The sequence below is a fragment of the Daucus carota genome, chromosome 1 (genome assembly GCF_001625215.2).
Source record: "Daucus carota subsp. sativus chromosome 1, DH1 v3.0, whole genome shotgun sequence".
NCBI lineage: Eukaryota > Viridiplantae > Streptophyta > Magnoliopsida > Apiales > Apiaceae > Daucus > Daucus carota.
Genome location: NC_030381.2, coordinates 35,327,427 through 35,447,443, shown reverse-complemented (window position 1 = coordinate 35,447,443; position 120,017 = coordinate 35,327,427). Strand labels below are relative to the sequence as shown.

The 120,017-nt window shown below is 33.2% G+C and overlaps 14 protein-coding genes and 1 long non-coding RNA gene across 25 annotated transcripts; 8 read left to right on the top strand and 7 right to left on the bottom strand.

Annotated features, from left to right (window-relative positions):
* Positions 1-32,163: 32,163 nt before the first annotated feature.
* On the bottom strand, positions 32,164-33,641 carry LOC108206243 (ethylene-responsive transcription factor ERF071). The gene is made up of 2 exons (XM_017376480.2): positions 33,303-33,641; positions 32,164-32,986 (listed from the first exon to the last, which is right to left on the bottom strand). The coding sequence occupies exons 1-2, from the start codon at positions 33,511-33,513 to the stop codon at positions 32,412-32,414; spliced, it is 786 nt and encodes a 261-aa protein (XP_017231969.1). The 5' UTR covers positions 33,514-33,641; the 3' UTR covers positions 32,164-32,411.
* A 5,555-nt stretch (positions 33,642-39,196) lies between these two features.
* Positions 39,197-41,570, bottom strand: LOC108205459 (uncharacterized). The gene is made up of 2 exons (XM_017375425.2): positions 40,105-41,570; positions 39,197-39,661 (listed from the first exon to the last, which is right to left on the bottom strand). The coding sequence occupies exons 1-2, from the start codon at positions 41,368-41,370 to the stop codon at positions 39,485-39,487; spliced, it is 1,443 nt and encodes a 480-aa protein (XP_017230914.1). The 5' UTR covers positions 41,371-41,570; the 3' UTR covers positions 39,197-39,484.
* Positions 41,571-48,586: 7,016 nt separating this feature from the next.
* LOC108199245 (major strawberry allergen Fra a 1.07-like) lies at positions 48,587-49,779 on the bottom strand. Its single transcript, XM_017366980.2, has 2 exons — positions 49,401-49,779; positions 48,587-49,125 (listed from the first exon to the last, which is right to left on the bottom strand). The coding sequence occupies exons 1-2, from the start codon at positions 49,582-49,584 to the stop codon at positions 48,827-48,829; spliced, it is 483 nt and encodes a 160-aa protein (XP_017222469.1). The 5' UTR covers positions 49,585-49,779; the 3' UTR covers positions 48,587-48,826.
* Positions 49,780-50,796: 1,017 nt separating this feature from the next.
* On the top strand, positions 50,797-63,467 carry LOC108204620 (sucrose synthase 2). Of its 9 annotated transcripts, none has more exons than XM_017374144.2 (19): positions 50,797-50,960; positions 51,046-51,139; positions 52,752-54,336; positions 55,639-55,748; positions 55,875-56,004; positions 57,079-57,230; positions 57,385-57,577; positions 57,749-57,867; positions 57,985-58,204; positions 58,372-58,467; positions 58,608-58,781; positions 58,905-59,021; positions 59,097-59,263; positions 59,636-59,860; positions 60,741-61,062; positions 61,139-61,383; positions 61,458-61,596; positions 62,292-62,328; positions 63,330-63,467. In XM_017374144.2, exons 3-18 carry the CDS (start codon positions 54,307-54,309, stop codon positions 62,325-62,327), a joined length of 2,475 nt encoding a protein of 824 aa, XP_017229633.1. In that variant the 5' UTR covers positions 50,797-50,960; positions 51,046-51,139; positions 52,752-54,306; the 3' UTR covers position 62,328; positions 63,330-63,467. The 9 variants fall into 9 exon arrangements, with proteins under 9 accessions (XP_017229633.1, XP_017229638.1, XP_017229637.1 ...); XM_017374149.2 differs by lacking the exon at positions 63,330-63,467 and having other exon boundaries at positions 50,798-50,960; positions 52,752-53,161; positions 54,205-54,336; positions 62,292-62,505; XM_017374148.2 differs by lacking the exon at positions 63,330-63,467 and having other exon boundaries at positions 50,798-50,960; positions 52,752-53,161; positions 53,633-54,336; positions 62,292-62,505.
* Positions 63,275-65,522, top strand: LOC108204621 (pectinesterase-like). The gene is made up of 2 exons (XM_017374152.2): positions 63,275-64,271; positions 64,500-65,522. Exons 1-2 carry the CDS (start codon positions 63,275-63,277, stop codon positions 65,237-65,239), a joined length of 1,737 nt encoding a protein of 578 aa, XP_017229641.1. The 3' UTR covers positions 65,240-65,522.
* Positions 65,523-66,571: 1,049 nt separating this feature from the next.
* On the top strand, positions 66,572-68,773 carry LOC108197964 (pectinesterase). The gene is made up of 2 exons (XM_017365701.2): positions 66,572-67,685; positions 67,774-68,773. Exons 1-2 carry the CDS (start codon positions 66,719-66,721, stop codon positions 68,463-68,465), a joined length of 1,659 nt encoding a protein of 552 aa, XP_017221190.1. The 5' UTR covers positions 66,572-66,718; the 3' UTR covers positions 68,466-68,773.
* Positions 68,774-71,820: 3,047 nt separating this feature from the next.
* LOC108198944 (probable pectinesterase/pectinesterase inhibitor 21) lies at positions 71,821-74,867 on the top strand. Its single transcript, XM_017366719.2, has 2 exons — positions 71,821-73,911; positions 74,017-74,867. The coding sequence occupies exons 1-2, from the start codon at positions 72,006-72,008 to the stop codon at positions 74,715-74,717; spliced, it is 2,607 nt and encodes an 868-aa protein (XP_017222208.2). The 5' UTR covers positions 71,821-72,005; the 3' UTR covers positions 74,718-74,867.
* Positions 74,868-75,282: 415 nt separating this feature from the next.
* Positions 75,283-76,425, top strand: LOC108198249 (uncharacterized). The gene is made up of 2 exons (XM_017366013.2): positions 75,283-75,564; positions 75,724-76,425. Exons 1-2 carry the CDS (start codon positions 75,478-75,480, stop codon positions 76,192-76,194), a joined length of 558 nt encoding a protein of 185 aa, XP_017221502.1. The 5' UTR covers positions 75,283-75,477; the 3' UTR covers positions 76,195-76,425.
* Positions 76,426-78,861: 2,436 nt separating this feature from the next.
* LOC108205917 (uncharacterized) lies at positions 78,862-82,100 on the top strand. Of its 2 annotated transcripts, none has more exons than XM_064081607.1 (3): positions 78,862-79,534; positions 80,168-80,409; positions 81,630-82,100. In XM_064081607.1, the coding sequence occupies exons 1-3, from the start codon at positions 79,061-79,063 to the stop codon at positions 81,874-81,876; spliced, it is 963 nt and encodes a 320-aa protein (XP_063937677.1). In that variant the 5' UTR covers positions 78,862-79,060; the 3' UTR covers positions 81,877-82,100. The 2 variants fall into 2 exon arrangements, with proteins under 2 accessions (XP_063937677.1, XP_017231534.1); XM_017376045.2 differs by lacking the exon at positions 81,630-82,100 and adding an exon at positions 80,519-80,928 and having other exon boundaries at positions 78,882-79,534.
* Positions 82,101-84,449: 2,349 nt separating this feature from the next.
* Positions 84,450-86,267, bottom strand: LOC108221697 (probable cyclic nucleotide-gated ion channel 20, chloroplastic). The gene has a single exon (XM_017395562.2). It carries the CDS (start codon positions 86,265-86,267, stop codon positions 84,450-84,452), a length of 1,818 nt encoding a protein of 605 aa, XP_017251051.2.
* Positions 86,268-92,385: 6,118 nt separating this feature from the next.
* LOC108212029 (uncharacterized) lies at positions 92,386-93,652 on the top strand. The gene is made up of 2 exons (XR_010285690.1): positions 92,386-92,737; positions 93,016-93,652. It is a non-coding gene; the product is annotated as an uncharacterized LOC108212029 (long non-coding RNA).
* A 5,030-nt stretch (positions 93,653-98,682) lies between these two features.
* LOC108210380 (uncharacterized) lies at positions 98,683-101,900 on the bottom strand. Its single transcript, XM_017381634.2, has 3 exons — positions 101,704-101,900; positions 101,489-101,594; positions 98,683-98,962 (listed from the first exon to the last, which is right to left on the bottom strand). Exons 1-3 carry the CDS (start codon positions 101,845-101,847, stop codon positions 98,880-98,882), a joined length of 333 nt encoding a protein of 110 aa, XP_017237123.1. The 5' UTR covers positions 101,848-101,900; the 3' UTR covers positions 98,683-98,879.
* Positions 101,901-102,950: 1,050 nt separating this feature from the next.
* LOC108193936 (uncharacterized) lies at positions 102,951-104,148 on the top strand. The gene has a single exon (XM_017360795.2). The coding sequence runs from the start codon at positions 103,207-103,209 to the stop codon at positions 103,906-103,908; it is 702 nt and encodes a 233-aa protein (XP_017216284.1). The 5' UTR covers positions 102,951-103,206; the 3' UTR covers positions 103,909-104,148.
* A 2,585-nt stretch (positions 104,149-106,733) lies between these two features.
* LOC108221688 (protein VASCULATURE COMPLEXITY AND CONNECTIVITY) lies at positions 106,734-109,236 on the bottom strand. Its single transcript, XM_017395553.1, has 3 exons — positions 109,141-109,236; positions 108,384-108,586; positions 106,734-107,073 (listed from the first exon to the last, which is right to left on the bottom strand). The coding sequence occupies exons 1-3, from the start codon at positions 109,234-109,236 to the stop codon at positions 106,734-106,736; spliced, it is 639 nt and encodes a 212-aa protein (XP_017251042.1).
* Positions 109,237-114,796: 5,560 nt separating this feature from the next.
* LOC108205067 (eukaryotic translation initiation factor 2 subunit gamma) lies at positions 114,797-119,742 on the bottom strand. Of its 2 annotated transcripts, none has more exons than XM_017374842.2 (9): positions 119,582-119,742; positions 118,459-118,650; positions 118,177-118,238; positions 117,489-117,601; positions 117,296-117,398; positions 116,257-116,484; positions 115,958-116,176; positions 115,465-115,725; positions 114,797-115,304 (listed from the first exon to the last, which is right to left on the bottom strand). In XM_017374842.2, the coding sequence occupies exons 2-9, from the start codon at positions 118,562-118,564 to the stop codon at positions 114,999-115,001; spliced, it is 1,398 nt and encodes a 465-aa protein (XP_017230331.1). In that variant the 5' UTR covers positions 118,565-118,650; positions 119,582-119,742; the 3' UTR covers positions 114,797-114,998. The 2 variants fall into 2 exon arrangements, with proteins under 2 accessions (XP_017230331.1, XP_063937650.1); XM_064081580.1 differs by having other exon boundaries at positions 118,459-118,584; positions 119,582-119,718.
* Positions 119,743-120,017: the final 275 nt, after the last annotated feature.

Here is a 120,017-nt window from a genome sequence, read left to right as displayed (position 1 = left end):
TTGTTTGTAAAATCAATATCTAATGGGAGAGAGAATTTTAATAGGACACGATTATTAAATATTCGATAAAAAAATTTGACCAAACAAAACCAAACGAAAAAACATGTACAAAAAAGTAGGACTACAAATTATAACAATGTTAACTTATTATAGTATAGTACAGTATAGATAGTATAGATGTAATAATCAATACATATATGATCAAAATATATGTTCATAATATTCGCTCAAATAGGTATAAAAAAATATAAAAGGAAAAAACACTTTGAATCTACGGATCAAACTGCTCAAAATTTTCTGAAGACAAATAATATAACATTAAGATAGATTCTACCGCCGTGTTCCCTGGATATTTTCTTTGCAAAAATATAGAATCGTGCTTTCTATGAATAACTAGTGAAAAAAGCCGCGCTTCGCGGCGGCGGCGTGATAAATTTTGATATGAATCAGTATTATAATAGCATAAAAATTATTTTGAGTCATCTTCCCATTAAACATATCACAAATAAAAAATATTATAATTAGTATGAAAATTTGTTGAAGTGGTCATCTCGTCAAACACAATACTAATAATAAAATTAGTTCGAACCTTACTCCCATCAAAAACAATATTAATTCATAATTATTATTTTTAGGATGAAATTAAATATTTTAATTTAGATCAAAATTAGTTTGAGCCGCTCTCTTGTCAAACACAAAACCAATAACAAAACATTATAATTTAGATATTAGTTTGAGTCGCCTTACTGTCAAACACAATACTAATAATAACTATTTTAATTATGATAAAATTAAAGATTATAATTGGATAAAAAGTATTTTGAACTGTGGTCACGTCTTAACAAAAATATATATTATAAAATAAATAAATAATTATTTTAGCCACTTTTTTGTCAAACATAATACTAATAAAAAAATTATTATTATTTAGATAAAAATTAGATTGGGCCACCTCACGTGCCCGTCAAACACAATACTAATCGAGAATCATTTACGTTATCATAAAATAAATATATGTTTCCTATTTTATTTGTTAATTATTTTTATTTTATGATTCCTATTTATTAATTTAAAATTATTATTCTTTTATGGTTCTAATTTTTTGCTATTAGTTTTTTAATGATTATTATCTTTACAATCGTTTATTTTTTATTCGAAATTTAAGAAAATTATAAAACTAAATTGGAAATAAAAATTGTACGTATTACCTTACAAATCTTAAATATAAATTATATTTTATCTATGATTATTATTTTAAATAAATATAATCCTATTCCTTTTGGCAATCTTAAATAAGAAAAAAATTGCATTGCCTTTAGAATTCGGAAAAAAAAAAGGATTATGTTAATTTTTGGAATCTTTCAGCTTGATTTTTTAAATTATAATTATAATTGGATAAAAATTATTTTGAACCTTGGTACCATTTTAACAAAAAAATTCATAACATTGGAAAAAAATATATTAGCCACTTTTAGGTCAAATATAATACTAATAGAAAATTTAATATTATTTAGATAAAAATTGGTTTGGGCCGCCTCCCGTGCCCGTCAAACAAAATACTAATCAAGAATCATTTACATTTTTATAAAATCAATATATGATTCCTATTTTATATATCCTATTTTTTTGTTAATTATTTTTATTTTATGATTCCTATTTATTACTAAAAAATTATTATTCTTTTGTGGTTCTAATTTTTTTGCTATTATTTTTTTTTAATGATTATTATCTTTACAATCTTTATTTTCTATACGAAATTTTTAAAAAAATTATAATACTAAATTGAAAATAAAATTTGTACGTATTACCTTATAAATCTTAAATATAAATTGTATTTTATCTATGTTTGTTAATTTAAATTTAATTTAATCCTACTCTTATAGGATTCTTAAATAAGAAAAGAATTGTATTATTTTTAAAATCCAAAAAGAAAAGAATTGTATTAACTTTTGAAATCCTTGAACCTGATTTTTTAAATATAATCCTATTTGTTTTAGGATTATTACAAAATAAGAAAAAAATTGTGTCATGTTTAGAATTTAATAAGAAATACTAAATAAAAAGGAAAAGAATTGTATCATTTTTAGAATTCAATAAGTAAAGAATTGTATCACTTTTAGAATTCTTGAACCTGATTTTTTTAATTATAACTATATTTTCTCTCCGAAATTCAAGAAAAATCAGAATACTGAATCGAGCAATTCTAGAGACGCCCGCATCCTCCTTTATATATATATATATATATATATATATATATATATATATATATATATATATATATATTGATTGAATAAAACTATAAATTTTATAATTTTTGAAGATAAGAATTGTACTTCTTTAATAATTTGTATATTAATGTATAAAAAATAAGAATTGTAACCTTTAATAAAATAAAACTATAAAATTTATAGTTTTTGAAAATAAAAATTGTAATTCTTTAATAATTTGTATATTAATGTATAAAAAGAATTATACTACCTTTATGATTCCTAAATAAAAAAAATTAAGAACCCTTCTTCTAGATTCTAGAGTTACATTTAGAATTCAATATCAATAAGAAAAGAATTGTATGACCTTTAGAATTCTTAAACCTGATTTTTTGAATTATAACTATATTTTCTCTCCGAAATTTAAGAAAAATCAGAAAACTGGATCGAGCAATTCTAGAGACGCCCGCATCCTCCTTTATATATATATATTGATGATTGATTATAATTATAATTCGGAAATTTAAGAAAAATTAGAAGACTGAATCGAGCAATTCTAGAGACGCCCGCATCCTCCTTTATATATATATACTAGTGAAAAAAGCCGCGCTTCGCGGCGGTGTGATAAATTTTGATATAAATCAGTATTATAATAGCATACACATTATTTTGAGTCATCTTTCCGTTAAACATATCACAAATATAAAATATTATAATTGGTATAAAAATTTGTTTAAGTGGCCATTCTGTCAAACACAATACTAATAATAACATTAGTTCGAACCCCCTCCCGTCGAAGACAATATTAATCCATAATTATTATTTTTATGATAAAATTAAATATTATAATTTAGATCAAAATTAGTTTGAGCCGCTCTCTTGTCAAACATAATACCAATAACAAAACATTATAATTTAGATATTAGTTTGCGTCGCCTTACTGTCAAACACAATACTAATAAAAATTATTTTAATTATGATAAAATTAAAGATTATAATTGGATAAAAATTATTTTGAACCGTGGTCCCGTTTTAACAAAAATATATATTATAACATAGATAAAAACATAGTTAAAAAATTATTTTAGCCATTTTCCCGTCAAACATAATACTAATAGAAAATTTATTATTATTTAGATAAAAATTAGTTTGGGCCGCCTCCCGTGCCCGTCAAACACAATATATATTTATCAAGAATCATTTACATAATCATAAAATCAATATATGATTCCTATTTTATATTATTATCTTATTTTTAAATTATTTTTATTTTATGATTCCTATTTATTAGTTTAAAATTATTATTTTTTTGTGGTTCTAATTTTTTTGCTATTAGTTTCTCAATGATTATTATCTTTACAATCCTTTATTTCTATTCGAAATTTAAGAATATTATAAGACTAAATCGGAAATAAAAATTGTACGTATTACTTTACAAATCTTAAATATAAATTGTATTTATTTATGATTATTAGTTTAAATAAATATAATCCTATTCCTATTGGCATTCCTGAATAAGAAAAAAAATTGTATTATCTTTAGAACCTAAAAAAAAAAAAGAATCATATTGTTTTTTGGAATCTTTCAACTTGATTTTTTAAATTATAACTATAACTGGATAAAAGTTATTCTGAACTATAGTACCGTTTTAACAAAAAAAATATTATAATATAGATAAAAAAATTATATTAGCCACTTTAAAAAAATTGATAATAAGAAAAAAATTATATTATTTTTAATAAAATAAAACTATAAAATTATAATTTTTGAAAATAAGAATTGTACTTCTTTAATAATTTGTATATTAATGCATAAAAAAATAAGAATTATATTAAATTTATGATTCCTAAATAAAAAAATTAAGAACCCTTCTTCTAGATTCTAGAGTTACATTTAGAATTTAATATCAATAAGAAAAGATTTGTATGACCTTTAGAATTCTTGAACGTGATTTTAAATAAAAAAATTGATAATAAGAAAAGAATTGTATTACTTTTAATAAAATAAAATTATAAAATTATAATTTTTGAAAATAAGAATTGTATTTCTTTAATAATTTGTATATTAATGTATTGAAAAATAAGAATTATATTACTTTTATGATTCCTAAATAAAAAAATTAAGAACCCTTCTTCTGGATTGTAGAGTTACATTTAGAATTCAATATCAATAAGAAAAGAATTGTATGACCTTTAGAATTCTTGAATCTGATTTTTTGAATTATAACTATATTTTCTCTTTATAATTTAAGAAAAATCAGAAGACTGAATCGAGCAGTTCTAGAGACGCCCGCATATTCTATAGTTACATTTAGAATTCAATATCAATAAGAAAAGAGTTGTATTGCTTTTAGAATTCTTGAACCTGATTTTTTGAATTATAACTATATTTTTTATCCGAAATTCAAGAAAAATTAGAAGACTGAATCGAGCAATTCTAGAGACGCCCGCATCTTCCTTTATTATATAACATAATATTAATTGGGAAATTTATTATTATTTAGATAAAAATTAATTTGGGCCGCTTTCCCCTCAAACACAATACTAATAAAGAATCTTTTTTATAAATTTTGATACGGAATCGTGTTCCCGTTAAACATATCATGAATAAAAAATACTATAATTTATATAAAAATTTGTTTAAGTGGCTCTCCTGTCAAACACAATAATAATAAAAAAATTGTTTGACCCGCCCTCTCATCAAAGACAATATAATCAATAATTATTATAATTACGATAAAAATTAATTATAATATATATAAATAAAAATTAGTTTGACCCGCTATCTTGTCAAACACAATGCTAATAACAAACCATTATAATATAGATATTAGTTTGAGTCGCCCTACCGTCAAACACAATACTAATAAAAATTATTATAATTATGATAAAGTTAAAGATTATAACCGGATAAAAATTATTTTAGTTGTGGTCCCATTTTAATAAAAAAAATATTATAACTTAGATAAAAAAATTATTTTAGCCGCTTTCCAACCAAACATAATACTAATTGAAAATTTATTATTATTTAGATAAAAATTAATTTGGGCCGCCGTCCCCTCAAATACAATACTAATCAAGAATCGTTTACATTATGATAAAATTATAATTATAATTGATAAATATATCCAATTTCATAGATTTTAGCTATTATATTTTTCTTTAAGATTCATGTTTCTTAATTGTTTAGAATTATCTCTCTTTTTTTTGAAGATTCCTATTTCTCCACTGCTTAGAATTTCATAGATTTTAGTTATTATATTTTTTTTAAAATTCCTATTTCATAACTACTTAGAATTGTATCTCTTTTATGATTATTATTTTTTAGCTACTTCACCTATTTTCTCTCAAAAAATTAGAAATTTAAACAAAAAGTTTTTAGAAATTCCACGTAACCTCCCTCGTATACTCTCAATAAACATTTACATTGTAACACTTAAGTCTTTTTGTCTTACAATTTTGTTAATGGCATGTGAGTCCGGTGAAAGTAGCCGTGGCCTTACAGAATGATGGTGCAGTAGATGCGGAGCTATCGTGGTCAACTACGTTAGTAAGCTGGTAATTAAAAATAAAAATTATATTATTTTTGTGATTCCTGAATAAGAGTAAAAATTGTATTACTTCTACAATTTCTTTTTTAGATTTTAGAGTATTAGCTTTAAAATTCGTTATGAAAAGAATTATATTATCTTTAAAATTCTTAAACCTGATTTTTTAATTATAATTATATATTTGTTTCAAAACAAAAATTATAATTATATATTCTTTCCGAAATTTGAGAATATTATAAGACTGAATCAAACAATTTACCTATTTTCTTTCAAAATAATTTAAAAAAATTAAATGGAAAGTTCATAACCTCCCGCGTATCCTCCCAGGAATCATTTACATTATGATAAAAGTGGTAAGTGGTACCGTGAGCCACTTGGTTCCTTCACTACTGGTCCACCGAGCAGTGGAATGAGGATATGGAGGTAATTCTAGTTGCTGTAATGTGCTTATTCAGAACTATTATACTGGAAATTTATAATTGCGGACATGCATTAATTGGAGCTCAAATATTTGTTTTTCCCTTAAACTTGTGAATGCAGGAACTTTTTGAATGTTTTATAAACCTCAATGATGAAGTAGTGAGCTTACTGAAGGAACCAATGCCAGGCTTTAAACCTTTTATGAAGAAACTCGAAGCTGATTATTTTGAAAGGCTTGAGAGACGCAAAAAGATATGGGAAGAAAAGATTAAGAATAAATCGTGAGTCAAAAAGATAGGGACCAAAGAAAGAATTGTATTAATGTATTATCTTTAGAATCCAATAACAAAATAATTGTATCATATTTAGAATTCAATGGGAAAAGAATTGTATTACCTTCGGCGGCGTTATGAATTTTTTATAAATTTAGATAAAATATTGTTTTAGCTACTTTTCCGTCAAACATAATACTAATAAAAAAATATTATTATTTAGGTAAAAATTAATTTGGGCCGTCCTCCCCTTAAACACAATACTAATAAATAATCTTTTTTATAAATTTTGATACGAAATAATATTATAATTCCATAAAAGTTATTTTCAGTCGTCTTCCCGTTAAACATATCTTCAATATATTATATATTATCGAAAATAAGAATTGTATATATTACTTTACATAACTTAAATATAAATTGTATTTTATCTATTATTATTAGTTTGAATAAATATAATCCTATTTCTTTTAGGATTACTAAGGGGCCATTTGTTAAATCTGAATCATTTTTTCTGAATGAATAAAAATTCTTAATGAGTATAGTTCTGGATGAGTTCAAATTGGATCATTTGTTAAATTGAGATCTGAATGAATAATTTTTTTAAATTAAGCTTAATTCATAAATATTGTAATTAAATGGCAAAAACTTATAATTGATAATTTCATTAATTTAGCATGAAAGAATATAAAATAAAAATTATTTAGCAAAAAGAACATATAAAATACCAATTTTCAATATAATAACGAAAATATGCATTAGAATATTGATTATTATCAAGTATAAGATTCAAATCTCGTTAATAAAAATTAATTATATATACTATTAATTCTACAATCATAAATATATTCTGATGTCATAAATTATATGTTAAACTTATATTATATCAAAACGAATATGTGATAAATTAGCAGAAGGTTGATATCTGAACCATCCAGTCATATTTTATAGCCTCCATCGTCCAGCTACATTTTGTTCTCGTCCAGCTAGTTACAAAGTAAACAAACAATCTGGATAACCAACATTTTTGTCGTCCAGATGTATTTGGCTCATCCACCCATTAACAAATGGGACCTAAATAAGAAAAGAATTGTATCATCGTTAGAATTCTATAAGAAATACTACTGTATCATCTTTAGAATTTAATAAGAAATACCAAATAAGAAAAGAACTGTATCATCTTTAGAATTAAATAAGAAAAGAATTGTATTAGTTTTAGAATTCTTGGACCTGATTTTTTGAATAATAATTATATTTTCTCTCCGAAATTCAAGAAAATTCAGAAGACTGAATCGATCAATCCTAGAGACGCTCGCATCCTCCTTTATATATATATATATATATTGATTAGTAAAAAAAGCCGCGCTTCGCGGCGGCGTGATAAATTTTGATATGAATCAGTATTATAATACCATAAAAATTATTTTGAGTCATCTTTCCGTTAAACATATCACAAATAAAAAATATTATAATTGGTATAAAAATTTGTTTAAGTGGTCATACTTTCAAACACAATACTAAAAATAAAATTAGTTTGAACCTCCTTCCCGTCAAAGACAATATTAATCCATAATTATTGTTTTTATGATAAAATTAAATACTATAATTTAGATCAAAATTAGTTTGAGTCGTTCCCTTGTCAAACACATAACTAATAACAAAACATTATAATTTAGATATTAGTTTGAGTCGCCTTAGTATTGTCTTGTTAAACACAATACTAATAAAAATTATTCTAATTATGATAAATTAATGATTATAATTGGATAAAAATTATTTTGAACCGTGGTCCCATTTTAACTAAAGAATATATTATAACATAGATAAAAAATTATTTTATCCACTTTCCCGTCAAACATAATACTAATAGAAGATTTATTATTATTTACATAAAAATTGGTTTGGGCCGCCTCCCGTGCCCGTCAAACACAATACTAATCAAGAATCATTTACATTGTCATAAAATCAATATATGATTCCTATTTTATATATCTCATTTTATTTGTTGATTATTTTTATTTTATGATTCGTATTTATTAGATAAAAATTATTATTATTTTCTAAAAATTATTTTAGCCACTTTATCGTCAAACATAATACTAATAGAAAATTTATTATTATTTAGATAAAAATTAGTTTGGGCCGCCTCCCGTGCCCGTCAAACACAATACTAATTAAAATTATCATAAAATCAATATATGATTCCTATTTTATATGAATTATTTTATATGTTAATTATTTTTATTTTTTGACTCCTTTTATTAGTTTAAAATTATTATTCTTTTATGGTTCTAATATTTTTGGTATTAGTTTTTTAATGATTATTATCTTTAAAATCCTTTATTTTCTATTCGAAATTTAAGAAAATTATAAGACTAAATCGGAAATAAAAATTGTACGTATTACCTTACAAATCTTAAATATAAATTGTATTTTATCTATGATTATTAGTTTCAATATATATAATCATATTACTTCTGGCATTCCTAAATAATAAAAAAATTGTATTACCTCTAGAATTTGAAAAAAAAAAATTTGTATTAACTTTTGGAATGCTTCAAGTTGATTTTTTAAATTATAACTATAATTGGATAAAAATTATTTTGAACTGTGGTACCGTTTTAAAAAACAAATATTATAACATAGATAAAAAATTATATTAGCCAATAACCCGTCAAACATAATACTAATAGAAAATTTATTATTATTTAAATAAAAATTGGTTTGGGCCGCCTCCCGTGCCCGTCAAACGCAATACTAATCAAGAATCATTTACATTATTATAAAATCAATATATATTTCCTATTTTATATATCCTATTTTTTTGTTAATTATTTTTATTTTATGATTCCTATTTATTACTTAAAAATTATTACTCTTTTATGGTTTTAATTTTTTTGCTATTAGTGTTTTTTAATGATTATTATCTTTGCAATCCTTTATTTTCTATACGAAATTTTAAAAAAAATTATAAGACTAAATTAATAATAAAAATTGTACGTATTACCTTACAAATCTTAAATATAAATTGTATTTTATATGTGATTTTTAGTTTAAATAAATATAATCCTACTCTTTTTAGGATAACTAAATAAGAAAAGAATTGTATTATCTTTAGAATCCAAAAGGAAAAGAATTGTAAATAAAAAAAGAATTGTGCCATCTTTAGATTTCAATAAAAATATTAAATAAAAAAGAAAAGAATTGTATCATCTTTAGAATTCAATAAGAAAAGAATTGTATCACCTTTAGAATTCTTAAACATGATTTTTTGAATTATAACTATATTTTCTATCTGAAATTTAAGAAAAATCAGAATACTGAATCGAGCAATTCTAGAGACGCCCGCATTCTCCTTTATATATATATATAGTGTATAAAGCCGCGCTTCGCGGCGGTGTTATAAATTTTTTATAAATTTTGATACGAATTAATACTATAATTGCATTAAAATTATATTGGGTCATGCTCCCGTTAAACATATCATTAATAAAAAAAATTAAAAATAATATTATAATTAATACAAAATTTTCTTTAAGTGGCCCTCATGTCAAACACAATACTAATAAAAGAAATTGTTTGAACCACCCTCCCATCAAAGATAATAATAATTATTATAATTATGATATAATTAAATATAATAATATAGATATGGCCAAAAAAAAAAATAATATAGATAAAAATGAGTTTGAACCGCTCTCTTGTCAAACACAATACTAATAACAAAAAATTATAATATACATATTAGTTTGAGTCTTCCTACCGTCAAACACAATACTATATAAAAAATACATCATGACTTAGATAAAAAATTGTTTTAGCCGCTTTCCCGTCAAACATAATACTAATAGAAAATTTATTATTATTTAGATAAAAATTAATTTGTGCCGCCCTCCTCTCAAACACAATACTAATCAAGAATCTTTTTTATAAATTTTGATACAAATTAATATTATAATTGCATCAGATTTATTTTGAGTAATGTTCCTATTAAACATATCATTAATAAAAATAAAAAATAACTATAATTAATATAATTTTTTTTAAGTGGCCCTGTCAAGCACAATACTAATAAAAAAAATTGTTTGATCCTCCCTCCCATCAAAAACAATATTAATCAATAATTATTATAATTATGATAAAATTAAATATAATAATATAGATAAAAATTAGTTTGAGCCGCTCTCTTTTCAAACACAATACTAATAACAAAACATTATAATATATATATTAGCTTTAGTCGCTCTACCGTCAAATACAATATTAATCAATAATTATTGTAATTATGATAAAATTAAATATAATAATATATATAAATCAGTTTGAGCTACTATCTTGTCAAGCACAATACTAATAACAAAATATTATAATATAGATATTAGTTTGAATCGCATTTCCGTCAAACACAATACTAATAGAAATTATTATATATATAATTTACGGTTTTTTTTCGCGTTCTTTTACGCTTACTACCTTCAAACATTGAACTTCCGGACAAAGTAGAGGACTGAAGATTAAAAGAGGTCTGAGAGTGCAATATAATGAAGAAATTGGACAGCGGGAAGAAGAATACTACTAATGGCAAGAAAGATTATGACGGGGATGAGGCCATGAGGGTGTGGAGAGGAGGGCAAGTACATTACAAATTTTAAATTGTATTTTATTTATGATTGTTAATTTAGATAAATATGATTTTATTGTTTTTAAGATTTGTAAATAATAAAAAAATTGTATCATCTTTAGAATCGGATAAGTTTGGAGTTATATTGCCTTTAGAACTCTTGGACCTGATTTTTTGAATTATAATTATATATTTCTATCCGAAATTTAAGAAAAATCAGAAGACTGAATCGAACAATTCTTAATGATTATTATCTTTACAATCCTTTATTTTCTATTCGAAATTTAAGAAAATTATAAGACTAAATCGGAAATAAAAATTGTACGTATTACCTTACAAATCTGAAATATAAATTGTATTTTATCTATGATTATTAGTTTAAATATATATAATCATATTACTTTTGGCATTCCTAAATAATAAAAAAATTGTATTACCTCTAGAATTCGAAAAAAAAAATTGTATTAACTTTTCGAATCCTTCAAGTTAATTTTTTAAATTATAACTATAATTGGATAAAAATTATTTTGAACTGTGGTACCGTTTTAAAAAACAAATATTATAACATAGATAAAAAATTATATTAGCCACCTTTCCGTCAAACATAATACTAATAGAAAATTTATTATTATTTAAATAAAAATTGGTTTGGGCCGCCTCCCGCGCCCGTCAAACGCAATACTAATCAAGAATCATTTACATTATTATAAAATCAATATATATTTCCTATTTTATATATCCAATTTTTTTGTTAATTATTTTTATTTTATGATTCCTATTTATTACTTAAAAATTATTACTCTTTTATGGTTCTAATTTTTTTGCTATTAGTGTTTTTTAATGATTATTATCTTTACAATCCTTTATTTTCTGTACGAAATTTTAAAAAAAATTATAAGACTAAATTAATAATAAAAATTGTACGTATTACCTTACAAATCTTAAATATAAATTGTATTTTATATGTGATTGTTAGTTTAAATAAATATAACCTACTCTTTTTAGGATAACTAAATAAAAAAAGAATTGCATTATCTTTAGAATCCAAAAAGAAAAGAATTGTATTAACTTTTGGAATCTTTGAACCTGATTTTTTAAACATAATCCTATTTCTTTTAGGATTACTAAATAAGAAAAGAATTGTGTCATCTTTAGAATTCAATAAGAAATATCAAATAAAAAAGAAAAGAATAATCCTAATTCTTTTAGGATTATTAAATAAGAAAAGAATTGTGTCATCTTTAGATTTCAATAAAAATATTAAATAAAAAAGAAAAGAATTGTATCATCTTTAGAATTCAATAAGAAAAGAATTGTATCACCTTTAGAATTCTTAAACATGATTTTTTGAATTATAACTATATTTTCTATCTGAAATTTAAGAAAAATTAGAAGACTGAATCGAGCAATTCTAGAGACGCCCGCATTTAGGGGTGTCAATTTCGGGTAACGGGTCGTGTTCGTGTTAAAAAATCGGGTCGATTTCGGATCAAGCTAAAATCACTTAAAATTGAATAAAACTGAAAATTGAAGTTACTAGAAATGAAATTCTGATTTCGGGTCATTTCGGGTCCATTTCGGGTCGATCGGGTGATTTTCGGGTCACTTTCGGGTTTCTGTCTCAGTAAATCGGGTTTCGGGTTGGGTCGGGTTCGTGTCGGGTTTCGGGTCGTGTCTGAGATTGCCACCCCTACCCGCATTCTCTTTTATATATCAATCAATAAGAAATATCAAAAAATAAAAAGAAAAGAATAATCCTAATTCTTTTAGGATTATTAAATAAGAAAAGAATTGTGTCATCTTTAGATTTCAATAAAAATATTAAATAAAAAAGAAAAGAATTGTATCATCTTTAGAATTCAATAAGAAAAGAATTGTATCACCTTTAGAATTCTTAAACATGATTTTTTGAATTATAACTATATTTTCTATCTGAAATTTAAGAAAAATTAGAAGACTGAATCGAGCAATTCTGGAGACGCCCGCATCCTCCTTTATATATATATACTAGTGAAAAAAGCCGCGCTTCGCGGCGGCGTGATAAATTTTGATATGAATAAGTATTATAATAACATAGAAATTATTTGAATCATCTTTTCGTTAAACATATCACAAATGAAAAATATTATAATTGGTATAAATATTTGTTTAAGTGGTCATCCTATCAAACACAATACTAATACTCCCTCCGTCCCTTTTTACATGTCCCTATTTGACTCTTGACCAGTCAAATTGACCAAATTTTGACTAAACATTACAAATTATCTCTTCATTATTTTTGAAATCTAAAAGTTGCATATTAAAATACACTAAATATACTTTCTAATGATATAATTTTTATTATTTTTTAAATTATATAATATATGTAAAATTTCAGTCAAAAATACAGTCAATTTGACTGGTCAAAAGTCAAACGGGGACATGTAAAAGGGGACGGAGGGAGTAATAAAATTAGTTTGAACCTCCTTCCCGTCAAAGACAATATTAATCCATAATTATTATTTTTATGATAAAATTAAATACTATAATTTAGATCAAAATTAGTTTGAGCCGCTCTCTTATCAAACACAATACCAATAACAAAACATTATAATTTAGATATTAGTTTGAGTCGCCTTACTGCCAAACACATACTAATAAAAATTATTCTAATTATGATAAAATTAAAGATTATAATTGGACAAAAAGTATTTTGAACTGTGGTCCCGTTTTAACAAAAATATATACTATAACATAGATAAAAAATTATTTTAGCCACTTTCCTGTCAAACACAATACTAATAGAAAATTTATTATTATTTAGATAAAAATTAGTTAAGGCCGCCTCCCGTGCCCGTCAAACACAATACTAATCAACATTATCATAAAATCAATATATGATTCCTATTTTATATGTATTATTTTATATGTTAATTATTTTTATTTTTTGACTCCTATTTATTAGTTTAAAATTATTATTCTTTTATGGTTCTAATATTTTTGGTATTAGTTTTTTAATGATTATTATCTTTACAATCTTTTATTTTCTATTCGAAATTTAAGAACATTATAAGACTAAATCGGAAATAAAAATTGTACGTATTACCTTACAAATCTTAAATATAAATTGTATTTTATCTATGATTATTAGTTTAAATAAATATAATCATATTCCTTTTGGCATTCCTAGATAATAAAAAATTGTATTACCTCTAGAATCCGAAGAAAAAAAAAATTATATTAACTTTTGAAATCCTTCAAGTTGATTTCTTTTAAACATAATCTTATTTCTTTTAGGATTACTAAATAAGAAAAGAATTATGTCATCTTTAGAATTCAATAAGAAATATTAAATAAAAAAGAAAAGAATTGTATCATCTTTAGAATTCAATAAGAAAAGAATTGTATCATCTTTAGAATTCTTGAATCTGATTTTTTAAATTACAACTATATTTTCTATCCGAAATTTAAGAAAATTCAGAAGACTGAATCGAGCAATTATAGGACGCTCGCATCCTCCTTGTTAGGAATCAATAATTTTTGATGATAACATAAACATTTTGTAACATGTCTTACTTAGAACCTTTATCAAATTTCAGTTGTAATTGTTATGTTTCTTGTCTTTGGGAATTATCAACGGATGGGTAGAATAGGATGGCTAATTGTAAATATCCAATGCCATGTAATTTTATCTAAGTGAAGGATATTCAACTGATGAGATGTAACTATTCAACTGATGAAGACTGGATGATGTTTCAACTGATGAAAATCAAGCATTCAACTGAAGACAAAGTGTTCAACTGATGATGCTGAGGAATTCAACTGATGAGACTGGAACAGCATTCAACTGATGAAGTTTGTAATTCATTCAACTGATGAGCCGGGCATTCAACTGATGAAGTCAAGAGCAGTTGAAAGTAACCAGAACTTTCAACTGATGAAGCAAAGAGCAGTTGAAAGTGACTAGAGCTTAAGTCTGACAAATCACATGGATCGAATTACACTAAAATAGACATGGAAGCCTAATTAGGAAAATAAAGAAGAAGCAGAAACATACTTATCTCATGCAGTGCAATCTGGATCAAATCAAGATGATGGTCAAAGATGAAGACATCTCAGAAAGCATGCATAAGACAAAGTTGTGCAGCATTGTTTTTAGATTAGAGTGCATTTTGTAATCTAGCTAAAAGCTTTGTAAAACTTGGAGTATATAACCAAGTTAGTAGCATCAGTTGAACTTGTTCAAATTACTTGAGAGAAAAATCTGAGAGTTAGAACTTGTTTTGAGTGATGAACCAGCAGCTGTGCGAATTGTAAACAATCCACAGATTCTTCTATATAAAATCTCACGGGTGGATCATTCAATCCACCCGTATTTTTAATACTTGGTGTTTTTCTGTTTACTGTGTTTAGTGTATCATTCTTGAATCTTTTAAATTTGTAAAAGATTGTATTCAACCCCCCCTTCTACAATCTTTCTCATAGTTGGTGTAAAATAACAATTGGTATCAGAGCGAGGTTCCCAACAAACAGGGAAAAAGATCAACACTGCTAGAGAAAGATGGGAAAGAAGGATGCTGGAGTGAAGATTCCTGTTCTTGACAAAGACAACTATTTTCACTGGAAAGTGAGAATGCATCTGCATCTGTTGTCCATTGATGAAAGCTATGTGAACTGCATTGAAAAAGGACCTCATGTCCCCATGAAGGTCTGCACAAGTATGGGAGCTGATGGTGAAGACATGGTAGGTAAGATGATTCCAAAACCTATCCATGAATATTCTCAAGAAGATACTGAAGAAGTGCACAAGGACAAGAAAACCATGAACCTTCTGTTCAATGGTTTGGATCAAGAAATGATTGACAGTGTTATTAGCTGCACAAGTGCTAAAGAAGTTTGGGACACCATCAGGACCATCTGTGAAGGAAATGAGCAAGTGAGAGAGAACAAAATGCAGCTTCTGATTCAGCAATATGAGTCATTCCATTTCAAGGCTGGTGAAAGTTTAAGTGATACATTTAACAGATTTCAAAAACTGTTAAATGGTCTAAAGTTGTTTGGAAGAGTATATCAAGTTAAGGATTCAAACTTGAAATTCTTAAGAGCTCTTCCCAAAGAATGGAAGCCCATGACAGTCTCTCTCAGAAATACACAAGAGTTCAAAGACTATACTCTAGAGAGACTGTATGGAACCTTAAAAACTTATGAGCTTGAAATGGAGCAAGATGAAGAGATTGAGAAAAGCCAAAAGAAAGGGCATTCATCTGTGGCTCTAATTGCATCTCTGGAGGATACTGTCAAGGACAAGGGAAAATCTCAAGTTGAAGAAACTGAAAAGTTGGTCAAAGAGGAGAGCTCAGAGTCAAGCAAAGGAAGAAGAAAGGAGAAAGAAGTAGCTGATTCTGGTGAAGAAAGTGATGGAATTGATGAGCATCTAGCCTTCCTGTCAAGAAGATTCTCCAAACTGAAATTCAAAAAGAATTCTAATTCTGCAAAATCTTTTAAAGGCAATCCCAAGTCTGATAGAAGCATGGTAGACAGATCAAAATTCAAGTGCTTCAACTGTGGGAATGCAGGTCACTTTGCAAATGAGTGCAGAAAGCCTAAAGTTGAGAAGAAGTCAAGTGAAAACATTGACTACAAAAAGAAATATTATGAACTTCTCAAACAAAAGGAAAGAGCATTCATCACAAAGGATGATTGGGCAGCTGGAGATGATTCTGATGAAGAGGAGGAGTTTGTCAATCTAGCTCTAATGGCCAACTCCACAGATCAAGAAGAAAACACTGGAAGCAGTAGTCAGGTATTCACTACAAACCTAGTTGAGTTAACTAAAGATGAATGCAATGCTACTATTAATGAAATGTCTACAGAATTGTATCATTTGCATGTTTCTTTAAAATCTCTCACTAAGGAAAATAGTAGGATTAAGGAAGCTAACACCTTTCTTAGTGATAGAAACAGTGTCTTAGAAGCTCAATTTATTGAGTTTGAGAAGCTGAAAATTGAGTGTCAGACAGCCAAGGATGATCTCTTGGTTGTTCTGAAAAGAGAAGAGATCATAAGAAAGCAGCTTGATAAGGAACAAGAGATTATTGCCAAATGGAAATCAGGTAGGGATGTTTCCACCAATATCATCAACATGCAAGGTAGAGAGACCTTTGTAGAGAATGAGTGGAAGAGGAATAAGAAAGTGCTTGAGATATCTGAGAACAGTTCAAGTGATGAGAATACTGATGATGATCATCAGTTGAAGAGCAAAGTCTCAACTGATGAGAGTCATCAGTTGAACAAAAACTCATCAGTTGACAAGAGTGTTCTCAAGAAGCTTAACAAGAAATATGGTCCTGTTAGAAAGAATTTTGTTAAAGGTGAGAATAGTTCTTCTGAGACCAGTAATAGTGTTAATAACACTCTTAATTCCAGTAACAAGAACAAGAAGAAGTTGGATACTAGTGAGCATAAATCTGAGGAGACTAAAAAGAAGAAAGGAAATAGAAATGGCAAAATAGGAGTTAACAAGCACACCAATTACACTCCCAATGCTAGTGCTCTTAGGAAAACCTGCAGTAAGTGTGGTAGTGTAAATCATTTATCTGCTAATTGTAAAACTGTGATTGCTCCTAATTTGTCTTTGCCTATTCCTATGACATCTGTTCCTCACATGAATTTATCTGCTATGAATATGATGCCTGGTTTATTGCCTCACAATCCTTATTCTCAGCCTAACATGCCATATATGTTCAATCCTTATTTCAATGCCTTTAACATGCCTCAATTTCATTCAAATTTGCATGGAATGAACAATGTATGCATGCCTCAAAGGCCTGTGTTTGAAAACAAAGTTGATATTCCAGTTTCTCAACCAAAACCAAAGATTGAACCTATTCAATCCAAGGAAAAGGTTGAGAAGGTGGAAAAGGCTGCTAAGACTAACAAATCTGGACCCAAAGCAATTTGGGTACCAAAATCAACTTGATCTGTTTGTGAAATGTGTGCAGGGAAACCACAAGAAGAATTTGTGGTACTTGGATAGTGGATGCTCCAGGCACATGACTGGTGATTCCTCCCTGCTCACAAAGTTTGTGGAGAAAGCTGGCCCTAGCATTACCTTTGGAGATGACAGCAAAGGATATACTATGGGATATGGCTTGATTGCAAGAGAGAATGTCATCATTGATGAAGTTGCATTGGTGTCTGGTCTTAAGCACAACTTGCTTAGCATCAGTCAGCTCTGTGACAAAGGTTACAAAGTAAATTTCACTTCTGCAGCCTGTGTTGTCACCAAAGGAGATGACAACAATGTGGTTCTGATTGGACAAAGAAAAGGAAATGTGTATGTAGCTGACTTCAATTCTGTCAAGTCTGAATCTATCACTTGCCTTCTCAGCAAAGCAAGCTCAGATGACAGTTGGCTATGGCATAAGAGATTGTCTCATCTAAATTTCAAAACCTTGAATGAGTTAGTAAAGAAGGACTTGGTAAGAGGTCTACCAAAGCTGGAATTCTCAAAAGATGGACTTTGTGGAGCCTGTCAGCTAGGAAAGCAAAAGAGAAGCTCTTTCAAAAGCAAAACTCTTTCATCAATTGTGAAGCCCCTTCAGCTCTTGCATATGGATTTGTTTGGACCAGTTAACATCATGTCTATTTCAAAGAAGAAATATTGCCTAGTGATTGTTGATGATTTTTCAAAATTCACTTGGACTTTCTTTCTGCATTCTAAGGATGAAGCTGGGAAAATCATCATCAATCATATCAAGGCATTAAACAACAATCCAGATGTCAAAGTTGGAAGGATAAGAAGTGACAATGGGACAGAATTCAAGAACTCTGTGATGAAAGAATTTTGTGAAGAAGAGGGAATTACTCATGAGTTCTCTGCACCAAGAACTCCACAACAAAATGGTGTTGTTGAAAGGAAAAATAGAACTCTTATTGAGGCTGCAAGAACCATGATTAATGAAGCTCAACTTCCAACCTATTTTTGGGCTGAAGCTGTGAACACTGCTTGCTTCACTCAAAACATTTCACTAATTACCAAACCTCATAATCTAACTCCCTTTCAACTCTTCAAAGGAAAGAAGCCAACAATTAGCTTTCTTCATGTATTTGGATGCAAGTGTTATGTTCTAAGAAATCAAGGTGAAAATCTTGGAAAATTTGAGGCCAAGGCAGATGAAGCTATTTTTGTTGGATACTCTGATGGAAAATCATTTAGAGTATATAATCTGAGAACCAACATTGTTATGGAATCAATCCATGTGGTTTTTGATGATAAGAAGATTCAAGGATTCTCAGATGAAGGATTTCATGATAATCTCAGATTTGAAAATGAAGGTGAAGGTGATCTGTATGACAGTGATGATGATGATGACATTATTCAAAATGTTGGAATTAATCCTGGAATTAATATTCCAACTGATGACTCTCTAGTGCAAGGAACAACTGCAACTGGAAATTCAACTGAAGCATCAGTTGAAACTACATTGGAGGGATCAGTTGAAACACCTCAAGGATCATCAGTTGAAAGAATGTCTCAAAGTTTCAATCAGTCTAGAAATTATGAGATGTCAAATTTAGGGGGAGCTTTCCAACATGGAAACCTGAACTTCAATAATGAAGCCACATCATCAAGACAATCACTTCCACCACAAAGAAAGTGGACAAGGGATCATCCTTTTGAGCTAATTATTGGAGATGCAAATGCATCTGTACAAACAAGAAGAGCAACTCAAGATGAGTGTTTGTACAGTGCATTCCTTTCACAGGATGAACCTAAAGTCATAGAAGATGCTCTCAAAGATGCTGATTGGGTTCTTGCTATGCAAGAAGAATTAAATCAATTTGAGAGAAACAATGTATGGAAGCTGGTACCCAAGCCTAAAAATAGAACAATTGTAGGAGTAAGGTGGGTATTCAGAAACAAGGTGGATGAGAATGGAGTTGTCACCAGAAACAAGGCAAGGCTTGTTGCTAAAGGATACTCTCAATCTGAAGGAATTGATTTTGATGAGACCTTTGCACCAGTTGCAAGACTGGAAGCAATAAGGATGTTCCTGGCTTATGCTGCTCATGCAAATTTTAAAGTTTATCAAATGGATGTCAAGAGTGCTTTTCTAAATGGTGAACTGGAAGAGGAGGTATATGTCAGTCAGCCTCCTGGTTTTGAGGATCCAGAATTTCCAGAGTATGTTTACTTTTTATTAAAAGCACTCTATGGACTAAAGCAAGCTCCAAGGGCATGGTATGACACTCTGTCTCAATTCTTGTTAGATAATCATTTTTCCAGAGGAACTGTGGATAAAACACTATTTTACAGAAATGTAAATGGTGCCTTTATTCTGGTTCAAATTTATGTAGATGATATAATTTTTGGTTCTACAGATGACAAACTTTGCAAGAAGTTTGCTAATCTAATGAAAAGTCAGTATGAAATGAGCATGATGGGAGAGCTCACCTACTTTCTTGGTTTACAAGTTAAACAAGTAAAGGAAGGTATATTCATAAATCAAACTAAGTACATCTATGATCTACTTAAAAAGTTTGATTTATTAGATTGCAAAGAAGCTAAGACTCCCATGCCAACAGCCACCAAATTAGAGTTAAGTCCTAATGAGAAATCTGTGGACATCTCTAATTATAGAGGCATGGTTGGTTCTCTTTTATATTTGACAGCTAGTAGACCAGATATTATGTTTTCTACATGCCTCTGTGCTAGATTTCAATCTGATCCTAAAGAATCACATCTTATTGCTATAAAAAGAATATTCAGATATCTTAAGGGAACACCAAATCTTGGCATTTGGTACCCTAAAGACTCTGGATTTGATCTAATTGGATATTCAGATGCTGATTTTGCAGGATGCAAAATTGATAGAAAAAGTACAACAGGCACCTGTCAATTTCTTGGTGACAGATTGATTTCTTGGTTTAGCAAAAAGCAAAATTCTGTGTCAACCTCTACAGCTGAGGCTGAATACATTGCAGCTGGAAGCTGTTGTGCACAATTATTGTGGATGAGAAATCAATTACTTGATTATGGATTAAATCTCTCAAAAATCCCAATATTTTGTGACAACACCAGTGCTATTGCTATAACTGAAAATCCAGTACAACACTCAAGAACCAAGCACATTGACATCAAATACCACTTCATAAGGGAACATGTGATGGCTGGTACTGTTGAAATGCATTTTGTTCCAAGTGAAGAACAGATTGCAGATATCTTCACAAAGCCTCTTGATGAATCAACATTCACAAGGTTGGTAAGTAAATTAGGTATGTTAAATTTCTCCTAATTTAAGAATGAATTTTTCTGTAATTTGGCAGCCAGAATTTGATTAATTTTGATTTATCAAAATTGAATTAATTATAATTCTGGATAAAATCTATAATATTTCAACTGATGAACTAGTGAAATTGTTTCAACTGGTGTTTGAAACAATATCCTCTTGCGCTGTTTTTCATTCAACTGATGACACCAGTTGAAGACGCCTTCAACTGATCTTCATCAGTTGAATAGGAAGTTTAAAGAGGCGCTTATTTCATCCGTTGAAAGTATTATCAGATCTGAGCCGTTGAAATTTCTTTTGTCTCTCACCTACTTTATACACACGATCGTGTGTGTAATTTTTGTAGAGTTCAATAAGAGTAATTTCTTCTCAACGGTAATTTCTCAGCCAATCACAGCAATTTTCTGAGAAAGTATTTAAGTGTTTTAATTTATTTTCACCTCCTTTCATCTCACTCTTTCGAATTTTTCAAGTTCTCTTCTCTCTCTCTGTGCAAAAGCAAACTCTAATTTTTCCTCAAGCTTTCTCTGTAACTGCAATGGCACCCATGAAGAAGTATACTGCACCAAGTGGGTTTATCTATGAGAAGAACAACTTTGCGTCATTTGTGGATACTAAAGCTGTGGAGGAGAAGGAGTATCACAGGATGATGGAGTTCATCAAGTCAAGTCAGCTCTCTTATGCTATGACTGAAGCTCCTATCATCTACCATGAGATAGTGGAGGAAATGTGGACCTCTGCAGAGTTTAATAGTGAGGATGAAACTCTAACTTTCTCTGTCAATAATAAGACTCATTCTGTTAATGCTGATGTTATGAAAGCATGCTTTAAGATTCCTGAAGATACTGTTTTATCTTTGCCTAGTGATAATCAGTTGGTTAATTTACTTTATGCCATGAATTATGTTTTGCCAACTGATGCCTTAGGTAAAATAGAAAGAAGGGGTCTTAGAAGAGAATGGAGTTATTTATGTGATGCTTTTATTAAGGCATTTTCTGGTAAGATTAGTAATTTCAATGCTCTCACTTCCCAGATTTTGCAAATGCTTTACATGTACCTGACTAATGAATATTTCAATTTTGGTGGTTTGATGATCCAAGAAATTGGGGAGAAACTAGGTGATAAAACTAGTAGACCTAGGAATATTTATTATGTCAGGTTTCTTATGATGCTAGCTAATCATCTCAACAAAAAGCTGGTTATTACTAACAAGGAAGCCAAGCTTCCTAGTTTTGTGCAGGAAAAGAGAATCTTTAAAGACCTCTTCAGGATGAATTTGTACCCCTCCTTGGAGGTGGTGTACCTGCCAATAATGGAGGCTGGAAAGCAAAAAGAGGTACATGGCTTTCCTACTACTCTCTCTCAACCCTCAACTTCTTTGCTTTCTGCTATCAGGGCTGTTGAAGAGGCCCATCAACAGCCTACACAAGTAGCAAAACCCTCTAAAACCAAGTCTTCTAAACCAACCTCAGATGCCTCCCAAAAGGCATCTGTTGTAAAAACTAAGAAACACAAGCCTGAGGGGAGTGTGATTGGAGGAAGTGAGGGGGAGGGAAAGGGTGATCATCAAAGAAACCCTAAGGATAAGGATGGAGAGGTGAGTGCTAACCAGCCTAGCCACTCTGCAGTCTCCCAAAAGACTGTAGATGTTAATATGGATTTAAGCACATCCCTAGCAGCATCCTCCCAAAAGGATGTTGTTATTGAAAACAGTCCTCAGCCAAGGACACAGTCAAAAAGGGGGAGGGACACCACTTCTTCACCTGTTAAAGCCTATGGGAGAAAGAAGAAAAGAAGTGATGAATCAAAGCACTCTGCACACACACAGGAATGTATTCCTGTCATTTCTCAAATTCAGATTGATGTGACTCCAATAAATGTGGAGTCACAGCCCCCTTCTTCAGTAAATCCAATTACCCATATTCATGATCTTACTATTTCTACAACTCAAACACAATCCCCAACCTCTTCTGTGGATGTGGAATTGATTCACACCACACTTGTAAATTCTCCATCTTTAGATTTCATGGAGAAGTCCCCCTCTGAGATTGATCATCATCACTTTGATGATTTGTTGGATCTTTCTCTTCCAATTCCTTCTTTTGTGAAAGTGTGCTCTGTGGATATACCATTAAAATCAATCACCACAGACTCAACTATCACAGCCTCTAAACCTATTTCTTCATTTTCTTCAACTGATCTCCCTCATCAGTTGACAAGTGTTTGTCCTTCAACTGATCTGCTTAACAGCTCTCATCAGTTGAATGCATCCTCTACTCATGTTTCAACTGATGTCTCTCATCAGTTGACAACTGCTGCTACTTCAATTGCTTTACCTTCTTCTACAGCAGTTGATCACATGGTAGCACAAACACTTTTAGGATTGAGTGGAGTGAGCTATGGAGTGGAGAGGCAGCCTAGTGAGCTGGCAAAAGGAGAGGGTGTGGAGAGTCTGGCATTTTCTTCTAGCCAGGAAAAAGGAGAGGATAAGAGTGACCCTTTAGTAAGGGTAAGTGAGGGAGAGGTGAGTTGTGTGGTGAGCCAAGGGGAGCCCTTGATGCAAGAACAGAGAGAAATTGAGAGAAATGCAGGTGTCAGTGAAGGGTTTAGTGAACAAGAGTTTCAAGCTGAATACAGATCCATATTGGATGGTGTTTCACTAGACCCTGAGACTTTTACTCATGGAATGTCTTCCATTCAAGATTTTGCCAGATTGGACAATCAAGCAGCTGAGAGGCACCTTAATCTAATTCACACTACATCTTCTATGCTTAGAGCAAAAGAGGCATTTACAGCTCTGCCTGCCAATGCTGGAGATGATTTTCAATATGATGATAGTGATGAAGACCTCAATGATGCTCTTGAGGAATCTCTTGATGAACAACCTACCACTTCTCTACCTTCATGGCTCTCCATGCAGTCTGCAAATGCAATGGTTGTTAGCATGGAGCTGGAAAGGCAAGCCTCCACCATTCTTCAATCACAACCTGGAAGCTCATCCTCCTCTCAAGCCATCTCTGCCACCATTGCCAGTCAAGCTTTGGAAAACCTCAAGCTTCACAAATATCAATCTCTCCACTTTCAGAAAGAGATAGAGCATCTCAGTTTTCTTATTGGCTCTGTTAAGACTGATCTGACCAAACAAATTGATGAAAAGCTTCCAGCTCAGGTCAAATCAGCTCTTTCTGCATCTGAGCAAAAACAACTACAATTGGAGAAGCAAGTGGAAGCTCTGGAAGGAAATGTCTATATCTTAAACTCTAGAATGGATGAGATGTTGCAGCATCAAAGAATTCAGACTGGACTTCTTCAACATCTTCTTCTTGCCTCTGGTGTTTCTCTTCCTAGTCCATCCCTTACACTTGCTGCTAACAAAAAGGGGGAGAAAGAATTACCAACTCCTGCAGAATTAATCAGTCAAATTCCTCCTCCTTTCCACACTGAAAGGGAAAAGCAAAAGATTGAAAGGATGAAAGAATTGGACTCCATTGCAAAGAGAGTGGCTCAACTGGGCAAGAAATCATCTACATCTTCTACAGCAACCACAGCTCAAATCTCTTTTCCAACCACAACCACAATTCTCAGGGTGATTACACCTGAGATTGTTATTCCCTCCAAGACAGAGAAGGGTGAGCCATCATTTCTGAATGAGTTCAAGCCAACTCTGTTTCCAAACAATTGTGGTTACTCCAGGCCTGGAAAAGACTCAAGCTCAATCTACTTTCCTTTAGCCAGGCCTGACAAAAATGAATACAAGCTTTTGGGCCAAGAAATCAAAAGTTATAAAGATTGTGCAGATGTGGCCTTAAAGGCTCATTTTGCCATCATCTACAGAGAAGGCCAGAAGTTGTTTATTGGAACTGGCCATCCTCATTACTCATATGCAAAAGCTGAAGAGGTGGCCAGAGAATGTGAAAAAGAGGAGTTTGAATCCCAACTCTCTTTAAACCAAATAGAGGTGGATGAAAGGTTTGCTATTGAGCTGGAAGAGGAGTTGGCAGCTGAGCTTTTAAATGAGAAAGGATTGCCTCTTGAATCTTCTCCAAAGAAAAAGAGAGTCAAATCTAAAACTAAGATGCCTGAGGCAGCCAAGAGAAGAGAAGAAGTGCCAGAAAAGCCTATCTCAAAGCCTTCTTCTCCAATCAAGGATACCACAGTAGTACATCCAGATGTCAACTTCCATGATGAGCCAATAATGCCAAAGGAGGAGCCAATTGACTTGGAAGATATTCCAATTCCAGCTTTTCTTGTCCAAGAATCTTCCAAGCCAAAGAAGAAGGTCAAGTCTGTGGCTAAGAGGATGGCTAACCCTCCTAAACCTCCAAAAGAACCTGAAAATCCTGATGACTATCTGATCATTGCTAACATTGAAGAAATTTCTGAGTTGGAGCTGGAGCTGGATGATCTTCAAGAAGTAAGAGGAATAGAAGCAACTTCAAAGTTACCTGAAAGATTGGTATTCTCTTACAAAAACAAGGGTGATGTCATCTGGCCTCTTCACAGAGTTCTGAATTCTGAGGGATTCAGTTCTCTAACAAAAATATATGGATCTATGAAGAGGACTGGAGGATTTACACCACCTGCAAAGCAAATGGTACTAAAGAGAATCCTTGAGATCAGGAAGGAATGGAACTCAGATGCTAGTCTACAAAGAAGGCTGAAAATTCCTTACACTGGAAAGAAAATTCATCATGAACCTACTCCAGTCATGGAATTTAGGGACAATCAAGGTGTTAGGAGATTTTTCAGACCTAAAGATCAACTCAAGGTTGCTAGCTTGAATACTCTGAAGACTCTCCAATCCAAACTCAACAGACAAGATAGTGATGAAGAATGGTTCTACAGGATCTTTCAGAAGCAGATTAATATTCTTGAAGAAAAACTTAAGTCCAGAAGAAGAAGATCTTCTAGGAACAAGTAACTGCTCAGTCTAGAGGAGCATAATCATCTGTAATCTTTTCTAACTCTTGTATTTAAATTCTGCATTTTATTTTATTAATGTTTTTGTTATCATCAAGTGTAGAATTTATGTCTGCATCTTCTCCAGTCATAAATTGGGGGAGATTGTTAGGAATCAATAATTTTTGATGATAACATAAACATTTTGTAACATGTCTTACTTAGAACCTTTATCAAATTTCAGTTGTAATTGTTATGTTTCTTGTCTTTGGGAATTATCAACGGATGGGTAGAATAGGATGGCTAATTGTAAATATCCAATGCCATGTAATTTTATCTAAGTGAAGGATATTCAACTGATGAGATGTAACTATTCAACTGATGAAGACTGGATGATGTTTCAACTGATGAAAATCAAGCATTCAACTGAAGACAAAGTGTTCAACTGATGATGCTGAGGAATTCAACTGATGAGACTGGAACAGCATTCAACTGATGAAGTTTGTAATTCATTCAACTGATGAGCCGGGCATTCAACTGATGAAGTCAAGAGCAGTTGAAAGTAACCAGAACTTTCAACTGATGAAGCAAAGAGCAGTTGAAAGTGACTAGAGCTTAAGTCTGACAAATCACATGGATCGAATTACACTAAAATAGACATGGAAGCCTAATTAGGAAAATAAAGAAGAAGCAGAAACATACTTATCTCATGCAGTGCAATCTGGATCAAATCAAGATGATGGTCAAAGATGAAGACATCTCAGAAAGCATGCATAAGACAAAGTTGTGCAGCATTGTTTTTAGATTAGAGTGCATTTTGTAATCTAGCTAAAAGCTTTGTAAAACTTGGAGTATATAACCAAGTTAGTAGCATCAGTTGAACTTGTTCAAATTACTTGAGAGAAAAATCTGAGAGTTAGAACTTGTTTTGAGTGATGAACCAGCAGCTGTGCGAATTGTAAACAATCCACAGATTCTTCTATATAAAATCTCACGGGTGGATCATTCAATCCACCCGTATTTTTAATACTTGGTGTTTTTCTGTTTACTGTGTTTAGTGTATCATTCTTGAATCTTTTAAATTTGTAAAAGATTGTATTCAACCCCCCCTTCTACAATCTTTCTCATAGTTGGTGTAAAATAACACTCCTTTATATATAGCGCTTCGCGGCGGCGTGATAAATTTTGATATGAATTAGAATTATAATAGGATAAAAATTATTTTGAGTCATCTTCCCATTAAACATATCACAAATAAAAAATATTATAATTGATATAAAAATTTGTTTAAGTGATCATCCTGTCAAACACAATACTAATAATAAAATTAGTTCGAACCCCACTCCCGTCAAAGACAATATTAATCCATAATTATTATTTTTATGATAAATTAAATATTATAATTTAGATCAAAATTAGTTTGAGTCGCTCTCCTGTCAAACACAATACTTATAACAAAACATTACTCCCTCCATCTCATTTTAAGCGTCCTGTTTTGACTTATAACGGTCAAATTGACCAAATTTGACCAAGCATAAAAAACAAATTCATTATTATTTTGAAAAACTAAAAATTACATTTTATAGTATATTGTATGTATTTTATAATGACATAATTTTTTTTACTTTTAAAAATTATATTATATGTGTAAATCTCAGTTAAAATTTGGTCAATTTAACCATTCAAAAGTTAAACAGGACACTTAAAATGGGATGGAGGAAGTATAATTTAGATATTAGTTTGAGTCGTTTCAGTGTCAAACACAATACTAATAAAAATTATTCTAATTATGACAAAATTAGAGATTATTTTAAATTGTGTAACAAAAAAATATATTATAACATGGATAAAAAATTATTTTAGCGACTTTACCGTCAAACATAATACTAATAGAAAATTTATTATTATTTGGATAAAAATTAGTTTGGGCCGCCTCCCGTGCCCGTCAAACGATATACTAATCAAGAACCATTTACATTATCATAAAATCAATATATGATACCTATTTTTTATATATTATTTTATTTGTTAATTATTTTTATTTTTTGATTCCAATTTATTAGTTAAAAATTATTATTCTTTTATAAAAATTATTTTAGCGACTTTCCCGTCAAACATAATACTAATAAAAAAATTATTATTATTTAGATAAAAATTAGTTTGGGCCGCCTCCCGTGCCCGTCAAACACAATACTAATCAAGACCCATTTACATTATCATAAAATTAATATATGATTCCTATTTTTTATATATTATTTTATTTGTTAATTTTTTTTATTTTTTGATGCCTATTTATTAGTTAAAAGTTATTATTCTTTTATGGTTCTAATTTTTGTTGCTATCAGTTTTTTTAATGATTATTATCTTTACAATCCTTTATTTTCTATTCGAAATTTAAGAAAATTATAAGAGTAAATCGATAATATAAATTGTACGTATTACCTTACAAATCTTAAATATAAATTGTATTTTATCTATGATTTTGTTAGTTTGAATAAATATAATCCTATTTTTATTAGGATTACTAAATAAGAAAAGAATTGTCTTATCTTTAGAATTCAATAAGAAATACTAAATAAGAAAAGAATTGTATCATCTTTAGAATTTGATAAGAAAAGAGTTGTATTACTTTTAGAATTCTTAAACCTGAATTTTTGAATTATAACTATATTTTCTATCCGAAATTTAAGAAAAATCAGAAGACTGAATCGAACAATTCTAGAGACGCCCGCATCCTCCTTTATATATATATATTGATGATTGATGATTGATAATAAACTTGTATTTTTGGGTCTCTAACGTTTCGTTAAATAAATTCCCAACTCAGAGAATTTGTCTAGGTAGCATTATTTTATTAGAACACAAGTTACAAAAATATTAAAAGTTCACCTTAATTTTACTTCATATATTAACCACCTTTTCCTTTTTTTCTCAAGTGAACAATATAATATATGAAGATGAAGAAAAGTGTTAGACAGATAAAGAAAAATTTTTATATCCGGAAGCTTTACAGTGATGAAGTACTGCTACTATTATAATAAAATGGCCGGCCAATTATTAAAAAGGAGAAATAATGGGTAATATATAATGAAATGATAGTACTCTAGTTTAACTATTGTATTCCCTCCGTCTCAATTTACATGTGTTTTTTTCAGTTTTCAAGATGTCAAATTGACCGATCTTTGACTGTATATTAAAAAAATATTTATATATTATATTAGAAAATAAAATTTTACATTTTAAAATAGACTAAATATATTTTTCAACAGTATCATTTTTTTTATTTTTTCCAGTTGTATAATATATAATAATTTGAGTCAATATATAGTTAATTTGACAAATGAAAAGTCAAAAAAACTTGTATTTTGAGACGGAAAGAGTACTAATTAGTAATTAAATTAAGCCTAATTGTCAAAAAAGGAAGGGTTCTACCTAAGAACTCCAACAGGACGCTTACGGGAATGGTTCATGCACGTAGGGTACGAAGATTCATATTATATCATTTCTTTTTCTCTATTTCTATATTGTTTTGAAACCACTCAAAGTAAATTCTCAGACGTTATTTTTTAAACCTTCGGGGTAGCCTTGCAAGAAGAAGACCAGAATGTGTTGAGAATCCGTTTATCTAACATCTCAACATGTTAGAGAAAATTTTTAAAGACTATTATGTGCGTGTTTGGCAAGACCAACTTTTCTTTTTTTTATAAGAAGTAGATTTCTACTTTTCATCACTCATTTATGTAAAAAGTCAGGAGTACTTATAAGAAACTGAAAATACTAGTTTTTATTTCAAGACTTATATTTGTTTCCTAAACAATTTAATCATTTATAAGTTTTAATTTATTTGTCATTCTGATCTATTACTCTAATTTAAATAAGAAGCATTTGTTTTGAACTTACCTAAACGGCTCTTATATTTCAACATTCTTTTTTATTGAATGTTTCTCCTCTTTTTGTTAAAAAGTAGATGAAGAACATTGGGATGATGGAGCGCCAAATTTGAGATATCCGCTAAACATGAGTTTGTTACCGGGTGAGCTCGTGGGTTTACCCAGTACGCACCCGAAGGATAGCGGCTGCGGGTTCCTACGTTAAAAAAAAAAAAATTAAAAAAAATGAGTTTATCTAAAATTTTAAATTATTAGAAAATGAGTCAGTATATATCCTATGCTCTATTTCAATAAAATCCAATTCCTAATATGGAATTATAGCCGTTAAGGATTCTTTTCAAAGTTTTTTGATAGAGAGCTTCTCCCTCAATAGTTTATGGATATATTTTAGGAACAAAATCCAATGTCATGATATTTTCTAGACAATTCATGATAGACAGTTATGAACCGAAAAAAATTATTTAGTAAATTAGTCCTAAACTTTTGATAAATATATAGAGATGTTGGGTGTCATCCTCGAAAATCGACTCACTAATCTTAGAATTTTATTCTTTATATATATATAAGTTAGTTATAATCGATTATCTTGAAATAAAACCCATCTTATAAAGATATGTAATATATATACAACAGATAGTAGAGTACTCTTTGATTATGCATATATTAGAAATAAATTCAACCATCATAAATCAAGATACAAAGTTCATACAAGCTCAGTTACGTCAGTATATAATCAAGTCAACAAAATCATTTTCCTTCAACGAGCTTTTCTCTCTCGGAGACGATTCTTAAATAGAGTGATGAAAAATAATCTTTTTGCAGAATTTTTTAAACACAAGAATCAGATAGTGCGATAGAGTCTTTATTTACCTTGAAAAGAATAAGGACAAGTGGCTTGTCGAGCCCGATACATGCAATGAACCAACACTATTATCATGATTGATACTATTTTAAATTAGGGATTTTGTTTTGACAAAGAGACATCAATGCAATCATACATAGATAATCAACTCCATTCTGTATGTGACACTACTATTTTGTCTTCCTCTAAAGTAAATATGATGCGTCACCTACGCGATTTTATATACAAGCTGGTACGAACTAATATACAAGTTGGTACGAATTAATATATTTTTAGCCACATATTACATTAATTATGTTTAGATTATCAGATTGTGTTCATTTAGATAGAATAGAACGAGAAGAATATACAATGAAGAATTATACAAAAATTTCATAGAGAAAGAAAAAAATATGAGATAAGAGTGACTAAATATAAATAAGTTTAAAATTCTTGTATTAAAAATTATAAGAAAACATGATGTAAAAATAGAATAAAAATTCCTTCCAAAACAAGTGGGTCAGAATTTCAGTTAAAATAGTAGCAATGATCTGTCAAAAAAAATAGTAGCAATGAAATGATGGAATGAATGAAAATTATAAACATTTTCTCTAAATAACACTGTATTAGAATACAAAATTTATTTCATTTTCACACCATTTCATTCATTCAAGTGAACACAACCTTAATATGGGCCCGTTTGGGAACACAATAAACCCTTAAATTAAGGGTTTATTTTTTTTATATATAAAATTACATATTTTTCTTTTTTTTTTTTCCTTGAATGTTAAAAAGAAGTTTCATATTTATTGTTTAACGAAAAACAAGGATTTATTTTGAAAAAAAATATAATTTCATGTTTTTTTTTAAAATAAGTTTAATCAAATGATCGATATATTTAAAAGTTCATAAGAAGTTGCCCATTATTCATACAAGTCTAACGTTTTATTTATGATACAGATTAGTGTCACTATTTTATTTGCACTTTTAAGTTAATTTCATCAAAAGTACTCTTAACTCCCTGTGGGCGTGTTTATTTTTCCTCATGTTTTGAAAAAATTAGGCGGTTTTAGGTTACCAATACTGTTTTAGGTTAATAGCTCAGGATTCTAATAGCTCACTCCGATTATAACACAAACAAAACACTGAATTAAACATTCGAAATAGTACATGCACACTGCACACCCATACATCAGCACAACCACAAACAAATACTTAATTCTATTCAGGCAAAACACAAACACAAAACGATTAATCAAACGAGGATATTGAAGCATATGCGCATACAGCATACACGCAACTGATGTGAAATAGCTTTTTTAACAATATTGAACCTTAACGCGCACACACATGAAGCTGATCCTGACAATAAAAACACGCACCGACATTATTTTTATGATCTTTATATACAATCACTCAAAGCATCATTTTTTTGTTATTTCACTCAAACTCTTGCATTAGATGATTAGCAATCTGGTCCAGGTTATCCATCATCATCCACCGATAAACATCAGATTCAGTCACGCCAATCTGGCTCATGATCTCAGCCTCCCATCCCAACAAGCTTGATTCCATGTTCGAAACCTGGTGATCATCCTTCAGCTCCAACTCATCAGCACCATGACTTGCACAGTAGTTAGGAGGCTGAAATGTTGTCGAAAACTCCATTCCCATCAGAGGGCTGCTAAAATTCGGAGAATTTATTTCGGTAATTGCCTTAGGCGTGCACTGTTTCTTGGCTAGAGGTGGTAGTGGTACTGGTTCAGGTGGGTGGTCATCTGGAAAGTTGAGCCGGGCCTTGTCGCCGCGGATACGCTTGGCGGCCTCATCATAAGCCCTGGCTGCTTCTTCCGGGGTGCTGAAGGTGCCCAGCCAGACTCGGACACCTTTCTGAGGATCACGAATTTCGGAAGCCCATTTGCCCCAGGGTCTCTGCCTGATCCCTCTGTACTTGTTCTTTCGACTTCTCTTATTGCCCTCTTGGCTCAGCTTCTCACCCTCCTCACTCACCTCCTCTGTGCACACATTAAATCAAAAAAATATTAGCATGTTGCACCCAATTACGGAACCAGAATTTTGAAACATACCTATAATAAAATCATCGTTATAATTATCTTAAGGTGTTATAGGAAGCCTCAAATGTTGACACCTTCGTCAAACCTGAGCTCTGATACTACAGGTTGAGAATTAGTCAATCTAAAACATTAAAGTATTAAAGAAAAGCCTCAAATGGATCTTATACTATATTTCAAATTTTCAACAAATATGTTACATATCTAAAAACCAAATAGTAAAACATATGAAAAGGTTGATAAGATGATTAATAAAGACCTTTGGTGATGATCTTCTTGGGCTTAAGAGGTCGACCATGAAGAGGAAGTTGTGGGAGTTTTGCATCGAAGTGATCAGTCCAGCTGCCAGATAGTTGTGGCAAGGTAGAAGCAAAGCCTGGTTGATCCCAAAGGTCATGTTTGTTCACTTTCCGGCTGCCAGTTGTCAGCGGAGGACGTTCAAAGTCAGAAATAATTGCACCACCGCACATCTTGGTGGACTAGCTACGTCTCGAGAGAGAGAGAGAGGTGGCTTGAATAAGAGAGGTGTGTGTTTTATGAAATATGTATTGTTTAATGTGTTGAGTGAAGAGAGGATGAGGAGGGTCCATTTATTTATAGTCCAGGGGAGCTGTATTTGAGAAACCTGGGGTATACTTAAATTTATATTTTATGATAAAGATAAGCTTTGTATATCCCAGGTTTTTTGATTGATTGATTGATTCAACGGTGCAGGAACGAACAATTGTTAAAAACAGGGCCGAATTTTAAGCGGAGAAGAATTCGCTGAAAAGAACATGTTTGCCCGACAGTGGAAGACGGACTTCTTTTAATTAAAAGTGTTTTTCTATTTTTCATTTTTTTCTTCATACCTGTTTATGTCATGAGGTAGAAATATTGTTTTTTCTCAAAATTTCCATTTTTGTTATCTCTTTCAATGATCAAACTCTATCTCTTTAAATTATTAAACATTCTAATTGAAATGATTTAAACGCTTAAGTAATCTATAAATCATGTTAAGCAAAATATATTAAGAACTTATAAATCATAATCTATTTATCACTTATAATTCACTTCTTTATTAATGAATTATTTTATTGTGTTCAATTGAATTTTTGTTTTCTTCGGCGATATCTTTTGTTCCAAGTATCTCAATGAGATTGATTAAAATAATTAGTTGAAATGATATAAATTATTGGTTATATAAAATTTGTTAAACCTGTAAAATATTGTGTTTCGATGAACATGTTATATTGATTGACTATATTTTAAAATAATGCTTTATTTTAGGTTGTTATAAGTTATATGTATCACTTGAATATGATAAAAAATGATGTTGAGTTTTAGGTCTCCAGAGGTTCAACTGATTTAACATCATGAGGTTGACTAGAATTAGAGAGAAGGCGAATGTCTTATTGGTGTTGATTTCTTTTACACGATCTTTTTTTTTTCCCCGATAATATGTATTAATTAATTTTAGTTAAAAATTCTATAAGGTTGTAAATATTCTAAGAAGTTATATGTGTAGCCGAGAAGAAAATTATTTAAAATCAAAATCAATCAAACTCTCGGGTTAAAATAAGATTTTGTTAATGCATGTATCAATCGACAATATTAGGGTTATTTTTAATTGGCTGCCATTGAAGTAATTGTTTCTGTTATTTGAGGATTTTCTATCGGTTTTCATCGATGAAAAGTCGCAATCTTATCTCTTTTTATTTTCTTATTATTAATTCATCTCTTTTTTTTTAAATAAGTTTATAATTTATTTGGATTTTGTTTGATTTCTCTTTGCGAGAGTTTGATTTTTGTTTGAATTTTTTCCCTCTTATCCGAGATTATATATATACAGAGATCTTGATAAAAGTGATAAAAGTTTGTATCTTAATACACTTGTGTTGATAGCTCAAAACAACCGCGACAATATTACATCATGCACATATATTTCAAAATTTACTTGGTTGTCTATGGAAGAATGAAGTATTCAACAATGATATCATTATACGTTTGTTCAATTTCAATTACATGTATAAACATATAACTTTTCATTATTAAATCATTTTCCTTTCCTAAAAAAATAAAAATAAATTTTTCCAAATTGATTGGCTTACTTCGACACAGAATATAGTTGCAAGTCACATATATAGCCGGGTTTTATTACATTAATTGGCTATATTCAGACGTGAAATTTGCTATAGGATATGTAGAAATTTATCATCAATATTTCAATTATAAAACTTTTATTATCAATATGTCAACTGGATTATTGGTTAAGCAGTTGGTACAACCATTATCTTATTTACACTCGAGGAACTTTGAATTGTACAGAAATGCAGGGCCAATTCAAGTTGGGTTTTTTAGTTTAATCAAGCAAATATTTTAAGAACAGTAAACATTTTTATATGAAAGTATTCTCCGATTTTCTAAATTTTATATGATTAAAAACGGTCAAAATATTTTCTCCAATGGGACACGTGTCCGCCCTGTCTCTTACAGATGATCCACCCCTGTAGAAATGTAACAAGTCAAGCGTAATTAACACAAATGATTTAGCTGTTGCAACGCCTATTGGAATGCTAGCACGCAACTAGCAACCATCCTTAAGAGAGCTTCTCTACAACATGAAAAGGAATTTAAGCAGTTGCAGAAACGCCAAGACAACAAAACAGTTTCCACAAAAGACACAAAACTGTGATTGCTCATAACACAAACTCATCAAACCAAAACACACAATGTTCAAGTGCTACATTCAAAGAGCTGAGGCAAAAGTAATGAGCACAACAACTTTCTGTTTGTCTCCCAACTCCTCAAATGGCTTCTTCCTAAGAAACAGGTCAGACGATTCTTGGTTTCTTCCATGCGGTTCAGCTCCTTCCATCACTCTATTGTTTTCTATCCTCTCTCATCATTCTCCGTGCTACGGAACCTATTCCTATCTCCAAACAGAAGACAGTATTGGACATAGGGATGGGCATTAATCCCGACCCGCCCGATCCCGACCCGATCCCCGCACCGAATGGTGCGGGGATTCGGGGATTTTTTCGGGTACGGGCCGGGGAACGGGGATGACTTTGAAAAAAAATCGGAGATCGGGTCGGGTACGGTTTTTCACATTCCCCCGGCCCGATCCTCGAACCCCGACCCGATTTTCTCCGATTGTCGACCCGATCCCCAATCCGATTATTATATTATATATTATATAAATATATACATATATATTATAATCATTTATTAACATATTTATATACCTCTTTAGGTCAACTTATTTTCACATTTTTATAATCATTTATTAACATATACGTCTTTAATATAATTAAATTTATTGAAATAAATTTTAATACTTATTTCTATTAATATAAGTTTTAAAACTAAAAAGGTCATAATTAAATCATTGAAGATCTATTTATTTAAATGATTAGATATTAATTAGACATATTAGAAACTAATCGTAATTATGAATTTAAGTATTTAAAAAGAAATTTTAGCTTAAATTAAAAATCCCCGAATCACCGCGGGTATCCCCGAATCCCGATCGGGCCGGGGATGGGGATCGAAAAATAATCCCCGATGAGGATCGGGCCGGGGATGGGGATTGAGTTTGGATTCGGGGATCGGGGCCGGGTATAGCAATCCCCGACCCGAAGGGGCCCGATGCCCATCCCTATTTGGACATTACACACCCTTTGCAGCAACATCTAGCTAGTTTTGCAGATTTTAGATACACCAACCTTAAATAGAGGTGGAAGTATCTTTCAAGTCGAAAATCATTTGATTAAGGTTCTTCCCCCATTCCCACAGGATTACTTAAGAAAGGTAAATTACTTAAGATTAACCAAATGAGTAAGAATATATGCACCATTAACAAACTAACTGAACTTCAATTCAGAGATAGTGCTGATAGGCTTCAAAAGAAACTCTTGCATCCAGTGCACGGCTTCAAATTAAGATCATAAAGCAAAACATATCACTAGATATTCCCTATTTAATCAATTAGTAGTTGAAACAATATCCAACCCGGTAAATTGATAAACTCATCTTCTTCATCCTTGAGTTATATCACTCATCTTTCCTCTATGTACATATGCAGAATTGCATACAAATAGACCTGTAGCTTCTAACCGATGATAACAAAAAAAAAAAAAAACTAACAGGAACTGTAGGATATATACATATAAAAAATGATTTTTTTTCCACTGCCATTGATGAAGTTTCTCCTGCATATTTCAAGACCGAGTAGGGAATAAATAAGTTCCAAGTGCCAATAATGTGGTTTCGGAGGAACAATGAGGGGAAAAAAGAGGAAGCCCATGGTCTATGTTTGTTATTCACACAAAAAATAAAATTTGTAGAATGAATGAAACCCAAGAACTATATCCCCAAAATTCACTTGCACTAAGCAAGTAAATTTATCTGCCTTATCTGTCTAACAAGCTGTCTTTTCTGCCTCAAGAAAATTATCTTCATGTATTAACCAGTGTAGAAAAAGACAGGAGCACAAGAACCTAAAGTGACGGCCATGATCCAACTCAAGTTGCTTCACGAGTACTAGAAAACTGATAATAGGTCAGGTGAGGGGGAAAGGTAAACGGAGACAGTCGCAGAACTGGATGTATGAATAATTGTTAACCCTTTTTTAAATAATCACACTGACAACTCTATAATATGTATACATTACACTTTACTTGATGTTATACAGTTCACAAAGTGTTGGTGTCCATGAAGAAACATAGGTATCTAAGTTTTGTCTTCTGAGCAGATAACATCTTGAATGTCATAAACATGGGATTCTGGCATTGCTCTACTTGTCTACTAAAGAAACATACAGTAATAATAAAATTTTAAAAGACAGCAAAAACCAACTAGTACGGAAATCTCAATAATAAAACCCAAAGGATGCAACTTGTTGCTTATATTATCTCGATATTAACATAAGTTCCAGAATAATGGCAAGTTGAGAGACCGGTAGAATATATGTTCAACATCATCACAGCAAGCTATAATGCAAACATTTACAGCCAGCCAAGACAGTTGCGACAAAGATATGAAGGTGAAGACAATGACACCGAGACATGCAGTTTGCTATACACAGTGATGAGGAACTTGACAAGCTCATTCAAAGCTACAATTCCTGGAGGTGGTGTTGTTCCCAGTGTTTACATAAGCCTTGAAAACAGAAAGAGGAGGAACTAAACCAATGTATTTGAACTTTATTTATTTTCAGTCTCGGTATTCACTCTTAAATTCATCTGTATCATTTCTGTACTCCGATCTATAATGTATGCTTTTCTGATTATATTATAGAACCGCTGTCGTACTAATGTATAAATCATTAATTAATATGTTTTGATTAGATTCAACTTTCGACTTGGGCGGTATCCCATGTTTAATTGAACTACTATTAGATTGGTGAGTCTTAATTATGTGTTTCCATTAATAAGAAACTTATTAATAAAACAGCTGTTGTACTAAGGTATTTATGTGTTTTTACTTTCTAGTAATATAAATGTATAATAGTACGGCTCGATTCTACTAGTTAAACGAGTAGAAATGTACTCCGGTACCGCTCTATACTAATTTAGAAACATATTAGTTGAAACACATAAATTAGACTCACCAATCTAATGGAAACATACTATTTGAAACACATAAATAAACTCACTAATCTAATAGAAAAATATTGTTCTAAGGATGTTATTAAGGCTAAAGGTTCTACCCCTAGAATGAATGACAAAAATCATAGTCTACATATTGGTTTCTGTTCATCATCTTTGATTGTCCTGCACAATTGCCCCTCAAATATACACTAATTCGACAGGTAAATATAAAACACTAGCACGAAAAAGACTGCAACAATCATTCTCAATAATAGAACTCAAAGGTAGGATCTTGTTGCTTTTACCAGGGACAGTAAGATCAAATACCACCATAGCTACGAAAAAAATTTGATGTCAATATAACTGTTGAGAGAAGAAAAAAAAAAGGGTTATAATAGAATTTAAGATATGTCATTTTACCAGAAACAACAATGTCAAAGTAATACAAATTACATCACTTCAAGACTTCCAGCACTCGAGCCCAATAACAGCAAATTTACAAAATCCAAGGACATACAGAATCACCAGAATATTAATCTGGACAGAGTATGAAGGCAAGTTGACAACAAGAAAGAGAGTATTCATCTTTCAAGACCAAGAAATATTCATATAAAGTATTTTCATAATTTCAGGTTTCAAGGTCACGATGCAAGAAAAAGACAACTCTCATCTCTATCAATAGAATACATACGTATGACATGCCTTTGCCAAAAAAAAAAAAAATCATGCAAACAATGAAAAAGTATAAGCACAAGTGCAAAACGTGTACCAAGCATTCCCCCTCAAGTCACAGATTTAGTAAAGGGGACATGGTGCTGTCATGAACAAACAGACGAAAGAGTTATCAGATTTATAGTTCCATTAAACTTCACCCTTCAGCCATTTTAGTCAACCGGTGGATGGTGCTCCGTGCAACCCTATTACCAGGATCAAGTTTCATTACAGTCCTGAGGTCTTCTGCCCCAAGTTTGTACTTTTCCATGCTCTCATACAAGAGGGCACGCTGTACGAGAACAGATACGTTTTTTTCATCGTGTTCTAGCACCTGTACAACATAATGCATACTAAGAAACAGAAAAGGATATAAATAAATTGAACCATGTCCTGTGTTTATCCTACGTATGTGCACTAGCAAGACATCTAAAGATATTGGCAAAGTTTGGACCATGCAAAATTGCCATATCAATCAATATATCAGACTAATGAACTCACTCACATATTAATGCTATAAAATGATGACTCTTGGATGACTCTTTCTCAAATCTAAATATTAGTCTTAGAATCAGTAGTCAATATTTCTAACAAAAGTACCTTTACTTAAAGTATAACTGATGAGGTAAAATCTGTTTTTCACTCAAAAGAGATGAATATTTGTAAGGTGTAATGCAAAATGAACACATTGTTTACAAATTATGCTCCTACTTCAGCATGAACATATATAGCATTGCATTGCCAATGACATATACAAGACACCAAAAGAGACCATACCTTTGTACAGTCGGCAACAGCCTTCTTATACTCACCAACTTCTTTGTAACATGATGCCCTGCTAGACAAAACTTCATTAGTCCCATTATTGTCAGAAGCTTTCCCAAAGAGAACCACAGCCCAAGACAACCACTTTATAGCATCGGGAAATTGCCCCTGCTTGTAATTTTCCATTCCCTTATTCTTTGCTGCTGCAGCCGTAACTCCAGAAGGTGGTGGAGGAAGCCCTTCAAGCTCAGTTGTTCCACCTTTGTCATCCCCTCCTCCGAACTCTGTATCCCAACCACCAATTCCAGAAGACTGCTGGCCGCCAAGGTCTTCCAAACCCTTTGCACCACCATCAGTTGACGATGTTGGAAACAACACATCAAAATCATCAACAGTAGATGACTGAACAGGTGGTTGAACTTGAGTAGGGAAAAAACCAAAATCATTCATATTTGAATGAGAACCTTCACTCAGATTCACAGGAACGCTATTATTCGACACACTTACATTTGGCTTCGGAGCGTTCTGAAAATCACCAAACCCATCACCAACCAAACTAGTCTTATTACTGGTCTCCTTACTTTCCGACTTCATGCCAGCAGCCTTCTTCGGGCCAAAATTAAGCAAAGAACCAAACGGGTCCTTATTACTACTCATCCCACCACCAAAACCACTTCCACCAACACTTTTCATCGCCGGACCACCAAGATTCGTGCTCTTACCACCACTCAATCCAACATTCCCACTAGCATTATACCCGCCAGAACCACCCCAACCCCCACCTCCACCCCCACTACTAGCCACATTCTTCGGTAACGAATCCTTCATACCCCCCATCGAAAACCCCCCACTCTTATTCCCACTACCCGAAACAGGTGCCAAATTCTTCAAAGGCACATTACTACTCCCCTTATTCCCCCCCAACGCAGGACCCACAAGATCACCAAACAAATTAGGATTCTTAACAACCACCCCAATATTATTACTCCCCGTCTTCGCCGGAGCTGCGCTAGCCCAGCTCCGGCCAGTAATATCCCCAACCATCGACGTGGGCCCCCCTAAAGATCCCGGAAGAACAGACTGACTAGGTGGGGCCGGCTGATGGGTCCAAGAAGGCTTATTGGGTTGCCAAGAAGGAGCTAAATTAGGGGTCGCATAAGAAGGGGTTGTTGAAGTTTTGTTCTTTTGATCATTCAATGATCTGGAATTGTTTGAGCTAAGACCCAGATCGAAATCAAAGCTAGAAGTCTTGTTAGATCTCCCGTAATTCGAATTCATTTTCAAAGATTCAAGAATTTAATAACGCAAGTATATGCAAATAGAATGAAGATCAAGTGGGATTGTGAAGATGGATCTTTGGATCGTACCTGAGTTGTTGATGTGAATTAGATGTCGGTGCGCATCTCCTGCTGTGGATTGTTAAAATGTCAAAATAGTTTTAGTAGTTTATTTTGTGTTCCGCTATTAGCGTTAAGCAAGCTCCCTCGCAATTCACGAATAACAGAATATGAAATGATTCTTTCCCCCAAAAAAAAAAAACAGAATATGATATAAAAAAATTGACTTTCAAAAATCTTTTATATAAAAGAGTAAATTGAAGAAAAATAATTTCCTCGAAATCATTTAATACATATTTATATGAAAATTACTCTTTTTTAAAAAGTATTTTCCATCATTATAAAAGTTAATAGAAAACATTAATTTAGAGAATATCTTTATTTTTTTGAAAATCAGTATCATATTTAAGAAAGTGATCATCTTTTAAAAGAATTTTTTCATCTCATGCTTATTTTATTTTTAAAATTTCTTTTGAATGTCCAGGGTTTCTCACTTCATAAAAACTGAAAAATGATTAAAATAAATTTCAATATGTCACATAATTTTCAAACTTGAATTAGTTTAATTTGATTTAAAAAAATCTTATTCATATCTAAACCTTTTCCTCATAAGAAAAATTGATTTTTCAGACAAATATTTCACAAAGCTATTTCTACCTTCTATGTTATGTTTTTCATGACCTATTTGTGAAAATTAATAGTTAGTATTTGGAGAAGAGATCGACAAATAAATTCTTCAAAAGGGGCCGATGGGTTGCTATTAATGCCCAACATTCAACAAGTAGCATGCCTTTCTTGGTTGGACCATAGATTTCGTTCCTAAGTCTTCTTGCATTCTAGAGCAAGAAGTAGAACTCTACAGATGAAAGTGTTTCAGATGTCGTTTCACTTCGCCTATTAAAATATAATATAATTCGAGAGCAGATAGAGCAACTGTCCAATCTCGTACTCTACTCGGGAAAGACCCTTTTATTGTAGGAGCTACATGGATGACTGGAAAGCGGTAAGGTAAGGAAGACCTTTGCCACTTGAGAGCCCTCGATTAGATTCTTATATTTAGAGTAGGATCCCCGATTCAACTTTTTGTGCCGGACTGGTATACTTTCCCTCTTGGCTTTGTTGCTTTAGTAGAATAGATTCGTAGATTGGAGGAGAAGCGCACCCCTTCGTAGGGGTGTGCAAAAAACCGAATAAATCCGAAACCGTAACCGCTAAAAACCGCTAAAATCCGAACCGTATAAAACCGAACCGAAACCGAAAACTTAAAAACCAAACCCGAAACCGATTATTCGGTTCTGGTTTTAACTAGAAACCGATTCGAAAAAACCGAACCGATCTGATTTTTAAAATAAAACTTATATATATATATATATATTATATATATCATCTGTGTCATGTATTAATGGACTTAGTTTTGTATCTTTAGTGTCTACTGATGTGCATATCTTGATCATAGAAACTAATCCTCTAATATAAACTTCTAATATGATTCCAGTTGATATAGTATTTCTACATCTTGCAAGGTCTCTGGAAGACCATACTTTTGAATTATCCAAATTCAAACTATGAGCTAGTTTTTGTTACATTAGTAGCATATTTATACATGGTGATGCACTAAGCTGTTTTATATAACTTCTCCCCATATATTTAACAATTTAGAAAGAACTTAAGTTTAATTTTTCAGTCCACAGCTTAAGACAAGTATACTGTTGTGTGCTGCATAAGTGAACCAGACTCGGTTCCAGATGAGAAACTGAGGCCTTAAGAGATACTTTATGAAGCTTGTTGAAACAATAGAATGAGTGCACAAATTAATATATTGATATCATTAATTCTTTCGTATTTTGCGCAAGTTTTTATTGTTTATGTATACTAATTTATTCTTTCTTTCTCATGCGGTTTTCTAACCGAAACCGAACCTGTAGAAACCGAATCCGAAGTTTTAAAACCGAAACCGAAACCGACGATGAGGTTGCGGTTAAGGTTTTTGATTTTCAAAACCGAGGGCATGCGGGTGCGGTTGCGATTTTATCCAAAAACCACACCGAACCCGCACCCGCTCTCCCCTACCCGTTCGTGTGTTTATGATACAGGGCCGGGGTACTACATATTTCACAAAAACAAGGTTTGATTACAAGGATTGAAAAGTTGTTCATTTTCTCAGTACCTTTCATTTTTTATAAAACTTCCTTGTGTTTGAGAATGCTTCTAAATCACTTGTGTATTTTAAACAAAGAATCATTTTTTTTATAATTTTTCCAAACAGCCTCACAATATGATTATTTTTGGAGAAATTTTTCCAAAAACAAATTATAAGATAAAATTACCTGATCATCAAGAGTATCAACTCTTACGTATAAGAAACATTTCCATTTTCTAGTAAGATTAAAGACAATCATTCTCCAAACAGATATACACAATAACACAAGTAAAACAGTACAAAGTTCAGCTACCAGCCATAGTACACAACACTAACTACACTTCAGGACTGAAGGAGAGGCTGGTGCGACTTATAAGTTATAACCCCCACTAACCTACATAATCTTAAAATACACAGCGCATGCATATATGTTTGTAAAGAAAGCATGCACTCTAATTAAACTTTTCCTAGAGCTCCAAATAAAACAAGAGAGCAAGCATGTTAAGCCATGCTTATTGGCTTTCTCAAGAAATAATCCTTATTCGGAGCCTCAGCGCGACCGTTGTAGAAGTCCATGAAAACTGCAGTCTCAATGATAGCATGAGAAGCTGTAGGAGCCACCTGACAAACACGGGTTTGATTCGGCTGATATTGATACTTACACAATGGCTGTGAAGGCGGAGAAGGAGAAGATGCAGTAGTAGTACTTTTGCCACTTCTTGGCTTTCTTCCAAAGTTTTCTAGCCTCATCCTAATACTCTCTGCCATATATGATATTTTTGGGTCTGTGAGATCAAAATCTGTGTCTGAGTTAGTATGCAAGTAGTAGTAGCTTGTGCTGGTTTGGTGCATAAAACATAGAATAAAGGCCTATATATAGGAGCACTTTAATCAGATAACATGATTTTTTTTGCATATTGGGGATATATTGTTAATATTCCTATATGCCAGTTTATAATTGTTTATGACAAGTGTCTGAGATCTGCCCTCTTTAGTAACGATATTATGTTTATAAATTAATATGATTAGGAGGCATTTGCTTCAGGGTTAACGAGCTCATTTAACGATGAACGGAATCTCAAACTCACGTGTTGGTATTTGGATTAGCAATTTTGTGACGTGGAATGAGAACCCGATCCCACCTGGAGAGTAAATCATTTCTTATACTTTCCTTAACATACTCGTTCCCATATCCTGATTACTATACCCTTCATTCCCATTTCTGATCACATTCTCACTCACGATCTAAAAGCCCCTTACGCACTCGCGGAGCCACATTGGGCCCAGGACCTGCCACGCACTCGCGGAGCCACATTGGGCCCAGGACCTGCCCGGGCCCTCTCTGAAATTTCTATAATTATTTCTTGTACAATAACCTTTTGTGATATGTAGATCACGTGATATTAGTTATAGTATAATTTTTCTAAGAGTCATGTTCGATTTCTTATGTTATCACTTTTTTCAAACATATTTTGGCCCTTCCTCATTTTCACTTATGAGGGAATATTTTTCAGCATATTTTGGCTCTCCCTGATAATAAACTCCGGCTCCGCCACTGTCCTTACGTTTTCTATCCAGTGTTACAGAAATCGGAAATCGGACCTAATCGGTTGAGCTACCGATTCAGAGATTTATCGGAAATCGGGGATTAATCGGAAGGATTAATCGGAGTGAAAATCAGATTTATTTTAATATTAAAATATTATTTAATATTTAGTTATTATTATATTAGATATTTAGTAACTAATATATTTACTATATTCATAAACTCTATAATTTTTCATATTTAAAGTAATATAGTATTTTAATATTCACAATTTATCATATATACTTCGATTAAGAAATATACATAAGGATTAATCGGATTTCAAAAATCGAATCGGTAGCCGACCTTGCAGGGGATTAATCGGTTAAATCGGGGATTTTTAGAACACTGTTTCCGGTTAATAATTATTGTACTCCTTTGAATAAAAAAGCATTCATGCCTCTCAACTTGCTTAAGAGAAGAGAGATCCACTTGGCAGAATATGAGTTTCTATTCTCATTGGAACAAGTTACAGTGAAAGTGTCAAATGCATTTCACAAAGAATAATTAGGCAGGTCTAAAGAATTCAATTCCTTGCGTTCACACATGAAATTCTCAACCCTACCAGAAATTATCGTTGATTGCTTTCTATGATTGAAGAATATATGTGGATATACAGTGAAGGTCATAACCGACTTTAGATAACGGAATCGATTCCTCCTCATCTATTCCTATAAAATTTTAGTTAGGATAAATGGTTTTGATTCACTCAGTAATTGGATTTCAGTTCTAGCAGAATATATTCAGATTAGCTTTTTGTTTCTTTTCATTTTTGTACTCATAAAAGTCGAATACAAATCTAATTCAATCTCTTGCAGAGGTTAGATATTTATCCCCTTTGCTATTTGTACTTGTAATTAAGTGTCCGCTTAATCTACTTTTCCAGATAAGTTTAACATATTATAAAGAGGATTCTTCTATTGAGCCCTGATCCATGAATTTACAAGATTCTTCAAGTTGCTGTAGCTGACCCACGGGGGTGATCAGGCGGAAAGACGTAGTCGATGAACATCCACGTGGCAGTGGTGAAGGAGAGGCATGAAATTTTGTTGCTCAGCATCCCCATTTTGGCTTATATGGTCTATTTCTTAGTTTGAGCGCCAAAATTCAAAAGAATATCTACAATTTTTTATTTTTTTTTTCTTTGTTTTGTCAAGAGTTGTGCTTTCGTAGAATATCAAGCTTGCAAATTAGAATCGTTGGAATGTGAACGTGAGAAATTGCAAGAAATAGTTGGGCATATACTGAATGATACTTTTCGACGTCTTTTAGGTGTTGAGTCTATATAAGGGATGGACGTTTACGTTGGTATGGATATGTTCGGCGTAAATGTAACTCAACACCGGTTAGGAGAGTAGAACACATATCGGTTCGGGGTAAGAGAAAGAGGGTCGGCCTCATCGGACATGGGCTGATCAATTAAGTTTGGACATGGAGCCTTAAATCTCACGGGTGATATGACATTTGATAAGAATGATTGGAGACGGCGTATTAGAGTAGTTGAGACTAGGTCTCGTGGCTCACAGAGATTATGAGGGTTATGGTGTATGTTTTAAGGGAGGGTTCAGCTCAGTTATTACCAGATGCATTAGCGCCAATCAAAAATGTTTGGGTAAGTCCCATGTGAAGAAGGCCATGGGCTAATGTATTATATTCTTATTATAGCACACACTATTTTATTTGTTGTGCACTAAGCCGGGGGTCTTCACGGAAACAGCCTCTCTACTTTAAGAGTAGGGGCAAGGCTGCGTACATCTTACCCTCCTCAGATCCTGCTCTAAGCGGGATATACCGAATATGTTTGGTTTGATTTGGTTTAGTTGGGCATAGTATAAGAATATATAGAGAACTCTAGTAATAGGATAAATCAGTTTAGTTTAATTTGTATATCAAATCAACTACTTTCTTATTCAAATGAGCTACAAGAACGATGGAGCTTCAAAAGCAGCAAGTCCAGAGGGAACCGTATCAAACCTCAGGAGTACTGGAGGGGAATGAAGAATGAAAGGAAGGAAAAGTTGGCTAGTAGTATTAGTCCAACGAGAATTCTAAATAAATTTTAATAAATTAGACAAAGGTTATTGATTAAATTTAACATCAAAATATGGAACTCCCTCCGAGACGTCCATACCTCATTAATGAATAGAAAATGAAATTGTGATCCTTTATCCTGTAAAAATCAGCTGACTCAGTCTCAGTATCTATTTTCGAATATTTTCAAAAGAATACATATAAAGATTAGAGTATTTGGTTAAAAATCTTTGTCCAAATTCAGTCAAAACTCGGTTTGAATTCGATTATTCAAGCCAAACTCGAATTGACTAGATTTAACTGTTAAACTGTAAACAATAAATCCTAATCCTTTTCTCTTTTATCTGTTTTACATGAGTTTGGTGGTGTGACTCTGGTTTGAAACACAAAATTTTGATCCTTAATTTTATTATTTAACTATTTGTACACTAAAATATCAATGATTGAATTAAATATTTTTAACGAGATAGAAAAATTATTAATTTTTTTTTGTTGTCCGGCTCTTCAATTTCTCAGTCACTGATTTTTTTATTTTTTATTTTGAAAATGAATCGAGTTGATCCGATTTCCGGATTCATGACTCAGGAGCAGGGACACGATGACTTGTGAAGTTAATCAGGAATTAAACTGTATGTTATTTATCAAATTCTTTAAACGGAGCAATAACTTTATACATCTACAAAAGAAAGAATCTTAGAGCACCCACAATGGGGTGCCCATTTCTACCTCGGGACAGGAGAAAGTGACCCGGGCTCTTGTGTTTTTTAGAATTGAGCGTTGGAGCAATACAGGTGGACTGGCCGTGGCCACCAAGCCGGGCTGCCCAGTTGATGGAGCTTTTCATATTTTTTTATTTTTTTAATATTTCTTTAACGTGCAGTCACCTACATGGGAAGGGTAACTACTTGAGAAGCTGGGCACTTGGATTGGAGTAGGTTGGCCAATTTATTTCCAAGCTCAGTTACATCTACGTGGCCTGACAGTTTTGGCAGTAAAATGGAAAGTGGCCATCGCTGCACTGGAGGTTCTCTAACCTCTCGTACCTCTCATATACCTTTGCCCTGAGTTCATATCCCTTTTTTTTTTTTTGCTACATAAGTTCATATTTATCAACATCAATTCAACTAATATAAGAATGGATCTTAATCAACGTAATTAACAACATAATGTTTGATGCACTTAATTATAAATTTACAAGTTAATTCAAATTTGTATAGTTTGCAATGTTTCGTTAAAAAAATATATCATCTTCTGTTATTATATCCTAGTTTATAATCACGGTTGACTTAATATTTCTTGTTTTATGGTATATATATTGTCCAGATTGTCAACAGCATTAGTACTTCCTAATGAGATTTTGCAGTATTTCATGTTAAGCAAGAAGAAAGTTATTTCAAAGTTAAAAGCTTTCAATCTCTGATAACAAAAATGATTTAACAAGAGGTTTTCTTATTTTCAGGATGTAAACACTGAAATACAGAACTAAGACATGACTGATGACTTTATATGGTTAAGACACAGCTCAGAACCAAAGTCTCCTTATTCCAGAACAATAGAAAAGTAAAAATCAAAATGAAAACAACAAGACAGGCTGCGTGTAAACCTCTTGGAGAGATTATAACAATTTTGGAGACAAAAGATCTAGACATAGGCATCAGGGTTCTGGATGAGGTAGGCTTCAACAACTTTATACATCGATAAAACCTTCTCCTTGCCGGCCTTAATATCCTCTTCCTTAAGCATGAATTCTCCTTTAGTGTAGTACTTACTCGTTACCTTAGAGATGGTACCACCACTAGGAGAGGACTCAAACTTGACCTCGTAAGTTATTTTTTCAAGATTTTCCACCAGAGCATCGCCTTCCAACAGAGTATAGTTATATGTGTACTTATCTTCACTGAGCTCGTCAATGTGGTACTTCACACTATTGAAAGTGCGACCTACATGAGTAACATTGATGATTTCCAATTAGTATATAACCATTAGACATGTTTAACTAAAATCAAGATCTACGTACAAGTAGAGTGAGTTTTTTGTAGACCACTTTTTAATTGGAGACCTTATATGTTCAGCAAGCAGAATATTGCAAAATATATTATTATGCAAAACATGTTCAGCTTGCATTACATATATGGTTTGCCAGGTCTCTAATAAAATAGTAGTCTCCGTATAATTTTTCCAAATGGTGATGATAAACATAAGGAAATGAGCTAACCGTCAATGAAGTTGATCTGCTTGATGCTTCCGGCTCCCCCATCACCTTGAATATGCTCAATGCTCTTAATACCTTGCGGCAACAGTTTTGGAATTAAGTTGTGAGAGTCTACGATGGAGGCCTTGAATAGCCTTGATGGAGCAATAGGGGAAGTGTACTCATCGGTGAAGCTTGCAAAGCCCATGTTGTTTACGTAAGGTTGGGGTGAAAACTAATAGATTAAGCCAAATCAAAGAATATTTCTTGAGTTGGTTTTGGTAATATTGTGTGAGGATAGTATTTATAGGATAAGCAGAGATCTCCTTATGTAATGCCATGACAAGTCACTACGGCAAATGGGAACATATATTCTGGTGTTTGTTCATTCTTATTAAGCTACTGTCCATGAAATAGGATTTAGGCGACTAAATTAGATTTAAAATAGGTTGCAAAAGACAAAATTTTGGATTTTAAGCTCTTGGTGTAGTAAGCATGAGGGAACACAAAGAAACATACGCTCATAGGAGCATCCACAATGAGGAGCCCAAGTCCCTCTTCTTTTTTATTGTCACATAGATTAAAGAGGATTGTGTAAAAAGATGGCCATTTCACTACAAAGCAACCCTGGCCAACTCAGAAGCTTTGCTCCAATGGTAAAACTGAAGACCAGTTCCCTTCTCCAATGCTGCACTTGGGTCTGCATTGAAGATGTTACTTGATAAAATACAAATGACTTCTCATTTCACGAATATTTTTATTTTAATATGATGATAAATTTCGTGAAATCTTGTTATAGAGACTAAGAAATTATATCCGCACTCCGGACGCTAAAACATTGTTAATTTTAAATATGTTATAGAGATTGGTTAACTATAAAAATTATAAAACAGAGTATCATTCACAACCAATCAAAAATTTGTTATTTACTCTGAATTTTCTTTTTGTTATTTCCAAAAAAAAGGAGAAAATTTGTTTATTTAATCATGTAAAATTGTTTATTTTTTTAATTTTTTGGAAAAAGAAAATAATTTAATAATGTAAATCATACGACATTTATATATATAATCGAAATTGGACAAACATATAATAATATCGTTGTTAAATGCATCACCACAAAAACCCTTGTCACTAATTCAACATCATAAAAATCCCATAAGATCTCTAGTCTGGGATATCATGAACAACAAAGACCAAACTCTCGTAGAAAGAGATCAAACAATAATCAAATAAATTGGAAATTTATTAATATCAATAAAAAATAAATTAAGAATAATAAACGGGCGACAAGCTAATTTCCATCTAACATTATTTGCTGTAACCATGTAAAATTAATCAAAAGTTCTAATCAGCCCATATTTCAGTTAAAAAACTAGGCCCACCCAATCCCTCTGGTACAGCCCACCCACTACATCAAGTTAAAGAATTTAAATTGGATTAGTAAAAAAACATAAAAAATAAATTGGCGGGGAAATTGAAATGGATGTCTCTCTCACCAATCACCAGTTCCCCTCCCTTTCGGCTTGTCTTTATTTCACGAGAACGAACGCTATGTTATCGGAGCATTACAATATTTTACTTCAGGTTCATTTACACACACATGTTATTATTTTATTATTATTACTAAACATATTTTTGTACTAATTTTACTTTGCTATTGATATTATAGAAACAAAATGACACTGAAGAATTCAGTGTAAACTAAGGGCTCCAAGCTGAATTAGCTGCATCAGATGATCTTCTTTAAACACTCTGAAACAAAGGTGTGTATGTATGTGTTTTATATGCAACTTAATATGAGTTATATAATTATGTACATTATGTATTCGATGAAATTACTATGAGAAATCAATTCAAGTTAATGTTGTTTTTTAAAAATAGGTCAATAGGAATAAGAGTAAAATTGGTTCAAAATTTACTAAATATTAGATCTTCATTGTTGTTCCTATTCATTCCATATTTATATATGGAGTTCATGTGGGATATATTAATCGAATTGGCTGAGTTGAGGTGATAGTGATACCCCCCTTTGTTGTCATCGCTTGCGGTTGATCTTCAGAATGACAATGAGTTGCAAGGAAGTATTAATAGATGGGTGTGGATTCGGTGCAACTATTTGCAACTTAAGTCATATATAACAAATGGCTTAAGAGTTGTTGAATGAAACTTTTAACGAACATGATTTTTAAAGGAGCCGTGTAAAAAAACACAGCCCAGCCCGTTCTTTGGGATGGGAAAATATAGCATGTACTCAAATATACATGCAAGAGAGGGCGAGTCGCTGGAAATTATATATCACCAATTTTACGGTTCAATTTCAAGTTGAATCATCAATTATAACATTACTTTTAAACTTCGATTTCAAGCCGAATCATCATCTTCAAGCCTTTCAATGTCATAAAAAGACATACTATTAATTATTTATTTATGTGTGTGCGTGTGTATGTATTTATGACTCTATGTATTTGTGTATCTATGTATGTGTGTAGGATTAATAGTGTTTGATAATATGTTTCTGGTATTCTTAGTTTTTGGGACGTTTTCAATATATTAATCAAGTAACCTAAAATAAATATATATAAGAAATATATCTTTTTTATCTTTTATCCCAGAAAAATCTAAATTATAATTAAAGCAAAATATGTTTGATGTACGACTTTGCTGGTCCTGAGAAGTGTTATAAAAATCGAAATCGAAAATAATCAATGAGGTTATCATTTAATAACTAATCAGATAATCAAGGATAAACTGGAACGATTAATCGGGACACTAATCAAATATCTTAAAATAATATAATAATATTTAATTTATTAAAATTTACCATATTAATTTTTAAAAAATGTGTTATAATTAATTATATTTAAAAAATCAGACGGGGTACTCTATCTTGTAGCGCCTATGGATGAGAAGGATGGTATTAACAAGTGTATTAATTAATACTTTTGTAAAGAAAAGTTAATTATTAATTGAAAATGAAGTGACTAATAGGAAGAAAGCATGAAGAATGCCTAATATTCTTTTGTTGTCCATAACTTTGTCTATAAAAATATTATGTGAAAGTGGACCTGAGTCGGGCCTGACACAGATTCAGCCTATACTAGGTCTTGTTCTCTCAGCATGATATGATCACTTTCTTTCAGAGCGAGTGTAACGCACTCCGTCCGCTTTTTTTAATTCTTTGTGATTATGGTGAGGAAACACGTATGAGTTAACTTTAATGATTGAACCGTATTTTTTAAAACAAGCATGGTTGTTGTGTACAACATGTCAAACTTCAATGGCGAAATGAATTTAAGCCATTAATTTGTCATTAACTATTGTTTGATTTTATGGAAGAGATGTTGAAATGTTATTTGTTTCATTAATATGTTTTAGTGATCGATGATGTGCATGATCTGGATGGTGTGTTGCTGTCGCATGCCGTGGATGATATATTGCAGGAACCGTCAACTATTTTGTGGGGATAGTAGTATCATGTTAGTGTTGAGCTGTGGAATGGGGGTGGACGGAAGTTGCAGACGTTTTGTGATAACTCACACATGCGAGATTGGTAGTTTTGGAGATCATAGAGGGAGCTGTTACATATGTGTGGTTTTGGGGTGTTTACCACAGTCATGCGGTGCTACAAACTGATTAGAAGCGGAAATCAGTTGTAGTTGAGAGGTGGAGGCCGGAGACTGACACCTTATTAATGAAGCACGGGGAGATGACGTTGATTCCAGAGGATATTGAGTATATTATAGAGTATGGGAGAGGCGATGACATGTGGTGCAATAAAAACAAGGGTATTTTTTTTCATTGATAATTGGTTTGAGCCTCTTACAGAGTAGAATTTTGAGGATGCACTTCTCACGATTAATATAAAGTTGAGTTGGTTGTTTAATAGGTATGGCACGGTGAAGCCGGGAAAGGATAGCATTCACGTGCTATTATCGTACACACTACACACTCAAACTTACATTTTATTTGTTATTGGCACCGTACTTTTTCTGACTAGCAGCCGGAGTTTTGTGCATACGAGGTACATACAGTCATTACGCAATCTTAGAATCATCCGTCACTATGTTTGGGGTGCAAAAGTAACATAATATAGCAAACAGCTAACAGTACGTCCAGATATCAAAGTAGGCATATTCGCTAGAAAATAGACAAAATTTTATGACCTCTGAGAATGTTATGGATGCAGCTAGTAATTTCTTTCCGCTAGTAAATATTATAGCTGACACTGCCTCACTAGAGTTGGTTGCCAATGGCAGTGCTGAGAATGATATTAACAGCATCTGCTAGAGGGTCTGTAAATGCAGCTGGTTACATGAACCAATGTGTATTCAAACACATTCTTGGTGGCTGCAGTTTTCATATGTGGCGATAGCGAGTACTTGTAGTACAAATTTGGGGACCAACGGTGGTAAGAGTTTTTACATTTTTTTATAATTGAAGAGAACATCCTCATATTGAAACTACCTAATCCAATTGTGGTATGTTGTCAACGAATTTTATTGTATTTAATCTAGGCCAGGTTTCCATCAGTTTATGTTCTTATCTCCAATTTGTGCATTTTATACTATATTCGGACAATGCTGAATGCTCCGGGAGTATTCGGATTTTTATATCTACACAGTGATTAGATAATTATTAAAAATAATATTTATCTTAATACGAATGCTGTATCAATATTTCGATTAATTGTGACACTTTAAGAAGATTGTTTGGTTGGTTGCTAGATGAGCTTAAATGTAAAAACATCCATAAGATTGCCGATGAACATTTTGTTTTTGCTTTGACTTGTAGATTGATGAGAATATACTGTTGTATCTGCTTATTGCAGGTGGACTTGGGTTGAAGGATGATTTAGTTGCCTTGTTTCGAGTTTTCGAATGGTGGCAGGGTCCATCAGAATCAGTTGAAGAGTTTGTTATGAGGTAAAGGAATGCCTCTGAGAAGTAGTCTTTCTGCTCAGGTAATTTCCGTTATCATCAAGTAATGTTATATCTATCTTCAACTCCTTACTGGTAATTTACTGAGGAAAACAAGTTACACTTATATAGAGAAGAAATTAGATTACTGTTTGTTGCTTTTTCATGGTTGGCGTAATTAGAATATTATGGCATTTGGTTAGTATTGACAGTAACAATTTTTTTAGTTAGCATATATATGACATATTTAGATGCTTTAGCATTTATATAGCACTATGCACTCTATTTAGATGTCAGAGGAGTAGGAGCTTCTAGGTTTGGACTGTAGGACTATCAAGAGAAGTAAGAGCAGACTTTTAGGACTGCCGTTGTGTTAATATTTATTTAGAACCATTAAAAGACATGGTGGCAATTATGTTTAAGATTTCCCGCGAGGTGTCCTTTGTTCGCATAAGTCCTCGGCATTGACACAAGTGTTCCATGTAACAATATTCGGACTCTACTAGCTACAATTAGATCGTCTTTTCATTTATGAAAAGAAGTAGAGGCACGGCACTGCATACACAATCTTCCAAAAACGGTTGTAACTGTGCGCAAATCATGCATGATGAAAGAACTGCCAAGCAAAGCCGACATATAATAAAATTCCAAAGCTCCTAGCTGTTGGTATTTCTAGTAGTAGAAGGCTGTGCAAATCGAAAGATGAGTTGAAACATGGTGGATAGATCTCTTTTTCTGGTGATAATTATGAATTTATATCAATCTTAAATGAATACTGAAATGTAGAGATGCCATGTGTGAAGTTTGTCACCTCAAACACATTAAGACTATTCTGCCGACCGACTGTCATTCAATTTTCGCCTATTTCATTTCATACTTATCATTTATGGAAGAAGTAAAGGCACGGTAGTGCACTGCATGCACAATATTCTGAAAATGGTTGTTCAGAGAGAGAAAATTAATGAGGGTGTAAAAAGAATTGCATGATGAAAGAAGCTGCTATGCAAAGCCCACAGATTGATAATTTACTGGCCCCTAGCTGCTGGTATTACACTATTACTAGTAGTACAAGAAGGCTGACACAGTGAAAAATGAGATAAACTTGATGAATAGATATCTCTTCTCTAGTGATAATTATGAAGTTATATTAATCTTGAATGACTACGGAACTCTAGAGTTGCATGCAGCTTGACACGTCAAACATCTTTTGGATTTTTTCAAACCCCCCCAAATGTTAACTCCTTCACCACCTCGCTCTTTATATTCCCCCATACACACACAAATAGCAGTCACCTTCACATTTTCCCAATCAATTGCTCACTAAATATTTGAGAAGTTCAATACAGTTAATTTTAAAGATGCCACACACTTTAATTAATGGGCCACTGAGCATGCGTGACAGGGTTGAAGATACCCTATCTGCTCACCGGAATGAACTTGTCAATCTGTTCAACCGGTAAGTAATCCACTACTCTCTGCCTTTTCATCTTCTTTATTGATGAATTGGAATATTTCCAGTTGGTTGCTGATTTTTTCATTTAATTTTGTATCTAAAATCTTGTTTTATCTGTCCATTGGAAAGATATGTAGCTCGCGGAAAGGGGATATTACAATCCCATGATCTGATAGATGATTTGGACAGTGTTGTTGGTGAAGATGGACTCAAAAAGCTCAAAGATGGCCCCTTTATCCAAATCTTGAGATGTTCCCAGGTGACGCTCAACCCCTTAAATTGAAATAAATCATATCTGCCCTCTAAAATTACCATTTCAGCTTGAGCTTGCTTCAGAACACATTGTCTTATGGAGCTAGTTCAATTCCTCAAATAATTTTTTTTGGATACATCCTCTTGGTAAAAACATGTTGATGTTTCAAACCTCAGTTGAGGCATGTTTGTGTAAGTATTTAAATTTTTATAACTGACCATTTTCACAAATCAAATAAAGATTTAAATGCTAACATCATATGTGTTCACTGTATTAGGATCATCTATGAGTAGACAATGAAATTTCCGACTAAAATGTTCTTTCACCTCATATAAACTTGAGTTAATTATTGATTGCTTATTACAAATTGACCTGATATGTCTTATTCCCATAATATGTGTATCTAAATGATGTTTCAGTGCATCTCTATGTCATTGAATTTGTAGAGGAATTTCTTAATTGGATATACGAGTAGAACTCATCACAAGCCGAGTTGATATGTCTTATTCCCATACTATGCCGATCTAAATTATATTTCAGTGCATATCTGTTCTTTTCATTGAACTTCTAGAAATAATTTCTAAATAAATATATTAACAATTATAACCAGGGGTGGATCTAGTAACTAGGAAGCAACACATTTTGCCGACAAACATTAAAAAAGTTACTAAATAGCATTATTAAATATAAGAATGCCAATTATGTGACCCCATGAATAATTCAAAATATATAATGGTGTTGTATAAACTTCAAAAATTATCTCTCAAAGTTCTTGGTTTGAACTCTCGATTTTTCAACATAGATATGGATTTCCAAACTGATAAAAAAATTCAGTTACGTGTGTATTAAATCTATATATGAAATCTGTAATCCTGCTTTTTTATGTATGTCACTAGGATGAGAATGAAGGAACAATATATTTATTAATGTTGTCCTGGTTTATGTATGTTACATGCTAATGAAGCTTATTAGTTATATATATGTATATTTGTTTAATTATGGTTTATATTGGTCAGATCGCTGGTAAACTTATTCATTATCTTGCTAAATTCTTAAGTATATATGTTATTGTGCTTGTAGGAAGCTATTGTTCTACCTCCTTTAGTTGCCATTGCTATTCGTCCAAGGCCAGGTATTTGGGAATTTATCCGCGTAAATGTGTATGAACTGAGTGTGGAGCATTTAAATGTTTCAGAATATCTTCAATTCAAGGAAGAACTTGTCAATGGAGAGTAAGTAACCTCACCTTTTCTTGCAGTTCACCATGTTTTAAGATTCTTCATGTTCTCTTATTTGAAACTAAGAGATGTTTTAATACAAGGTTTCAGTAAATATGTAGCCCTTCCTTGCCATAACTTAACTAAGTCAACAAAGATTACATTATAGGTACAACAAGAACTTTGTGCTTGAGATTGACTTCGATCCATTCGAATCAACACTTCCTCGTCTGACGCAATCACCTTCCATTGGCAGCGGGGTTCAGTTTCTCAACCGTCACCTATCTTCTTTTATGTTCCGAAATAAAGAGAATTTAGACCCTCTGCTTGAGTTTCTCCGTACACACAAACATAAGGGACACGTATGTCAACTTATTTAATAACTGTCATATATATATTTGTTATGACTTGGTTACTTATCTTCTTGTTATTATCTTCATATGTTGAAGCAATTACTTATGTCATTCTAAATAGTAAGCAAAAAATTTAAAGAAAAGCTTAACAGTTAACACACTGTTCATGATGTTTTCCAGGTAAGGATGCTAAATGACCGGATACAAACTATATCTGGACTTCATTTGGCATTGGCTAGGGCAGCGGAATATCTTTCTTATTTTAAACCGGATGCACCATGTTCTGAGTTTGAATATGTGTAAGTGACTATGAAGATTTATAGTATCCTCTCCAAAAAGAAGTAATATATTTGGCTTGTAAATTGTTCTTACACCATGATAGAAAACCCCTCTGAATTTTATCATTGCTTTGAAAGTAGACTCCAAGGTATGGGCTTCGAGAAAGGTTGGGGTAACACAGCGCATCGGGTATCCGAAACTGTCCATCTACTTCTTGACATCCTTCAGGCTCCTGATGCAGCTACCTTGGAGAAATTTCTTGGGATGATTCCTATGGTCTTCAACATTGTGATTCTCTCCCCCCATGGATATTTTGGCCAAGCGAATGTATTAGGTCTGCCTGACACTGGTGGACAGGTAATGTGATCTTGTATAACAAATAATTAGATTTCACAGTTCATAATTTGTGTGAATGACAACTTTGCTTCTCTGTCCTAATTTTCACAAAAAGAAGTTATTGTATTTGTTTTTGTACTACAAATATGTGTTCCCTGCCAATTACATTTTTATCTTTATGGATAAAGGTTGTCTACATACTTGATCAAGTGCGTGCCCTGGAGAATGAGATGCTTTTCAGAATAAAGGAGCAAGGACTGGATGTTTACCCAAATATACTTATTGTAAGTATACTTGATACTCACCTGTCTTATCCCAACATGAAACTTGTTCCTAGCTAAATTTGTACTTCTTATGATTATCGTCTCAATAATCTTCCATTACCAAGTTCGATTTTAATGGTTCCCTGTTTGGACTGTGTAAGGTCACACGATTGATACCTGATGCTAAAGGAACTACATGCAATCAGCGAATAGAAAGAGTCAGTGGAACCGAGCACACACATATTCTGCGCGTGCCTTTTAGGACTGAGAAAAGCATTCTTCGAAAATGGATTTCTAGATTTGATGTGTGGCCTTATTTGGAGACCTTTGCTGAGGTACAAATTTCCCTTTTAATTATCTTCTTCTTCACTGATTTTCCAAGATAGTCCCAGTAGTTGATTACAGGACCTTTTCCACATCTTCTAAGCATTTATCTGATATGGGTTATTTTTTATTAGGATGTATCAAATGAAATTGCTGCAGAATTACAGGGTGTTCCAGACCTCATCATTGGGAACTATAGTGATGGGAATCTTGTTGCTTCCCTGTTAGCTAATAAACTTGGTGTCACACAGGTCTAAATAAGTTCTAATTTTTTTGTCCCTGACTCACTTTCAAGCATTTATTCCTAACAATGTCAACTTATACAGTGCAACATCGCTCATGCGCTGGAAAAAACTAAGTACCCTGATTCTGACTTGTACTGGAGAAATTACGAAGACAAATACCATTTCTCAAGCCAGTTTACTGCTGATCTCATTGCTATGAACTCTGCAGATTTCATTGTCACCAGCACATACCAGGAGATTGCTGGAAGGTATGCATCTCACTTCATGGAAAGAAATTTCTTGAATTCTCCAACTTCCATAAAATATTTGTCTCTTATTGCCTGATACAAGGAATCTACTCGTTACAGGAGGGACAATCTTCTGATCATAAGTACTTTCCTAGAATAAGATTCTCATTTTAGTTTTTTTTTTCCTTAATATTCTGTTTCAAAAGTATTTCTTACTAATGTATATTGCATATACTTCCACATGATTAACTACTGTTATTGTGTTGAAGCTGAGTGAACAAGCTCATAAAAATTAGTAAAACTCTTCGATTCTCACCTTTTTAAGCTTATGAGAATATAGTGTTTTGTAGAATCTATGCATATACACACTTTAACATTTTCCCACTATTTCAGCAAAAACTGTGTTGGACAGTATGAGAGTTACACAGGCTTCACTCTGCCTGGGCTGTATCGTGTAGTTCATGGCATTAATGTGTTTGATCCCAAGTTCAATATCGTCTCTCCTGGAGCAGATATGAGCATTTACTTCTCATACACAGAAAAGGATATGAGACTTACTGCATTACATGGCGCGATTGAAAAGCTGTTATATGATCCAGAGCAGAGCAATGAACATATGTAAGTTTCTCATTTCTGTGTGTTTTTACTGGTTTTTTGTGCTAAATCTATATTTACATGTTAATGTTGCTTTAAGATTTTTCACACATTCTGGTGTATCTTATAAACATTCACTTGATCATGGTTCTTGCTCATTCAACATTCAAAGCATCCTGTTAGGTCAGGGTGTGAACTCCAGCTTTTGTTTTATTGCTAATTGAATTTCAAAATCTTATTTTTGTATAATGACCATAATGGGATTGATCATTGTTCTACGAGACTAGAAGTATTGCCAAGTGGCTTTCATGGAAGAAGACATTGGAGTTTTGTTAAGCTTGTTGCATTCCGAGCACTATAGACATGATTCCAAAATTACTCTCTTTTCTCCTATGGGTTGTTTGGTGCCATAATTTTCCTGATTTTTTTGGCTACATTATATATATTACAATATATACTAGGAAGTAGGAAGGAATACTTATTTAATTGAAACATGATGGAACCCACAAAATTCTACACTGGACTTCAATTGTTGCTTACAAACGGGAAATACAATAGAACGGAATCTAAAGACAGATAAATGAGGACTTTCGAGTAGCCTCTCACTCCTAGAACCCTTATTAAGTGTATGCAAAACAAAACTCTCAATGCCCTCTTTTTCCTCTCTGTTCCCCCACTTAACCCCTTCTCTGTCGGAATTTCTCTTCTTGCCCCTGCACGAAGTCTACTGTAAGCAATTAGTACTGCTTGGTTACTTGGCTGTTGGGCTGGGCCTGGTCCATTGGGCTGCATTGCAGATGCCATTTACAACTTTCCATATATGGAGGGTTTTGAGGAATTTAACTATTAAGGTTTCTTGTTACAGAGGTCATTTTTGCTGATACTTTGTCTATATTATATGCAGTGGTATGCTGAGTAATCCATCAAAGCCCATTATCTTTTCCATGGCAAGATTGGATAAAGTGAAAAACCTGACTGGGCTAGTTGAGTCTTATGGTAAAGATACAAGGCTAAGAGAACTAGCAAATCTCGTTGTAGTTGGTGGCTACATCGATATAAAACAATCAAAGGATAGAGAAGAGATCACTGAGATTGAGAAGATGCATGGTCTAATGAACAAGTACAACCTAAATGGGCAATTTCGATGGATAACTGCACAGATGAATCGAGCTCGTAATGGTGAACTTTACCGTTACATTGCAGATACAAAAGGTGTCTTTGTTCAGGTAAAAATTATTTAAGTACTTTACATGCCTTCTGTAAGTACATAGTCTCATTATTTGATTCACACATTCTTTTCAGCCTGCTTTCTATGAAGCTTTTGGGCTCACAGTTGTGGAGGCAATGACTTGCGGTCTCCCTACCTTTGCTACCCTTCACGGAGGTCCTGCAGAAATTATAGAGCATGGCATATCTGGATTCCACATTGATCCCTATCACCCTGAGCAGGTTACAATCAATTTGGTCAACTTTTTTGAACGGACCCAGAGAGATCAGAGCTACTGGAATCAAATATCTGATGGAGCACTTGCACGCATCCATCAAAAGTATGATGTTTTGCTTTAAATGTGGTCAAACAATTTTACATAATTCTGCCCCCATATCTAAATTATATGTGCAGGTACACTTGGAAGATATACTCAGAGAGGCTTCTGTCATTAGCTGGGGTTTATGGGTTCTGGAAACATGTAACAAAGCTTGACAGGCTAGAGAATCGACGATATTTGGAGATGTTCTACGCTACAAAGTATAGTGATCAGGTTAGTTCTCCCAAAAGTTTGTAGTAAGTGCAAGTAATTTAATAAACAGTCACTAATTCTTAGGTCCGTGGGTCTTATCTCAAGAAAGTTACTTATTGCTATTATTTTTTTCAAGTAGCAACGCAAAAGTTATTTTTCGTCTGGATAATTTAAATTGATGATAATATATATAACTTAAAAGTTACAGAAAATAAAGATCATTAAAAGTTGTATATGTATAGTTTTGTGTATATTAATTACAAACTTAAAAGAAGTCACTTCACGTATATAAGTTGCATGTGGTGTTGCTAATATAGTTTTGTGTATATTAATTACAAATTTTAAAGAAGTCACTTCACATATATACTTCTTGAGAATTAACTCTTATAAGCTAGTTTTACTTTTTACACTTACTTACCAGTCACTTATTTTTGCATTCCATTCCATTTCTAGTATTGTGTGTAAGGAATGAAGTGGGCGAAGAATGAAATTTCTGAACAACTATCTATGTTCAAATTTTATTCAGTTCATTTCGAATTCATTCAGCCCAACCAAACACAACATTAATATAATATCTTACATCATACCCATTTTTCATTTAAGGGTCAAGTCTTAACACATGGAAGCAAGCGAATGAACATACAGCAAGTTCTTACTGGTTGTGACTTGTAACAGATTGCATATAATTTCTTTTTCTTTTTTTTTTTGTATTACAGGTGAAGATGATTCCTTTAGCTGTGGATGAGGATTGAGGTCTAAAGCTTACAGCTGTTATGTATCTCTGTGTTTTGCTTTCAACATTGAACTGCGCGTAGTTCACTTTGCATTTTGGTTTCGATATTAAACATTTCAACTATAACTATGTATGAACCTGTTCTGCTGTCTCAGATTATTCTGAGAGATGGATAAATAAGTTGGATGTTTACTTAATGCATGTTCTTTAAGTTTATATACAAGCTGCCGATAAAATAGGAAGTTTATGCCAGTAAATTATACCCACTCTGCTTCAAAATAGTTGTCATTCATCAGAAGAGTTGGCTTTAACATGTGGGTGAATTTGTTTAATGAATGATGTTTGAGACTTATTGGACCCGCTAAATAGATCACAAATAGCTGGCATAGGCTAAATAGATTTTAGGAGAATTGGTCACTTAACATGATATTACAGCCCATGCTTACGGAAGACTTGAGTTCGACTAATGTAAAGCTTCTTGCAATGCCATTTCAGCTATACGTACTCCACACCATCAATGTCTACGTCTGTGCATGCTGCATGCATGGGAACTATATAAAAATAGCATGCATTTAGAAATCACAAAAGATTAGGGTGTCTTATATGATGATCATTGACACTGTTAGCTACATTTCAGGCTCAACTACAAATTAATAACAATCAGTTACCTTCTAAATTATGCTAAAAAATCAGACAGCAATGGAGTAGGAACCAAAAGTAGACTTTCCAAGTATGGTTTAGAGGATCATGTGAATTACTAAATATAGAAACATTCCTCAACTCCCTGGACCTCATATTTCTCAGATATATCTTTATATCAATCGAATTTCTCAGTTGTTTTTCTTATCATTTTCATCTCTGGTCTCGGGCAAAACTAGCCCTGGCGGCAAATAGATAAATTAGTATTCACCTGGGGAGTTCTTCGACATTCTCTAAGCCATTTTCTTCTCAATTTTTGAGAAGAAAATGGCTTTGAACAAAAAAGTTACTGTTGTTACTCTGTCTTCAATCCTCCTTGTAGGTTTGGTTATTGGAGCGGTGGTCGTAGATCTTCAGCACAGTAACAAGGATGCAGATGAGGCCAAAAAAAATCATGTAGCTGAATCACAGAAAGCTGTGCAATCAATTTGCAGGCCTACTCAATACAAGGACACTTGTGAGCAGACACTCCTCCCTGCCGCGATGAATACTACTGACCCCAGAGATTTGATTAAGGCCGGGTTTGATTATGCGATGCAACATATCCAGGGCTCACTCAAGAATTCATCAACATTACAGGCAGCGGAGAATGATCCCAGAACATCTGGGGCTTATAAAGTCTGTCAGCAAGTCCTTCAATCAGCTATTGATGATTTAAAGAGATCTTTCAATAAAATAAATGATTTTAGTATTGATGTAAATGATATACAAGGATATCTTTTTGATCTCAAAGTATGGCTCTCTGCTGCCAATACGGCTCAAGGGACTTGTTTGGATGCTTTCAGGGAAACAAGCGGAGATGCAGCAGAAAAAATGACAAAACTATTGCAGCTCTCTCGTGAGCTGACCATCAACGGTTTTAATATGGTTGATGAATTAAGCCGAGAGTTGGCAGATCTGCAGGTGACAGGGAATGCGCGAAAGCTCTTACAAGTTCCAGGGGCAGACCAATTTCCTGCTTGGGTGAAGGATCACAACAAAGAACTCCTCAAAGGTGACAATGCTAAACGCATGGCTAATGTTATTGTAGCTCAAGATGGTTCTGGGAAAGTTAAGACCATTAATGAGGCTATTAAATTGATTCCACAAAACAATCAGAACATGTTTATTATATACATTAAGAGCGGTGAATATAGAGAGATTGTTAGACTTGATAAGTTCATGACTAACGTGATGTTGGTTGGAGATGGCCCCAAAAAGACTAAGATCATCGGTGACAGATCTCAGAAGAAAGGCTTCCCCACATTGGAGACTGCAACTGTTGGTAAGTCACATTGCTCCATAAGAAAATAGATGCTTCATCCATCTTTTTTGTTTCTTGATCTGGCCTTATGTCAGCTAAGTCCCTTGTATGGCTAAGGTCAGAATATTAAATTTTACGGAACAGTTTACTGAGACACCTTAAATCAGTCATGTAAGTGCTTAATTTCCAGTTACTGGAATTGTCATTTGACTCTGAACTCTTGGTGTTTACTTATATATGAATATACAGGAGTAAGTGGATTCAACTTCATAGCAAAGGGAATTTCATTCGAGAACACAGCAGCTGCAGATGAAGGTCCAGCAGTGGCCCTTCACGTGGCAGCAGATAAATCAATATTCTACAACTGCCGTATGGATGGTTTCCAAGACACTCTTTACACTCATGATTACAGACAATTCTATCGGGAGTGCACCATCTCAGGCACTATTGATTTCATCTTCGGAGACTCAGTGGTTGTCTTTCAAAGTTGCAAAATAGTTGCCAGAAAACCAGCAGCTGGCCAGGACTGTGTGATTGTAGCCCAAGGCCGAGAATTTGTTGACGACATCACAGGAATCGTAGTACAAAACTGTACTATTACAGCAGAAGCTGATGTACTTGCCAGTCCTACGATCCAATCATTCCTGGGCCGCCCCTGGAAATCCTTCTCCAAAATGGTGATCATCGATTCATTCATTGAATCTTTTATCAATCCATTGGGATGGCAAATTTGGGAAGAGAAAAATCCAAATAACATGACAGCCTACATTGTGGAGTTTGGAAACAAAGGCCCTGGTGCAAATGTTTCTAAAAGGGTACAATGGCCTAGTGTTAAGAACATTACTTCTGCAGAAGCTAATACCTATAGTCCTAAAGTTTTCCTCAAGGGAGATGATTGGATTCCTTCTACCGGTATCCCCTATAGTATGGCCGCCACCACAAGCGCTGCAACCCCCTCCCCCGCCCCTTCCCCAGACGCCAGCAGCTGAATCACAACTGTCTAAAATTGCCTTTTGTATGTAGGAAGATATGCAAGCCATGTCCTAGCATATATTATTCATTGTCGAATTGATGATCAAATGATGGAAATGCAATATATGATTCGCCTTGATAGCGCAAATTGTATATGAGTCACTGAAGTTCAATTTTTTCTGCTAAGAAATTTTGTACTTTTACTATATCCCTCTTCATCCTTTTGAGTTTCATCATAAACAGAAACTCTGTTGCAATTTACAGATTGATATAGTGACCTTTTTGAGTTTGCAGTTCCGCATCTGAGGACTTCTTCGCGTCTCAATTACATGCCTAATCTATTAAATTTTAAATCAAATTATAAAGCAAAACGCGGGACATAATCTGAGATCAATGATTCATTCTAATATTATTTTCTCAAAGAACAAGTGATCAGCAGAACCACACATAACAGCTTTAGGTACTTACAATCTTAATATACCAGAAAATGTATAATGTACCGACAAAATCATGCACATCATGAAAGATACTCAGCTCACATGGATTATCAGGCTCAGACAAGTACATTGCAACTGTTAGAATTATGAACCTTAATGAATTTTTTCTACTTTTTCGTTACAATGTGTAAAGACTTGTTCGATGATAAGCAATCCAACTGTCTCCTTGGTTCATATAAGGCTATAAGCTGTAATACTTATATACTACATACAGCCTGTAAGTCATTATTTTTATATTTTTATGAATACATAAGTCAATTAGTCAACTACAATACACAATTATCCAAACATACAATCTAAGCTACACACTTATACACTTATCATAATAAGTGACTGTAAGTCATAAGTCATTATTTTAACCTCGTCCAAACATGCTAAGTGTAATAAGAATCTTTGACGAATCATTGCTATTTTTTAGTCCCAACATAACAGATATTTTTCTGAATGCTGATAAATTGATAAAATTGAGTGGTTTCGAGTTTATTAATTCACAAAGAGCTAACTGCACCATAAACAAAAGAGAGACCAAGAATGGACCTATTTTCAGGGGCACCTGGGGACATAGGATTGTCTCTCTTCTGAACCAAACACAGAGGATTATCTGAAGCATTAACGTTGCCACAACAGAGCAAATTAAGGAGAAACAAAAAAAGATTGTCGGTCCAGAAATGTAGATATTTGTTCCCAGAATAGGAAAGCTAATGATAACCTTCAAATCCAATAACCATACCTTGAGTCAGAATAGTTGCACCTCACATTCTCTAAATAACCGAATTAACGGTCTCTTTCATCCCCGTCTCAATCTCCTTGCTCACCGCTATATATATATATATCAGCCTCGTCTGCATTTCGAATCAGAGCCCATAGGGGTATTTGTAGAAACTCAATAAAACCGTACCCCAAGAGCTCTGTGATCAATAAAACAAGATAAAAAATAAGATTAGCCAGCCTTAGTAATTTTTTCGAGCTAAAATTAGGTAGTCTATTGGACAAATAAAGATGGGATTGTCGAAAAAGATAACTGTTATTGGTCTATCTTCGGTAGTCCTGGTTGCTGTGGTGGTTGCTGTAGCCCTCACCCAAAGCAGTGATGGTGGCGACGAAAAGGGTGGTGGCCAGACTGTACACACCTCTAACAAGGCCGTGAATTCGTTGTGTCAGCCAACTGACTACAAGGATGCTTGTGTCAAGAGTCTTTCTGAAGCCAACACAGAGGATCCTAGGGAACTCATTAAGACGGGCTTTAAGGCCGCCACTAAGGAAATTGGCGACGTGGTTTCTAAGTCCAAAACTCTTGAAGATGCCTCTAAGGATGAAAGTACCAAAAAGGGATATGAACTTTGTAAGAAATTGTTGGAGACCTCAGTGGATGATTTTAACAGATCAATGGACAAGGTTGGTAAAGTTGATGCGGGTAATTTGAATAAATTAATTGCGGATCTTAAGACCTGGCTTAGCGGTGCTTTGAACAATCAAGAGACTTGCATTGATGCTTTCCAGAATACAACCGGGGATGCTGCAGATAAAGTGAAGAATTTGTTGAAAATGTCTCATGCACTATCCAGCAATGCCCTTGCGATGGTCACTGAGCTCACGAATATTTTGAAATCCGTAGACCTTAAGTCTCTAGGCCAGAGGAGACTATCTAGTGTGGATGATGAGATTCCTGATTGGATAACTACGCATCAAAGACACCTTCTTCAAGCTGCAGCTGCACCCAACGCGGTCGTTGCTCAAGATGGCTCTGGACAGTTCAAGACGGTTGGAGAAGCCATTGCCACAGTCCCGGCCAACAATGCTAAGCCCTTTGTTATCCAAGTGAAGGCTGGTGTGTATAACGAGATTGTGAGAATTCCAAGGCACACAGACAATGTTGTGTTGATTGGTGAGGGCGCAACCAAGACCAAAATCACAGGGAGCAAGAACTTCATCGATGGAGTCAAGACCTTTGAAACTGCAACAGTCGGTGCGTTTATATTCACATGCATGCAATGATTCAACGCAATTTCTTATAAATACATATAAATTGATCTCCTTAAAATTTTACTATGTAGGTGTGGATGGTGACGCGTTCATGGCTAAAGACATAGGCTTTGAGAACTCAGCAGGAGCCGAGAAACATCAAGCCGTGGCACTCAGATTATCCAGTGACAGGGCTGTTGTCTTCCAATGCCAAATAGACGGTTATCAGGACACCCTTTACAATCACAACTACCGCCAATACTACCGTGACACCACAATTACCGGCACAATTGATTTCATCTTTGGTGACTCCGCCTCCGTCTTCCAGAACTGCAAGATGGTAGTGAGGAAGCCACTGGACAACCAAGGCTGCATGGTGACCGCACAAGGCCGGATCGATCAGCGTTCCACTGGTGGAAATGTCCTTCAGAATTGCACGATAACCGGGGAGCCAGGACTCCCTCCTGCCACAAAGAACTATCTAGGCCGCCCCTGGAAAGAATTCTCCAGGACAATTATCATGCAATCAAACATCGATGCCATCATTGCTCCCGAAGGATGGTCACCCTGGACAGGTGATTTCGGTCAAAAAACTTGCTATTTCCTCGAGTACCAGAACAGAGGACCCGGATCCGACACCTCGAAGAGAGTCAATTGGCCAGGTATCATAAAAAATATGAATGATCAAGATATTCAACAGTTCACTGCTGTCAAGTTCATCCAAGGTGATACTTGGGTGCCGGCTACCAACGTCCCTATCGAAAACGGAATGATGAAAGTTTAATTTCGAAGTTTCCTTGTTATGTAAGTATCTAAATTTCGCATCTGTAACATTTTTGCTGCAATTTTAAGTGCAGTTAGAATCCTAGAATATGCTATATATAATATAACCCTATTTTGTGGGGTGTATGTACTAATACTTCAGCCTGCTGCGCCAGGCTTTATAGAATGATGCATTATACTGCACCATATATTTGTACTAGATTAGCCTGTTGCCGCTGTGCCAGGCTTTGTAATTCATACCTTATATAAACATAAGTATTATTCTTGATAAGTGATCAGTTAGTTACTGGAGCTGGAATTCTGATTTACAAATGTGTTTGTATAATTTGTATGTTCAAATTAGTAATTGACTTCTGAAAGCGAGAACTGTATTATCCCGACTCTTCATTTTGTCTCAAATAATCATGTTGGACATTTGACTTCCAAGTTGAGAAAGATTTGAATTCCAAGTTGAGAAGGATTTGAAGATAAATTAGCTATTTTGAAGCTAAATTCTATTAAAGTTCGGATTTGTGGGATTACACCCAAATTCTGCACTGTTTGGGCCATATCATGAGTTTTTGATGTCGGATTTGGATGATCATACAGCCCACATGAAACTCTTGAAATTTTTTTTAATTCAGAAGTGTTCCACGAAGCAAAATCCAACTGAAAAGGCGCAGAAAGTGAGGTCCAAGTACAGCTATGAATTTTGAGACACAATCCTACTTGATTTTAATTTCTATTTGTATATTAGTTTTAAATATTAAAAGACTTTAATTATTAGAGAAGGATCAGTTTTTATCATGGTAGACTATTAGAGTAGAATTAGGGTTAGAGAGGGAGAGACCTATGGAGAAACTATGGCTTTTATGGATGTGATGGCAACTTTAAAGCTTAAAAGTTTTCTTTTTCAGTTTCTTCTCTTTTCTTGGTAGTTTTATTATGTCTTTTTATTGTTTTACTAGTTTAATTATTAGCGAGTAGTGTGTTCTAGGGTTTAAGGGGAAGCCATGTTTGCACTATGATATTGGTAAGATTTTACAGCGATTTGTTTGATTGTGGTAATTCTAGTTGATTATGTTTTAATATTGATTTGTGTAATCGGCCGATATCATGAATTGATTCTATGCGAATAGGAGTATGATCGAGAGATATAATACTAGAGGCACATATACAATTAGCCGAATGAATGTGAATGCGAGAGCATCATTGGATTTTTCTGAGCGTTAATATTCGAGATAGATTAAAATTACTTTAATTACTCAATTAATTGAATTACTAAGAGTGATTATTTGTGTAAACATGTTTCGAGAGTGTTGATAGTTGAGAGAGATTATAACAAAATCTAATTGTACGACCACTTTAATTACTTTTGCTTAGAGCCAGTCATTGTGTAAGCATGGTGGATCTCATTGCCCTCGATTTTGAATATAGTATTTCAGTGTCTATTTAGTTAGTGTTAATCTAGCTAGTCAAAATATCTTTTATAATCGTTTGCTCTTGAAACAATCATCTATAACTGAGTAAGATGATAACAGCTGTCTACTTGATAATACGACCCGCATTTGACAGTCTACACGATAATAGACACCGTGCGCTTGCGGTTAGTTATAATTTAACACGTCAAAAATTATCATCTTCAACGATACTCATATATTGATTAATTATATTCTAAAAATGGAATATAACTATCATAAATTGTTATAAGTATAATATATTATTTAAATACGATAATAAATGAAATCTTGTTACATGTTGTTGTTGGCTAAATATTGCAAAATCACGATGTTGGCTATAATTATAAATAAACATAATGTTTACTTGGATTTTTTTTTTTACTTAATCTCTATATTTTTTATTTATAACATTTGTATTAATGAACTTTAGTTAATGGTCTTATAGGTTGAAAATGCTCTAATATATAATTGAAATTTGTAGCTCATGAAACAAATATATAATTATTAATTTTTACATTCCATCATAACGTACAAATATGGCACAAAACCCCAGTATTACTAATATATATGTATATATAGGTATAATTGATTAATCGATGAATTAATGTTTATCAATTTAGAATGTAAATTCAAAATTATTAGTGTAGAATACTCCGGTTCAACATTTTGCTAATATTATCAATTATTAAGTCATTATTCTCAAAATATAGATAATATATATCATATATTTACCGAAAAAGACAATTTTAGAGTGTTGAAAATGAATTTTTTTGAGGAAAAAGATTGGTGTATACATTATTTTGACAATTTGTAGACGAGGACCAACACTGGATATATTGTCGAGATATTTGATTTTTTAGATTATAAAAAAAAATTATTCTGTTTATGATTCCGTCCGATTTAGTCGGATATCCATTTTAGCCAAATCAAAAATCAAATTAATCGAATATGAATTACTTAAATATAATTTGGTTGATCTACAAATTAGATAATATTATGTTGAAAATAGCTATTTTTGACCGAATATTTTCAACAGAATTCGGGACGTGAAAATTAATAGAGTCGAAATTAGTCAACCTGTCGAAAATATAATTTCGACAAATTATATTCGACAACTTATTTTCGAAAGACCGCATAATTATCGACAACTTATTGTGGAAATTAGCGGTTTTCTATTGTTACATCTTAAAATCAAAAATATATACTTTAGTTTCTATAAACATTTTTTATTTTAATCTGATAGATAGCATAGTTTAATTCTTTTATTAGTTCTCAAAAATGATTTTCCATTATGTAATCGAATATATTTTATTTAAAAATACCAAATGTCTTTAAATTCACATTAATATCAGATTTTTTTTAAACTAACAAGCTATCTAGGTATAATTTTTGGCACCGGTTGTTAACGTCATCACCCTCTTACCAGTAATTTTTATTTGAATATACATGTATATGCTTAATATTTTATCAAAGATTTTTTTTTTTTTAACAAAAATAAGCTTACTGTATAATATCAGAAAAGGAATTTAAAACATAATAAATCTAATTCACTGGTATGTAAGGATGATACAGAGTATTATTAACAAGAGACCACAAAGTAGCTTTTGACGAGGGAAAACATGACCTAACCTAATTACCTCAGATTAACCGTACAGTACATGGCAGGAATTATTAATGCACTGTGAATAAAGTTTCCCAAAATAGAAACTGTAATCATAAACTTAACAGTTTAACGCAACTGTCGGTCGAGAAAGGAAAGATTATTGAAATATATGGAAATCAAATGTTCTCGAAATGCAAATTGCTATGCGCCTCAAATTCTCTAACCAACCGAATTAGCGGACTCTTTTGTCTGTTTCCCTCACATTTCTATGCATGCATGTCTATATATTTCAATGGAGTTTGGGATGAGCTTCGTTTCCTTAAACCAAACAGGTAGAAGGGGTATTAAAACACTCTGTTAAAGATATATTGGCCCAACAGCTCATAGATCAAACACCTTCCCTCACGAGGGATAGTATTCATTGAAATACATTAAAAAAAAATTCTCCAAATTTTGTTGTAAATATATTTATAGTGTGTTAATAATTAGATAGATAATCATGGGATTGTCTAAAGCGGTGACGATGATAGGAGTATCTTCGGTAGTCCTGGTAGCGGTGGCGGTTGCGGTGGCCGTGACTCTAAACAAAGGTAACCATCATGATGGTCAAGTTACCACCTCAAACAAAGCTGTTAACGTCATGTGTGAAGCAGTTGATTATAAGGACACATGTGTTAAAAGCCTCTCCACATCAGACTCTGAAGATCCGAAAGAGCTTATGAAGACAGGCTTTAAAGCGGCCATCAGTAACATTGGTGACGCTATAGGGAAGTCCAAAACTCTTGAAGATGCGTCTAAGGACCCGCGTACTCAGAAAGCGTATGAACTGTGTAAGGAGTTATTAGATACATCAGTTAAGGATCTTAACAGATCTGTGGACAGGGTTGGACAATTAGAGGCTAGCAAGATGGAGGAGTATGTTTTGGATGTCAAGACATGGCTTACCGGTGCTATAGATTATCAAGAGACTTGTATTGATGCTTTTGAAAATACAACTGGTGATGCTGCGGATAAAATGAAAAATTTATTGAAAATTTCTAATGAACTATCAAGCAATGCCCTTGCCATGATGAGTGACATCAAGTCCATTGTTTCATCTTTACATATTCCAGGAATTCACAGGAGACTCTTTGATTATGACTATGAGACCCCACAAGGCCCACAAGGCGATCCACCTCCAAATGAGGATCCTGCAAGTCAGGCCAATGCAGGAACTCACAAACGCAGACTCTTGGATTATGACTATGAGACCCCACACGGTGATCCACCTCCAAATGAGGATCCCGGAGGTCCGTATACCGCAAAAAGTCACAAACGCAGACTCTTGGATTATGACAATGAGACCCCACAAGGCGATCCACCTCCAAATGAGGATCCCGGGGTTCCGTTTAATGCAGGAAATCACAAACGCAGACTCTTGGATTATGACTATGAGACCCCACACGGCGATCCACCTCCAAATGAGGATCCCGGAACTCCGTATAATGTAAGAAATCACAAACGCGGACTCTTGGATTATGACAATGAGACCCCACAAGGCGATCCACCTCCAAATGAGGATCCCGGGGTTCTGTTTAGTGCAGGAAATCACAAACGCAGACTCTTGGATTATGACTATGAGACCCCACACGGCGATCCACCTCCAAATGAGGATCCCGGAACTCCGTATAATGCAAGAAATCACAAACGCGGACTCTTGGATTATGACAATGAGACCCCACAAGGCGATCCACCTCCAAATGAGGATCCCGGGATTCCGTTCAATGTAAGAAACCACAAACGCGGACTCTTGGATTATGACGATGAGACCCCACACGGAGATCCACCTCCAAATGAGGATACAGGATTCTCAGCAGGAACGCGCAGACTCTATGATGCTGCTTATGGGCCTCCAAACGAGCATTCTCTTGCCGAGGATCCCGGTCAGGGAGCAGCGGCCACAGTGCGCAGAGTCTTTGATAATGATAATGAATCTCAAAGCGACAATGGGAATGATTCAAAAAAAATGACAAAAGTCGGTAAAGCAAGCGGTAATGGAAATAATCTAATGCACGATGCAGAGCAAATATCAAAAGCTCGTAAAGTCGGCGGCACAGATGATCTTCCTGAATGGGCAGGCAAACACCAAAGAAGTCTCCTTCAAGCTAATCCAAAACCAAATGCAGTCGTTGCTCTTGATGGATCTGGACAATTCAAAACTATCAGTGACGCCATCAAGACAGTCCCAGCCAATAATGTCAAGGCCTTTGTTATACTTGTCAAGGCTGGTGTTTATAAAGAGTATGTTGATATTCCAAGGGGTACAAACAATATTGTCATGATGGGTGAAGGGGCAACTAAGACCAAAGTCACAGGGAACAAAAACTTCATCGATGGAGTCAATACTTTCAAAACTGCAACATTTGGTACGATATTATATACTAGTAAACCTTTTGCACCATAATATTCATCTTTGTGCATCAATTTGCATGCAAATAATTGAATATCTATATTTTACCTCTTATGTCTAGCTATAAATGGTGATGGCTTCATGGCCAAGGACATGGGCTTCGAGAACTCAGCAGGAGCTGCTAAACATCAGGCCGTTGCTTTGCGAGTATCTGGTGACAGAGCTATTTTCTTCCAGTGCCAAATGGATGGTTATCAAGACACCCTCTACACCCACACCTACCGTCAATTTTATCGCGACTGCACAATCACAGGAACAATTGACTTCATCTTCGGTGATGCTGCTGCTATTTTTCAAAACTGCAAAATGATTGTGAGAAAGCCAATGGATAATCAGGGTTGCATGGTGACAGCACAAGGCAGGAAAGATCGCAGATCCACTGGTGGAAATATACTTCAGAACTGCCAAATTACAGCTGAGCCAGCATTCATGCAAGCAAATCCTCCCATCAAATCCTATTTGGGTCGTCCATGGAAAGAATTTTCGAGGACAATTGTGATGCAATCTTTTATCGACTCGAATATTGCTCCCGATGGATGGTCTCCATGGACAGGTAATTTCGGACAGGACACTTGCTATTATGTTGAGTATCAGAACCGAGGACCCGGATCGGACACCTCGAAGAGAGTGACATGGAAAGGTGTCCAAAAGAATGTATCTCCACAAGTTATTTCCCAATTCACTGCTGCGAGTTTCTTCCAGGGTGATGCATGGATTCCGGTTGCTGGCATCCCTTATGACCCCGGAATGATGAAAGTTTAAATTCAGATTTATTAAGTTTGTTGTTATTTCATAGCGGCACATAAGAACATATATGTCTTAATCATCAAGTTTTTTCTATAGAATTTGATACAGTATTTAATAAAATAACTTTTGTATAGACTTTCATTCAAAAATTATCGTGTCACTTGATAATTTACACGGTATGACAGTAACTAGATAGACTGACGTATAAGAGTTAATTGATAGGAGTTATAAGGTTTAATTGATCAGTTAAAATTAGAATCCCGAATGAGAATAAATTATGAAAATTTCAGGAGTTTTTATTCTACAACTTTGATTCAGCAGTCAAATGTAACAAGAGGCGTGGATTATCACGAATCAAACAAAAGAGGAAGATTAGTTATATTGCGTGTTGCATCACTCCCGTGATAAATAGCATTACCCATGGTATAGATCTAGCACTTAAAAAATGTCTTCAACTTTGAAATTTAAGGGGGAATGATACCAGAGAATTAAAAAAACTATGAGAAGAGCTAGAAATGTGTGCACAAGAATCTTTCTTGTTCCCTTGCAAATGCATTATAAACTTTTATAAACTTATAATACTACACTTTATTTGTGGCTTTGTGCCTATATCAAGAGTACTCTTGGTTGAGCCCCGCCCCGTTCAAATCTGAGTCCCATTGCTCATTTTGCATCTTCACTCCTCTCTCTCTAGCTCAAATGGTCAGTCTTTGAAACTACAACTCAAGAGAAAAGGGTTCTCAAAAACGACTTATAAGTTATTCCACATATTAGCATGGCGAACAAGTCTCCGGTATTCCAAATGCCTGATGCCCAGCATTTCAGCGATTACGGCTTCCACCCACATTTCGATTATTTCCAGGTTATTTACTCTCTTTAAACCTCCTTTTATTCGATCTATCGAAAAAAATATTTAACTTGACATGTACGACCTTATATTTGACATCGAGAACTATTAACGTCTGAGAATTAAGCCTTTCATCGTGAATTTGACAGCTTTTTGTGATAAATTACTGAATAGGTGGTGGAAGAAGCAAGAAAGCAGAGGAAAGGAGCGTCAAGAGCAGGAAGATCCATAGATGGGCTCCATTTGAAGCTCCAAAAGCCCACCATTTCGCATGACCTAGACTCCTCCAAAATCATCAAGAAGAACAAACACAGCACCAAAAACAACAAGCGCTGGTGGAAACATGCTCTTCACTTCTTTAGAGGCAAGTGGACCCCGCAAGTCCACCACAGCAGCAGCTCTCAGAATGGTGGAGGAGTCCAGTGCATTGGCTTCTCAGCGCCGCCGCCGGTTTACACCACGGAGAGTCGGAGTGGGTCCACCACTCCGTACCGGACAACCAGCCGGCCGGCGTCTTGTCCACGTTCTCCGGCCATGAGGGATGAAATGGACAGTTTGCCCTATATTAGTCTTAGGGATATTAACGTTGAGCAGCACCACAGGGTCTCCGCCAGCTCTCCTATGCCAATTTATTTGGTCACCTAGATTACTATGTTAAAATCTGTAACATCGTGTCTCCTTTTCTCTCGCTAACAAGAGGTCGATGATTTTATCTCAATTAAAAGAATGAAGATGTAGTAAATTGTGACTTTTGAGCATGCATTCGTTTCTCTCCATGTAAAAAGTTGCATGCTTTGGAAGTGAACTTCTTTGTCACCTCTTAAAATTGCATTCATGCTTAAATTACTGACTTTGCACTACTTTTGAGCTTTGACTAACCTTTCTGCCTTATCATTTCATACTCTTCTTTATTGCTTTTCAGATCAAAGTGTGATGTTTTTATGTTCAAGCATATGAACTAGCTTGTATAATGTTACTCTAAGACAGGCCAAGCCCCGTGCTGAGTGATATTTGAAAATATCAATGTGTTATTGTATTCAATGTGTTATTGTATGAACACTGGTAGATGCCTAGTTGGAGCGTGTCTTGATTCTGGTTACCGTTATTTGCATGTGAGGCCACGACCTCAAGTTTTGGAATCAGTTTGAAATGTATCTGATGACTATGGAAGCATATCTGCAAATAATTGTTGTTCCCAATGAGCTGAATATGTATTTTATTTTCTTCGAACCGTTTTGTAAGCATATCTGATGACAAACAAATGACTGATTAATTGATTGGTTTATATACTAGAGTCTCATTATTATTGATGTACAAATCAAATATGCTCAACTAGAATTTGGGAAAATAATTTAAATATAATAATCTTAACTAACCTTTTCCGGTTAACATAAATTTCAAACGATGAAATTCATCGTACTCAGGTCCATCTAACAACTTACGTCCAAAATTAATTCCGTCGCTGGGATTATCCGGCTCACGTCCAAATTATACGCACTTTGTTTTCTTAGAACATTTTTAGTGGGTTGACTAAATTATGACTAAGGTAATATTTGGGATTGCTGTTGTAGACAGTCATAACAGTATTTTGCTGAAAAGTAGGTGAAAAATTGTTTGATAAATCTAAAAACAGCTTTTTTAACAGCATTTTTAGTTGAAAAGCTGCTTTTAAAAAAAGCAGGTCCCCATGCTTTTGGAAAAAGCTGATTTCAACTTTTGCAGGAAGCTGTTATAAATTTCATTATGAAACCTCATAAAAAAAATTTATATTATAACTCAAAATAAGCAAATGTCGAAAAAGTTACCAAACACTTATCTGATTTTTACAACATTATTTTTACCAGCATTTTTTCTGACCGCAAAAGAATTTTTAACAGCACTCTCAAACAGACCCTAAATTAGAATATCTTTAAGAGCATCTCCTTGTGTATAATTATAGCCATCCCCTCTATGGATGGCTATATTTGTCGATCCGCTACAGATCTGTAGCGAATTCCACGTCATCTCCCGCAATTTATTTTCCTCTTTTCCCACTGATTACATATTATTTATTACCATATTAACCTGATATATTCTATTTATAACAATCTAAATATTAATAATATACTATTTTTAAATTATAGCCAAACAATATAACCAATATCATTGAAGCACAATATCTTATAGGTTCGTCAAATTTTACATAATGTCTTACAGATCCAATTTAGCCAACAATTATAGTCAACACCATTGGAGATGCTCTAATGAAGTTAGTTATAATGGTGGGTTAAATTGAGAATATAAGATGTTACGTAAAATTTGTTGAACCTGTAAGAGCATCTCCAATGGAATTGACAATAATTGCTGTCTAAATTAGACCTGTAAGACATTATGTAAAATTTGCTGAACCTGTAATACATTGTGCTTCAATGGTATTGGCTATATTGGTGGGTTATAATTTAAAAATAGTATTTTATTAATATTTAGATTGTTATAAATAGAATATATCAGTTTAATATGGTAATAAATAATTTGTAAGCAGCGGGAAGGAGGAAAATAAATTATGGGAGATGACGTGGAATTCACTAATGGTTCGACAAATATAGTCATCCATAGGGGGTGATTATAATTATAGACCAGGGTTTGCTATGTTTGGAGTGTTGTTTTTTTTGGCATTGACTATAATTTTTAAATTTGGTATAAAACTGGACTTTTAGTTAAGAGCATCTCCAACTGCGTTGGCTATAATCGTTGGCTAAATTGGACTTGTAAGACATTATGTAAAATTTGCTGGACATGTAAGACATTTTGCTTCAATTGTATTGGCTATATTGGTTGGCTATAATTTAAAAGTAGTATGTTATTAATATTTTAAATCGTTAAAATAGAATATATCAGTTCAATATGGTAATAAATGATGTACAATCTTCCTACAGATTTTCTTACAGATCTGTAGAGATTCGACAAATTTAGCCATTCATAGGAGATTGGCTAAATTTATAGACAACAGCTGAGTATGGTTGGAGTTGAGTTTTTGGAGCTGTTGGCTAAATTTTTTTATTTTAAGTATGTCAACTCACCTTTTAGCCAAGGGTTTTAGATGGTTGGGGATGCTTAAAGTGTTTCTCATTATTAGAGATGCTCTAACATATTTTGTTTTGATGATATTGATAATATTGATTGGATATATTTTAAATATAAAATATTATTATTATTTCTAATTATAATATATAGAATGTATTTTTTCTGGTAATGAAGGACGGTGACATTTATTACAGATTTACATGATTCACCAAATATAATCATTCATAAAAACAGAAACCATTTGTGCTCCTTAATTCCATAAAAACTTTCTGGGCTGAACTCCGAATGTAGCACAACCGGCCCAACTTCTAGAACTTATCCATACGTTACAATACGCAGAGCGGCAGAGGCTCCATCATCTATAAATAATTAACCACCTGTTATCTCTTGTTCACCACTGCCTTGCGCCCACAAAATAATACTAAAAAAGCTCACTTTTAAGTCAAACATGGAAGGCATTGAGCACAGAACGATCAGCGCCAATGGCCTCAACATCCACGTAGCCGAAAAGGGCCAGGGCCCCACCGTCCTCTTCATCCACGGCTTCCCCAAGCTCTGGTACTCCTGGCGCCACCAGATCCATTTCCTCGCCTCCCACGGCTACCGCGCGGTGGCGCCTGATCTCCGTGGCTACGGAGACACCACGGGGGCCCCACTCGATGACCCGTCCAAGTTCAGCGTGCCGTATGTCGTCGGCGACCTGGTGGCGTTGCTGGACGTGGTGGCGCCGAAGGAGAAGGTGTTTGTGGTGGCGCATGACTGGGGTGCGTATATTGCGTGGCATTTGAGTTTGTTTAGGCCGGATAAAGTGAAGGCTTTGGTGAGCTTGAGTATTCATTATTTGCCGAGGAATCCGGATTTTAAAGTCATTGATGCAATGAAAGCTTTGTATGGGGAGGATCATTACATGGTTAGATTCCAGGTTAGTCATCATCACTCTTGTCATATCATAGTTTACTTTGTTGCGGTTTAAAACCAATGTAGATTCTCTTTTCGGATAATAATAAGACATTGAAATTTTGAGATTTAGCTCGAGCGATTTAGTTTAATTTGGGCGGACAATCTCATGTTGATTGTTTTGAGATGAATGTACTCTTTGAAAACGAGTGGTAGAGCGACATTTGTGTATTTTTCATCTATGTTATACGTTACCTACCTTTTGTGTTTCCATATTCAGAGATGAGATCCACTTGGCAAGATATATAAATTTATAAACTTTCCTATTTTAAATATATAAAGATTTATAAACTTTCCATTTTTGTATGTTCAGATTTTTTTGTGAGCATCATGATGAAAATATTTTGATACCCAAAAATTGTTCACAGATTTTAGGTAATAATATATATTGTTTCCACGAACACTAATATAATGAGATTCTTATGCATATAAATTATTTGATTAACATAATCATTTCATAATTTGAAAAAAAAAATTGGAAAAACAAATCGGGGCGGAATTTGAAATTTTATTGTATTTCTAATATGCAAAGATTCTATAACTAATTCATTACCAAGATATAGCTCGTGTTTAAAAACCTTAACATGTCATGTTGCAGGAACCGGGGGGTATGGAAGCCGAAATCGCAAATAATATCGGTACAAAAACATTTTTGAAGAAATTTTTGTCACACCGTGATCCTGCTCCATGGTTCTTCCCTAAGGGGAAGGGTTTCAATGGAGACTCTACAGATTCTCCCCTGCCATCTTGGTTATCCGAAGATGATCTCAACTATTATTCCACCAAGTACGAGCAAACCGGCTTTACTGGTCCTCTCAATTATTACCGAGCTTTTGACTCGTAAGTAATGTCTCTCTATGACCATTCCAACAATATCCTAGCAAGTGTAATGTAAATATATTACGGATATGTAGCAACTAATTAAAAACCGTTAAATGCTTGGCTGCAGGACATGGGAACTTACCGCGCCTTGGACCGGAGCTCAGGTAATGGTACCGGCAAAACATATTGTTGGCGAATTCGACTTGGTTTACAATATGCCTGGCGCCAAGGATTTTATACACAAGGGCGAGTTCCAGAAATATGTTCCATTGCTGCAGGAAGTAGTTGTAATGGAAGGAACTGCCCACTTCATCAATGAAGAAAAGCCAGATGAGATCAACAACCATATCTACCAGTTTTTAAAGCAATTTTAAGATTTTTAATTTCGAACAAATAATCGTCAGTTTTCCATCTTGAGATTGATTTTCTACTAAGCAAATCATCATCTTTTATTTCTTTTTAATGAATAAGGTTGTAATGATTTTCCCTATATTGGGCTTGTGCAATGATTTATATTAAGCAGATGTTTGTTTTTGACCTCTGTGTTTATCTGTTGTTCACTTATCTTAGCACGCCCAACAATTTATACTCTTTGTGGTCTTTGTTGTCTTCTTGTTGCTGAGTGAACTCCTTTGTTGATAAGTGAACTCCTTGTTCAAATTTTGTTATCATTATTTAGACTTTTTATTTAATAATAATTATTATATTATTATTCTTATTATTTAAATTTTTTAATAATAATAATAATAATAAATCTAAATAATAAAAATAATAATATAATTATTATTATTATTATTATTATTAAAAGATTTATACGTAATCAAGATTTTATAATATAACGATTATTTCGCTATCAAAATTATAATACTAAGAAAACTTTTGTTTTAAATTTTAAAACTCAAATAATTTAATTTATGAAATAATTATGCGAAATTCTTATCAAAGTTTCAACATTGAAATAAACAAGGAGTATTTATATTAGTACCAAATTTAATTCAACTCAATTCCTACACAAGATTGTAATAAAAATCAAGAAGACGATATAACACTATAATAACATACTCAAAACTCCACCAACGAATAAAGTTATTTTCACGAATGAAGCTACTTTCGATCATTAGTATACTCAAAATTTACTGACGAATGGAGTTACTTTCACTGTGATCATTAGTAGGGACGAAGCTACGTTAACGTTAAAGGGGACCGCAGCTAAAAAGCCTTTTAATGCTTGGCTGCAGGACATGGGAGCTTACCGCGCCTTGGACCGGAGCTCAGGTGATGGTACCGGCAAAACATATCGTTGGCGAATTTGACTTGGTTTACAATATGCCTGGCGCCAAGGATTTTATACACAAGGGCGAGTTCCAGAAATATGTTCCATTGCTGCAGGAAGTGGTTGTAACGGAAGGAACTGCCCACTTCATCAATGAAGAAAAGCCGGATGAGATCAACAACCATATCTACCAGTTTTTTAAGCAATTTTAAGATTTTTAAATTCGAACAAATAATCGTCTATTTGTCATGGCCTGTTTGGGAACCAGGATTTCATTTGAAATTCTGGATTTGATCAAATAACTTGTTTGGAAATTTGGATTTGGATTTCATTTGAAATCCACACATTCAAATGTTACTATAAATCTGACAATTTGAAATGACAACTCAAATTCTATCATTTGAAATCATTTTGAAATGAAATGCATGTTTACAAATGACCCCTTAAGCAAATCATCATCTTTTATTTCTTTGATGAGTAAGGTTGTAATGACTTTTTACTCGGAAAAAGAGGCTGTAATGATTTTCACTATATTGTGCTTGTGCAATGATTTATAGAATAAATTGCACACTGTGTACCTATATTTTTAGCTTGGTGCATTTTATGTACCTCTATTTTCATATCTAAGCATCGTGTGTATCTCAAGTCTGTAAATTATTGTAAGGTGTGTACTTCCGTTAGTTTGGAGATTAACACCATTAAAAAAGAGGGACAGCAGTGGAATTTGGCAAGTAGTGGAAAGGAAGGTCACGGCTATACGTGCGTATTATTTACTATTTTAAATCAAAATTAGAATAATTTTTTCAAAATTTTATGAATCAAATAAATATGTAAAAGCGATAATAATATAGTAACAAAACAGATGTGTGCTGCAAAAAACATATTACACTTGTGCAATCTCCTCTGAACTGAAAGAAGCTAAAAAAGAACCATGATTCCAGAACTCATATTTCTAACCAATAAATGGTAAGATGCTTGTCAAGCGAAGATAAGGTTCTGATGCATAGTGTTTAATCAATGTCAATTTTAGACTTCCAGTGAACTCTCTGCTAAAGATAAAAGATGCTAAAGATAATTTAGACAAGTAGAATTCTTCTGTTCACCAATATAGGACTATCTCTATGGTCATGCATCCAGGCTCCAGCTATTGCAGAAAGTCTTTAAACTGGAACAAAATTGTACCAATTTCCACTCCGTCCCCCTCAATTGTTTACATTGGAGGGGGATACGGAGACCAAGACAATGTATGAAAAATGAGTAAAGTTAGATGAAAAGTGGGTAAAGTGGTGGAACCTATCAATATTTAATAATAGATTTGAAATAGTAGAGGAAAGTAGTGGGTGTAATAGTAGTTTTTATTGTTAAATATGAGATAGAAGAGGAAGATAGTGGGTGTAATGATGGGAAAAACTTACTATTTATGGTAACATAAAAAAAGAGAGGAACATCTCAAAATATGTAAAGAAATGAGAGGGACAAAGGGAGTATCAACTATTTTTATTTTTTATTTCTACTATTTGTACCAGTCATGTACTAAATCATAAAATTATTAACGTGTATGTACTAAAATTAATCTCATCATATAGTAATAAGCCACACCAAAAAGAAAATTATGTTTTCATAACTCAAATATACACACGCCTGTGCCTCTGTAAAAATCGTTTTCTTTTTAATCCCAGCCTTCAGCTCGATTACAATACTTTGATATTGATTATTTCTGACAGTGTGACAAAAAGGTCCAGTTTCCGGAGTTATCAGGCTTCTGAATAATGGTGGTGTTTGTTTGCAAGAAGCAAAAACTGCTTCTGACTTCTGTTTTTCTTGACCCGTTTGTGTAAAGAAGTAGAAGCACTTTTAAGAAGCGGAGAATGCTAACTTCTCTCTCACAGTTTCTGCTTATTTTCCAAACACTTTATTAACTTATTTAATTCTTACTTTTACTCTACTTTTTTATTATAAGCAAGAAGTCACTTCTTTTAAGCTAACCACAATGACTCAGATGTTGTTTCCTACACTCCATGCAAGTTTTATACGATTTGCTGGAAGCCCCTTCCGGTTTGGGAAATCCTTCCTAGTGTTACGTTATACAGGGGACTCCTCATCAGAAGCCCGGAGAAAAGACTGGCGATCTCTTCCAAGTCTGCCACTCGGAGAGTAAATGCTTCGACATTTTTTAAGCAAATTACTGACCTATTGCTTAGCAATTTGTTCGCCGGAATTTTAATTTGTTTTCCATTTCTATTCTAAGCAGAATGCTCAAGGCACAGCGTAATTAGTTCCTCACCGCAAACATCTCCTTTAAAAGTAACTACATTTTATCTTCTCCGATACTCTCAAGTTTCCCTACACCAGTATGAACTTTTGATTTGATGCAGTGTACACCAGTATGATTACGGTAATCATACTACCAGCACCTACAGCTATTTTGTATGTCCTTGATAATCTGAAAGACCTTATGATCCAGTTCTCACATTGTGAGATGTGCCGGAACTGTCGCTGATCAGACTGCCTGGGTTATTAATATCTGAAGCTGATCAGACTAAGTTATTAATGAAAATACAAGTATACAACACCACGGTTTAAGATAGAGCAAAAACAACTTTTTTCTGTAACCAAATCATTACATGCACAAAGATAGATTGCATTTAAAGAAACACTACGCAATAGGAAACTAAATTAAATTATACTATGATATATTAAATGATACTGGACTGTGCTGCAGCAACATGTATGAAAACGTGCCTTCCAATTAGAGACGGGTTTTTTTGTTATTCATCATGGAAATTTAAAATGATTTTCTTCGCGTAAGACCCTGCCTATGAGGAGGACATTGCTTCCTAATTACACCTTTAACATGAGGATTTCTGATCAGGAGCCCAGAGTAGAATCTGAACACTTCCTCCAGGTCAGCAGCTCCGAGAGTAAATGCTTCTACATCTGTTAAGCATCTTACTGTCCTCTTGCTTAGCAACTTCTGTGCTGGAATCCTAAAATCCTCTCCATTTCTTTTCATAATAGAATGTTCTAGGCACACTGTAACAAGTTCTTCGCCACAAACATCTCCTTCAGAAAATGAAACTACACTGCTACTACCTTCTCCAATGCTCTCAAGCTTCCCCTGAACTATAAAAACCAACTTATCAAAAAGACCTCCAGAAACCATTAGCTTCCTTCCTTTGATATATGTTTTCTGTTTAAGTCTTTCCTTAATTGTATCTAAGATGGATTCATCCATCGTATCAAAGATTGGGATGCTTTCCACAAATTTGAAGAGATGTCGGCGTATATTTCTTTGAAGGTCTTCAGGTAGATTCTCTAATAATAATAATTCATTCACGCCTCTGGTGGCAAGCCAGTTGTATCTTTCTGATTTACGGATTTGCCTTTTAAGTTTTTCTGGCAATCGTCGATGGCTCATCCAATGCTCAACGTCCAGACCCCTCATAGACTTTTCTAAACTCCTGCGTCCCAGAGCATGGAGAAAGCTCTGTATATTTCCAATGAGAAGAGAGAAGAGCAAAAGACCTGTAGCAGTAATGAACATAGTGAAGAGAACTTCTACCACAAAGAAAGCTGGTGTTTGGTTTCCAGCTAAAGTACTAATTTGCTGGAACCCCCAAAACAGTGAATAGATGTATCTCATTGGTAGATTAGATTCTTGAGCTAGGCTGACAGCTTCCACATAAATTCCATATTTGTAACCGCTTGGACCAAAACAAGCCGTGGCATTGTTGTTGTTCTTCCAGTTTTTGAATGATGGTGAGTCCTTTACAAAATTCTCATTCTCATATCTACGCTCACAAGATACATACATTAAGCACCAATTCTCACCACAAGCATTTCGAAGACAGTAGGCTACCCTATTCAAGGCAAAGTAATACCAAAATGACCCGACCACATGACTAAAAAGAAAAAATGCCAGAAGATTTATAACAAATTTAGACAACCATGACTTAAATACCAAGGCGTTTGTAGACTGATTGGCAAGCATAGACAGAAGTCTACATAGCACGGCCATATACTGCAAGAAATATACTACCTCAATTGGCCCATAAGAGAAGCTGGTTGTTCGAAGTATCACCCACCGTACAATGACTTGGGCAAGTGGAACCACCAAAAACAAGTCGACAATAAAGTAGCCAGATAGATAATTAAGAGCTACTTTCTTTGAGTCGTATACAAAGACTCTAGATTTCGGATCAACGTAAGCCACTCTAAACATTAAAATTATGTACAAAATGAAACTGACTTTGGTCAGGTCTATCATAGTAGACAATGCAGTTCCCATGTGACTGCTATCAACTATGCAATTTCTATCCTTCTCCGCATGATGCGAAAAGATTAATAAAGTTCGTATCAAAAATGCTAATAGAAAGAAGAAGATGAAGACGCTACTCAAGATCCCAACTGTTTTACATTGAGGATTCATGACCCCGGGAATACATTCATATAGTGAATATAAACTTCTTCTTGCCCAACTATCTTTAGCATTTGTAGAATGTCTATTGCGGAACTTTAGTTCAATGGAGTTCAGATAGCTGTCGGAAATGGATATCACTGTTGCACTTTGCATCAGTGCGTTATATTTCTTAGATGCATGCATTCGCTCAAGTTACCAGCTGAATTTGAATATGCAATCTGAGTACAAACAAGGAATCAGCAACAAAGAATGATCATCTCCGCACCCCCAATGAAAAGGGGTGAAAAACTGAGAGGAAAACAATAATAAGACCTGAAGAATAATTAGTGGGCAAGAAATTGCTGGGATGGAAGAACGTAATTGAAATCCATAGGGAAACACACTTCACTAGATAAACCTACTTCCTTAAAGATCATATATACAATCAATCAACTGAAGAGTTTACGAAGATTACATGTACCAAAAACAGAAAAGCCTATTTTTCTACACACTTCCTTCTTGTAACCATCGTCATTTTTCATTTAAAACAAAGTTAAGATACGAAATGCATCTTATCGATTAAAACTCTAGGAACCAAAACTTAGCTTCCTTTGATTTTATTTTTCTTTAAATCTTTCGGTAATGGCATCTAAGATGCGGTCATGCCTCATCCATTGTAGCAAAGATTGGGAAATTTTCAGCAAATTTGAATTTATGGCTGACATATATTTCGTTGAAGGTCAACAGATTTATTCTCCAATAGCAAAAATAAATTGACACATCCAGTGGCAAGCCAATTAATTTCTTCCAACTCGGGGAATTTCCTTTTAGCTAAGGGTTCTAAGGTAACCTCTGACAGTTCATTAACCGCTCAACCTCCGAATGCCTACGTCCTTGAGCTTCAAGAAAGTCTGCATATCATTTTTAATAAGAAAAGAGAACATTTAAAGACTCATAACAATGACAAACACCAGTGCTTTTAGTTACAAGCTAAAAACGTATTTGCAATCTGCGTGATAATGTTGAATGAGATATCCACGAAGATCAGTCACACATTCTAGTCAGAAGGGGCTAAAACTGAGAGGAATGGCTTCCGGAAAAGCTTTGAATGTAACGTTTTGTTTGATTGGAGAGAACGAAAATGAAATTTATAAACACGTTTTAAAGGGAAAACAAAAGACGCAATAGGCGAGAGTGAACTCAATTTTTTAGTCCAGTTGATAAAACTAATCTCGTACAAAAGTCAGGAGTTAATTTCTTGTATATTTGTATATGCAAGTTGTCAGAAATAAAATGACTAAAATAGCTTATTATTTTGAAAACAAAGTTTGTATCAAATTAGCGGTATATATTTATCTTATTCTTTTAAACGTGCATGATTCATGCCAAATAATAGGCTTCCTTGTTATAATCTTCGTTCCTCAACCTTGTAGCTTATAACTGAATCCTAAGAGCATTTCCGTGACTATAAACATTGGGTAAATTAGACCGGTAAGATATTATGTAAACTGTAAAGTATTGTAGTTCAGTGATATTGACTATATTGATTGGTTATAATTTAAAAATAATATGTTATTAATATTTAAATTGTTATTAATATAATATATCAGTTTAATACTTTTAGAGCCCATGCCAACTATCTTAGTAATTAGTTTCTGAAATGAATTTTTCATTTAATTCAATTTTATAAATTAATTTAAAATTAAATATTTAAGTGAGTAATTTCTTTAATTTCTTTGATATCCTATCAACTGTCATGCAAATATATTATCGAAATGTAGCAACTAAAAAACCTTTAAATGCTTTCCTGCAGGACATGGGAACTTACGGCGCCTTGGACCGGAGCTCAGGTAATGGTACCGGCAAAACATATTGTTGGCGAATTCGACTTGGTTTACAATATGCCTGGCGCCAAGGATTTTATACACAAGGGCGAGTTCCAGAAATATGTTCCATTGCTGCAGGAAGTGGTTGTAATGGAAGGAACTGCCCACTTCATCAATGAAGAAAAGCCGGATGAGATCAACAACCATATCTACCAGTTTTTTAAGCAATTTTAAGATTTTTAAATTCGAACAAATAATCGTCAATTTCGTCATCTTGAAATTGTTTTTCTACTAAGCAAATCATCATCTTTTATTTCTTTTTAGTGAATAAGGTTGTTATGATTTTTAATTCGGAAAAAGAGGTTGTAATGATTTTCACTCTAGTGTGCTTGTGCAATGATTTATGTTAAGCAGATGTTTGTTTTTGACCTGTGGTCATGTGTTGTTCACTTTTGTTAGCAGGCACCAACAATTTATACTCTTTTGTTGTCTTGTTGATATGAGTGAACTCCTTTTGTTGATAAGTGAACTCCTTATCGAAATTTTGTTATCATTATTTAGATTTTTCAATTCTACTCGATTCTTACACAAAATTGTAATAAAAATCAAGAAGACGATGATAACACTATAATAACATACTCAAAATCCGCCAACGAATGAAGTTACTTTCACTATGATCATTAGCATACTCAAAATTTGCGGAGGAATGAAGCTACTTTCACTGTGATCATTAGCAGGGACCAAGCTACGTTAACGTTAATGGGACCGTGGTCTCATAATATTAAAGTACGTATTATACAATTTTTAAAATTTTGATTTTATTTATACATTTATGTAAATATAAAAATTTGCCAACCCCCTGAAAGTAATATTTGTCTACCACTAAATATTTAACCTTGTAAAATAAAATTTTAATTCTTAATTTTCTCTTACTAATGTGTTACACTAGAATAAATTTAAAAATAAAAATAAACAAAAATATGCATATATACTATTTTTTTAAAAAAAATAGATTGTGAAATGTGGTATATGATAAAAATAAACGTCAATATGTCTTTTCTATAAAAAAAATACTGTAAACACCGGTACATGTTTGTCTTTCGTACCCCAGAAATCCATACCTCACTTTTTCTTCATTTTAGTAAATAAAGTTAGTCATCGTGCATTATCAGTTTCTTAAGTAATATTAATATTTTATGTGATATTAATATTGTTTCTTAAGTAATATTAATATTTTATGTGATATTAATATTGACCTACTCAGATTGACAATTCAAATTTTTTACTTAGTTTAGAAATTATAACTTATTATCTTAAAAAGCAAAATATTTAGTTTTTGAGAGATTGTTGAAATGTGTTAATTACTCATATTTAAAATACAACTTTATTTAATGTGTGTTACTTGCTGATTAAAGACTATGACTTAGATTTATTATCATGAGTTTCGTGATTATTCATATCAATATTGAATGCGAAACAAGTAAACATGTTAGTACTGACGCAATTATATGTTTAATTTCGTAATTTGAAAGAATGAGGAGTTTTACTATAAATTTTTGGGAAACTGCTTAAAAATACTACTTTTTTAAGGTATTCTTAAAAATACTATCATTTTGAAACTTATTTCCAAAATTGCCAATTTTTAAGTTTTATTTTTAAAAATACGATTTTCAATTTTTGCAATTGAAAATGTAACTTTGATTTAATTTTTGAAAAAATTGATTTATATTTTGATTTTAGTTGATTCCATCAGACGATAATAGGACTTCCGTGTCTGGTACAATCACAATCAATTGAGGAGATTTATATATGCAATCACAAATGCATCTTTAAAAAAATTGGTTGAAAATTATATTTAGTTGCAAAAAATCCCGTATTTGTGCCAATGTTTTAACTAAAATTATAAAGAAAATTTAAGTTTGCAATACTTCTAGGTAGATAGTATTTTTGCAAATAATACAGCAAAAGCGGTATTTTTGCCAAATTCCCATATATTTAAAGGCACGCAAATATAATTTGTTATGTAACACATCATATAATCACAGATGATTTGAGGTATTAATTTTTTAAGATTGCATTTGTATTTGATTTTAGTTTATCAGTTGTAAATCGTATTTTTAAAAATATTTTCTAAAAATTAGTATTTTTGGATTTTTTTTTTCTAAAAGCATTTTTGAAAATATTTTTTCAACTTAATTATTTTTGAAAAACCAAAAAAATTACTAGTACTTTGATATTTATTTTATCAAATATTTTACTGTGTCGATATAAAATAATATCACCTCCCCCGAAGATGCTTGCTGACTTATCCCTGATCATCGGAACAATTGGGAACAATTGTTTATGTTGCAAGTATAGGTAAAAGGACCGATACACATGACATTTCAATAATAATAATAATTAGTTTTGAATTAGAGTTATATTAATTAAAAACTCTACTACACTTCTATACTAATGTTTCAAATATTATAAAACCTTTATAAATTAATTATTTAGGGAATTACTAGATATTTTGAATTGAGACTATAATTATATAAAATTTTAATATTTTATCACAACTTATATTAACTATAATAGTTAATTCGGATGAAATTTGGTTTAAAATGTGTAAAATAAAACGAGTTTCAAATTTAGAGGTGTAATATGATAAAAAACAAAGTTTGAGACCAAATAAAATTTGTGACAAAAGAATAATATCTCCTGCTCCTATTATTTAATGCTTTTGCAAGTCACATATTTCGTTTTAAAATATAGGTCGTTTGACTGTTCGACACACATTTCTTAGTGTTTGATCTTTCAGTTAAATTTATTATTTTTAAAATTTTTTCTGAATGATAATATTAATGATCACCTATTTTTATTCAAGAAAAGAAGATTTAAAAATAATAAATTTAATAAACGGTCCTTTGTGCCAAAAAGTCGAACGACTTATATTTCAAAACGCCTTTTGAATAAGCTTAGTACAAATAATAAAAACAAAATCATTACAAATTCAATATTTTACTACATCAATTACTAGGGTCTATTACGTGATATAAAAAGTAATATATATTTCTAAATGCTTTGTCTAACATTCATTTCTTATTTAAATATAGTTATGATTCAGAATTTTAAACACATAGGTCAGAATAGAATAGGCTTATTAAATCCAAAACATCTACATCAAGTAATATCAGTCTTTGGTGCATGACAAAAATATAATTTATCTAATACATGACTTCGATGTTTTAATATTTTATAATAGATGTGCCAAATGAATGAATATTTTATCGAATTAATAATTACTGTTGCAAATCACGTGGTACATGTGGACGCTGGATTAAGCTTAGTACCAACTAAAAACATCATCTTCACAAATTTAATATTTTAAGTAGATCAATTAATAGGTCTCAGCGGCTTAAATATATAGAACAAAAAAGAACAAAAACATGAAGATGAAAAGAAGAAAATTGGAATAAACTATTGTGTTAAAATAGGAATCAAAATTTTGTAAGAAATTGCCAAAACATGTTCATTTGTAAATTTAATATATTATTTACTTGTTATTTGAGTATTCACGTAAAATATTTTATGAAAAAAAAATAAAATATCGAGTTTAAATTATAATTTCAAAAAAAATTAGACAATATCAATATTTGAAAATACTATTCTAATTATTTAAGAATAATTTTTATCAATTCTTTATAGACGGGTATCACTATACTTCATCATAAATATAATACTTTAATTGTTACATATATTAGTAAAAGAGATTTATATACTTTATCATCTTGTCATTTCAGTCAAATACATATGTTTTTTAAATCCTTTATCAATTTGAAAGATAGAACTAAAGATACCGATACAAAACTAAAATTAATTGAACAAAATTTTTTATTTTTTCTGAAACAATTAATTGAACAAAATTATTATAATTTGTATATACGATTATAAATCACATTACCTTTAAAATTTTTACAACCAAGTAATAGTAATTTTCAATGCATAAAAATTATAAATTACAATATTCATTCAAAAATTTTACAACTAAACCAAAATAAGACTTGGAGAGGAGTATCACTGCTGAATCCAGTCAGTGATCCAATCAGAACTGCAAAGTCCAACAAAATGTCCCAAGATACTTGGCATGGGCTTTTAGAACCATTCATATGGGCTAAGATACAAGACCTTGAGAAACATACTTCATATTCAGGGCCTGAGTGATGATCTTATGATTCATTTATAAGCTCCATTTGATTTGTTTGTGTTACATGTCATTATCCCAAGTCTATCCTTTAGTTATGAATATTTCAAATATTATGTATTTTCTTAAATAAAGAATAGTGTAACAAGGGAAGACGACAAATGAAATTAAGGAAGAAATGAAGAAGGGGGCACGTGGCAGTAAAATAGCTGAGGTATTCTTTGAATTCCTGCCATACTCTTCCACCTAGGTTAACAGTAAAAAAAATAAAGAAACAAAAGACCCTACCACACCATCACAGTCTTAAACACACCCCCACCACCTCCTTTTTAGCTCCTCCTACTAGTACTTATCTCTCTCGCCTTCTCATAACCCAAATCTCGCCTCTCCTCCTCCGCCGCCGCCCAAACCGCCCGAGAGATGGTGGGTCTGAGCATAGTGCTTGAATCAGACAAGGTGACAACAAAAACTAGTTCAAGTAGTTGTACTAGGAAGACCAACACAAGTGCACAAGTTATCAACAAAGTTATGACCATCAACAGAAAATCAGCACCACCTTTGTCACCTTCTTCGAGATCATCTTCGTTTGGTAAGGCCAGCTTTCTTGATCAGTGTTTCTTGTGTGGAACCAGGCTCTTGCCTTCCAGAGACATCTACATGTACCAGTAAGTTCAACTCATAGTCTTGTACTATCATGTATCTACGTCGAAAGTTACCTGTTCTTCTAAAACCTCGAGATGTATCAAACAATAGTACTCTTATTATAAGCATGATATTTTTTTTATTTTTGAATTTTGAGTGTGCTGCAAACATATGTGTTTCTATTTGTTACCAACTTACTATAAGTAGATAAATCTTGGTAGAGATGGAAAGAAAAAAGAGTAAATTTTGCTACTAAAAATACCCTAGCATATGTTGATTGGTTAAAGTTGGTTTGATGCAGAGGGGACAGGGGTTTTTGTAGTGAGGAGTGCAGGTGCAGGCAAATATACATGGATGAGCAGATTGAGATGAAGAAAAAGACTACAAGCACTACTAAAACTGCAAGTCCTAAGAAAAAGTGTTCATTGGCCGCCATGAGATCTTCAGCTACTTCATCCCCATCTTCAAGAAAAGCCACATGAATAATTCTGTACTAGAAAAAAGCCCAGTGGGCTTTTCATCTGAGTTTTGAATCTTTATCCCTCTAAACTAATAGCCAGCTTTTTGTGTGTATTTTATTTGCACTTTTTTACCATTCCAAGAATCAAATAGAGTATATCTGCAGTGAGGCAGTGACAGTGGTACTATTTTGTGGCCAAGGAGTAGCAGAGTTGCAGCCCATGGGTTTGGTTTTCCCGGCCGGTATTATGATAATGATCAGAGGACAGCAGGAGGGGTGATTTTGTTTATTTGTTTATTTGTTGTTTAATCTTTAGAAATGTACTAGTTGTAGCATTTACTAAGTGCTGGTGAAGGGTGCAGAGTTGAAGATCTAGAGAAAAACTGGCACGCAAGGTGTCTTTTGTTTGTCAGTTTCAAGTAATTATGGATGATCTAATCTTTTTTGTGGCAATCAATTTGATTTATGTGTTCATTAATTAAGTTGTGTGTTGGTGATCACTGATATAACATGATTTAGAGGGTTGCTTGATTGTTATTTACTGCTATGTCGAACAAAAAGATGGAGATAAATGGGTGTGTTAGTATTCGATTTTTCTCGTACCAAGAAGAAATATCATTCCACTGCAGGGGTCGGCTTAGACGTTATACATGTACACAATAAAAGTTTCATGTTAAAGTTGAAAGAGGAGGCTAATATAAGTTTGTTTTTTTTTTAATCACAAGTTGAATGCTAATACACGTTCATATCATCATATGAATGTTATAATTTATTCTTCCCATTTCCAAGTTATTCTTCAGGAGTGATTCCAAGATAGAATAATCTATACTATACTATAAGAGTAATTAACAGTTTGCATCCCCTAACTTAGGTGGTTTTTGCGATATGGTAACATATTTATAATGTTGGCACTATGTCCCCCTCAGCTTATAAAAGTTAAACAAACTACAAACCAGTGTGCTCTCTCCGTTAAAAGATGACAGTCAACATTATTGACTAGTGATATACGTAAGAATGTAATGTACTCCCTCCGTCCCAAAATACATGTCACTTTTGGCTTTTAACTAGTCAAATTGACTCATTTTTGACTATATATTAAAAAATTATTTATTTATTATTTTTAAACATAAAAAGTTAAATCTTAAAATAACCTAGATATATTTTCTAATGATATTTTTTTGTTTATTTTTTTCAATTATATAATACGTATATATTGCAGTCAAACTATAGTCAATTTGACTAGTTAAAAGTCAAATATGACATGTATTTTGGGATAGAAGGAGTAATAAAAAAACAAAAACCTGCTTGACTGATCATTCCTCCGCCCAACATCATCCCTTCAACTCCCCACTACAAGAAAAATCGGGTATTTTTGACCGGCTTATTTTTGACCACTAGCAGTCAAATTTAAGGTCAACTTCGTATGATATCAAGTCAAAGTTAAAATTGACCGACTATTTTTGACCGCTTTCATATTTGACCAAAAACGGTCAAATTTAGCACCGGTCAAATTTATTCGGTCATATTTAGTATGCTGTCAAATTTATCTTTCCCAGATCTAATTACTTTCATTACATATTAAAATTCATTTAGTTTAAAATTAAAATATTTGTAAATTTTTAAATATGAATAGAAATATATTTATTTTGTGTGAAATAATTTAAAAAATTTAAAATTTAAGTTGCATGACTTTGTAAAAGAAATATCCAATAAGAAGTACTACTCCTTAAGATGCGATTCATTCCTAATTAATATAATAATTTTTCGAAATAATTTAATCAACAATCCAACCGTACGGATGTTAACATATATTAATTATTAAAATGCTTTTTTCAACAATCCAACTTTACAGATGTTAAGATATATTGGTTTTAGTCATGCGAAAAAATAATTAAAAGATTTGAAATTTGACTTACATTACTTATTTAGCTTGTTGTCTACATTATTTATTTAGCTTGTTGTGATGAATAAGATTTGTTGTGATGGAGAAGATGAGCCACAGGGACTGTACATAAAAATTGTTGGCTTTGTATTAACTGCATGGTACTGTATTATATATTTATTTTATACATGGATTGCCCACTTTATCCTTGCACAATAACGTCAACCGTTACTATCTTAACGGAGAGAGCACAATGGGTTGTAGTTTGTTTAACTTTTATAAGCTAAGAGGGGCATAGTGCCAACATTATAAATACGTTACCAAATCGCAAAAACCACCTAAATTAGGGGATGCAAACTGTTAATTACTCATACTATAATAAGCCAACATGTGTATAATTTGTAGTCCAAGTTTTTAGTTATATTTTTTGGTTTGGTACTCTCCTTTTGGTACTACAAGTCTACAAATGTGGAGTATATTGGTATTATAAACAGTTTCAAATACTAAAAATACTCCTAACAATACATTATCATATAATATTGGGTATAATTTGTAATCCAAGTTTTTAGTTATATTTTTTGGTTTCGTACTCTCCTTTTGGTACTACAAGTCTACAAATGTGGAGTCTATTGGTATTTTTCAAGTATTTTTCAAATACTAAAAACACTCATAAAAATGCATTATCATATAATATTTCATTAAAAAAATTATAATGATGTTATAAATAAATTTATAAATATATAATTTTGAATATCTTTTTTTAACAAGAACCTATATATAACTTTTTTTAATTTTAACGTATTTTATTTCAATATAATCATTACATAACTCATTCTAACTCTAATCTTAAAAGTTATTGTTGTAAAAAAAACTAAGATTACAAAATTACGTTGAAATTCGATTGATTAGATTACTGAATCTTTCAAAGGTATTACACGATCGGCTATGTTTGGAAAAGATTAGAACTTTCTGATTTTTTTATTTTTAAATCTACGTGTACTAAATTCAGATTAAATGTCCTAAATACTAATATATATTATATATATATATATATATATATATATATACACACACACACATACACACACATATATATTAGGATTTGTCAATTTTTAAGTAATCGGGAGAAAATATAGTCAGTTGAATAATATAATTTAATTAAAATTATGGATAAAATACTAATAAAATGGTGTTAAAATTTAAATTATAGATAATAATTTACGAACTATATACCGGCCGTGCTTCGCACGGGTTAAAGGCTAGTATATATAAGATTTTAAGGGCAGCATTTGTGATTCTGATATCCGCGGAATCAGAATTTTGAAGTTGACATGACTTCGTGATGTCCATCCAGATTTGTTTCATGTTTTAGCAAATGATTTGAAAGCTCAATAAAATCATTTTTTTTCTGGCAAAAAAAAATAAATAAATAAAATATTTTGAGGTTTAAAATATTGGGATAGAGGGGTTAAAAGAACAATTTGTTAAAGTTTAAAGATTAGTTGCGATTCAAGATCCAATTCTCAATAGTGTGTAGCTGAATGTCATCTCTTATAAAACAATTTTTTTATTATTTTTGAAGGTTTCACAAGCATGAATTTTTTTTATTAATTTTTGAAGATTAGACTGTATATTTAATTATTTTTTTGATTTTCGAAAGTTAGACGTTGTATTTTAGGTTGAACCTTGAGTCTCTGTCCCAAACATATCTCTGGTATTATCTAACCATGCTTTTCCCCTCGTAACATTTTTTTCCCATTGAACTCAGATAACAAAATACGGGCATTTGCAACACTTCTGTAATCTATATGAATACAGGCTAGCTGCTAGCTTATGTATGAGATGCAAAAATCCACAGTGCTTACCTCATAAGTTGATAATCCCCCGTCCCTCCAGGTAGTTTATGTTCACTGTTTGCACGTATTTTGAGGCTCCTATAAGATATAGTTCCATAATTTTATTTTAAAATTTTTTTTTTGGAATAAAAGTTTAAATATCAAACTTTTATTCTGAAAAAAATATTTTAAAAATATATTATAGAACTATTCTATAAAAAAGCGTGCCAAAATTTAACGTAAAGAAATGAGGGGATAGAGGGAGGGAGTAATATTTTAGATACTTCATGTTATCAGTTATGTCTGTTTTAGACACTTCATGTTATCGATTTTGTATGTTTAAACATGTCACCAGTTGTGTTAAATAATTGTAAGATCTATAAAGAAAGCTTATCCTTTAATTAGTATCACACCATCACTGTCTCTTATTAGATAATAAAGTCAAAATCTTCTTATCTTTTACAACTTAATTTAAACGACAATGTTATCTTACCCCTGTAGTTGAAATATGGGAGCTCCACTCTCCAATGAGTATTGTTTGAGTATCAGCTCTTCTTATTTAGATGGCGACTCCTTACACCTGATGTGATCGATTGTTCCAGCAGACGTGAGGGGAACGAAATCAGAGCACTCGAAAACCAGAATTCACAATGCAATGTAGAGATCATAAATCCCAACCTTATACTGAAATGTCGAGATCCAAAATTACAATACAATGTGAAAGTGAAACCGAACCAAACCGAGCAACCGCATATGGAGGCCCCTGCAAGCATGCCGAGTGCCCGAGTCCCACCATGTCCATGCACAACTATGCAGAGCAACATAATTATCTGTTAGCTTATCAGAAATCCAGGTATTAGGATATGAGAATCAAAAAAGTGTGAGAATTTATACTCCATCTGCCCACTAAACTATAGCGGGAAGCACTGGGAGAGAGGATCTTATGATCTGAAATCAACTGATTAAGGCATTTAACCACTTGAATATTTTTTATGCGCCACTAAGACCCGCAATCTTAATAAACAGTCTTAAAGTTGAGAGCTGGCTGGCCCATATTTGTCTAGTCTCACAGGTCACAGGCATTGGCATTTTGATACCAGAGAAAAGATTTCTTTTATTTCTCAGAGTTCTTCCAGCAGGAAGATAGAGGGTCTACAAATGCCAACTCAAATCTCAATCATTTCTGAGGTCTGCAAGCTAACTGTGATCCTTACAGATACCATACTGAAAAAATAACATAGGCAAATCATAGATTAATAATAAACTGCCTACACTTTTCCTAAGTGAAATGTATTTGTAGAATGCAATCCAAGCCTCAGTCATGAAGCTAGGAATGCTTAAAACTGAACTTGTCTTGTCACTGGAGTCCGGAAACTGAAACCGCCTTCATACTGTAGCTCGACAGCCACAAGTGAGGCGATTATAACTAAAAGACGAATTGTTCTTAACAATATTTTCGCCTCGTAAAATCTGTTGATTTTGTTGAGGACGATATTTCACCTGAAGAAAGCTACATAATGATCCATATTTATCAGATAAAATCTTTATTTATGATAAGTACAAATAAGCTGACTAGAGTTTACATTACATGTTATCTACCTCCTTCATATATAGACAAGAACTGTAATGCACTATATAGATGGCACTTCCCTTTCATACTTTGTCAGAAAACGAAAGAGCAGCCTAAACCTCAATACATTGTGCTTAAAATTCATTTAAACTATGCTTCATGTACACTGATACATTTTACATTATGCTTACTTAATATCAAGTTTCAAGATGCAGAAGCAATAACGTCAAGAAGCTGTATTGGAAAAACTAGGTGAAAATTCCAGATGAAATTGAAACACCATATAGGTCAAAATTAATATACAGCTTAGCACAAGGAGAGTGTCCCTAATATTTTGTGCTCTAGTAGTTATTAATCAATACATACAGAGGTAAAACATAGCACAGTATCAATCATCATGTTGCAACACTAGCACAGCTCAACCAGATTTGAACAGCAATACGGCTTTCGTGTCCAAATAAAAGTAAATAAAGTGGTTGGTCTCATGAGTCACAAATGAACCTGCAATATAAACCCAAGAAGTTCATCACTCATCATTAGACAAATATAGCTCATACACGAATGCTAGTCAACTTCACATAAGAATCAGATTACTATGAAATAGTTACTGTTACTTTCCTTTCACAAAACATTCATAATCTTTTTACAGCAAGCAAGTACATGTAAATTTAATGTAAAAGAACAAAAAGTGTTTCCTATGCTGTTCTATTAATTTTTTTTTTATGCAAGAGTGAGTTTGGACCTAAGCATTCCTTAGCTGGACAATCACCTCTGATCTTCTTTGGATTTCTTTTTTTTTTTTCAACGCTATAAATTTATCTACCATAAAGATCATATACCGCAAATTTATTGGACACTCACTATGCATTATAAGTTTATAACTGATACCCTTTGTATATTGATAAGCATAACTTTCTATGTACTATGAATATGCGCTGATGGGGAACGGAAATGAACAATATTTGTATATGATATTAATTTATTAAAATGTATTGAATGTGGAGATAAAAGGGAGTTTATCTACCTCCTATATATGTGGTGCCAGGAGTTTATTAGTTTGTAGCATGTTATTTGATAAGCCCAATTGTTATCGGACCTTAGTCCGTAAGGGTATGTTTTTGGGTTCCTATTGCCTATACAAGTCATGCAATCCCAATTCCCACATATTACAGTTAGATTTGATTTTTGAGATATTATTAACATTGGGTCTCTTTTATGGGTTGCAATCCGTTGATTCAAGTTATAACTCCCTTCTGTGACTGGGCAACCCTTGGAGTGGTGGGTGTTCAGTGGTTCATCCACCCGAGTTTATCTTCTCGTATCGGTTTTATTAAATAAATTGTTGTTTCTACATCTTGTCCTGCATCAAGGGGTTTCCGCACTCTTTTGAAACTTGTTGCTATGATGAATTTGCCATTTGGCGGTGCTGTCAAACAGGCAAAGTCAAATGCAGTGTATCTCAGTTCCAAATAAAATGTGAAAACCTCCCTCCATGGGCATGGTTAAGGTGAAAACCTAAATGCTAGCTTGGGTTAAGTGTTGGGATTCAGAAGGCAAAGTCTAAGCTCGGTGCAAAACCCATATCTATGGTGGCTTCAGTCCTTGAAGCGGAAGCTAGATGTGTTCCTTTTGCAACTGAATCAATGTTGGAGAGGGGATTTGTGAGGTGTGTGGAGGAGGTAGATTTGTTATATTTTGAAAGGGCATTAGTCGAGAATGTGTGTATTCAATTCCACTGCAAATGTGTAGAGGCATACAAGAAGAGTAGCAAGTTCAACTACTTTGTGCGAATGGTCTTTTGTTCGTAGAGAAGTTGCTCATGAACTAGGTGTTTGGGCTGTTCAAGAAAATAAGGGCAGCATGTTTATGGAAGGCTCCTTGGTGGTAGAAGAATCTGTAATCTCTGATTTAGCTTTGCTGTGTTCATGTTCTAGAGATCAAAAAAAAATGCAGTGTATCTCCAAGAACCTTCTACAACCTACTGATTCTGCTACAAATGAATTATACAATTTATGGTAGACTACAGAGTACAGACACTCGCAACACCAAAATTGCAGAATAATGCAGAAGGGGTGCCTCAATGTCTTAGGACATATAACTCTTGAATACTTAGTGAACATGATAAATTAGATCCACAAAAGACGTAACTTGGTACAGTATTGACTGGTGATAGAAGATAGAACCTTGCAAGTCTTTCATTTTGGATCAGCACTAGTCTTTGCCTTTATATGTCATACTTGAGAGCTACCTATCTGGCAAGTGAAAATTTTGGATGTAGTCTATCTCTGAAGACGGTTGTGTTAATAACAACTCAGCCTCACAACAGGATGAAGATCTCATATATGAACTATCTCTTATGTATCTGTGGAATAGAGTAATGATCTTTTCTGACTATTCTGTTATGAGCATGGGGAAAGGATTACCACAAATTTAAAAAAGGATGCCTATATCAATCTAAACCAACAAATGTTAGCACAAAACCACCAGCTAAGATCTTCATAGATGATTATGGGGAGCATTGGCCAAGGTAAATTCTATCTCAGATGAAACGTCGCGAGTCTCGACATATTCAATTTGGTAGATGAAAATGATATACCTAGTGTGTGTTTACACAACACTTGCTATATCTCGACCTTGTAAGTATGCAACCCAACTATAACCACTCTTGGTCATTAAGAATAAACAGAATCTTCTAACATGAGAGGCCCATTGAGGTGCAAAAACTATTGTGTAGCTTGAGCATGAGGTGAGTCACACACCTCATTGAAGCTAGGGGCCAGACCAACACAAACCATACAAAACAGAATTGAATACCGTAATTGAAGCCATATCGCGATCTAAAAGCTAGATCTCCCTAAATCCCGATACACATATTCCTAAAATCAAAATTCCCAAAACAAAGACATCTTGTACAATCATCACACTTGATCAATAATCAGTAATCAGCATTGTTATCACTCAATCCAACAAGGCTTTCGCTATTGAAACAACATAAATTTCAAAAATCTAGCAAGGAGAAGCATATACCAAAGTTTTTGCCGACGATGCAGTGCCACGTAGGACCGTGCTTCTTATCGAACTCCTTCTTAATGTACTCTGCTACATCTTTCTCCACGCTGTGCTTCTCAAATGCCTACAAGTCATACACATAAAGATGAACAGATTCGTGTGATTAGTGGTGTAATTAGTAGTGTAATTAGTGAAGATGAGAAATGATGAGAATGTGAAGGAGATGTACGTACACCGATAGCAATGTTGATTGCTTCAGTTTGCAAATCGTCCTTCATATCCGCGCTTTTGATGATTACTTTCTTGCCGGTCGCGGATGAAGAGGCCGCCGGCCGGGAATTCCGGTCATCTCCGTTTCGCTTTGCTGCTTCACTCATTGAGTTGGAGATTTTTGTTTTATTTTTGGTGGAGATAAAGTGACATGGCCTAGTAGCCGAGAATAAGTAAAAAAGAAAAGGAGTAATACAGGTATTTAATTAAAATGATAGTCTAAAATAATATACTTTTGTCTAATTTATTTGTTATATATTTTAAAATGTTTATAAAAATATAAATCACCAAAGACAGAATCAACTAACTCTCACCAAAAAGAGATTACACCAAACCGAAATAATAAATAAATTTTAGATCGAAGAACCACAAAAATAAAAGAAATTGAATGAAAGTCCACCCGCTTAAAATAGAGAATAAAAACAGCGAAATCTACGATGGTTTTAGTTTAGATCTAAAATTTTCTCGAGAATAGATTAAGAGCAGAACCACAAAAATAAGAGAAATCGGACTGAAAACTCATCTGTTTGGAAGGAAGACAGCGAAATCTCCAATGATTTAAGATCTGAGTTTTCCAAGAAGGAGTATCATCCAAAAATTAAGAAGAAAATAAAGTAATTAACTGTTTTGGAGCTTTTCACCGGTGAAAACCGATAGAAGCCCCAGGTTACGACAAGAGTATGCTAGAGAGACATGAGGTTAAGAAAGAGGGCAGAGAGAAATTATTTTACCAAACACATAATTAATTTATAAATAAAATTTCAAAAACTTAAAAGCTAAGTTCATTTATCACTTAGAGCATTCAAGCTCTTAAGTCAAAATTTGAGAATTTTTTTTAAAAAAACCAAGCTCTGAGAGCTTCCCGTCTTTTTCAAATTCTTAAGAGTTCCTTCATTCTTTTTATAAGAGTTTCTCTCTTCTCCCCGTCTTCAACATACATGAGTGATTTTGTTTACGCATGTCTAATTATGTAATAAAGAATAGATAGAGAGTGACATAGAGGAAGACTATTGAAGTGTATATGAAATTTTAACTCCATATAATAAATAGTTAAGACTTGATTTTTCATATTAATTTTGAAAAAAAAATTAGATGATTGTTATAGTTGCTCTTATAATCTTCTTCTTTATTTTAAAATAAGTTACTTTTTTATTTTAAATCAAACAACCTCATTATACAGTTATTCGGAATAACGTATATTTAACTCAAAACCGCCAACTCAACTCTACTGCAGTAAAATAGTGTTCGAGAATGAGCGTGGCGGTGCAAACCACAAGTCATGTTCTCCTTAAAACGAGGAATAACGTGCTACTTGGGACTACCAGTCTCCCCATTCTCTACTAAACTCCAACACACACACAAGCTACAAGACACACACTCCTCCACAAAATCTCCTCACTCCACACCACCACCAAAGTGTCTTGAACACCACCAAGAACAACTCATTTCCATCTCACCATAAAACCATGGTAAATGTAGTTGATGATGATTATGGCGATGCTTCAATGCAATGCACATATCATCCATACAAAAACAACAGCCCTAGTGGTGGTATATGTGCCTTCTGTCTCCAAGAAAAGCTTGGCAAACTAGTCTCCTCCCCATTTCTTGTCACTACTAAAGCTACTGCTTCCTCTTCTTCAACATCACATCACTCTTCATCTGTACTCCCCATCAATGCGAACAACAACCCGTATCATCATTTCAAGAAATCGAGAAACCCATTTCTCCCAACCCCAAAAAACAAGCATCAGAATCACCCACCTTCATCATCATCCAATGCAGTCACTTTTAACCGCAGTAAATCTACTGTCATGCGTGGCACAAATTTGGTAGAATCTAGTCCTGTTGATGATTTGAGCACGCCCCAGAAGCGTGGATTTTGGTCATTCACTCATCTTTCTAAGCGGCATAAGATCAAACAGTTGGCGTCCATTGCCAAAATAAGGAATGAGGAGGGTTTTGCTGTGGAAGAGAATGGAAGCGGACTTGATCGTAAAGTTTCAAGATCGAGATCTGTGGGTGGAGGCAACTGGAGCATCTCCGGCGACATTTTGGGGAAACTATCAACGAGGTTCGGCGAGTGTGCTCTCCGGCGAGTGGAGTCACAGAGAGAAGGTAACCCAAGATTAGGCTTGGGCTTGAGCGTCTCGGACAAGGACTTTTAAGTCTTCTTCGAAGTTTTTTTATATATATTCTCTTCCCAAAAAATCAATATTTGTTAATCTTTTTATTTCTTGTTTTCTGATTTATATGCCCCATGATTAAAAATCACGCGGCTCTTTATTTAGTGTTTATGTATGCAATGTATATCGGTGAGTTCGAACTTTGAGTTCTCGTTTTCTTGGGTTAATTTGTTAAAATTCAATTTATATGTGATTTCGTATGAATAATATTCTTTTGGAGGTAAAAAGGGTCTGTTCTCTTAAATTCACAATCACAAGTGCAAGTGATTGTTTTTTATTAAAACGGGTCTGTTCTTTAGCTGTCCTGTTGAATGAAACAACTTATAAGAGATTTTCCCAAGTTTGCTAGCTTAGCTAATCAGTAGATGCACATGTAAAGCAGACAACTGATGACTGTCAATGATTTGAAAAAGATGAATATCAATACCCCTCAATTTTAAGTTAAAATATGAGCACATGTTTGTGGTTTTGGACCACATATGAAAATGGTTTTCTAGTAAGATGCCAAGTATGTCATTCGTTTTTGGACCACATTTCACATGTTTGCTGGTAAATGAAGAACAAATGATACCAAGACCAAAGGCGACTGGATCAGGAATCAGGATGCAGTATTGCTCGTACCATCGCCGAACCCGTCCCGAACCCGGTGAATCAAATTATTATTATAAATTTAATTTTTAATATCATTTAATTAGTGATTAACATTACCAGTTGCACATATTTTTTTACAAAAACTTTTATAATAGTATAATACCCATTTGTGGATGCCTACGGGCACACATTAATAACCACTTTTTGTTGAGGCGGAGAACTTTTACTCGTCATGTTTTTTGTGCATTTGCCGGGGGTCATGATTAATAATGAGATTTTGGCTAATAAAAACCCTTTACGTCAACAAAAAAGTGGTTGTAAGTGTGCGCCCACACACCGGAAAATCCGTTCTTTTATATATATAAGATGCAAGCAAAACTTTAAAAGATATACAGCCATAAAAAAACTTTTAAGGACACTGATTTTTAGTTTTTATTTTAAAAGAGCAAACCAATATGAACTAATTTGATTGGTCTAACACTACAACAATTTTGGCTATTTACGACGAAATTTTTTCATTTTTTCCGTCGTAATTAGTATCATTTACGACGGAACGTTTCCGTCGTTTTCCCTGGCTTCAGAATTTAAATAAATGGTCGGTATTTTAAATTGTGTCGCAAGTTATCACTTCCGTTGTAAAGTCAACCACGTGGACCCTACTGCTCAATTTTACCTAACCATTTTATTTTCATTTTGTTTTTTGTCTTTAATTAGCTAAATATGTTAACTTACGACGGTTTAATTACGACGAAAAAATAAAATTTATCATTCTCATTTTTTTTTGTTTTTAAACAGATATAAATATATAATTATATGAACTTACGACGGCGTAATTCCGACAGAAAAGAAAATTATTTTATTTTCATTTATATTTGTCTTTAATTAGTTAAATATGTTAACTTACGACGATTTAATTACGACAGAAAAATAAAATTTATCATTCTCATTTATTTTCCGTTTTTAAACAGATATAAATATATAATTATATGGACTTACGACAACAGAATTACGACGGAAAATAAAACAATTTTTATTTTCATTTATTTTTTGTCTTTAATTAGGTAGATATGTTAACTTACAACGGAAAATTAAAACTTATAATTCTCATTTATTTTACTTTTTTTAAAGCAGATATAATTATATAATTATATGAACTTACGACGGCATAATTACGACAAAAACGAAAACCATGTTATTATCATTTATTTTTTGTCTTTAATTAGGTAGATATGTTAACTTACGACGTTTGAATTACGACGAAAAATTAAAACTTATCATACTCATTTATCTTCCTTTTTTAATACATATATAATTATATAATTATATGAACTTACGACGGCATAATTACGACGGAAACGAAAACCATAACCATTTTATTTTAATCTATTTTTTGTCTTTAATTAGGTAGATATGTTAACTTACGACGGTTAAATTACGACGAAAAATTAAAACTTATCTTTCTTATTTATTTTCCTTTTTTAAGAGCTATAATTATATAATTATTGGAACTTACGACGGCGTAGTTACGACGAAAACTAGAAACCATTTTATTTTTATTTATTTTTTTGTCTTTAATTAGGTAGATATGTTAACTTACGACGGTTTCTTTCGCGGGAAAAGATTTATTATATTTTATTAGGTCGCGCCTGAATTCTAGCGAATCATTGGACAGAATGTTGGTACGTCGTAAGTATTGACGAGAATTTATGATGAATAGTGGTTTTCCGTCGTAAATTTTGCGCTCCGCCTTTCCGTCGTAAGATATCCGTTGTAATTGGCCAGAATTGGTGTTGTGTAATAAAAATATTATCCATTCCATTTCTTATCCTTTTTTTTGATATATATTAATGTTGGGCACAAAATCTTTTTCCGCTTAATTGGGTCTTTTGATCCTTTTTGGGTCTGTACTGAATGAAATCTAAAAGACATCAGTTTGCCTGTAAAAGAGTTGTTTGAAGTCTGACATGATCAGTCTTATACTCATAATAAATAGAAGGAGGTTTCGAAATTTGAAGCAAAATGAGGTAGATGGCATAAACATTTGCAGTAATTAATTATGATAGAGAATTGTCATACTCAAAGAAAATAATAGGTGGGGATGAAATATTAAGAAGCATTTTCGTTATTTAATAAAGTTAACAAACTCAATAGGAATATCTGGAAATGAACAAAACAAGTTTTTTCTAATAACGGGAGCACCCTAGAGTAAAAATGTTTCACACCATTTCTTGTCCCCTGTAAGCACTGATCTCTTGAACAAATTCCTGATCCCCTGAACTTTGTGGAGAAAGCTCAGCTTGTCCCATGGCAATGCCATGTAGTCCAGGAGCAGCAGGTGGAGACCAGCGTTCATCCAAGTCATCGGCTGAATACACTAATATATGTGCCAGGATTCCAAGAAACACAGTTGCTAGGGACAATAAGCCACCTAAAGCAAATATGCGACGGTTTATAACAAAGCAGTAATAGTTTCCTTCGTATTTGGACTCTTCACCATCTTTATAACTAAGTGCTGCACCAGATATCAACAAGAAGACAGCGGCCGATAATGTGAACCTGCCACATGATTTCACATACAAAATTCAGAACTATTAGTTATATACTTATATATAAATACACATTTTAGGGCAAGGTCAATTGCATAAAATGAAATAAATAATAATAATAATAATAATAATAATAATAATAATATCAAAGAAAGATCCTCCTATTGGCATATGAACATTGTTGCATATGTGGCTTCTTCTATACTAACCCTTGTTTATCACTTCTCTATGCTTGCCTAAGGTCAATTACTAGGAAGCCACAGTTTTCATGAACAAATTATCTCCCACCACAGGAATCACTCCCGGGAAAGTTTGCAGTCAAAATTAAGGCTGCAAACATACAAGGCTAAGCTTGTCGTCTTGCCAAGACGCCACTTTCAAGTTCGATGTAATGCTGATCTAGTCTAACAGATCAACCAATAGATGGTTGTTGAATGTTCTATGAATTTATCTCTGAACAAATCCTATTTTCCAGGGGGGTGATCCTTCTCTGGAGGAGTTGGTAACTGGCTTCTATCAGTGTTCTTGTCTCATCTCTACCTAAGTGTTTTCACACCATATTTTGAATTATCTCAACAGCCTTGCTTGATTAGCTTTTGACACCTTTTATGTCATATTCAGTGATGTAGGTTTTATGAGTGAAATTTTCTTATCACAACGGTGACATAGTTGCACAACTTTCATTTTGCCTTGAATTAGAAAATAAACAAATGAATCACTTTGTAGCAAGTTTTCATTTTTCAAAGTTTGAGTTAACAAATCTAAGAAAAAAGAAGTATAAAATTGGCATATTTGAATATTATGATAAAATCTAAGAGTAACCGTCACTAATTGTGTTATGTTTGTCTCTTCGGTAGGTTTACCTATTTCATCTAAATATTGAAATACAAATACTTTCACTCAATTTTTAAACCTCTACGCATGTGATTAAATTTAGTCTTCAATGGATCACGTACACCTAGAAATTTAATACTAAGATGCAACTGAATTTTACTTGTATCTAAGCTTGACTTGATATTTTCGCCATACTTCTACATCCTAGAACTCAACCAAGATAATAATAATCCAACTTTTAGGGAGGTCTCGTCCTCATTAGCAATATCATCCTCTTTCCTATATATGTCTAATAATGCGGATCCCCAAGTATTTTATTTTTACGAGTAGACCCGTCTTTAAATAAAGAAATGACGGGAAATTGAATCTTATAAACATGATCATGCAATTGCAAATATCCACAAACTTTTAAGCTAAGTGGCTAACATAAAAGGTTATAGTAAATTAGCACCTCTGAAAGAGAAACATATATACAGGATTATATACCAGGACATTGTAGAAGAGACTAGAGCAGTTGTCAGTCTAAAATTAAGAACTTCAGGTAGGATTCTCACGCACAGACATCCAGTTGCTACATTTATTACAATGTGGGCAATTGCAAGAAACACCACAGCTGCAGTTGCCAGAACAAAAGCTGGACTTCTGGGAAATATACACTGAGATGTTGTATCCAGTTGTATTTGAGTTGCCTGTCATGTTATTTGACAGTAAAAATGTTTTTAACTATTGAGAATATGACTCCCTCAATTTAAAAATCATTAAATTTAAAAGGATCAAGTGACTGAATGTGGAATGTCCATTTACAAGCCTATAAAAGAGTTAATATATACTAAATATATTAATTACACACTTAAACAGTACACAGAGCTCTAAAAATTTACCACACAAAAAGATTTGTTTAAGACATTTACTTCTTGTTAGTAAACATTTTACGCTTGAACACCACCTCTCCTGCAACTAATGTTATACACATATCACAAATTTTAAAATAATAATAATATAAAACCTCCTAGATATGGGTTGATTAACAAAATGTGCTTCATAGAAAGTAATAAGATTTACCCCAGATTATAATAATTCAGACAAAAATTTGAAATTAGCAAGTTTAACTTGTGAAAAGATATATAACACACTTAATTTTATACTCAAGCAGCCACGAGATATACAAAATTGAATACCAAAACAAATATGAAAGGGTTAATGTACATCAGACATACAACTTGAAGAGAATTCAGGAATATACCTTAATTCTTTTGACTTCGGCAATAAAGCTCAAAGCAGCGGACACTATCCCTAAAAATGCTACAATTATGCATACTATGATGACCCTTTTCTCCATCTAGGTGATATTATTCGACTGCTTTTGTGATTGTATCTTCCGATATATCTAAAAGTGCTCGCTTAAAAAAGCCCCTTTCAATACCTAAAAGTGCTCTCTCTGTGCTTAAAAAGCCCCCTTTTATGTATAAATTGTTATTGAAACATTTATAACACGTGTGTCATTCTCAAATACATTCAATACACAGAGTACCTTTGTCAAATTTTTAAATTTTTATATATTAAGTTTACTTTTATAGGTGATGTAATGTATAAAAATTGTAATATAATAAATACATAATAATACATCACCGTTTCAATTTATTATATATGTTGTTATTGAAAATAAATTTTTATTTAATACCATCTACTTGGAAAAAGATAAAAAAAAACTATATAATATTTAGTATTTTCTTTTATTAAAGATAATTATGTAAAGTGAATTCTATATGTGATTTTGGTGTGTGTGTGTGTGTGTGTGTGTGTGTGTGTGTGTGTGTGTGTGTGTGTGTGTGTGTGTGTGTGTGTGTGTGTGTGTGTGTGTGTGTGTGTGTGTGTGTGTGTGTGTGTGTGTGTGTGTGTGTGTGTGTGTGTGTGTGTGTGTGTGTGTGTGTGTGTGTGTGTGTGTGTGTGTGTGTGTGTGTGTGTGTGTGTGTGTGTGTGTGTGTGTGTGTGTGTGTGTGTGTGTGTGTGTGTGTGTGTGTGTGTGTGTGTGTGTGTGTGTGTGTGTGTGTGTGTGTGTGTGTGTGTGTGTGTGTGTGTGTGTGTGTGTGTGTGTGTGTGTGTGTGTGTGGTGTGTGTGTGTGTGTGTGTGTGTGTGTGTGTGTGGTGTGTGTGTGTGTGTGTGTGTGTGTGTGTGTGTGTGTGTGTGTGTGTGTGTGTGTGTGTGTGTGTGTGTGTGTGTGTGTGTGTGTGTGTGTGTGTGTGTGTGTGTGTGTGTGTGTGTGTGTGTGGTGTGTGTGTGTGTGTGTGTGTGTGTGTGTGTGTGTGTGTGTGTGTGTGTGTGTGTGTGTGTGTGTGTGTGTGTGTGTGTGTGTGTGTGTGTGTGTGTGTGTGTGTGTGTGTGTGTGTGTGTGTGTGTGTGTGTGTGTGTGTGTGTGTGTGTGTGTGTGTGTGTGTGTGTGTGTGTGTGTGTGTGTGTGTTTTATATATAAATTTATAAATGATAGTCATTAATTTTATAAATTAAAAGTTAAAAAAATTTAATAGATAATTAATTAATTAATTAATTAATAAGATAAAAAAAATTAATCAAATGTAAGACTTTCTACATATAGTTTTAAACAAAATTCCTATCAATTTACTTATTTCTTATTCATCAAATATATTATTTATATAATCAAAATTATATTTTAATGATTACGTTTATCATAAACTGCCTAATATTTAGAATCTATAAGTTTAAATATAATCGTTTTCTAAGAAGTTAAAAATGAACTTACCATTCATTTGATTTCACTAAAATAATATATTTGTTGAATTTTTAAACAGGTTATAAGAGAAGACACATTTAAAATAGATTTTATAAAAATATTTTATTTATATATTTCTAAATACTAATAATATAACATTTCAAACTATTTTTTTATGTATAAAAATGGTTAATTGTATTATCACAAATTCATCATTATATATATTATAATATTTACTTTGTATGAATATACAAATATATTTAAGTATCTCAAGTTTTAGCATGTAAAATATAAATATGTTCCTAAAATTATACCTATTTTATTTTCTAAATATTTTTTCTCACACGAATTCAAGCAGGTCACATTGAAAATATAGATACTCTTTTTTTTTTACCTTAAATAATCTTTATACTTAACTTTAAATTTTTAACTTACTGGAAGCCCTCTAGATTTTATTAGTTTCATAGATCCCCATATTTTGATGTATAATGTTATTGATATATTTTGTGTGTATAAGGTATTCACTACTCGACTGAATGGTTCCAAGATCCGCCAGAGTGTGACTGAATGGTTATATTCATATAAAAACACACTTTGAGTACTTTATCTTCTTTTTTTTATGAAAAGCTGGGATTTTATTACTTACTCAAATTCATAGAAATACAATTTTAAATAGAGATAGGAACAGACCTCCTATCAAAATTACGACTTGACAAATAATATGATTCTCTTGCCAACTGATGGGCAACCATATTAGCAGACCGCTTGACAAAGGACACTTTGAGTACTTTATTTAATATCATTAAGATGGCTTGATTATATCCCTCTCCTTACAACTCAAAGGACGAACTTGAAAATGCCAGCTATCAAGTTTAAAACAATATTAGAACCGTCAATGGTGGGGAGGCTTGACTGTAGGGGCGCTATGAGAGTTCCAGCAGAAGGAAGCGATGAGTTGCATTGAGCCAGGGGTGTGCGAACAGCTATTGTACAATTCGTAGACAACAAATTTAGAAGTACTGCAGTGGGATTCTTCAATTGCATGCGAAACGAGCCCAAAGAGTTTGTTATTGAACTCGAAATCACTGCTGTTCCGCACCGCAGTTGTGCTCTAGCATCTGCACAGATACATTTAACAACATATATATTAACGAGCCTGAAACATTTAACAAGTATTTTTAATATATATTCGCTAATAAAATAACACTTAAAATAAAAAGATTACGGGCCTGTTGGTTAGAGTTTTTCTGGGCAGCTTCTGACTTACAAGTCAGAATCAGCTTACGCCGCTATATAAAATTTGTGTCACTTACGATATCATATACGTTTCCGTGCAATTTAGTAATCAATATGAGTTTATGTTCGTATGGAACTGCAGTTTGATCATATATAGTACTCAAATGAGGAAGTTTAAGTGTGTAGGAAAATCTTGTTTATGCATGCGGTTAACTTAATTAGTTGTACTGCTTACTCGGGAAAGCTGGAGCTTGGGGAGTCGTGACAGTGACAGCGCATTTGACAGTCCCCCTAATTCTGGCGAGAATTTGAGCTTCGACAGCTGAGGGAGCTACGGTTAGTGTCGAAACGGCGAGCAAGAGGGTAAAAAAGAGCACTGAATTGAAGGCCATTGAAAAGCTTAGCTGGTATTGTAAGAAAGAGCTTTGGCTAAGAAGAGAACTTTGTGTTGGTTTGATGGGATTAGAGTTTATGAATCGCTACTATTTATACTAGTAGTATTTGGGATCATCTAGCCATTTAATTATAGCGCCTTAAGTGGCTTTCACTCGCACAAATGCCTGTCTGATGGATAGTAACCGGTAATCAAAGAAGTTATCGGTGGATCTAGTATGTAATGGAATAATGGTGTATATTAAATAGATGTCATTTTTATAAATATAGGGGACTGGATTTAAGGGGCCGTTTGGGTTAGCTTAAAAGAAGTGACTTCTTGCTTATAGTAAAGAAGTGGAGTAGAAGTGAGAAGTAAAGAAGTTAATAAAGTGTTTGGAAAAGAAGCAGAAGCTGTGAGATAGAAGCTAGCATTCTCAGCTTTTTAAAAGTGCTTCTACTTCTTTACACAAACGGGTCAAGAGAAGCAGAAGCCAGAAGCAGCTTCTTCTTCATGAACCAAACAGGCCCTAATTATTACGAAACTACAGTCGGGCTTCTACTTAAGGTTCTCTCTTCTCCGTGAGTACCCAAAATATATCTAATAATTCTTTCCAAATGACATATGATAGATTTTAGTTTGTGGAGTTATTATATTTAGGAGAAAAATATACATAATTATGTAAAGATTTGATTTAATTCATAAATAAGTATTACTGACTTACCACTTGTGTATGGCAAGAGTTAATTTTAATGTAGATGTTATTGTCGGATTTATTTTACTTATATCTTAAATTAGAATTTATTGATATTACTGATGATAATCAAATTTTAGATTTTTATATAAATTTTTTAAATATTATATTTAATAATTCATTTGAATTTGAGTCGAAGTTTCTAACAATTATAATCAAAAAAATAATTAATCATATCAAAATACGAATTATGTATATATTCGATTATTATAATTTGATACTCCCTCTGTCCCATTTAATTCTACGTTTTCGACACGCATTTCAATGCATTTATAAAATATAGTTCGGTAACTTATTTTTGAGATTTTTTTTTAATAAAAAATCTAACATCCAAACTTTAATTCAAAACAAAAATTAAAAATAAATTACACAACTGCATTGTACAAGAGTATTAAAGTCCGTGCCGTGTGCCCGTGCTCCGTGTAAGTCCGTGCCGCATCCCATCCTCTCGGTGTATACCATCCAGGGGCGGACGGAGTACAAACTAGGTCGAACCACAAATGTGGGAGTGGGCATGCAGGTACTGCAGTTCATCATTTCTAGGTCATCTCCAGCGGTTCTGATCTAAAAATTCAAATTTGGATCACCAACTGACACAAATTTCTGACTAACTCTAGCAATGTGATTTTAATTTATGCATTTTATGTACTTTTTATTTTATGCATGTAATGTACTCTTTTTTTAATTCTAATGAAATTTGCGTTTCTATTATTCTAAATTTTTACTAAAACATTAATTTTATTAATTATTGATTATAAACTATTATTAATTAAATATTAATAATCACAAATTAATTTTAAGTCCGATAAACGAAAGATATAAAAGCAACAAAATCATTATTTTATAATAAAGTGGGTGATCCAAATTTAGATCATTGAACAGTGGTGATCCAAATTTGGATACTATTCACTGAACCAAATTTGGAACACTTTTTGGATTAGGGAAGAAAATTTGAGATAATCTGCCCCAAATTTGGATCTTTGGATCACTGCTGAGTTTTCCCTTATCAAACTTAAACAATCATTAATAGTCCATTGATTTATGTGTGCAATATACGATATCATGAATTTGACTCTAATAAACTCGTTCACAAAATATGAAGATCATTTTTCGTAAATAATAATCTCCATGTCTTAAATTCGACCCTCGTATCTAATATATGAACAATCATGTCGATTCCTGCTTTCTTTCTTCTTTTTGTCACAGTGTCAATTTCTACTTTCGATCGAGTATCTATGCGATTTATAGTATCTGCGCAACGAAAACACATTACCGACCTAGCAAATGGAAGAATACACAGTATCATACCGACTACAAGTGCAGTGCGCACCCATTCTCCCAACATTGGTAATAGACACTAGGGGCCTCTCTATCGACCAAAGGGGACAACCTTTTAGTTGCTCCACCCTCCGAAGTTTCGTGTATCGTTATTTAAGCTCCCATTTATGGGCAACGAAATCCATTAGTCTTGTTTCAAATGATTAACTGTATGAATAAAATATATTTTAGGAAAACTGAGCTGAATAAGTTACAAGAACTTCCAAAGCCAAGCACTGTTATTAAAAGGAAGCGATCACTTAAATGGAATGAAACCAGGAGAGAACAGAGTTAGATTTCTGATTCAAATAGTTAAAATAGAATAACTGAATAAATGAAATGTTAAAAATAACAATATGTTCCATAAAAGGTACTTGCATCGATGATTGATAAATTATTCAAAAATAATAAACAAATAAATTTTTAAGGTGAAGAAGCCAAACTATCATATTCTCAAAGAACACGGGCAAAAGCAATGCATACTAAAGAGTAAAACTAACCAAATCCAAAGTATATATTGTAAAACTGGAAGTTCTAGGCAAAAAAATGTGAGGAAATGGAGTTGGATATGAGATAACAACCAGAAACTCATTGCCAAATTGTTAAAGCTCGACACAACCAAAGAATTAGCAGTGTGTACAAAATACTCCCACTAAGAGGGAAATGGAAAGGAAACTGTTTCACAGGTTTACTCAAAATGTGGGGAAGGGAGGGATGTCAAGAGTTGTGCCAGCTTGAATTTGCCCCCAGCCAATAAGACGCCAGTGCTTCTCAACCCTTCGACTCAATGCAATTTTTTCACCTTTGCTGGTGCACACTGGAGAAGTTAGTTGCAATTTCGCCAAGTCGTTCTTCACAGCAACAACTCGAGCACCAGTTGACATGGATCCAATATTTAACATAAGTATCTCAGCCTTCGTCAGTTTAGCAACCTTGCCCTGCCTCTCAGTGCCCTTTGTCCTTACACCCAGAAGACGCCGTAGCAAGAAGAAGTTTACCTGTACAACAGAACATAATCGTATAAGGTTCTTCCAAGGCATCAACGGCATACAGTTAGAGGGTTTTAAAAGGGAAACCTACAATGAAGAGTCAAGACCAAAACAAGTTTGATCCAACTCATAACATTTTAAAAGACTGATTTTATAGGAAAAGCTTTACCTCTAGTTCAACATACACCTCAGGAAGTGATCCAACTTCCCCAAGAACCTGTCCAACCAATCGATCAGCTCGAGTTAAAGTTGGATCCATGGTTGTACCAACACCGATGAGGCCTCCTGGCACGGCAAATTGTAGTTCATTTTGTTCAGCATATAATGAAACTATTCTAGAGTAGATTGGGGTGCACTTGATATTGCCACTTTCATCTTTGACAACAATCCCAGGACGAACCTCTATGTTTTGGTTCACCCTTAAAACCCCCTGCACAGAGAATTATCTTATTTAGTACTGACTCTCTTGCGTACAGAAACATGGCTCTTGCTTAATTATGTGTAAGATAAAGAAAGCCCATAATTAACAAACCAGGAATATCCAAATACCATATTCTGATCAGCAGGGTTGATTATCACGATTAAGAATTGCAGAAAAACAAAAAATAGAAATAAAACATTGCAAACTCATAATTTATGGAAAGGAAAAAATGAAGACAGACCTTGAGAATACTCCCACCAGCAACACCACCTCTAATATCATCAACTTCAGAGCCAGGCTTGTTAACATCAAATGAACGGATCACTATCATATTTGGTGGCGAGATGAAGTTTCTCTCTGGAATAGGTATCTTTTTTACAATATACTCACAAACTGCATCTATGTTATATTTCAGCTGTGCAGATACTGGTATCACGGGAGCATTATCTGCAACGGTTCCCTGGTCACCAAAGTTATAAAACAGAGGTCAGGTGATCGAATTTCAGGGACAGTCCATCTAAAAGGTCCAAAAGAACTAACCTGAATAAATTTCTGAATGGCCTCATGCTGATTAATGGCAACATTTTCCTGTATCAAATCAACCTTATTTTGAAGAATTATTATATGTTGAAGGCGCATAATTTCGATAGCAGCCAAATGCTCAGAAGTCTGAGGCTGGGGACAACTTTCATTAGCGGCTATGAGAAGCAACGCTCCGTCCATAATTGCCGCACCATTAAGCATTGTAGCCATGAGGATATCATGCCCCTATGAACATAGACAAAAATATTAAGAGTAAGAGTTCCATACTGGAATAAACTAAAAGTATAAAACAGAAATTTTAGTTATTGCTATAACACATCAAGAACTGAACTGAGGCAAGACCACTCTACAGCGCTAATGTGAAATACATAACAAGCTTAAGTGTGTCCTTATAGTTTTAAGAACCAGTCAAATTTAACAAATTAAGAAATTGAGCATGTGGCATGCCTGCTTAGAGAAACATAACGACGGATATTTTGAAAAGTCAACACAATTCAGTTATATATATATATATATATATATATATATATATATAAATATTAACAAATTTACTAATACTATAGGATTCGATGTAAACTAAGACGGCCCGAAAGTACAGCTCTTCATACATATTTAATTTAACAATGAAAAGAGTTTAGTAATGGGGTTTAAATCAAAAATGTCCCCTCATTGGAGTCAAATGTCTCACTTAACTCACAATTCTTAATAGGAGCTCATTCAAACTACTTTATTTACCGGATATATCATGCTGTTAATTTCTCGGGAAAAATAATAATGACAAAATGACAAAATTGAAACTTTATGCTTTTTATTAATCATTACTTTAGGTTCTCAATCAGATAGGTATCCTACAAGCGCAAAATTAGCAGATGACCTCCATTCTACATCTTTCCAAACTTTTTTTTGAGAATCTAACATAGTGAGATATATATAGTCATTTAAGTGGTTATGAGACATCTGAGTGCAATGCATGGCCACTTTGATATAAACCCCGTTTAGTAATTTGGTTCAGCAACATATCAGATGAAACACTTACTGGGCAGTCAACAAAGGAGACATGTCTCAGTAGTTTCATCCTGGCATTCTCAAAGCCCGGTACATCACACATAGGAGCATCTTCTTTTCCACTTCCATATGCCCTGTTAATAAGAAGCACAATGATGGTACAACGATCATGATGAGAAAACTTCAGGTATAAAATAAGTGCAGTTCCCAGTTTATCAGCTCACTTGTAACACATTGGTCGAGGACAGCGGTCATCTTCACATTTATATATTTTTGCATTTGCATACCCAAGCTTGATTGTGATGTTACGTTCCAACTCATTTTTGAAACGTACAGTCTGCAGAGAAGACACAAAAGCTGCTTGAGTGACTACTTCTGGCAGAATATTATGTTATATATCTTGCATTATATATTAATAATTGTAATGTAACTCCTCATTCTTCTGAGAATAATTTTGACTTAAAAGTCAAGGATTTATTGTGATGTCTCGACTATTACGAAGTTACTTAAGTTGGAGAGAGCTATACATAAAAAATCTGACCTGGCAACCAAAGAAACAATTGGTTGCTCGTGTAAGTTCTGATGTTAACAAATAGGACACTTTCAACAAATGTCTGTTCTTTGTATTAAAGTAACCCGACTTCTCTTTTAAAAAGGTCACCATAAATTTAAATTAAAAAGCATTAAAGTCGTACCAGGTTGTTTTGATTGTTAAGTTAACTTAATAGTTAACTTAATCTCACTATAATCAACTACAGATAGCTGATTCCCATGCACAGCTCAGAAATCAACCTCACATTTTCAAGATATTAGTAATAAAAAGGACACACAAAGACTATTTGCAAATTTTACAAGAGATGGAACATTACAGTGATCCCAAAGCTTTATAATTTTGTTTAATCAAATGATTACCTGCACACCAGATATGGCTTTTACAACAGTTGATTTTCCATGTGCCACATGGCCAATAGTGCCTGAAAGAACACATTTAGTTAGGTCACTTGAGCAACAGTGCGAGTGAAACAACTTTATCACAATATTAAGAGCTGCTGACAGAAATTATAGCAGAAATCATATGACTGATACAATTGCATGCACTTAATATTTTTTTCAGTCTGCTTTCAAATTTGTTGTCAAGTCCTATTCCATCAGGAAAAAAAAAAGCCTAAGAATTTCTTGAGCATTAAGTTTTACCAATATTTATTGTAGCCTGTCGAGATATAACTTCAGGTGAGAGAGGATGTAATGTTGTCACATCCAGCTTGCTCAAATCCTGCTCCATCAAACCTTTCCGCGACATGTTTGCTCTTCCTCAAAAAACTGAAAGCAGAGAATCTTAAAGAGGATGGAAAGAGAGCTCTACACAACTACACAGAAGCTTACAACCTGCATTGGACCTTAAATGCTTAGTATTTCAACTGAAGCAAAAGAGAGAAGAGAATACCTACTACACAATTTGAAAACAAGTACTTATAAAGCAAGCTTAAAAAATTTCACAGTTCCAAACTAGAGGGAGTTATATTTTTAAATACACGGTGAGAAAACATCTATTAATTAATCCAACTAACAGAAGTAATGGTACATGAAGAACACTACTTTGATTCAAGTATTCTAAGTGACATAGACATGTATATCCATCTCTTCTTTTTTTTTTTGCCGGAACATATATGGATATCTTAAGTGAAGTGCCATTAGACATAAAATTCATACCGTCAATCACTTTGGAACGAATTACAATTTCTTCAACGGTAATCTAATTTCAATGAAGGCACGGGAAATTAGGTTTTCAGTTATAAGTAATCAAATAAGTTGGCTTATCTTATAAGTTGAAAAACGTATCTATATTCCAACTTATAAGTTGCTTATACAGGGAAACAAACACGCCCTATATCTATCCAACTAAATCTTCCTCCTCACAAGTTCAAGTGAATTTATGCTTAGTATAAACTCAGCCACGGATTATAATCGCGTATATGGTATATGCAAGTAACAAAAACCCCAATTTTCTTACACCTTTAATCAACATAAAAGGAGGGCTTTATATATAACCACCTAATCAAATACCAATCTAGCCAAAATAGTGTTCTAATTCATCAACTCACATGCATAAAAATCAAAACTTTACAAAGATACATCAATTACAAACATCAGATTCAAAAATTATAACACAAAAACATAAACCCATGATTGTAAACAAGAAAAAACAACAAAAATACTTACAAGAAGGGATTAAAAATCTGGACTTGCAATAAGTGAAATCAAGAAAAGATTTACAAAATTAATAGTAGAAAAGTTGAAATTCGATTGAATAAGTCACCTGGGTGAGCTTGTATAGTTGTGAAAAGGGCTCCTTTAATCTTTGATTACTCTTCCAGAAGAAGATATTGGGTAATGACTGCGCCGCTGAGATGCTGTTCTTTGCACTTCGCACAACCCCAATCTTTTAAATTACCGAAATACCTCAGGTCCGGTTTTGATATTTCTGTGATGCGAATAAAATATAAAATAAATAAAAATACATAATAACCCATTATTATATCTTAATAATTGAATTGTTTGTTATAGTACGCAGAATAATGAACTGTTAAAATTTATATTTTGGATGTTGTAATAAAATATAAATATATTTTGTGGATAGAATATGTCCTATGTTTTTTTATATCTACAAAAAATAGAAGAAGATTGAGTACAAATGAGTTTTGTGATTTGGATACGAATTTTATTCTTTTTATATTTTAAATCAAGTAAAACAA

Coding starts and splice junctions, on each gene's coding strand:
- LOC108199245 (XM_017366980.2), bottom strand. CDS start 49,584: ATGGGCTTTGCAAGCTTCACCGATGAGTACACTTCCCCTATTGCTCCA. Junction 49,126..49,400: donor GCAGATCAACTTCATTGACG/GTTAGCTCATTT, acceptor TTACTCATGTAG/GTCGCACTTTCAATAGTGTG.
- LOC108193936 (XM_017360795.2), top strand. CDS start 103,207: ATGGTAAATGTAGTTGATGATGATTATGGCGATGCTTCAATGCAATGC.
- LOC108205917 (XM_064081607.1), top strand. CDS start 79,061: ATGGAAGGCATTGAGCACAGAACGATCAGCGCCAATGGCCTCAACATC. Junction 79,535..80,167: donor ATTACATGGTTAGATTCCAG/GTTAGTCATCAT, acceptor GTCATGTTGCAG/GAACCGGGGGGTATGGAAGC. Junction 80,410..81,629: donor TATTACCGAGCTTTTGACTC/GTAAGTAATGTC, acceptor GCTTGGCTGCAG/GACATGGGAGCTTACCGCGC.
- LOC108221688 (XM_017395553.1), bottom strand. CDS start 109,236: ATGGAGAAAAGGGTCATCATAGTATGCATAATTGTAGCATTTTTAGGG. Junction 108,587..109,140: donor CCGAAGTCAAAAGAATTAAG/GTATATTCCTGA, acceptor ATAACATGACAG/GCAACTCAAATACAACTGGA. Junction 107,074..108,383: donor GTCTCTTCTACAATGTCCTG/GTATATAATCCT, acceptor ATCATGTGGCAG/GTTCACATTATCGGCCGCTG.
- LOC108210380 (XM_017381634.2), bottom strand. CDS start 101,847: ATGAGTGAAGCAGCAAAGCGAAACGGAGATGACCGGAATTCCCGGCCG. Junction 101,595..101,703: donor CAATCAACATTGCTATCGGT/GTACGTACATCT, acceptor TATGACTTGTAG/GCATTTGAGAAGCACAGCGT. Junction 98,963..101,488: donor CATCGTCGGCAAAAACTTTG/GTATATGCTTCT, acceptor TTTATATTGCAG/GTTCATTTGTGACTCATGAG.
- LOC108204620 (XM_017374144.2), top strand. CDS start 54,307: ATGCCTCTGAGAAGTAGTCTTTCTGCTCAG. Junction 57,578..57,748: donor CACACAAACATAAGGGACAC/GTATGTCAACTT, acceptor GATGTTTTCCAG/GTAAGGATGCTAAATGACCG. Junction 57,868..57,984: donor TGTTCTGAGTTTGAATATGT/GTAAGTGACTAT, acceptor TTGCTTTGAAAG/TAGACTCCAAGGTATGGGCT.
- LOC108205459 (XM_017375425.2), bottom strand. CDS start 41,370: ATGAATTCGAATTACGGGAGATCTAACAAGACTTCTAGCTTTGATTTC. Junction 39,662..40,104: donor CTGTTGCCGACTGTACAAAG/GTATGGTCTCTT, acceptor TATGTTGTACAG/GTGCTAGAACACGATGAAAA.
- LOC108197964 (XM_017365701.2), top strand. CDS start 66,719: ATGGGATTGTCGAAAAAGATAACTGTTATTGGTCTATCTTCGGTAGTC. Junction 67,686..67,773: donor CTTTGAAACTGCAACAGTCG/GTGCGTTTATAT, acceptor TTTACTATGTAG/GTGTGGATGGTGACGCGTTC.
- LOC108204621 (XM_017374152.2), top strand. CDS start 63,275: ATGGCTTTGAACAAAAAAGTTACTGTTGTTACTCTGTCTTCAATCCTC. Junction 64,272..64,499: donor ATTGGAGACTGCAACTGTTG/GTAAGTCACATT, acceptor ATGAATATACAG/GAGTAAGTGGATTCAACTTC.
- LOC108221697 (XM_017395562.2), bottom strand. CDS start 86,267: ATGCATGCATCTAAGAAATATAACGCACTGATGCAAAGTGCAACAGTG.
- LOC108205067 (XM_017374842.2), bottom strand. CDS start 118,564: ATGTCGCGGAAAGGTTTGATGGAGCAGGATTTGAGCAAGCTGGATGTG. Junction 117,399..117,488: donor CCTCGACCAATGTGTTACAA/GTGAGCTGATAA, acceptor TCTTATTAACAG/GGCATATGGAAGTGGAAAAG. Junction 115,726..115,957: donor CTGGTGGGAGTATTCTCAAG/GTCTGTCTTCAT, acceptor TTCTCTGTGCAG/GGGGTTTTAAGGGTGAACCA.
- LOC108206243 (XM_017376480.2), bottom strand. CDS start 33,513: ATGTGCGGTGGTGCAATTATTTCTGACTTTGAACGTCCTCCGCTGACA. Junction 32,987..33,302: donor CAAGAAGATCATCACCAAAG/GTCTTTATTAAT, acceptor ATGTGTGCACAG/AGGAGGTGAGTGAGGAGGGT.
- LOC108198249 (XM_017366013.2), top strand. CDS start 75,478: ATGGCGAACAAGTCTCCGGTATTCCAAATGCCTGATGCCCAGCATTTC. Junction 75,565..75,723: donor CACATTTCGATTATTTCCAG/GTTATTTACTCT, acceptor ATTACTGAATAG/GTGGTGGAAGAAGCAAGAAA.
- LOC108198944 (XM_017366719.2), top strand. CDS start 72,006: ATGGGATTGTCTAAAGCGGTGACGATGATAGGAGTATCTTCGGTAGTC. Junction 73,912..74,016: donor TTTCAAAACTGCAACATTTG/GTACGATATTAT, acceptor TCTTATGTCTAG/CTATAAATGGTGATGGCTTC.